This window comes from Eulemur rufifrons, chromosome 3, assembly GCF_041146395.1.
Source record: "Eulemur rufifrons isolate Redbay chromosome 3, OSU_ERuf_1, whole genome shotgun sequence".
NCBI lineage: Eukaryota > Metazoa > Chordata > Mammalia > Primates > Lemuridae > Eulemur > Eulemur rufifrons.
The window spans coordinates 74760798-74896549 of NC_090985.1; the positions used below are offsets into that span (position 1 = coordinate 74760798).

Sequence of the window (135752 nt, forward strand, 5' to 3'; positions counted from 1 at the left end):
CAAACACTAAGGGATGGGTTATAAAAGTCAAATATATAACATTCAAAACATCTTGTTATCAACAAAAAGTTATGAGATGCACAAAGAAACAAGAAAGTAAGGTCCGTACATGAATAAAAAAGCTATCAATAGAACCTGCTCCTGAGGAAGACCAGATGTTGGACTTATTAGACAAAAGATTTTAAATCAGTGATTTCAAATATACTCAAAGAGCTAAAGCAAAACAATTTCTAAAGAACTAAAGAAGAGCATGAGAAAATATCAGTAAAGAGAAAGAAATTCTAAAAAGGTATTAAATAGTCTAAAACTAGAAACTATCATAACTGAAATGAAAAATTCACAGAGGTATTTAACAGCATATTTGAGCAGATAAAGAAAGAATCAGTGAACTTGAAGCTAGGAAAATTGGATTATCTAGTATAAGGCACAGAAAAAAATGAATAAAAAACGAACAGAGCCTAAGAGACCTGTGTGACACCATCAAGCATATCAACATATAAATAATGAGAGCTCCAAAAAGAGAGGAGAGAGAAAGGAACAGAAAGAATATTTGAAGAAATAATGACCACATACGTTCCAAATATGATAAAAGACATGAATATAAACATCTAAGGATCTCAAAACACTCCAATAGGATGAACTCAAAGAGGCTCACACTTAGACACATTATAATCAAATTATCAAAAGCCAATAACAAAGAGAATTGTGAAAGCAGCAAGAGAGAAAGACTTATCATGTACAAGAGATCCTCAATAAAATTAATAACTGATTTATCATCAGAAGGCCAGAAGGCAGTAAAATGAAAGAAAAAAACTATCAGCCAAGAATTCTGTATTCAGCAAAACTTTTCTTCAAAAAATTAAGAAAAAATTAAGACATTTCCAGATAAACAAAAGCCAAGGGAGCTTACTGCTAGTAGACCTGCCATACAAGAAATGCCAAAGGGAGTCCTCCAAGGGAAAATAAATGAACACTAGACAGTAATTTGAATCCTCACAAAGTAATGAAGAACACCAGTAAAAGTAACTACATAGGTAACTATAAAAGATAGTATTAATGTGTTTTTGTAAGCCTAAGATCGAGTCCAAGTATTAATGTACTTTTGTTGTAACTCCTCTTTTTTTTTCAATTTTATTTAAAAGACATGTTCATGATACAATAATTATAAATCTTTGTTGATGGATACATAATGTATAAAGATGTCATTTATACAGCATAAGGTAGAGGAAGGATGGAGTTATGTAGGGTTAAAGTTTTTATATACTATTGAAATTAAGTTTGTAGTAATCTAGACTAGTTTGTTGTAAATTAAGGTGTTAATTATAATCTCCAAGGAAATCACTAAGAAAATAATCAAAATATGTAGTAAAATCTAAATTAAATGGTATTTCTTACTGTGGAATATATTTTCTGTGGATGGGCCATATTTTCTTGGTTTCTTTATGTCTCTCAAATTTTTTTTGAAAACAAGATATTTTGAATATTATACATTTGAATATTATAACTCATTTTTTAATGTTTGTTGTTGCTTCTTGTTGTAGTTGTTTGTTTAGTGACTTTTCTAAGCTAATTTTGTGTGTACCCCTTGAAGTCTCTGTTTTATTAGTGGTCAGCTAAATTAAAAAAAAACTAAACTAAATGGGAATTAAAATGCTACTGGAATATATTTAACACAAAAGAAAAAAGTAATGGAAAAATTGAGAAACAAAACAGACATATGACATTGTCTTAGTGTGTTCCTGCTGCTATAACAAAATACCACAAACTGGGTAATTTATAAACAATAGAAATTTATTTCTTGCAGTTCTTGAGGATGGTAAGTCCAAGATCAAGGTGTCAGCAAATTTGGTGTCTGGTGAGGCCATGTTCTTGTAGTGTCCTTGCACGGCAGAAAAGGAGAAGTTATATCCTCATATGACTGAAGGGTAAAAGGAGAAAATGCGACAAATGCTGTGTCCTCACATGGCAGAAGAGTTGAAAAGACAAGGAAGGTCTCTGAAGCCACCTTTATGGGAGTATTAATCTCATCATAAGGGCAGAGCCCTCATGACTTAATTACTTCCCAAAAGGCTCCAACTCTTAATCCCACCAGAATGGGGATTAAGTTTCAACATGAACTTTGGAGGGACATAAACATTTCAACCATTACTACAAACTTGTAGTAAACAAAAAGCAAAATATTAGATACAATAATTACATTAAATTTAAGTGGATTAAGCTCTCCAACTTAAAGGTAGAGATTGGTGAATAGATTTTTAAAAAAGCAGGATCTGTTATATGATGTATACAAAAGACTTTAGATTCAAGCACAGATATAGGTTGAAAGTAAAAAAAAAAAAAATGGACAAAGATTCCATGCAAACTGTCACCAAAAGAGAACTGGAGTGGCTGTACTAATATCAGACAAAATAGACTTGAAGAGATGGCAGGAAAACTATAGAAAACCTGTAAGTTGACTAGAGCTGGTATAGAGGTCACAGCTATAAATATACATGATAACTGAAACCATGCTTTATTAAATTTTAATCCTCATATTTAGCTTAGATCTCATGATATAATAGGTATTTAATAATATTGATTGAATAAATTTATGTATGAACTCTAAATCATTACCATAGAGGTGGTAGTTGAGGCCATAATTTAAAATAATATCTATGGAGAGTATGGGAGGGAGAGATAACAAATAACTAAATCATGCAAAATGTGAGAAATATTTGCATTTATGAGGCAAATGGAAGAAAAGCAAGAGTTGGGGTAAGAGAGTATTAGAAGGCAAGAAGCAGCATATTTTCAAAAGAGCGCAAAACATACACGTATTGTATTAATATAGAATGTAATCCATGTCTAAGCACATGTAGATTACATACACATGTATGTGAGTGTGTGTATAATCAAAATAACCACATAACTGTCACCGTGTCAGTGCTACAGAGAAGTCTAAACTGGAATTTCTTCTGGCTACTGAAAGGCAACACTTAATTCTCTGGTATTATAAATAAATAGTGTAGCATTCAATAGCCCCGTGAGTACTAGCAATGTTCAGGAGAATCATTCATAATCAGAAGCACTGCCTACTTGTTCAGTGTTTGTACTTGTCTCTTCTAAATAACAACTCTATTGCTTTGCCCTGTCTGTATTCCCCTAATGTTTACGAAGTCTCTTTCTTCTGAAAAATAGCTCAAGTGTCTTGTAAGTAGTACAATAAAACTTCTGATAAGCCCAGAAACAAAATGATGCCAAGTGGATTTGAAGTTAGAAGAGGATTTGAGGCACTTTAAGAAACACTTTCACCAATGAAACATTAATGTCTGTCTTAAATTAAGGAGATAGGAAAAAAGAAATGGAGAGATAAAATAGAAATTGACTAACATTTCATCAATTCATTCCCTAAGGCTGTAATGTAATGGGACCAAGATATCCTTATTAGTCCTAACTTCTTTGGATTTTTCCTTTTTTTATTTTCTTTCTTCTTGCTAGTTGCTAACTTTAATACATTATCCAATTGGTTTTAGTAAGACACATACCATTGTAATATATAAACTATTTGCTACTCCAATTTCTACTAAGTAAGTCTGTGCTCAGACTCTATGTTTGCCAAGAATGAGAAAATGCTACAGTTCAGATTTAATTATTCTTAGTTATTCAGTGAACATGTATTGTTTTAGGTGTTGTTTTTAGGTTTTACATGGCCTACATCCATTGCCCCTTCTGCAAGTAGCATCTCCTTGATTATGCTTTAGCAAACCCCCTTCCTGCTTCTCAGTTTATGAGGGTCCAGATGGCTGACTCCAGAGGTAGTTACCTGAGCCACTCTTGGCCAATCAAATGTTCTGGCTCTGGGATTTGACTCTTGAGCAGAGAGCTTGCTGAAAACAGTGGTAGCTTGCTTTTCCCAACAGTTGGCTACTCAGAAGAAGGAGTTTCTTAGGTCTGTCTGTCCTGAGCTCCAAAGCAATCCTCCCTGATTTTGGACCTTCCTCAGATTTGCATTTTAAGTATTTCTTTCAATTCTGGAACTATCCAAATCACTTCCAATAAATCCAAGTTTTTCTATTAAGTTAATTTTAAATGTATTAATTACAACCAAAACAAAAAAAAATCCTGATATATTAAAAACATTTCATTTAAAAATACAGAACACCAACAGACCAGCTATCCAGCATGACCCAAATAGGTCCACCACTGAAGTGCCTCTCTAAAGTAGTAGGACTAATTTTAAGCCAACATCCCAGATTTTATAACTTCCAAACAAGAGTTTTCCCATTTTAAGGTTGCTTTACTGAAAACACTGTAGTGTTGGATTAATACCTTTATTCTTTTTAGCACCTTCCAATCCAAGGATGATCTACTTTTCCGGTTTTTCTCTCATTTGTTTCACTCCTTCCTTGTTGTGAAAGGCAGAAGGGCAGCGTTATGATTTATTTCAAAGTATTTTTTTCTTTTCAAGGTAAAATGTCATCTTTTGTAAAAATTTCTTTTATTTTTAGTACTTTGGCATTTTAGTACTTCAAATCATATGTTATCTGTACAGTCATTGACAGTGAAGAGTTGGTCTTGCCCAGGACCATATATTTTTGTATATATATTTATATACAGAAATATAATGTAGGCCAGGCACAATGGTTCATCCCAGAACTTTGGGGTGCAAAGGTACAAGGATTGTTTGAGGCCAGGAGTTCAAGACCAGCCTGAGCAACATAGCAAGACCCCATCTCTACAAAAACGTTTTTAAAATTAGCCAAATGTGCTGGCACATACCTGTAGTCCCAGCTACTCAGGAGACTGAGGCAGGAAGATCACTTGAGCACAGGAGTTTGAGGTTGCAGTGAGCTATGATGATGCCACTGCACTCTAGCCTGGGTGACAGAGCAAGACCCTATCTCAAAAAAAAAAAATAAATAAATAAATAAAATAAAGGGAAAAAAGAAATATACTATGAGCTACATATGTAATTTTAAATTTCCCAGTGACTACATTTTTAAAAAGTAAAAAGAAAGAGGTGAAATACATTTTAATAATATATTTTATTTAACCCAGTATATCTAAAATAATATTTCAGCATATAATCAATATAAAACTATTGAGATTTTTATATTCTTTTTTTATATACTAAGTCTTTGAAATCCAATGTGTATTTTACACTTAGAGAGCATTTCAAATCGAATGCAAATTTCCATTTAAAATACTTGGTCTGGGCTGAGCGCGGTGGCTCACGCCTGTAATCCCAGCACTCTGGGAGGCCGAGGCGGGTGGATTGTTTGAGCTCAGGAGTTTGAGACCAGCCTGAGCAAGAGCGAGACCCCATCTCTACTAAAAATAGAAAGAAATTATCTGGCCAACTAAAAAAAAAAAAAATATATATATATATATATATATATAAAAAATTAGCCGGGCATGCTGGCGCATGCCTGTAGTCCCAGCTACTCGGGAAGCTGAGGCAGTAGGATCGTTTAAGCCCAGGAGTTTGAGGTTGCTGTGAGCTAGGCTGACACCACAGCACTCACTCTAACCAGAGCAACAAAGCGAGACTCTGTCTCAAAAAAAAAAAAAAAAAAGCACAAAATACTTGGTCTGTATATAGATTTCATAAATTTTACAGTTGAAAAAGCAGATTCACATACCCAAGTTGTTTCAAACATACTTAAAGTTTTCTAATACATGAATGGAGTGCCAGTTTTTAAATTCAAAATTAACTAAATGAAATTAAAAATTTATTTCCTCAATTGTACTAGCTGTATTTGAAGTGCTCAGTTCATGTGGCTAATAAATACTCTTTAAACCTCAGAGGTCTAGTTGAACTGGCTAGGCATGTTCAGACATCTCTCAGACCTCAATCATGTGGTTTTGACACTTTAACATTCCACAATAACTTTTGTTATTAAAAGGTGCAAGAATTTCTGCTTGAGGTATATTGAGTTTTATTGAACTGTAGCTTTATAGTTTTCATCAAACTGGGGAATTTTTTAGCCATTATATCTTCAGAGGTTTTGTTCCTGTCTTGTTCCCTCCCCCAAATCACACTTACCCACCCACCCAGCCCACCACCACCATTCCAGAACTCCAGTTACTTACATGTTTGTTAGGCTGCTTAATATGGTCTCCTGGTTCACTCTTGTTCTGTTCTTTTTTTTTTTTTTTTCCCAGTCTTTTTTTTTCTCTGTGTTTTATTCAGGATAATTTCCATTGCTATGTCTTCAAGTTCACTCTTGTTTTCTTCTGCAGTGTCTAATCTGCTTTTAATACCATTCATTGTATTCTGTATTTTTCACTTCAGATAATGTATTTTCCATCCCTAGAATTTCAATTTGGGTCTTTTTTTATATATCTTCCATTTTTGTCTACATATTATGATCATGCTTTACTTCCCTTTCTTGAACATATGGAGTATATTTATAATAGCTGTTTTAGTATTCTTGCCTTCTATCATCTACATCATTTCTGAATATGTTCCTACTATTTAATTTTTCTCCTGGTTATGGGTTATATTTTCCTGCTTCTTCGCATCATGAAAATTTTTGGGTGGATGCTGGGGCTTGTGAATTTTATGCTATTGGGTGCCAGTGTTTTGTTTTAGTTGTCTTGTTATCATTACTTGTTAATTATAATATTCCTTTAAGTATTTGTGGGCTTTGTTTTGGGATGCAGTTTGGTCATTTGGAATCATTTGGTCCTTTGAAGGTTTGTTTTTAGGGTGACTCAGAATAGTCTAGGTATAATTTGAACCCATTACTAAGCCAATACCTTTGTGAGGACTCAACCTGATGATCCCTGTATTAGAAAATATTTCCACTCTGGCTGGTAGGAATACAAACTATTCCTGGCCCTGTGAGGTCTCTGGGGATTGATCTACCTATGTCTTTCCAGCAGTTCTTCTTGGCATCAGTAGTCTTCTCATACACGCATGCAGGTCAGTTCTCAGCCAAAGACTTAAAAAGACCCCTATGCTAATCCCCAGAGTCCTCTCCTCCTCCCTCTCTCTCCTCTCCCACCTCTTTCTCTCTCTCTCTCTCTCTGTTGGGACTGCCAAAACAAAACACCATAGACTGGGTAGCTTATAAACAACAGAAATTATTTGTCACAATTCTAGAGGCTGAAAAGTCCAAGATCAAGTTGTCAGCAAATTTGGTGTTTGGAGAGGGCTCAATCTCTTGTCCATAGAATGCATGTTCTCATTGTGTCCTCGCATGGTGGAAGGTTATGAACAAGCTCTCTGGGCCTATTTTATAAGGGCATTAATCCCATTTATGAGAGCTCCACCTTGATGATCTAATCACCTCCCAAAAGGCCCCAACCAGTTAATGCCATCACTTTGGGAGTTAGGACATCCACGTATGAACTTGGGAGGACACAAACATTCAGAGCATAGTTTGTGCCCTGCTGCTTGTGGCACTTTCTCTCTCTGCTCCCCTTTCTCTCTGCAGCAACTTCCTTTCTTCCTTTCTAGGACTCTTCTCCACAGATTTTCTCAACTTAGCAAGATCACCAGGCTCTGCTTGGGTGAAGGCAGAGGGCCAGGACACTGGAAGTGCTCACGTCGTGGTTTCCCTTCTCTCAGGAGTCACTGTCCAGGGCTACCTGTTGTCCAATGTCTGAAAACTGTTTTCTATATTTTGTCAAGTTTTCTAATTGTTTAAGGGTAGAAGGTAAAGACAGGTCCTGTTATTCTACCATGGCCCAAAAGATATAAAAAACTGCCACTCATTTAATAAATATTGATTGAATGCCTACTATGTGTGAGAAACTGCAGAGCACTGGGGATCAACTATTGAACCAAAAGAAATTCAGTTCCTGCCCTCATGATTACCACAGCCCAGCAGGGAAGATCAGCAAAAATTAAGGGATCATTCAAGTAAATACATAATATAAACCATGATAAGTGATATGAGAGAAAGCAGAGCCCCGTGAAAGCATATAACGGGGAGACCTGATTTAGTCTGGTTGAGCAAGAAAAGTTCCCCAAACAAGGGACATTGTAACTAAGATTTAAGGAATAAGTAAGGTTTGGTCTTTGTGTTGTGTGGGTTAGGAAGACTGCCCAAAAAACAGCATATGCAAAAGACTTGTGGCAGGATGGAATCATGAGAGATCATCACGTTTGACCCTTAGCTTTCCCAGTGCAGAAACGAAGGCTCAGAGAGTCTATGGCATGTGCGATCGGCAGAGCGGGGACCGAAACCCAGGACTCCCCCATTCAGGTCTAGTGCCCTTCCCATTCCATTGTGTTGGTGAGCAAATGCAGAGAATACTGGAACATTTTATGTATGATATTTGCCACTTTCTGGTCTGTGATATGTTATGGGCGATATGGGATTTTGTAATTTATTTTCATTTAAAAATAATTATGGCCAAGAGTGTATTCAAGATATAGTTTTAATTGCCAATATTTTTATGTATTTACAAGGAATATGCTGTAAAGTGTAAATAAATGTACAAGAGAGCACAAAACAGAAAAGGAAGAACACTCGCACATTCAGTACGCCGAAGCCATAACAGCATCGTAACGGCCTGGGACTGTTAACGCAGTTCCCTAAGTGGCTAAATGACACTCAGGAGATTCTCACTCAGCAGTGTAAGCTGTTAGTGCTTTCAGACATTTTGGGAAATGCATCCATTGCCCCATTCCAAGCTTAATTGGTATAATAAATGTCAATTAAAGCTCCTTTAAGATTTTAAACTGCAAAACTCAAGTGAAACTACTTATGTATAGACTTACACAGGATGCCTCTATAAGAAGTCTCTCCTAAAAGAAACAGTGTATTTACATTTACCATGAGCCACATGGACACACGCAGCGAACTTGTATTCACATAGGAAAGAATGTTATTTTCACCAGCTATCCTAAACGTATCACTCTTAAATGGCTTTTAAACTGTTATATGTCTTATATGCCAGTAGAACTCAGTTTTCTTTCAACATTTATACAGAGATCACCACCTATGTATCAGGACTGGAAATACAGTAGTAAACAAGATAGACAGACATGCTCCCATCCCATCAGTATGGGGGGATCCTCTAAGACACTGCTAGAAAGCCCTTTTCCGTCACCGATTCTATGTCTATCCACAACTCCTTTTATTAACTTTTACTTATGAGGCTTAAAAGATAATTATTCATCCAGTATAAATATAAAACACAATCTTCATTAACTTCTGAACTTGGCAAAAAAACATTTGTTATGTCTTATGTATAGCCCATTAATTTTAGGTGTCAAAAAAATTCCATTTTTAGTTTAAGTAGCCCAAGCTGCCAATTGTTTGAAATCATCATCCTCTTCTTCTGCCCTCCTGGATGACACTGAAACATAAAATGGATAAAAATTAGTAATCGGTGACATTCACACTTTCAGCACAGAAAACAGGTGTGTGTTACAAATAAAAATGTGTTTATTTATGAAATAAAAAATGCGTGCTAAAAGGGATGGGTCCGGCTATTACTTTAGGCGATTATCCAACCACAGGTAGTTGAGCTGGGTAACAGACCTGCTCGGGACCGACGCGCAGCGGAAGGCATGGGTCCACGTGCAGCGGATGGCATGGACCCACGTGCAGTGGCAGGCACGGACCCACGTGCAGTGGCAGGCGTGCTCCGCTTTCTATCTGGCTGTGCTGGGAGAGAAGAAGGAGGCACATTTGGAAGCCGCACATTTGTCATCTTCTTATTTAATTCCTCCTGCTCCAATTCTTCAAGTTCTGCCATCAACTCATCCTGAACATAGGAGAAAGGGAGAATTATGGAGTTAACGTTTCAAGACGTGGGTTTCCTCAAACACAATAACAAGAACATCTGCTACCCAATTGATATGTGAGAACCCAGTGAAATGGAATATTTATTTTAAAACTAAGTCTTTTTTGCAACACTGAGCAATGATTAAAAATTGAATATTTTGGGTTGTGCAAATTTGTTGTAGTTAATCTTATAATACTTCAGTAAACATCCATTCAAGTAATTTGTGCTAGCTGAATATATAACCTCTTCACAGTTTCTGGGAAATTTACACCTTGCCTGTCATTATTCCAATATGTTCTTTTCTTTTCTTCTATTTAGAATCTATGAAACTTTAACTGGAGAAAATAAATATTTTTCTTTGGGCTAATGCTATTGAAAATAAAACAACATGTATAGCAAAACCATAATGCACAGAGAGTAAAAAGAATCAAAGATACTATGGTTCTTTTACCAAATCACCAAAGTCAATATAAATCATGCTATGCATTTGGGTTAAGAAAATTTCAATTCAAGATAGGTATACCATACTTCTTTATTTTTATTTATTTATTTATTTATTTATTTTTAGCAATAATCTCAGAAAGTCTGTTTTAATCCTAGACTACTTTCTGTCCCCAAAACCTTAGAAAGGCAAGACTTGTTTGGGACCTTAAGGGTGTTAAGCCACCTTATGCCAAGTCTGAGCTGACCTGAGATAGTTCAGATCTCACTGGTTCCATGAGTCCTCAGGTGGAGTCCAACCCCTCTCAAGGAGAGGTTGGGAGTCACAACTAAATTTGTCATCAATGGAATTCTGAGGTTGTCACTAGTAGAAATAACCTGGGACACCCTTACATTCAATCAAGTATATTTTTCATTTATTCATGCACTATTATTTATTACTATTATTCATCAAATTTAGTGAGGGCTCACTCCTGGACAGGTTTTAATCTCAGTGCTGAGGATGCAAAGTTAAATCAATAATTCCTGCATTCAAGGGAGTCTTTATGCTCAAATGTGGGGAAAAGGCACAGAAACAAATAATCATGCTATATTAAAGTGAGAGTAATAACACTACGGGGAAAGAGAGGAGATATTTAAGACAGTCACAACATTTGATCAAGTCAATGAGTATCAGATTTGTAGCAAGTTGAAAGATTCACCTCTGTTAAATCTACCTCATGAAAAGGAAATAAAATATGAAAGTATACAGCATCCGGCCATATGAAATAGCATAGTCAGTGAAGTTTTGTGCTTTATGCTTCTCTACAGGCTATAGGAATAAAATTCATCAGAATGAATACTCCAATGTCCTATTTCTGCTCGCAAAACAATTAGAAACAAATATAGTAAATATAGTAATGGCAGAACAAGCTATCCTATGCTGAATGCGTGCCCAGAACTGCCAATAGTGCTGGACAGTCATCAATAGCACCAGGAAGATATTGATGTTTTCTTTGGCAAATATGATGACAACAGAGTAATCATCTCCACCATCATTTTCAGTCTTAATGTACCAAATACTTATTTGATCATTAAGAAAATAATTTTAGAGCAGGCACAGTGGCTCACGCCTGTAATCCTAGCATCCTGGGAGGCTGAGTTGGGAGGATTGCTTGAGCTCAGGAGTTCAAGACCAGCCTGAGCAAGAATGAGATTCCGTCTCTACTAAAAATAGAAAAATTAGCTGGGCATCGTGGTGTGCACCTGTAGTCCCAGCTACTCAGGAGGCTGAGGCAGGAGAAGGATCCCTTGAGCCCAGGAGTTTGAGGTTGCAGTGACTATACAATGACACTACTGCACTCTACCCAGGGCAACAGAGTGAGACTCTGTCTCAAAAAAAAAAAAAAAGAATTTTAGAATTTAAGATATTTTAGAGATAATCCAGTGATATAATAATCTTCATATTATAGACTAGAAAACTAAGAGTCAGAAAAGTAAAGAGACTTACACAAAGTTTTAATAAATGGTAGAACCCACACGTCTGCATAAGCCCAGAGCCCTTTCCACCATATCACAATGTACTCCTTAGATGCTTGTTAGTCTACACCAAGGGTTGGTGAACTTTTCCTGTAAAGGGCCAAATAGTAACATTGCAGGTTTTGCAGGCCACATATCTTCGTCTGTCACATAGGTTTCTTTCTTGTTGTTATTCTCTACAAAACTTTAAAATTGTGAAAACCATCCTTGGCTCACAGGCTAAACAAAAACAGGCCACGGGAAGGATCCTGCGAGCCACATTTTGCTGACCCCTGGTATATACCATTTTTAAAGAGTGTTAATTCCTCATTCTCATCTTTTAGGATTTCATGAAACCACATCTTGTTAGATTTACCATTTTTGATATCACATAGATGCAGGAAGTTGGATTCTTTGCTGTGCCAATCTAAGATTTGGAAATGTTTCTAGATGTGTACTAGTCCTACTCGCATGTGCTTTGATAGAACAATTGAAATTCACAGTACAAACACCACCATTATAATTATAGTCTGTCTGTTTTATTGGACTGATTAATCTAAATGGAATGTGTGTGTTAATAATGCCACTCCATATTTATTTTGTTTCATATCCTGAGTAATAAAGAGCCTGACCTCTAATTTAACAGCTACAGAGCATGATAGGTCTGTTCCTTGCACAGTGTTTTGTTTTGCCCAGATGTGTGAGCACTCGATTCCTCGCAGAGGGGCTATTTGGCTTCAGCCATTAAAATCACTAACTTTACATAATCACAGGCTGTTTTTTCCTTAATAGCTAAAAACTTAATTAGGAGCTGTTTGCCAAAATATATTACTCTTTCCTTTAAAGCGGAGCTAGCAGGACTTCATTTTTCTTTTAAGAGAAGTGTCTAACAAATATCACTTATTACTTAAGTAGCAAAGGAAACTGCCTACCATATGAAGGGAAGGGACCCTTGACAGCAGCTACAATCCTACATTTTTCATAGTGTATTACCTACCTCATCAAAGTCATCACCAAGACCAATCCGTTGAGAAAATGCTTCTGAGATTTCTTGGGCAATATCCTGTTGCTCTGTGATATCTTGCATCAAATCATCTATTTTGTTCAAATCCCTGGGAAACAATATTTTGTTGAACTACTTTGGAATTTTAACTTATAATTATGAATTTAGATATAATCCCATATGGAAAAAATGTGTCAATTTAATATAAACTCTTAGCTATGTTAGTAGGATAATAAAAATTCCTGATGATATTTATCAACTGTAAAAATAATTTACATTTCAAAGAAACCTTAATCCTCTATGTGCACATATATTTTAAAAATAAATAGCTATTACATTTGGAACTCATTAGGAATCAAATTATTTTACAATTATCAATATTTGCAGACCCTTTTTGAAGTTTTCTGTGGTATGACACATGTAAAATTTAAATATATGCTGTTGTGCATCAACTCTTTAGGAAAGGGTGCCACGGACCACCGAGGACCACCATGACTAGATGAGCTATGGCAGCTCTCAGTAGCCACTATTTGGCAGCATCCCTTTGGAGAAGCTAAACTCTAGGACTAGAGATCTATGTTCCATAATACCTAGTAGCTCGGAGATCCTGACTCCTTAAAGGCTTACACATAGTGGCAATACCCTGGGAGGTTACTAAAGAGAGCAGGATTAAGTCTATGAAACTCTAAGAAGAATCAGCAACTGTGGCAAAGAAGTCTAGGCAGCCACAGACTCAGGATGGACAGCTGCTTCAGAGACAGTTTCTAACACCTGAGCTCCACTGGCCTCTAAGCACCTGCCTAAGCTGTCAGTGTCTAGATGCCAGAGTCTGAACTCTCTCTATAGAACCCTGTCTCTGAATCATTCCCCCACCTCTGAAACTAGGCCAAACTGACTGGAGAAGTGACAACGTCCCTCATTATTACGTAACCACACACCAGAAGTTTGACTCCCAGTGGAATTCATCTTTTCTGAGTTTCTCTGACCCTATATACTGTAAAAGCTGAGTATTTTGGCATATCACTAGTTTCATGTAGTAATCAAAAAGAATACTTTTACCACCCTCCCATCAACCTTTCTCTCTAATCTTTATTATTCTATTTACAACAAGCATACAATGGATACATTTATAAAAAGGAATATGAGAAATGTATGGCTAAAGGTTGGGCCTGGGAGTGAATTTTTCTCAGAAGGAACACAATGGTATGATGCTGCTAAGCTACCTGCAGAGAAAGGCTGATTTGGTAATACATTTGGCACCCAGTTTATAGCAACAATAGAGGATTTTGACTCTGATAATGAATCCAATGATCTCTCCAAAGCTGTCAAAAGTGTGGCTGATTGTTAATGAATTATGAAGACAAGATGTTAGCTTGGTTGTCTTCACTGCCCCCAGCCTCCACCTTTTCCCTATTTTCGCACACTTTCCTATGGAAATGTGTCTACACCCCTCAGGCACTCATTGCTCTTGTGCACCCTTGGCCCAGGTTCCACTATTATTACGTCCAGTAGCAGGAAAGGATCAGGTCCCAGGCATTTATTTCCCAGGGTGACTGTAAAGCAAATTCACCACCAGCCCTGCTACCACTACGAATATTAATTATTAAGTGTTTACCATGTGCCAGGAACTATGCCAAGTGCATTGTTTCTAGTATCTCATTGAATCTCACAGTAACTACATGAGACATCTTCTTTATTTACATATTTGGTATAAATAAATATGTAAATATTTACATTCTTTAGTTACTTCTTCATTTACATATAAAGCAACTGAATCAGGGAGAGGCAAAGTAATTTGTCCAAGGAATAGTCAGCAGTAGCACTGGGATTACAACCCAGAAGTGACCCCCCCAAACCTATGCTCATAACTTTTATTCTATGTCAGTGGTTCTCAAACATTGGTTAGTATCAGAATCATGGAGAACTCAGTTATGAAAAAAAAAAAAGCCCAAATCCTATCCTAGTTCAAGGAACCTGGGCATCTGCATTCTCTTTATTAACTCTCTAGGTGATACCGATTCCCTCCAAAATTTGACAACCACCATTCCATGGTTCTAACACCCTCACTGATGTTGACGTTGAAGTCTTTTTAAAATTACAGAATTAAGTTACTAACAGGTAGAGTTTTGACCATGAGGAAGGAGCTGGGAAGCCTTAAATGCACATCCTTCCTTTTTACATGGTCTTTTTTTATTTTTGCCACTAGAACCTCTAATCTTTCTCCAAGAGACTATTTCATTCCCTAACAAAGAGCCTCAAAGAGTAAGCCCATTCCTGCCAGAATTACAATATAGTTCCAAAGGCTCTTTCCAACACTGAGGGAATTTATGATTCACAGGGAGACCAAAGTCACTCACATGTTTTCATGAACTGTTTTCATCGCTTTTGCTGCAAAGCCCATGTTCCTTAACACCTCGGTGTTCGTGTGTGAGTTTTCCAGGGCTTCTCTCTGGAATTCAATGGTGGAAAGTGTGCCATCGATCTGAGTGAGTTGCTTCTCAAACCTCTTCTTTCTCTTCAGTGCTTGTAATGCAGCTAAGTAAGGGAGAAGTCACATGTATAGGGAAGGAGACAAGGACACTTACTCAAGAGACATTTGCTCAGCATCAAGCATGGACTTAGAATTGCCATAGCTGAAGACAGTGAGTACACCAAGTAAACCTGAGAGACTTAAGGGTAATGTCTGCCCTCTGAGTCAGCCTCCAGAGGTGGAAAACCCATGGCCTTGGGGCCACATGTGGCCTTCTGGATCCTTGAGTGCAGTCTTTTGACTGAATCCAAATTTTATAGAACAAATCCTTTTAATAAAGTGATTTGTTCTGTGAAGTTTAGATTTGGTCGAGGGGCCGCACTTGGGCATCCTGAGGGCCACATGCGTCCTGGAGGCCGCAAACATTTTGTTATTCTTTTCTTCCAAAGTCTGGCAAGTGTAAGAGGATGGAAAGTGAGTTTTTATATTCCATGAAATATGCCACAGAAATGTTTCTGTCAATATTGGATTTTTTAAAAAGATAAAAATATAGGTAAAAATCATGCAATAGAAAAATACACCTTTAGAGAAGAAAAGAACCTTAATGGCTGCTAATTCTAGACCCATTTCCTTAAAGCCAAGTTCTCTGAGATTTAGAGAAGTTAAGTGACTTGCTTAAAAGTAGACAGCTAGTGGCAGCTGGAACCAGAATCCTGGTGTGCTGAGCTCATGTCTTGGTCTGAGATGATTGTGAGATGGAGATTAAAGTTACGTCTAACCATGAATTTCCATGAAATCAATATTTCCAGAGTTGTACTCAAGGACTAGACGGCATAGTGATCAGAGAAAAGAGCATCACCTTCAGAGAAATGATATCCAAATAATTCTCCCAATAACATTTTAGCAAGATAACCTTACTTTCTTCACTCTGAAACCACAAAACTAATACAGTCCTTTTGACTGTGGCACCTCAGAGAGTGCCCAAGAAAAGGCCCCAAAATGTCCATTTTGATAAGACATTTAAGGAGAGTTCAGGGAAAGAGCTGCAGAAAAATGTTAATATAAAGATAAGCGAGAATTAAACGGAATTGGCAAAAGAACTTACATGGTTTTGGAGTGAAGTAGTAGTGAAGTAAGTTATGGCAACCAAGATTTCTAAGAGAAGTATCTCTTCTAACTCTGTGTTAATCTATTTCTTCTTGTAATTCCAACAGTTTTGTTTTTTTTTTTAACTTTGCTTTTCCTTTAGTGTACAAAGACTCATAGCCATTATACTTTTCGGTGGATGCTATTGTTAATCAGCATAAAATATTACTCTCTGTACCATTTGATCCTTTTTGCCTTACATTCCATTTTGTTTTATATTAAGTTAATATTTAGCTTTCTTTCTGTTACAATGACCACAATTCTGGTCCATGTAATAATTTTTACATGGACCTTTATTTTAAAATTGTTTTTCATTTGCTTTTATTTGGTATGCCTATTACAAATAGAATACACTTGGATGTTTAGCTTGTATGATTGTTTTTAACCCATTCAGATAATCTCTATTATTTAATGTGAAATTTTCACTCAGTCTCATTCATTGTGATAACTGATATACTATCTAATATGGTCTTTTTACTGTCAACTTTCCTCTGTTTTTATGCTTTTTGTTCTCTTTCTGCTTTCTTGTCTTTATGAAAATCGATGAAATTTTCTTTGTCCATGTTTTTGGACAGTTGTATATACAACATTTACTCTCCTAATGGACACCCTTGTAGTTAAAATATACACATATAATTAAACAAGTTTTCTATCCATGTTGAAAATTAATCAGTATCTATCATTTACTATTCCCAAAGACTCCTTTCCCACCCCAAACCCTGCAATGTTTGATTGAAATAGTCTACATTTTTCTTAGTTCCATATGTTTACCAGGACTTTTTTTTTGTTACACTTTCAGTTTTTAAGGAAATCTTTCTCAATGATTGCCTTAAGCTTCATCGACACAAATTTCAACAGTCATTACACTAAACTGTAGTGTTTACTGGCTTATTTTCTTACCATTGCTTCTCATAGCCTACATTATATTCTGTCTTGGATTGCTTTTTTATTTTACTGAAATGAATCTTAAAGTATTTTTTTTTTCAGGAAAGGTGCATAGATATAAATTTTCTAAATGTCTATGGGTCTGAAAATGTCTTTATTTTGTTTCAAACTTGAGTAGTAGTTTTGGACTTTTACAGAATGTTAGGTTCGGAATATTTCAAAAATTTCAGGCCATTATTCCATCATCTCTGAGCAGCCAACATTTCAAAAGTTTGATAATAAAATTATTCTCATCTCTTCGTAAATAATCTATTTTCTTATTTTCTCTCTGGAAATGTTTAAGATTTTCTTCTTCACCTTGGAGTTATAAGATTTCACCAGTAAAAGTCTAAGCATGTGCCTTTTATTTTTTGCTTTTTCTATCTACGTATTTAGTGAGTATTTTTATTCTAAAGAATCAAGTCTTCCTACAGCTTGGGAAAATGTATTCTTATTTCTTTTATTACTTCTTTCTCCTCCATTATTTCCTTCCACTCCTTTCTGAAATCCCTGTTTAGTTTTATTTAATTATGGATACTATTACACACACATACCCTCAAAACATTCTCTCTCCTTTCTCTCTTTTGAAATCCCTATAAGATGGACATTGTATTTTTTGGCTCTATCCTCTAATCTACTAATTTATCTCTGTCTTTTTGATCTATGTCCTAGGAGAATTCCTTGACTTTATTTCCAGCTCACTAATTTAATCTCCAGCTATATTCATCCTACTTTTTACCCCTTTTTTAAAATTATGTTTTTAATTTCTAAAACCTTCTTCTTATTCTCTAGTTGCTCATTTTTATGACAGCCTATTCTTGTTCTATAGATGCAATAGCCTCTTGAATCTCTCTGAAGATAGTAACACAAGTTTTATTTTTAACATCTTTCATTTCTGACATCATCTTTCTTCTCTTGGGTTCTGTTGTTTGCTTTGTGTATCTTGATCCTTCTCTTTCATACAATTGCTTTTCCTCAAAATTCTTCTGATCCTCTATTACAGGTTTATGTAAATGAAAGACTAGAATGGTTAACGTAAGTAGCTGTGCGTCTTGTCCTTACGTGAGAGTGTTTCCCCAGAGGAATCTCCCCTGAAAGGGAAGGCTTCCCACAGCTCTGTGTAAGAAGCGGGTGGGGCATACCAGTAGGCGGGCTTGGGGTAGGGAGCAAGAACACAAGCTAGGGATTCCTACAATTGCCAAAGAAAGGCTTTCCTGTGGGTGTGGAACACTTGTATTTCCTTTGTGAATGCCAGCGATACATCACGCTCTGCCCTATTTCCCAATCCAGGTGCAACATCACAATTTAAGTCCTTGCTGAATAGCATTTACAGTTTATTTATAGAAAAGATTTTGTTTAACCTATCCTTAAGAAAAGAACTAAATAATTTTTTTTAAGTGAAATGGTTTAAAGTCCTTTTTATAATATCATACTCAAGAGAGGCTTAACCACATTAATGGGGGTGAGGGTTTCCCTACCCCGCAGGGAGAATGGCCCCATGCTGTCACTCTGCCTGTGGATCCATAGTTACTGTTGCATTTATCACACTATATTGTAATTATTTATAAAATCTACTCTACCCCACCTCGCCTGTGCCTAATTACAAGCCCTTGGAGGAAAAATAGAGCATCCCATTGACCTCTTTCCCCAGCACATGGTCCAGTACGTGGCACATGGCCAAAAAAATACATAACAAAAACTCACATTTATTGAGCATTTGCTATATGTTAAACTGGTGATAAGTGTTTTATGTGCATTATGTGATTTATGTCATTTAACTCTCACAACAAGTTCAAGAGGAGATAAATATTATTGGGCATTTTATAGAAGATGAGATGAATGAATACTAAATGAATAAATTTCATAATTTTGCACACATAGTATAAGGACAGCATAGTATAATGGAAAGAGTATGGCCTTTCAGAGTGTGAATCCCCCTTCCATGACTTAATAGATGTGTGTTCTTGGGCAAGTCATTTCCCTTTTTTAAGCTTTAGTTTGCTGTTCTAGAAATGGAGATCATATGTGACTGAATGATTGTAAGAATTAGTGATAATTTATGCAAAACACCTCTTACAGTCCCTGTGAATGGTAGGGATGTAGCAACTAAATTAATAACAGCAATTTATATAACTTTCTTAATTAATGAGACTATTATTTCTTATCTGAGACCACTGAGCAGCAAATTATACATTTTTTTTACCATAACTCATCATAACAAGAACATAATATTACAAAACATCTTCACATTTCAATAATTACAGCAAACAATATTATTCAGCAGAGTATCCTAAGAACCTAAACTCCAAATGTACATCTCTACCCAACGTACAGGAAGTGGAAAGTTCAGAGTGTGTCTCCTCCCTAGCTTGTCCATCTGGTTCGGTATTTATACTTATTTACAACCTAGCTGGTACCTCTGACCCAAAGCCTTTGTTTTTCTTTTTTTTTTTTTTTTTTTTTTTTGAGAAATTTTTTTAAGGTTTCTATTAAAAACTGTCATGTTTTCTAGTAAAAATTAATTTTAGATCACTTTCTAAAAATCAAAAACTGCAATTTGGTATAAAGGATGAAGCTTTGTAGTCTCTAGACCTGTATTTTAATCCTACCTCTACCACTCAGTAACTGTGTACAATAATCTTGATGCATGACCTGAACTCTTCTTAAGTGACAGTCCCTCACTTGTAAAACAACAATACATAGAAGATAACAACAAAAAACTATGCCCCGGAGTTGTCTGCTTTCAAATCTGAACTCCTTCTATCCACAGCTATGTGGCTTTATAGTTGCTTACTGGAAAATGGCAATATAACTCATTTGGTTGTTGAGAATTAAATGACAAAATATATACAAAGTGTTTAGTGCAGTGCCTGGAACATAGTAAGTGATCACTAAATGTTAAGGATCTTCATCATCATCATCATTATCATTTTCTTCATAGGTTGTTAGAAACACGTGGTGGGAATCCCATGGTACATCACCCAGCCTTGCAAATGTTAGTTATTAATGACATAAGTTCTGGCTTGGACACAATTTTAAATACCTATGTTAACATATGGTTTCTGCCTTTCAAAATATTTGGGAGAAATTTGAAAATTCACCAAGATTTGGAATCTCCATGTACACTATAATTCCCATACCACAAAGTACAGATTAGCCCACATCAGACTCCCAAACTCAGAGGGAGCCAGGCAGGCAAGATAGCAAGTGAAGCAGAGAGAGGATCAGGGAAAAGCCCTTCTATAGAGAGAAATGTTTCTCTACTATAGAAATAAAAAATAGTGCAAAGGTGACGATACATGGCAGTGGGCACTGGCCTCAGTATCAGGCAGTCAAAAGGAAGAAGTGGGGACCCCAGTGACCTGGGAGCATAAACCTGATCTAACAGAAGCAACACTGCTTGGCAGCTTGGATTCAGTCCACGGCTGCCATGAAGACCTGTAGTCCCAGCCTACCGCATGATCACAAAAAGCAAGAACTCTGCATTGGCATGCAAAGTCCCCCAATTTTTAAATGCTGAGTTACATTTTTCTAAAAACCCTGTGTAACAGAAACCAATGACTTTTGCAGGGCTGGATCTGGCCCAGGACACCTGACATTCACTGCGATTTCTGCCTGGCACATTAAGATTCTCCCAAACAGTAAGATAAGAGGCTTCTGTTCCAAACTGCCAAGAAGTGTATATGAGTCTTTCCATAAGCTGTTTCTTACATGAAATGATGATGCCACTGGTACACCATGATTTGAGCAGGTCTTAACTTTGTTTCATAGTACACAATCTGGGAAAGAAGCAGCTGTATTTTCTCAAAGGCATGCAACAAATGCAAATCAAGCATTGGCCCTGATTTGGCAAAGAAGGACATTTTGAGAGGCATGAAATTTAACCTCTGTAGAAGGTGCAATTCAATCTTCCATACTCCTCCATGTGCTTTTAAGCAGCTGGCGAGACCAGGACAACATTCTTTCTAAAACAAAGGAAGCTACTATATTGCTTTGTTGTGAAGAGACAGCTAGGGTTTTTGTCTCCTTGCATAACAGTGACATTCTTTCAGCAATTTATATACTCCTGCTAACAGGATACATGAGTCCTTACTGCTGCCCATTGGGGACTGACACTGAAATGTAAGAATTACCCACTTGAACCAAAATTAAACTAGCCTTATGCAACTCTACTCTACTACTCTGCCAAAAAAGGAAGGCTTTTAGTTGTTTATACCAAATGACTTAAAATAGAAGAAAAGAGTTGCAGTTTCATTGCACATATAATGTATAGGGCATCTTGGTTTTAAAAGTCAATCTTTTATTCACTCAGGATGTCTAAATGTGTGCATTGTTAATCCATTATTAAAGAATGAGTTCTTTAGTCATTCAGGATGTCTAAATGTGTGCATTGCCAATCCATTATTCTTTATATTGGATTCCTCTTGGCACTCTTCCTCTTGGCAAACAGGAAGAACCTTTTAGGAACCATCATATCCAGTGATCCAGTGAATACAGACAAACCTGTTTGTGAAATACGCAGCTGCATTATGATAGCTCTTCTCTGACCCAGGAATGGACAATCTCTAGAGAAGGGCTAAAAGATGAGGCTCTGAAGAGTGTGCTTAAGAGACATGTGTCACCCACAAGTGCTTATGTCATCTTTTGCTTTTAACTGGGAAGTCTCATGATCATGTTTTAGTTGAGGAACTTTAATGTAATCCTTGTTCTTACTCATATACAAATCACTTCATAATTACACAATACCTTCTATTTATAGCACATTGTTTTAGTTCTCAAGAAGCAAAATCTGAATAAGCATCATCATAAGCATTTCATAAATGAAATAAAAACAAAATAGTTCTGTTCAACGTCACAGCTTAGATTGGAAACAACTGGGGAAATATTAGACAATTTTAACATTCATTTGGCCAGCGGCATCCCAGTATGAATTTCACTGGATTTCTTCACTTTTAAAAAACATTCTTTATACATTCTCTTCAGTCACTTAATAACTATATACTGAAGATCTGCCACATGCCTGGTACTACGTTAGGCACTGGAGGGACAAAGAAATAAGGCTATAATCTCAGAGAGGCAAAATATGAAATGGGCATTCAATTACCTATTCATTATTCAGCTGGCATTTATTAAGCACCTACTATGTTAGAGGCACTGTGCCCAGGGATACTACATGCGTAAGTTACATTCTTCACCTCAAGTAGTAGAGGAAATGTAGAGGAGATGAATGAGAGACATGTACAAGGTACAGTGGGTACACAGAGGAAGGTATAAGCTCTCTCCAGAGGGTAGGGAAGGATGCAAGGTAGATAAAGTCTGGGTGACTGTCTACACATATATTCAACACACTGACCAATAAGGAATATGAATGATGAAAGATAATACACAAAGGGCTCCTTCCAACCTCTGACCCTCTCCATACTGCAAATCTCATACCAATGCAAAGTTTCTGGCTGAGATATATTAGAAACCAGGAACTATAAACCTTAAAAATAGAGCAAATCACACCAGCTTTCCACACCAGCTGGATCTTATAGGTAACCTCCATATTTTCAGAGGTCTCAGCAGTATTAAATGTCATAAGGAGAGTAAACAAGACAGCTAAAAGAAGACTAGAGCACAACAGTGATATATAGCATTATATAATGGCAAAGCAGATGCCTGAGAAAACAATAAAAAGGAATGAGATTTTGGAGAAAGTAAAGAAGAGACATTCTGAGGAGAGGGCATTTGGAAGTATAATACTGCTATAAGCAAGCCACTGACTTTGGGATATATTTTGTGTTTAAAAAATGGTGACTGATTCATATTATAAAGTATAAAAGAGGAAAAAGACAGGCTGGCTGAGCAGTCCCTCTCCCTTCTCCAGAGAGATAGCAAATGGACAAAGGAAATTATTTTCCAATGGAGATGATGCTCCTCTCCTCATTTTAAAGAGTTTGAGGTTGTTTTTGAAGAAGAGGCAGTTCTTAATGCTAGAATATTATGCAAGAGAATATTAGAGGATGTAAATCTGAGAGGGCAAGCTCATGATCTAAAAGTGCTATCAGCTTTGAGTTGTCAAAAAAGGAAAAAAATGCTTGTATAAAAGATTTATTTTAAATACCCACTGAAATTCTCTTTTCTTATAATTAATTGCTTCAGAGGTCAATTGCCAGGCAAGTGGAATTAACCTGTTATTGGACCAATATACCAATACATTAATTAAAACCTACTTAATATTCTTGGTAAAAACCCAATTAATTGTTGACACCAGGCAGAATATGTAACTAATTGAATGAGTTTTTTATTCGCTACTAATATTATTCATAACCTCACAAATTGGTAACCTGCTATCACCCAGAATATAGAAAAAACAGTATGAATATGAAACCAGCAAATATTAGCAGAAAAATTCAGAAATAGCTGATTATGCTTAATTTGACAGGGCAGACATGTATCCTTATAGAAGCAATTTACTATACATCCATGTTAAATATCATATATCATATGTATTTAATATGGTCCTATTTTCTACGTGTAAAAAAGTATTCCTTGTTTGTATGATGCAGCAGTATTTTGTAGTACTGTGTCTGTGGCTTGCAGGTGTTCTACCACCTGAAGTTTGAGAACCAATGAACTATATCCCCATAACCCCTTTCAAGTTTTCACTGTTTATGATTCTATGACTAATCCTTTGAGACCCTATGGTCAAAAAGTCTTGAAAAATATACAGTTCCTCAAGGTGACTATTAGTATTTGAAATTCTTTAAGAATAGATTTACCTTGAAATTGATGATGAACTAAATGATTCTTTAATTTTTTTCAAATATAAGTAACATCACCAAATCAAGATAGTTTTCATAAATAAAACTTTCCAAACTGCTCACAAAATGATAAAACATGGGCACTTATATTAGTGATCTTTGAAATATGTATAAATTAGTTTAACATAATCATATATATATATTTTTTTTTGCTGCAATTAATACAGTAGAAATTTTGAGTTAGGATAATACCATTGTTCAAACTCCAAGGTTATATTTACTTTCATTTTATATGTATGAAATATGTGGAAAAAATGGTAATGTAAATAGGACTGTTCACTAAGCAAGGGCTGTTGAACAATGTTACTGCTCTAGCAAATAAGACACACCTAGTATAACTATGCAGCATACAAAACTATGTGAAAGAGCCAAAAAGATTCACTAGGAATTCATATTTAAATAGAAAATAAAATGTGTAAAGTGCTTGTCAAAAATCTGGTTGCATAATTTTATTCCTCTAAATTTCCATTTAAGCCAAATAGAAACATGTAAACTTTATTGCATTTAAGCTAGATGGTTGACATTGAATTTTAATTTTTAAATAAAAATTAAACTTACAATCCAAGGATTCGCAGCTTTTAGAGAGTAACCTACTTTTCCTTTCTTGTAATTTTAAAATCACTATTCTTATTTGCTTGCTTTTTTGAGTTTGTTTCATTTTACAGGTAGTGATTATAGCGTATTTTAAGTCACTAGATTGCTAGATTGAGGAAGAGATGACGTGACGGAGAGTGATCAAAGTGAGAGCTTCTAGCTATACCCCATCCTCTCACTGGAAATACAAGTTAAAAATACCTACAGAAAGGGCTTAGCAGTGGCTGAAAGAGCCATTGGTCCAGGTTTAGGAGCTCTGACTGCTTTAAAGCATGACCGTGGAAGCTTTGGACAGGGTCCTAAATATTTCCAACAAGCAATCCTCTATTAACAGCAGTTGTTTGAAGTAAAGAATCAAAATCTCTGGTACAGGAAAGTTAATTATTAACAATATGACTTACTATATGCTTTATATTTACTCCAGACTCCTGCTTTTTTTGTTTGTTTGTCCTTCTCCTTCTGAAAACTTTAAGCCAATTTTGTGTTTGTTAGAATTTCTATCAAATGATAGTCAGAAAAAGTAGGAGATTGTTCACTGATTCTACTTTAAAAAATAAACAAACAAAAAAAAAGGTAGGAGAAACTAAAATTACCAGATACAAAAAAAGTACTCAACTAGTTAAGTTTACTACAACAGAAGACTTAGGAGTGTGATTTTTAAGGAAAATTCTCAATATTATCTTTATATTTAAGTACAAAATAGATTCACATATACTTAAGTATAGTACAAAAAATGAACAACAAAGTAAGTCATGCTTGTCCATTCCAAAGCTGGTAAAGCCTAATAAACTAAAAAACAGAGTATTAGATCCCTTGCCTTATGTATCATTGGTTAGAGTATCATGCCTTTTTTTTTTTTCTGTTATCTTGAAAATCATCTGAAATAAGTAATCCTAAATACTTAGAAATACACTAACAATACTAAGCACATCTGTGGGTAAGCTCACAGTACTCTCCTCTTATAGTTTCTTGAAACTGTATAAATGCTGTGACTTTGGCATAATCATGGTGTTAGCAATAAATTTTCTACCTTATTCTGCCTTCTTTTGCCTGATTCAATAAACTGAAAAATAGTGTAAGTCCAGGAAATTATATTCTATACTTAATTTCTCAAAATAGGGTGTCTTCTACCCTTGTGGAATTTAAATGAATAATAATAATAAATGTTCCAATATTTATAAAACTGCTCCAAATTCATGAAGCAAAAAACAAACTAGATGTAATGTTATGTAACATAAGAAACAATACCAACTGCTCTTCTAGAAGTAGCCACAACACATCAGCAAACTGTCAAAATCTGTGCCACACATGCTTGAAAATAATGATTCTAGAACAGAAATACCCTACACTCTAGTTTCTGGGGAGTTAGGAAAGACAATGATAATTACTAGAAGCCAATGTGAGTACACAGAGATGAAAAATACCAAACTAATCTCATAGGCTTTTTTGGGTTACTAGATGCTGACTCAATGAAAAAACAAAGACCACCCACCAGCCTCCCAACATCACACACATCAAGATCACCCAGAAAGCTTTGAGTACCAGGATTCTGAATCTTATCCCAGATCTCTTGAGACAGAATCTCCTGGTGTGGCATGTTAAAAAGCTCTCCAGTGAATCTGATGAAGCTAACACTTTGTCAGTTCATAAACCAGAGTTTGTAATCCCCAAGTATGTGAATATAGTTCAGTATCAGGAATATAATTCACAAGATATATTGGGGTATTGTTGAAGAAAGAAGGAAAAGTTGGAGAAATAAAATGATATGGGCTAGGAATGTGGATCAGGTATATTCATAGCTAGATGAATAACTGAACTCATTGAATACTGATCTGTCAAACTGGTAATCATGCCTTAGCTGAATCTTAGGTGAAACATTGTTGCTGTCATGTAGAAGCCATTCTGGAATGAAGTCTCCAGTGGCATGCCACAGCTCAGCCCTTGGTTCTGTCTTATTCAATATTTTAATAAAGACTTCTACAACAACAATAAAGGCTATAGATCAAATTTGTGGCTAATTTAACTAAAAGAAATAGCTCATATAAAAGACAATAAAATTAGAATTAAAAAATCTTTTTCTAAGACAATTTAAAATAAGATGACGTTGGAGAATAATAAATGTAAAATACTAAATGTAGCTTAACTTACTGATTTAAATAAGGGGGGGGCAGTAAATCTGGCTGGGAGTTTTAACTCTTTCCAAATGCAATGGGGGAAAGGCAAGTGATATGGTTTCTGGAAAAGCGTATGCAAACTGAAACTGTATTAACAGGAGTCTACATAGGATCCTTGCCAGGGATCAGAGGAGTGAAGGAGGGAGTGGGAAAGCCAGAAGTTTTTTTGTTTTTTGTGTTTTCTTGAGACAGACTCGCTCTGCTGCCTGGGCTAGAGTGCCGTGGCGTCTGCCTAGCTCACAGCAACCTCAAACTCCTGAGCTCAAGCAATCCTCCTGCCCCAGCCTCCCGAGTAGCTGGGACTACAGGCATGCACCACCATGCCTGGTTCATTTATATATATATATATATATATATTTTTTTTTTTAGCTGTCCAAATCATTTCTTTCTATTTTTAGTAGAGACGGGGTCTCGCTCTTGCTCAGGCTGGTCTCAAACTCCTGACCTCAAGCCACCCTCCCGCCTCGGCCTCCCAGAGTGCTAGGATTACAGGCGTGAGCCACCGCGCCCGGTCCAGAAGTTTTAAAACAACAGCTTAAGTGAATAGGGCTCCCAGGGCTAACGCAGATGTTTTAGGTTCCCCCTTGTAGAGTGAAAGCCCAAAGGGAGCTTCTGAGACAGGGGAGGAAAAATGAGGTGGAGGTTGAGGGAATAATCATATTTCCATTGATTTATCTTTTCCAAAAGAGAGAGTGGTAATTGACTGGGGAGTAAGACCTGGCCTGTTGATTGTTGGTATTGGTTGTTAATGCCCCACAGATAAAACGCAGTTTTTTTCCTCCAGCCCTAGATTATTGAGTATGGTACAAAATAATTAAATAAGCAAAGGCAAACAGAACAATGTGTTAGGATACCTGGTTCTAATTTGAATTCTGGATAAGACTGAGACCCTTCATACCCAGTGTGAGTTATAGTACCATACGAACTATCTGAACTTTCCTAAAGAAACCTAATTCTCAGGTGGCTAGTGAGGACCTGCAGGAAGCTCCCCAAATGCTTCTTTAGGAGTAAGCAGAGGGGAAGGTGGATAGATATGTCTCATCCAGGTATCTGAGTAACGAAAGAGGAGAGGAGAAACAAGAGGAATGGGTAAGGGAGGAAAACAGTGGAGAGTAATCCCTTCCAGTCTAACAGCTCACTGAATAATACATTGTAAGTTCTCAAAGCATAGTGGGGCTCAGAGTCATTGAGTTACTTGTTCAAGGCTCAAATTTCTGGACCCTACACTCAACCTACTAAATGAGAATCTTTAGTGGGTACTTGTGTGTGTACATTTTAATAAACATCCAGAAGAAATTCTGATGCAGGAGATTTAGAACCACATTTTGAGAAACTATTTTAAGAAAAAAGGTCACCAGGTAAGTTATTGCTCCCAGGGGAACTTCCATCAGGGTCCTGCAGTCTATGGCTGTCTCATTTTACCTAAGCCTTGCTTTTGCCCTCACAAGTTTGGCATTCATCTAGCTGACTCTGTTGTGGTTCTATTTACACAGATGTCCTTCTGGTCCTCAGTGTTCAAGGGTTGCAGAATAAGCTCTGTCACAAGTATAATAAAAAGCAAAATCAAGAGCCAGAGGAGGTTCCTCTCACTGGGCTAAGAGTGGGACTGTGCACATTCCCCCACTGCAAGGAAGACCAAGTCTGTGTCATGATTCTGAAAGCAAATTCACCCTTGCCAATACCCAGCCCAGGCTTCACAGGGAGACAGCTTATTCCATGGAGGACTCTCTGCCTTGAAGACTCATTTCACCACACAGATACCAGATGAAGAGGTGCAATGGCCTCAGCACCCAATTTTCACTGGAATCATGTATAATCATACTAAGTGGAGATTTTGGCCAAATTTGCTTCCTCTCTGTCTCAACCTTTCATCTCTCTAAGTCCAAGTGCTCCACAGCCTGAGGCCTACTGATAACCCCACTGTATCTACCCATTTTCACATAATTACATATTTGGAGTTGCAGTTTAGCCCCAAACAAGGCAAGCAACAGGACCAGGACTAGGGAGCTGGGGAAAAAGAAGCACATAGGGCACAAAATGTAGCGGGGCACTCACTCTCAGGGTCACATGGTATGTCCTAGGCATCTCACCCACCTCACTCTAGACCTGGCCCTGGTGAGCAAACCTCAGCACAGGTAAAGGGTCACTGAGGAGGTGAAAAGGGAGGCTGAGGAACAGGAGACTTGGAGAATTGATTGATGTCCTCAAATATGTGAAAGGGCTTCATGGGACAGATGGAGTAGATTTATTCAATGTTATTCCAAAAGACAAAATTTGGGCCAATTTCAGCTTTTAAAATATGCAATTATTATATACAAGTACTAATATTTATAGAGCACTTTACCAAATACTTTACACAATTACATCATTCATCCTCACAACTCCAAGGATCTATGTTATCATTGCCATTACACAGATGAGAAAACTGAGAATGAGATAGGTCAAATTACTGGTCCAAGGTCACAGAGCTGCTAAGTGGCAGGGCAGGGCTGAGAACCAAACCAGAAGCTGTCTGTTTTGAAGCCCAGGCTCTTAACTACAACACCAAGTTACTTTCTATCAAATGTGTAAAAGCTCAATTGGGATATTATATTTAGGCAAAATCCCTAGGACCATCAACAGATGTTATAACTAATAAGTGATATTATAAAAGAGACCTCATAAAAGAAGTTATCTGGTTTATTTGGAAGATGCTGATATTGACAGCATTTCCAATGCATGGGCCTGAGATTGAATTCTTTCCGTGGTTTAGATTACAGATGCCCTCATGCTAACAGCATCTCCTCACTCCCAGCGCCACTGTGGAACCAGGCCTGGGCTGACACCAGCAAAGCTTCCAAGGACAAAGAGTTAATGGCTTTTCTAACACCAATTGGTTATTGGCACTCAGTAACTTCCCTGATTTAAGGAAGTTAGATTGGTGGTGTTAATTAACATCATCTTTAAATTTTTGTCTTTATTTATAAAGTTGACTTTCGATACACTTCAGTGTATTGCCAATTAGAGAACATTTCTGAAAAAAATAAACAAAACCCACATTGTTTTATGCTTTTGTCCCTGAAAGCAAATCTACATTTTTAGCACTTCCAAGAAGCAGATGTTCAATTTTTCAGAGTTTTTAAACCAATATTTACTGAGCAAACACTGTAGAAACAGCTATGTAGTGATCCAAATGGATGACAAAGGGAAAAAAAACTCTTCACAGACACTAAGAAAATGTCAGGGTGCATATCAAACTGAATGGGAAGGGACAAATAACAGAATGGCCAATGACTTTAGCAAGCCATAATGACATGGTCTTTCTTTAGAAATTGCCATTTAATAACTTGCCAAAATATTTTCAGACACAAAATAAAAATAGAAACCAGTACTTAGCTCTAAAACAGGCTATAATGTGAACAAAAGTTTTGTGCAATGGCAGAGAAAAATGAAACTACCTTTTAATTGTCAGTAATAAGTGAGCATAAATGTATCTGGCACACTTTTATGGGAAGAGGCAGGGTTTTCAAGGTCAACTCCTTGAGACATCATTCCTTTCGTGTGTTAAACAATGGCAGCCTCATTTAGAGTTAGCTAAATCTTCCCAAGGCTTCATTATGACTAAAGAAGCCTAACTTAAAGATGCAAATATTTGGGGTTTGGTGGTAAACAGATTCCTGTATTACCACTTCTGTTCTGGATCTGCTATCGACCTAGTGTTACAAAAGCAAATCACTTCAACTTCTCACTGGGTTTTTGTATGTGTTACAGGTGCCGTTTAGATATCTTCCTATAGAGAGAGCTGTATACTGAAGAAACCAATAAATGCTGGCAAAAAACAAAGGGTTCAAGGTGCAACAGGAGCACCAAGAATCATTAATGACTCAAAGTCCCTTGTGTGTGCCAAAAGTCAGTGATAGAAAATTTAATATTTAATTCCAAGACCTTTTTTTTTTTTTAAGATTTCAGCAGCAGAACATTCAACTAAGTTTCAACAGCTGAGGAGCAAGGTAAACCAGAACATTCTAGAGTATGTTTTACTACAGATTTACATGCAAGTTAAAATGTATGACTTAATATAAAAACATACAGCAGAAAACTTGATGTTTAGTGTTGGAGTCATCAGGGCTGGACTAGGGACAGCTGAACCAGGAGCAAAATTTAAGGAAGTGCCAGAAAACTCAGTAATTACCATAAAGAATATTCGAATGCATTATTTTTAAATCTCAAAATTAATACCTAAAAATCCATGATGAACAAAATATCACATTTTTAAAAAAGATATTTAAATAAAGAAGAGCCATACAAAACAATGTAAGAGCTAGAGGCAAAAGAAAAAAATCAGTAATACTGATCCTATCTTTATTTAACATTTTGGTATTTTGTTCAGTATGGATTTTTTTTTTTTTTTTGCATTAGTTTTGAGTCCTTTAAATATTGTCTAAAAATATTGTCCATCTTGGTAACTGAGATTCTTGGAGCCCCCTTACATTTTGCCATCCAAGCGAGTGTCTTGCTCAGTTCATCCTAGCCATGGCCCTGGGGGTCAATACTAGCTCCTAGAGAGGCTGTAGGAACAAACCGGGCCGCCTGGGGGACCTGAGCGCTGTGGGCCGGATTGTCCCCAGGGGAAGGGCTGGAGGTGGGTGGGTGAGAGTCCGTGCCCGCGGGCCAGACCCCGAGCCTACCTCGCTTATTCTGCGTGCCGTGCTTCTTGGCCAGGGCGAGTTCCCTCTGGATTCGATTTTCCAGGTACTCCTGTTTCTTGCCCAGCATCTCCTCAGTCTCCCGAAGTCGGGCCAGGGCCTCCTGGGGACTGGGAGCGGCTCGGCTCTTAGAAGAGCCACCCCCTTTAAAGAACTTGCCCAACTTGCTCATGGCTGTGGAGTCGAAGGGCGAGCGGTCCCAGGGGCGTCTCAGGAGCTCCCCGGGGTCGCGCCTGGGGGACAGGTGAGCGAGACAGTCCTCTCCGGGGCCCAGACCAAAAAAGGCGGTGCTCCTGGGAATCAACAAGTTGTCGGGGGCAGGTGACACACACTCCTGGGTATTTCCTGGCCTTCTGCTCTGCCCCGCCCCTCGGCGCGGCAGCCGAGCGGGGAGGGCACCAGAGTCGGACGTCGGCCGGCCGGCGCCACCCGGCCCTCTGGGAGTTGAGGGAGAGCAAAGAAAAGTTGAAAAGACAGGAAAGATTGCAGCAAAATTGCTGCTTTATCCACACTAGGGACATACCCAGGGATGAAGAACTAGTTTGTGAATGGCTCAGAGAAAAGCAAACCAGTGTTCCAGGAGTCTTGGGTAGGGACCGAAAGCATGTGTGTTTAAGTGCGCTGTCCCTGGCTGGGTATGTATAATGCTTTATTCCATGCGTAGGGTGTGTGTGTGTGTGTGTGTGTGTGTACATACATGGTGTTCCCGTATTCAGGTCTCTGTTTTTGTGAATAAGAACATTCAGATCTTCTCCTCTAGGTGTATGTCCTGTAGGTATGATTGTGTGGAGGCAGAGGCTTCCAGGACATTTGCCCCTATGATGCAGGTGTGTGGGCAAGCTAGAAGCAGCTGTTCTGACTGGGCTCTCAGTGTGATTATCAGTGTATCAGAAGCCTTTAATGGGGCTGCCCTTGTGTTTGGATCTATGTCAAATGTCATTACATAGATACCCTAAGTAACAAAAAGTAGTGAATATCCTAGAGGAAGGAACATTCTTTTGTTCATACTTATTATCTCAGTCCCATCTATTAGAGCTGCAAGCAAAGGGTAAGATGAAAGGACAGCAATATGTAATGATTACGGATGATGTGATACAACTGAAAACCTGTGCTGAGCATGCTACAAAGAAGTGGAATACAGAATGGAGTCTATGTTCTAGTTTTCAAGGACTGCCATGTACTCTGCATCATTCAACTCTATTTGAGCATCATTACTCAACATCATCAGAACCTATTTGTACCTATTTGTGACCATTAGCCAACCACTGTTAAAGGGGAAAAAAAGTATCCATTATTATGACAAATTCACCGCGATATTCAAGATCAATAACCCAATTTTGTTTGCCATCATACAACACAAAGCATTAAGTTAATCCATTTTATCCAACATTGGTGTAGCGGGCATCAAATTTTGAGAAAGAAATGGAAAATTTTCACAGGTTTACCAGTATACATCTTACACACACAAGCATGTGAACTTATCATTTCCCAGTAACTACAGCCAGCTACCTCCTATCATTTCCAGGTAGGAAATGTTTTCTGTTTTAAAACCCATGGTCTTTTCAGCAGTCCATAGCCTTAACCCATGGTCTTTTCAATATTTACACGACTTTCTTTCCCTCTGCATGAGTTGGAGCAGAGGAGGAACTCATCAAGTATGTGTTTAATTAAATAATGTGGAGCGAGAGGTTGTTATTATGAGGCATTAACTCTAAGGGATCCTACAGCATTACTGAATTCATGGAGGGGTGTGTGCATTTAAATAGGAACTTATCCAGTATACTAAAACATTCTTTTGTGGTTTATTAATTACTCTTTCTGTTAGAACATTGGACAAGTGGAACAGAGGGACTGAAAATTACAATGAGGAGTTGCTTAACTATCACCCATCCACAGCTTCATTCAAAAGATATTTATTGAGGAACTTTGTGTCCCAGGCATTGTGCTAGTGTTGGGGATACAATTAAGAATAATACAGAAACATTTTCTGTCCTAACAGAGCTTACAGCTTAGGGGAGAAGCCAGAATTTAAACAAATTATCTCATAAATAATAGGCTTTATAAATTAAAGTTCTAGTAAACTCTATGGAGAAGTACAGAAACTATGAGAACAAATAACAGAAGAACATAATCTTATCCTGAAATCAAAGAAGAGTGTTCTTAAAGAATGAACTTTAAATTAGAATTTGAATAAGAAATAATCCATACTTGATTATTACTAAGTTACCTGGTTTTCAAAAAGGGAAATCTGCATTCTGGAATGAGAAATCCCTCATTCATTTATCCATACATTCATTTATTTATTCATCAGTTCTAGCTGTGAAGATTCAGCAATGACTAGAAAGACAAAAATCCATGCATTTTTGGAGCCTACTTTCTAGATAAGGGAAGACAGACAATTAATTAAGAAAGTAATTACTATATGTACTATATTTTTAAAAAACAGAGAATGTTCGAGAACTAAAATTTTAAACAATATGTGCAAAAATCCTGAGTCTGAAGTATTAGTGTTTGAAGAAAACCGGTCTTGCTGTGGCTTAGAGATAGAAGAGGAGACTGGGAGAGTGTGCTGAGATTGCCTTTAGCGAGTAGGCAGAGTCCAGATCACATAAGGTCCACATGATGTGCTAAGGATCCTGTATTTTATCCAAAGAGCAAATGAAAATTGATCAGACATTAACACAAAGGATCTAGTCATTAATTTTTAATTCAATGGTAAACATAATCAATTTAATGTGCAGCACTTTCAGAAACACATGTGGTATGCAAAGCAAGATATATTTGAATTAAAAATCATTCCCTTCCATTAATACATAAACCCAATGGTGGAAAGATAATACTTGCAAGCAAGTAAACTACCCACATACATATTAGTGTTTAATCCAGCAGTGGGATATAGAAAATAAATTTTTAAATCAATGATTTAGAAGCTGAAAATAACACATTAATCTTCATTCAATACTCATCCTACAAATGTGGCTTCATAAAGAGTTTTCAGCATCTAGTGTATTTTTCATTTTCTAATCTCAGTTGATCTCAGCTAATAAGAAGGCTGTTGTTCAAAAGAATGATCTTGTTCAGGATGATTTACCGTGGTTAAGAGGGCAAAGGAAATTGGAAATTTATAGATCTGTTAAAAAGACCTAGCTGTCAGGCTAATTGATACATTTTGGCCACCCTTTGAAATTACATCCATTTCTGGAATGCCAAATGAACTCCAAAGCAACAGAAGAAGAATTGCCCTTTAAACATACTACAGAATCATCATCAAATAGTTATTTATTAAGCAGCTCAACAAGCATTTACACATTCTTTTTATCAGCAGTTCTGTCTGTTTCTTAGAACCAAATATTCATAATGTACATTACTCAATCACAGTAATGAATACAAAAGTAGTCATGATGAAAAAATAGCAATTTTGCAAAAATAAACGTTTGATCGCCCTAATTCATAATGAAGACAGATGGTGCCTATGATTGGGGCTTGCCTGAACAGCTCTTTATCCATGTCTCTTATACCTTTGCGGATTCTTGATCAGAAAGAAGTTAAAGCACCTAAGGTTCATCAGACTTCACTACAAAATGTTTTCTACACCAACCATTTAATGTATAAAAAATGAGATATAGCCCCCAACCTCAATGTCACCCTTATCGTATCACCTTTTCAAAGTTATTTTTAACACCTTCTTTACCTCCAGAATTTCATTATACCTAAGTACAATCACATGAGATTTGTACCTAATTTGCACCTAATTGAGAAACACACACCAATCCTGCTCCTTTTCCTCTCAGTTAATGATAACCCTAGGCTTCCATTTGCTTAGGCCAAAAACCTGGGAGTTATCCTTGACCCACATCCAAATCTCATAAGCTCTATGATAGAAATTGCCCACTTGCCACCACCAACAGCTAATACCATGCTTTGAACCACAGTTATCTCTCACCTAGGTTATCTCAGTAGACTTTCAACTGACCTCCCTATAAACACCCTGACCTTGCTACAGTCTTCCTACACAGCACCCAGAGTGAGGCTGGGTCACTCCAATTAAAAGCCAAGTTCTTCACAAATGTCCTCAAGCCTCTACATGAAATAATACTGACCCTCATCCTATTTCACCAGGACCTCCCTGTCCAAACATCCTATAATCCGCCCAGCCCACTCTGCTCCAGCCACACCAGCCTCCTCACTTTGCCTGGAAAATACCATGTACGGTCTCACTGCAGAACCTTAGCATGGCTGCTCCGCTGCCTAGAAACCTGTTCCAGACGCCCATTTTGTTCACTCTTTCACCTTCTGAAGGTCTTTATCACCACCTTATCCTACCATATTTAAAATTGCAACCTTTTTCTCTCACCCCCTTGCCCTCAAAAAACCCCTATCCCCTTGCTCAGCTTTATTTTTCTTGGTAGTACTTACCACCATCTGTCATATGCTACTTTTGTTTTTTTTATTATTTTCCATCTCCTCCTCACCCCCAAGAATGCTCCCCACGAGAGCAGGGATCTTTGTTTGTTTTGTTTTCACCAGTGCATTCCAAGGTCCTAGAATGGAGCCTGGCACATTGTAGGCACTCTATCAATATTTGTTGAATAAAGGAATGAATAAAAACATACGACATAGATGATAGAATACCCAAATGATGGTACAGTATATAAAACTATTTGGAAATGCATTTCCTGGATCCAAGAATCTGTATAATCATTCTGATGATATAGAAGAGACATCTGTAGTTCTTAGTATCAAATCTCTGAGACCAGTATGTAAGGGTTTTCACAAAATGTCTGGCCTATCTTAATTTGGGCAAAGTAAAAAACTTTGAACAGATATAGCACCTAGCACTAGAGAAGGAGGTAATCACTTTCTATTAAAAATATACTCAGTAGAAACAAATTCATATTTTAAATGTTTGATTTCTTTTCATTGGTGAGAATTTCAAGTAGTAAAGTTAATAGTAGCTTTTATTGCACCATCAAAAATTTTTTCTATGGCTAGTTGGATTAATTTTACTTGAATATTTATGCCAAAATGCAATTTAAGCCATCATTTTAAAATAATTTTATGTATACTTATCAGGACTACAGAAATTCTCTCTCTAAAGAATAATATCTGAAATAAGAACATTCTATAAAAAAGACATCTGCACTCGAATGTTTATAGCAGCACAATACACAATTGCAAAGATGTGGAAACAACCCAAGTGCTCATCAATCCATGAATGGATTAAAATGTGGTATATGTATACCATGGAGTACTACTCAGCCATAAAACCAACGGTGAACTAATACCTTTTGTATTAACCTGAATGGAGCTGGAGACCATTCTTCTAAGTGAAGTATCACAAGAATGGAAGAACAAACTCCACATGTACTCACCATTAACCTGGAACTAATTGATCAACACACCTATGTGCACATATGGAAATAACATTCATCAGAAATCAAGCAGGTGGTGGGGGAGTAGGGAATGGGTAAAATCACACCTAACAGGTACAATGCACACTATCTGAGGGATGGGCATAGTACAAAAGCAATTTATGTAACCAAATCATTTGTACCCCTGTAATACTCTGAAATAAAATAAATGAATACAAAATAATTTGAAGAATAAGAATAATTACCTGAGAAAATATTATAAAATTACCTGCTGGGACAAACTACTACTAAAAACGATGCTTTTCAAAATACATGTGCAGTGTGCACATTCACACACACAAACACATACAAAACTGCTGTGATAATATTTATTGGTGATGGTAGTTTTGATGATGGGTTTTTCTTTCCTTCACAGCCTTCCTCATCTCTACTGATTAAGCCTTACACATTATAAATTCTCTGAGTTTTACCTAAATTTTTTTTTTTTTTTTTTTTGAGACAGAGTCTCACTCTGTTGCCCGGGCTAGAGTGAGTGCCATGGCGTCAGCCTAGCTCACAGCAACCTCAAACTCCTGGGCTCAAGCGATCCTCCTGTCTCAGCCTCCCGAGTAGCTGGGACTACAGGCATGCACCACCATGCCCGGCTAATTTTTTCTATATATATTTTTAGCTGTCCATATAATTTCTTTCTATTTTTTAGTAGAGATGGGGTCTCGCTCTTGCTCAGGCTGGTCTCGAACTCCTGAGCTCAAACGATCCGCCCACCTCGGCCTCCCAGAGAGCTAGGATTACAGGCGTGAGCCACCGCGCCCGGCCAAAAATTTTTGGTTCCTTTACTATATGTTGCCCTCTTTAAACGTGCCCCAATTTGCCTCGTTAATGCTTGAAGTGTGGTACTCAGAACCAAGCAAAATATTCCAGGTGTTTTACCCTATGACAAGCCAATGAGTGTAAAACAAACTATCATGTTCGTGTTCCTTGTTCTGAAGATTATATATTGTTATTAATACTGCTTAAGAGTATAGCAGCTTTCAAGGAAGCTGTATGTCAATGTTGACTTGTTCATTCATTGATTAAGATATTTTTTCTGAGGTCTTACCATTTGCTAAGCATTGAGCAATAAGCTGGAGATATAATGAACAGTCTTTGTCCTCAAGTGACAAAGGGGAGATATATTAATTAATAATCGTGCAAATATAAACTTGGAAACTGTGATAAATGTTATAAAGGAACATATGAAAATATTGTAAGAAGTTTGAGAATTTATATTGGGGTAGTTAAAACAATGGCCCTCAAAGTTGTCTACATCCTAATCCCTGAAACCTGTGACTGTGTTACCTTATGTGGCACAAAGGACTTTGCAGGGGTGATTAAACTAAGGATCAGGAGATGAGGAGATTAGCCTGAAATATCTAGGTGAGCCCAATACAATCACAAGGGTCCTTAAAAGAGGATGGCAGAAGAGCCAGAAAAGGAGATGTGGCAGGAGAGATAGGAGGTGTTTGGAGAAGAGAAAGAGATTTGAGGATGCCACTTTCCTGGCCTTGAAGATGGAGGAAGTGGCCATGAGCTACGGAATGCAGGCAACCTTTAGCAGCTGGAAAACACAAGGAATTGGGTCCTCCCCCAGAGCTTTCAGAAGAAATGTAGCCCTGGCAATACATTGATTTTAGGATTTCTGACCTCTAGAACTGTAAGATAATAAATTTGTGTTGTTTTAAGCCACTAGATTGGTACTAATTTGTTAAAGCAATGACAAGAAACCAGTACGTGGAACAAAGGACCAGATCCAATCCGGGGCATGTTCTAGAAGCCTCTTCTGAGAGCTGAAAGATGATGAGGAGATAACCAGGAAAATCTGGGGAAAGGAAGAAGCAGCATTCCAGACTAAGGGACTAGTACATGAAGTTGGGTAGGAGGATAACTGGTAAGTACAAATAATTAAGAGGTCAGTGTGGACATGAAGGAGGAGAGTAGTTTTAAATGCCAGAGAGATGGGGACAGGAGTTGAGTCATTTCTATACATCCTTCTATAAAATGACGATAATAAAAGTATCTACAAGTATTTTTGTAAAGATTAAATGAATTAATTCATTTAAGTGCCTGTTACATAGTAAGTAACCAAAGAATTTCAACTGTTATTATTAAAGTTTGAATTTAGACTATTCAAGATTTGATCTTGAACATGGTATACAAGACAAACTGATATTCAGAGAGGATAAATGATTTTGTCATGTGAATTATGTAATATCTCACTTTTTGTTTTATTTATTGCCTATATATTAGTAGGCTATTGGCATGATGATGCTGTGTAAAAAACACCTCAAAACTTCAGGATACAACAATAAGCATTTATACTCACTCCCAGTCCTGAAGGTGTATTGAGATTTAGCTGGGCTAGAAAAGGCTTAGCTGGGTAGCTCTTCTTCAGGCTGTGGGTTGACTGAACTTGCCTCTAGGTTGTGGATTGGGTTCAGGGCTCTTCCACATGTATACATTTGGGGGCCCAGATTAAAGAGCAGTAGCTACCTTGCTCATTTCTTCTTATGATAGAGCACTAGAGCACAAGGACCAAGCCAAACCACAGAAGCACACGTAAGGTCAAATCTGCCAATGTACTAGGGGCCAAGTCAGGTTGCATGGCCATGTCCAACATCAATGAGATAATAAAGTCCTCAATGGGAAGAAAGGGGACTGAATATTTTCTGAACAATAATTCATTTCAAACTGTCACACCTGCTAGTTCGTAACAAATTATAAATTTTCATGTTAAGGAATAATAACCTCAATTAATAACTGATACGTTCTATTTCATCCATGTTTATTAATATTGTATTTAGCAGAAATTTTGAATATGAGCGATTTAAAATCTACATATATTAATAACAATACATAGTAAATAATCTCTGTATAATATGGGATGGCAAAAATAAATGTCTTTGTATTCTTTTCAAATGTATGACAATAGATTAGGCATTTTTCACTCAATTTAAAAATTAAAAAGTTTTTATTAATCAATCACAATTTCTTTTTTAAAGATTACTGAGGATAACTACAGGTTCTAAGTTTATGTACTTAATCACGTCTTTTGGTATTGCCAGAAAAATCACACCAGAGTTCATTTCTATTATAATCAAATAAAAAATAAAACATTGTTACTCCAAACATATGTCATAAGTGACCTTTTAACATCCTTATAACATTAAGTGGAGTCACATATAGTTCCCTACTACTTTGCCTAAATGTGAACCCTTTAATTAGAATAGTTTCCCATTGTCCACAATATTACCTTTAAAGAAACACTCTTATTGCAAAACACAACAAATATGTAGAAAAGTGTAAAAACATATAGAGACAGAATAACAAACAGTTATAGCATGAACATCTATATAAACACAACCTAGGTCACAAAATAGGGCACCTACTACTGTCCCATGGATCCCTTCCTGATCAAAGCCTCCTTCATCACTGCCACAGGTACTCACACTTCTGTATTTCATGGTAACTGCTTTCTTGATTTTTCTTTATAGGTACACTACTATGGATCAATCCCTAAACAATATAATTTGGTAATACTTCTTTTGAACTTTATATAAATAGAATAACATAGTATGTATTCTTTTAGGTTTTGTTTTTCCACACAGTATTATATTTTTAAGTTTCATCAATGTTCTTGTGTACAGTTTTAGTTAATTCATTTCATTATAGTAAAATACGACATCGGTTGACTATACCATGATCTGTTTACCTTTTATTATTGGTAAGCATTCAGTTTATTTTTAGTTTGGGCTATAACAAATAATGCTGCTCTGAGCATTCTTGTATATCTCTCCTATTTTCATATGTCTTCTAGTATATAGCAACTTTACTCTTTCAAGTGGTTAGCTTGTGATCACTTTTCCATTCTAAAACTTGGGAAAAATTAGTCTGCCTCTATCAAATATGAAGAAAAATCTAAATTTCACTTATTTCACAGAGTTATATCAAATGTTTATCATGAGGCCTAATGGTATTATAGTAGGTTGAAGGGATTATAGTGATGAATACATCAATCCAACCATCAAAGTGGTCATAGCCTAGTAAGGGAGAAACATTCATAAGAATAATTATAATAAAATTTGGAAATAACTAAGTTCAATAGAAAAGTACATATAAAATACAATAGGAGTCCAAAAGAGGGAATGACTCCTTTATAGTGGGAGGAATGAAGGAAAGCCTTGGAGAGGACATCAAATTTGAAGTTTGCTCTCAAGGATGGGTAGGAATTTGATTTGTATAGATGGCTAAAAGGATATTCCATGGCAGACAGATTAGCAAAAAGATAGAGGTTAAGGCAGCCAGAGACATGTATATAATAATATTAATATTCTATAATTTAATAATTCAAGTTGTCCAGTACCTTAGAAAATTAAGAATTGTTTTTTCATTCATTATTTAACGTAAAGAGCACAGAGTGTAAAAAGGCTTTTAAGCGATAGTGAGCGAGAGAAAGTATGTTGGGTCAAGATTTGAAAGACCTTAAATGCAGAGACATTCCTTCCTAGACTATGTGAACTCCTTGAGGTTAGGCATCATGTCTTCTTCAACTCTGTAGAGGACATAGCATAGTATCTGATGTGTAGCAGATGCTCAAAAAATTTGCTGAATTGACTTGAGTGCAGATTTTATTTTGTAGCTAATAGAAGTCACTGAAAACTTTGGGGGGGGGCAGTGTCAGGTAAATTAAAATATGACCTAGTTAGTAAAAAGTGTAGCAAGTGCTTCTAGAGCAGATGCCTGATGTCCTGGAGGACAGAATTTTACCTGTGCATTCACAAAGCCTTCCCAGATGAGGAGGGTAAAAAAATTACATTCTGAAGGTAGAGTAAGACAGAAAAGTATTTCTTAAACAGACTTGATGATAAGAGTGAATGTGAGGGTCTTTGTTAAAAATATATCTTCCCAGGATCATCCCAGATCCTCTAAATCAGACTGGGGGAATAGTATGGGCAGCTGTATTCATCAACAAGCAATTCACCTCGTTCTTATTTTCAAGAACATTTGAGAAATGCTGGTATAGAAAACATCCTATGGAAAAGACAAGACATGTGCAAAGGTACGGACATGTTAAAGAACCAGAAGATATATTCCGGAAATGGTTGGAGAGTAGGGAATTTTTTGGAAAGTGGTCTGAGGCTGGAGAGTGGGATTGAGGCCCAATTGTGAAAAGCTTTATTGAGCAAGCTAAGGAATCTTGTGAAAAATTGGGAAAATACTTAGGCCAGAAAGTGAGTTTTTTGGGGGAAAGATAACCAGAGAAATTGAAGAGTACAATTTCTGAGGTAGAATTGATAGTTTAATGGCTACTTCCATGAGACAAGGAGAAATAGAGAATGAATCCAAGGTTGATTAGATGAATGAAGCAAGTCTGTGGCAGACTGCCTGTGCTGGGAGCTTGGTGGGGGGTGATGTGGTAAGAATGCATTTCCTTTTGGACTTAAGTTTTACATGACAAATGACACCATTTGGACACATCTATCAGATAGTTTGAAATAGAGACTACATATTTGGGAGAATGTCCTCAGGGCTAAGAATATGGGTATAGGAGGCTTTGATGTTGAAGCCATACGAATTTTACTTGTATGAGGATGTAAATTGATAAATGGACCATGACAAAATCATGGGGAAATGGATGCATTGTAGCACATAGAGGAGAAATCCACAAATGAGACTAAAGAGAGATGGGGAAGCCAGCAATAGTAATCTTGGCTACTCTAATCATCTGATGTTCCATGAGGTCTCCAAGAACTGAAAAAGTAAAAACAATTCCATTATCATTAAACTGATAAAATATATATTTGCCACCTATCTATTAATAGAACACCCAGTAAAATTCTAGAAAACCTGCTATTGATTGACCTGCTCAGCTAAACAAAATCCAGATAGGCCATTGATCCTTACATTCAAGAATACCAGAACTCTTTAGTACGTAGATTTTTGTCCTGGCTCTTCATTTGGGCTAATCATTTAAATTCTGTCTTAAAAAAAGATGTAAGTTCTCATCTTAAAAAAAGAAAAGCTAAGGAGGGTAGAATACCCAGATGACATCTTACTTAGGTTGCTTCCAGTTCAAAATCTTAAGTTTCTCCAGAAAACCATCAAATTCTGAGATGGAAATCTTAAATAGATTTACTCAAGAGCAAATCCTGTAATAATTCCTGTTTCCCAGGCCCACCCTTCCCCCTTCTTCAATAAATATTGATTTAAGAATCCCTAAAGTTATATAAAAGTTATATACTTTTCCTGTTCCTGTCATGAGTACAGCCGATTGTTACTCATCCACTCCGACTGGAGTCTGGCTTCACATCAGTGGAATGGCATTCAACTCTACCCCACCTAGAAAAGCCTCTCCTTCAGTACCTTCGACGTGGCTCACCAAGCACGTGATACGCCTTTACATCCCAGTGCAATCCCCACAAGCTTTCTTTAGGTAGTTGTGTTAAATGAGTCTGGGCTTTCTAGCTGGAGAACCCTATGTGGTTCAGCACACAGTGGCGACCTCAAGAATTAGATTTCTTTTTTCCTAACAAAAAAGAAAAAGACAACACGAAGAAAACGAAACCTTTACTTTTTAAAAAGCCTAATGACTCCCTTGCAAGAGGCATTTACTTTAAACTATACAATCAAATAACACTGGTTTGGGATGAATCAGGACTTGAATAACCAATGTTCGTCTCTTTCTCTTGATTCTTGCAATACTTTGTGCCAGGCACTGTGATGGTTCCTGGGGTTATATTAATTAAAAAACAAAAAAACAATCCTTGTGAGGCCATTGCCGACTTTCGTGGCTGCACGCACGGACCGCGGCATCCAATCTTCCAGAAAGGCAGTTGGGTATTTCTTTAAGGATGAGGCGAGAGACCTTCCGCTCGGGGAAAACCACTCACAGACAAACTCCCTATCTTTGGGCCGGGAAGCCGGCTCCTACATCGCTTCTCCCGCGTTCAGGCCTCCCTGCACACCCAGCTTTCGGTCTCCGCCCCCACCCACCTGCAGGCTCCGCCCCGGGGTCAGCCACGCTCCCAGCAGGCTCTGCGCGCGCTCCATTGCCCCGCCCCCTAAGCTTCGGTCCCGCCCCTTGCGGCGCCGTAGATATGGCGGAGTTGGACATTGGGCAGCACTGCCAGGTGGAGCACTGTCGGCAGCGAGGTGATCGGGGAGTCCCCATGCCCGGCCGCGGGAGACCCGGGCCCCGCTTTGACTCAGCGGATGGTGGCGGCGGGTGAGGGGTCTGAGGAGCGGGGCGGGTGCATTTCTTTTCGGTTTGCAGTGAGCTGTGTTGGTGCTTTTTCTGTTGCCCCTGAGTCTTTGAAGAGACTTGTGGTGAAAATGTTCACTTTGATTTTCGAGTGCTCGGTGCGGTAGAAGTGCACAGAGCACACTGCTGGATCACATAGAGCACACTCCTTTCTGATGAGCGCAGGGAAGGAGGACGCTTAGGTCTGGGAGAGTTCCCCTGTGGCTTTGCCACTGCTACCTTGGGAAAGCCACTTCCCCAAACTTTTTGTTTACCTGTTTGTTTCTGATCTGTGAGACGAAGGAGTTGGGCGAGATCCATTTTTAACCTGGTGTTCATGGGCTTCTCAGTAGATGAACGTCCGTGAGAAGGCCCTTTAGCTGTGATCAGATTCTCAAAGGGATCTTGATCCTCAGTCTGTTTCATCAAATGATCGTCATGCCCTCCCAGGTCGGTCATTCTGTGATTCTGATTATCATTGTTTGAATAAACATTTACATATCATTGATTTTGGTGCTGGAACCACATAAGGGTATAAACTACAGTGTTTTACACAGAAGGCCTTTCAGACTAGTAAGCTGCATGTTAGAGAGCATCAATAATAATAGGTGATGGTCTCTTTCCATTAAAATGGGAGACCTTGAAATAAACATAGCCTGAAGTAATGTTGTAATGTGGCACAGGCTTCGGGATGACATACACCTAGAACAGGCATGTTTTTGAAGCATTAGAGCCACACAGACTGCTCAGTCTTTGGTGTCTGGGTTTCATGCCAAATGTGTGCTATCACATTTGGCACGCACTACATAAGGTGGCAAACAGATTTCATCTTCCACTGCAGCTTCAGTCGTTAGTAGTAAGTGCCTGAATCACTGCGTTGGTAAGAACTCTGAGGTTTAACTCAGTTTCAGTGGAGTGCCTTGTTGACTAGTGATGTCTGCTGTGGGCAAGGAGAGGCAACAATCCTTGCTAGGTTCTTGTTACTTGTAGCACTCTGTATGTATATGTGTCTTTCACCACTGGCTATAATCACCAGCCACTCAGCAGGTAAGAACCTGTTTGTGTGCAGTCCTTTCATGTGGAAGCTTAGTTATTTGGGTTTTGACTGTAAGTTATGTGTATCTGGTATGCCTGATTCCCCCAGTGAATCCAGTACACATATATTATCTGTGACATAGTTCATCATCCTTTCCAACTTCACATATCTTTAGTGTCAGTAACTGAGATGAGGCAAAGGCCTATCTGTTTCAGAATAGTAGGAAGGAGTTAAGATTTAGAGTATGTTAAATTTCATCTAGCTTCTGGACGGATAGAAGGATGGTATCAGGTGCCGGGAAATTATCTTGATCTTAACTCTTCCCCCTGGGTCCTCCTGGTTTGCATCCATTACTTACTTGGTTACCAAAAGTCTCAAAACAGCAAAGATGTACATTTTTTCCATATTAAAAAATGACAAAAATTTTGCAGAATACAGTATTGTATGCTTCAGTTTCTTTTCTCATCTTAACAAATCTATCCATAATTTCTTGGTATGAAAGAAGCTCATAGTATCATGGTTTGGTAATAGCAGTGACAGTTCATGAAGCCACTTCTCAGGTGACGAAGGAACTATTCTTGCCCTCTTGTTCCATAGGCATAATTATCCTGTAGATATGTGTAACCAAAAGTCCCTTTTGGTTGCAATAGGACCCCCTCTTTCTGTTTGGGTTAAGATACTTGTGAAATGAGATCTTTTTAAGGCAGTTGTAGATTTCCCTAAAGTGGGACTGAACAGTACCCTCTGCTTTTCATTTTGTAAAAGTAGTGTAATTGGATATTTCCAGCTTCTCTTGGCTGTATACTATAATTTAAAATGAGGTGTATTGAAAACAGAGAATGATTGATCATATGTAGTGAGCAATGGTTAGTTGCCACATCTAACAATAGATACTTTTATGTGCTTTTCAAAACTTCAGTTCCTAACTTAGTTGTTACTTAGTTACTTGGTCCTAAATCAGGTATTCCTCACCAGCAAGGAAAAAAAAAAATTCAGCAATTAATTTTCAAAAATCAATCCATTTATTTAATTTCTGGAATCTCTTTGAAAGTATCTGTACCCAGTCACTACAGTATTTGAGTTGCGTATACTCAAAAGAAGTTAATTGCTGTATTACTTTTATTAATTATAGTTACTATCTTACTATTCCGACCTTCTATATATATATATATATGTATATATATATCACTTGGTTTTTACAGTTACCCTGTCAGGTAGGTGTGGCATACAGTATAGATACAGATATAGGTCTATTCACACAGGCATTTGGACATATATACACAGAAACTGTATGCTTATATCTATCTCAGTTTCTGCATATGTATTTATCTCTATATCTACCTGTCTATATCTTTCTATTTTTATTACCTAATAATAGAGTTTTGGTTTTATATATGTATATTTATATACATATATAAAGACATACACTGTACACTATATCAAAAATATATTTCCAAAGCTTTGCTATTAAGTAACTTGCCTAGCATTGCTAGATTAGTAAACAGTGGAATTGAAACCCAGGTTTTTTACTCCAAATGCAGAATTTTTGCAGTATACAGATGTCAATAACAACACCTAATAAATCTGGGAAACAAAACAAAAAAGGAGCAGAAAAACGCCAGAACTTCTTTTTTTCTGAGTTAGCAATGCAAATACAAGTAACATCTATATCCTGGTGATCTAATTACTTTCAGCCTTATTGAGGTGGTGGTGACTTTTGTTTAACAGTGGTTATGTAATGACTTGCTATGCTAGGATATTAGTCAAAAAGGGAAGTTCTCCTGTAGAGGTGGTCCAATCCTTTAAGAATATTTTTTCTTAAAAAAACTAAATCAAAATCAGATACTGACTGGTACATACATTTTTCCTCAATTTTAGATTTTCTTCCATTTATTTGTGATGGTTGTTCAGGAATATTTTGGTAAGTTAAGGTTTTATATAGGATTTGGGAGTAATTTTAGTTTTTGTAATATGGGGTTTATTTCTAAAACGTAAAATGATTTAAAATAGTTGTTACTTTAGCCATTGATATTTGATATTCAGTATAGCAATTACTTGGGAAAAAAAGAAACAGATTAGCCATAGGCTCTGATAACGTAATTCACATAAGTGACTAATCTTTAAGCTTCTAGAAATGTGGTTATGTGTGTAAATTTATGTAAAAGTTATATTTTTAATTACAAGGAGAAAATAATATCCACAATATAAAGAATATGATTCTTTAAAGCCCAGCTATGATTATTGCTCTTTATTTTAATTAAAAGCAATGCATATTTCTAAATCATTCAGAATTAAAGCACTCCTTTCACATTTTACTACTGATAATCTTTTAGAAATAAAAGAAATGCAAAGATTTGTTTGTATTTTCATAAAGGTAAATTAGCATGGTGAATTGCTTTTACTCAGATTGAAACTGAACATTTGTTTTAAAACTTTTGAGACTAGATACTCCATCTTTATCTGACATTTCAGTTTTTTCATCTATGCACAGTTAATGTATCGTGAGTGTAATGTGTCTTAAGAATATTAAACATTAAAATACCTCATAATACTACAGTTATCTTTAAGTATGTTATTTGATTGCATGTAAATGAATGCTATTTTTTTAAATTATTTAAGCCTTGAACACAGAAGCAGGGAGTCTCATGGTTGTCCTGAGGTATGTTAATATTTTTCAATCTGATAAAACATAGTTGTATTCATGTACTTTCATACAGAATTTGATTAGATTGAAAGCCGGTCAGGGCACCAAAGATTAAAGTTTGGCATACTAAACTGTTAATATAAAGAGGCTTTTGCTTTATTTATATTATTTTTCACTATCTTAAAGAAAAATTTATCTACTTGGTATTTAAATTTTTTTATCCTCGTAATTCTTATTCCTTAACATTTCTATTTAGGTGACCTATTTGCAGCAGGCTATATATTTATAAATATACATCGGAGTTAATGTCCTCACTATATACTTCCTCCAGTTCACTGTTTCCTTCACTGTTGAATTCATTTTCACTGGTGCCTGGTGACAGGAGCTGTGGTAGTAAATCATTCTGGTTCAGTCATCCTTAGACCACCAGGAACAAACCTGTAGTCTGACAAAATTCCCACCCTAATTCTGAACAAATCATAGATTAAGAATGGCCTGGCACATAGAAGCCAAGATATCACCCTATTACTGTTAAAGAATATGTTGAATGATGAGGCTTAGTGTAGAGCCAAATGGGTCTGCAAAGGAAATTCAGGATTGGGCAGATTTGCCCACCATTCACAGCAGTACTGACCAGGTTAGGCTTTCGGCTTTCAAGCAGTTCAATTCCAAGAGGAAAAAGAAAGTGGAGCACTCCATACCTAATGTTATTTTCTTAAATTTAGCAACAAAATAAGTTGTTCCACCTCTCCTGGGGCAGAGAGAGGCAGGGAGTTAAGCTGAATTCACTGCAGTGGGAAAGAAGCATTTGCCTCTGAAACTTTTCAGTGGATATTTATTCCTGCCCACCATTTACCACGCGCTCTGCCAAGGATTTTCACATCTGTTCTCTCATTTATTGAAAATTAAGGTTACAGGAGCTTCAGTTGAAATCTAACCCTTTCAAGTGTAAGTTATCAGTCAAAATCTGACCCTTTGAAGTTCATGTGATCTATTTGAGGAAAATTAAAATTACCTAATATGTTGGTTTTATGCAAGATTAATCAGAAGAAAATACTCAGAGTTGTATAGTAAAACTTACTGATATTTCTTATAGCTTAGAAATCTGTCCTGTGCTTTCTTTTTTCTTATGGTCTCATTTGATTTCTATGAATGTCTCTTAGATTATTACGTCTCATTAATAAAATACTGAAATACCATTAGGCCATTGCAACAAATTTGGAAGGATACTTCAGTTAATTCTAGCAAGATGTAACTATCATTTATATAAAGGAACGCCTTTTGGTTAGAGTTTTCAAGCAATTATTTCTCTAAGTTTATTGAACTAGTTAATTAATGCTCGGAATAGCCTGGCTGATCTAAATTTTTTTTTAATCCTATAAAATCTTCTCTTCCTGGGATGGAATATTTGCTGGTAATGAAATATGAAACAGAGCATAGAGAAAGATATGTGATTTTGAAAACTGTCTTTAACTCTTTATCTCATGGACAAATATATAATTTTTAAGTGTTTTATTCCCTGAGTTAATGTTTAATCCCCTAAAATCAGTATAGAAAGTAGATGTGACTTGCCATTTGAGGGTTGATATAGGCCGGGCATTGTGGGTCACGCCAGTAATCCTAGCATTCTGCTAGGCTGAGGCAGGAGGATCGCTTGAGGTCCGGGGTTCGAGACCAGTCTGAGCAAAGAGGGAGACCCCATCTCTACTAAAAATAGAAAAAAAATAGCCAGGCAACTAAAAATTAAAAAAAAAAATTTAAAAAATTAGCTGGGCATGATGGTGCATGCCTACAGTCCAGCTACTTGGGAGGCTGAGGCAGGAGGATCACTTGAGCATATTATTATGGGGGCATCTTTGTGTGGGACTCTTACAAAGTAGATTAAAATTGTAGAGAGTAACTGAATAGTCATTTTAATTTACTTAAACACAATAAATATACCACAGTAGGAAATATATGAAAATGTAGAACAGTCAGCACAGTAATCATTTCTCACATAAGCATTCATTATAATCTTTATGTGAGAGTATGTAACTTGCTCTAATAAGTTTAAACAAAAATGATGTGGATGCTGTCTTCTAACATAGACTCGTTGATGTGCTTTAAATGTGAAATATAATGCCATTTCTCCCTTTTTATATTTTCAGGTGACTGTAATCAATGAAAGACTGAAGACAGATAAACATAAATCTCACCCATGCTCTTTTAAGGACTGTGCTGAAAGAGAACTTGTGGCAGTTATTTGTCCTTATTGTGAGAAAAACTTCTGCCTAAGGTGATCACTTAAACCATTCATGCTTTGTGTATCTGTTTAGTTACATACAAATACATGAACTAGCGTCACTCTTCTCTTGCTCGTAGACACCGTCATCAATCAGATCATGAGTGTGAAAAACTGGAAATCCCAAAGCCTCGAATGGCTGCCACTCAGAAACTTGTTAAAGACATTATTGGTAAGTATTTAAAAAGCTTATTTTGTTGCTTTCCTTACTATTATATACTCTTAGTTCCAGAGCTCCTGCGTCTTACGTCCTCTTACCAGTTAACAGCCTGGATGGTCATAACTTGCATTTTGATGACATTCTTGTGATGTTATTTCTCACAAAGTCTGCCTGACCAGTGAAAATTTGGAAATTGTTTGGAAGCACCCCCACCAGGGTCTTTTTGGCTGGGTCACTTAGATCAGCTAGTTAACCATTGTGGCTAGAAATGGTATTCATTAGATTGAAGTACCCAATTGCTTTCTCTAAAGATTAAACTCTAGTCAGCTTTCCTACTGATAATATGAGATACTAGGAAAGAGTGTATCTGTGACTTAGATCAATCTCTCAGCCAATATGTTAGTTCATGATTTTCATCCTGTATTAACGATAGTTCCTTTATTGAAATCCTCCATAACCAAATCTTAAGGTTCTCTGCAGAAGCATTAGTGGCTGCTTTAGTTTAAACAGGCTTAAGTTGGAAAGAAGCATGTAACAGTGAATTTTTTGATGTGAGATTGCTTAGATCAAACTCAATGATATTTTCCATCATCATATAAATATAATATCTATACAATGAATATTGTCTCTCTATATTTCTACTGTGTGTAATTTGTGTACGTTTCAGGGCCATAGTTAATAAATGCTTTATAATAAAACTCCAAAAAATGCAATGTAAAAGTTCTTATGTGCTTACATGCTTACACTTAATCTCTTAGATTCCAAGACAGGAGAGACAACAAGTAAACGACGGAAAGGAGCCAAAAGTAGTGAAACAGCTGCAAAGGTTGCATTGATGAAACTAAAGATGCATGCTGATGGGGATAAGTCATTGCCTCAGGTTGGTCTTAGAGATTTTTAAAAACAAAAAAAATTCCACATATAATTGAAGTCCTCTTTTTTTTCTCCCTCCTATCAAGTAACAACTAACCTGAACCTGATATGTATCATTCCTAAAATTATATGGTATATGTCTGCAAAAATAATACATAGTTTTGTGAGTTTTTTTCCCTTTATGGAAACAGCAGAGGCCAGGAGCGGTGGCTCACACCTGTAATCCTAGCACTTTGGGAGGCTGAGGCAGGAGGAGCTACTTGAGACTAGGAGTTCAAGACCAGCCTGCTCAACATAGTGAGACCCTGTCTCTACACAGAAAAAAAAAAATTAAAAAAAAAAAAAAAAAAGGCACTGAACCCTATGTACCCTTCTTCAACTTGTTTTTTTTTTTTTTTTTTTCCACTTGGCATCATGTTTTTAACATTTATCCATGCTGAGACAGTCTGTCTAGTTCATTCATTTTGACAGCTGTACATTATTCCATGGTGTAAATATATCTGTGTTTATTTATTCTCTTAATAAACAAAATTCAGATTTTTCCAATTTTTTGCTATTATAAACTGTTCTACAGTGAACATCCTTGGGTATGTATAGAAGTGTTTCCCTAGGACTGTACCTTTAAAACTTCACAATATCAATTATTTTCTCTAACAACCCAGTATGTGTGTACATACATACATACCGTAACACAGTTTCATTAAGTGATACTCAGCCTTAAATGTGTCTTATATACTTTTATGTTTTGTATTCTATTTTATTTGGTTTTAAAGGATGTTGGTCAGAACCTACCAGGTTGATTTTCCAACCTCTGATGGATTAGAACCACCAGATTAAAAGATGCTACTTTAGGGAATATACCTAGGAATACAAAAACTGAGTTATGGAATTTGCTCATCTTCAGCTTTACTAGATATTGTCAACTTATTATTGCCAGGGTTGTATTGATTTGTCTCTTTCAGTGCTTTCAATTATATCTATTCTTGGCCATTTATCCTTTCATAAAAATTTTAGTATCACTTTATCCTGTTCTGTGAAATTATGATTTTGATAGGAATTGTGCTGAACTTTATATTAGAGACAGTTGATGTCTTTAGAATTTTGACTCTTCTCATCTGTGTCTGTGGTTTGTCTTTCTAACTTTTCTTTAGGTCTTCTTTTATATGTAATTATAGAAGTAACACTCTGTAATGCTTATAAATATCTGTATATCTTTTCTTAGGTTTATTCTTAGATACTTTATAATTTTTGCTGTCATTGTAAATAAAACCTTTTTTAAAAACTAAATTTCCCTAATTGGTTATTGCTGGTTGGTACATGTTGCCCTTCTGTCTAGCAAATAAATTCCTTAGTTCCCATACTTTGTAGATTTTCTGGGATGTTTTCTGTGCTGTCATCTTTAGCAAATGCCAGTTTTTGTGGAGTTGTCACCCCCTCAATTTTCTTTTCTCTTACTCCTTCTTTTCATTGTCATTTGTCTTGCTGCTGAGATGTTCAGAATAATGTTGAATAACATGGGTAATAGCAGGCATCCTCATCATGTTTCAGACTTTTATGGAAATGCTTCTAAAGTTTCATCAAGTATTATATTTGCAGTAGATTTTTGATAGTAGCCTTTCCGGGATAGCAGTATTCCTTTCTATTCCTAATTTGCTGAGAATTGATACCAGGAATGGGTATTAAACTTTACTATAGGTTTTTTTCTTACATCTAGTAAGATCTTTTGTTTTTTCCTTATCAATGTGATAAATTATATTGGTCGATTTTTTTGTTAAGTCACCAAATATTCCAGGATAAACCATTTGACTGGTATATAATTCTTTTAAAATGTACTGCTAAATTGATTTGCTAATATATTATTTAGTGCTTTTTAGTGACATTACTAGCAAGATTATACTCAAATTGAGTGGCTTTTTTTTTATTCTTTGAGATATTTGTCAAGGGTGGGGATTGTTTGTTATTGAAGTTTCGGTAACACTCTCTTATGACCTTTGGATCTGTTTTCTTTCTTTTTTTTTTATTTTCCTTTGTGATTTATTCTATTGCTTAGGGATTTATTTTTTTTTTTTTAATTTTTTTTTTATTTCAAGCATATTACAGGGATACAAATGTTTAGGTTACGTATATTGCCCTTGTCCCACCTGAGTCAGAGCTTGAAGCATATCCATCCCAGAGACGGTGTGCACCGCACCCATTACATGTGTATATACCCATCCTCCCCTCTCCCCTCCCATCTGCCCGACACCCGATGAATGTTATTACTATATATGCACTTAAGTGTTGATCAGTTAATACCAATTTGATGGTGAGTACATGTGGTGCTTCTTTTTCCATTCTTGGGATACTTCACTTAGTAGAAGGGGTTCCAAAGACATCTGCACTCGAATGTTTATAGCAGTGTAATTCACAATTGCAAAGATGTGGAAACAACCCAAGTGCCCATCAATACATGAGTGGATTAATAAAATGTGGTATATGTATACCATGGAGTTCTTCTCAGCCACAAAAAACAATTATCCTGGATAGAGCTGTTTTCTTTTTTTTTGAGGGGAGAATTTTGAATACTGTTGCAATGTGTTAAATCTTAGTTTATTTGGGTAATATATTTCTTATGAAGTCAATTTTGGTAAATAGTATTTTTCTAAAAAATTCCTATTTGATGTAGATTTTTCAATTTATTGTTATAAAGTTGTTCAAGTTTTTCTCTTATGATTCAAAATCTCTGTTGTGTCTTTAGTCATACCACTTCATTCTTAATATTTTTCCTTTGTACTTTCTTCCCTCTTTAAACAGAGTAGCTAAAGGTTTATCTTTATTTTTTCTTAGTATTTTCAAAGAACCATGTTTTGGTTTTATTGAACTGTATTTCTTTGCTCTTTCACTGATTTCTGCTCTTATATTATCTCAAACACACACAAGTTGCAACCATAGTGCAAAGAACTTTTCCATATCCTTTACTCAAATGCACCGATTATTTACATTTTGCCTTGTTTGCTTTATCATTTGTATTATCTTTCTGTCCATATATGTGCACATATGTATGTGTGTGTGCTGTGTGTGTGTGTGTACTTACTAATTTTTGGTCTACTTGATGTATTAGTCTCGCAGATGTGTTAAAATCTCCCACTATGGGCCAGGCACAGTGGCTCACATCTGTCATCCTAGCACTTTGGGAGGCCAAGACAGGAGGATCGCTTGAGGTCAGTAATTCCTCACCAGCCTGAGCAAGAACAACACCCTATCTCTACAAAAAAATAGAAAAATTAACCAGGTGTGGCGGCGTGCACCCGTAGTCCCAGCTACTCAGGTGGCTGAGGCAGGAGAATCACTTTCTTCTGGTAAATATTTAACTATTACATGTTTTTTTTCATCCCTTTTATTCAACTTTTCTATGTGTTTTGTTTTAGGGTGTCTCTTGTAAGCAGCATATAGCTGGACTTTGTTTTTTTAATTCAGTTTGATAGTATCTCTCTTTTATAGGTGAGTCGAATCCTTTTGTATTTCTAGTGATCACTGGTGCATTTGAAAGTATTTCTTCGATCTTATGTTTTCTGCTCATCATCCTTTGTCTTTGAATCTTTCTTTCTCTTTGCTGTCATCTTTTGCATTGCTTGAATTTATTCTGCTGGTTTACAAACCATTGATGATAGTTTTTTATTTTGATGATTATCCTTAATATTTTTCTTGTTTCAAATTTTATTTATTGGACATTTTAAAAATAGCAAAGGTAGTACCTGCTTTTATCAAGTATAACCATTAAGAGCTGTAAATCGGAAAAAAACCAAGACACCCTCCTATGTCATTCATCCATTTCCATCCCCCTAAAACATTAGTTCTCAGTTGAAGGTGATTTTTGTCCCTTAGGAGACATTTGGCAATGTCTGGAGACATTTTGGGTTGTTACAGTTGGGGATGGGGTGCTACTGGTATCTAGTGGGTAGAGGCCAGAGATACTGTTAAACATCCTACGGGGTACAGGACATGGCCCACAACAGAGAATTTTCTGGTTTAAAATGTTAACACTGACAAAGTTGAGAAGACCTGATCTGAAGTACCCAATAATATTATTCACATTATTTTGTAATTTTTTGTTACTGAAAATATAATAATAAAAACATCTATGGCACTTACTTTGTTCCAGGCACTCTTCTAACATGTTTCATTCCTCAGCTAGCTTATGAGGTATACACTCTTAACTCTTACCCCAAAAGGCAAAGTAGCTGGCTAGTAACATAGCTACTGAGTGGAGAACTGTGAATTGAAACCAGGCAGTCAGGCTTCAGCGACAGTGTTCTTCACACATGTAATTATACATCATAGAGCACTCCACAAGTTTTTAGACCTAAGTTTTTCCCCTTATCATAAATGTTTGTGTGTGTGTATTTGGAGATATAGGTATAATAGACAGAGGTGTGTGTGTGTGTGTGTGTGTTTATTCATATATGCTTTCATATATAATATACATATAAATACATGTACACACATATCTGCATATATACGTGTATACATCCATGTATATGTGTATGTGTGTATATGTGTGTATAACTTTAAATAAACGGATATGTATTCTACTTGTGTTAATATATGTATGAAAGGCATAAGGAGTATCTTTCAGTCACCATTTTGTAAAAATTGCATCATTCATTTAGTCCACACATTTTTTTTGAATACTTTTTATATACCAGGCCCTACAGATACAGCAGTGAATGATACAGAGTCCCTGACCTTAAGGAGTTTATATTCCATTGGGGTGAGACATGTATAAAATATATAATATGTCATATAGTGATTAGGGCTAAAAATGAAAATAATTAAGATTTTGAGTGGATTATATATCTTTACCTATATATATCCTTCTCTAAATATAACCTTTTCTCATTAATGCCTGGTAGAAATTCCCTCAGTGAGAAAATGGCTCTAAATTGCTTTCTTTAAAAGCTGCATCATATTCTGTGTGTAAGTGTACTGTGACTTATTTTGCCATTTTCCTAATGATGAGCATTCATTTTGTTTCCAGTATTGGCTACAGTGCTAAGTAGCCTCAGTCTGATACTTTTATTTCGTTGGGATAAATTCCCACGAGTGTGTTTGCTGTGTCAAAGGATATGTACTTTAGTACTTATCACTCTTTCTCTGATATATTTACTCTCATTTCACAGATAAATAATCTGGAGTTAAATATTGCTTAAGATCACTCGCATGGTAAGAGCCTACCATCTAACCAGTTCAATATACTGCCTCTTGTGGCCAGTCATGAGAGTACCGTTTTCCTCCCATGGTTTCCAGGAGCTGTTAGCACTCAATTTTTAAGTCCAGTCTTACAGCTATAAAAAGATATCCTATAATTGCTTTAATTTGCATTTCCATGACTACTATTCAGTCTGAGCATCTTTTAACATGTTTTCTAGTCATTTGGAATTGCTCTTCTCTGAATTGTCCACACACATCATTTGATTATTTCTCTTATAGGTTGTCTTTTTATTTTGTTTAGTAACTTATGGAAGCTCTTAGACTATAATAGGTATTTAGCCTTTATAAATAATCAATCTGGGCCAGGCACAGTGGCTCGCACCTGGAATCCTTGTACTGTGGGAGGCTGAGGTGGGAGGATTGCTTGAGTTCAGGATTGCGAGACCAGTGTGAGCAAGAGCGAGATGCATCTCTACTAAAAATAGAAAAATTAGCTGAGTGTGGTGGTACATGCCTGTAGTCCCAGCTACTCCAGAGGCCAAGGCAAGAGGATCGCTTGAGCCCAGGAGTTTGAGGTTGCAGTGAGCTACTGTAATGCCACTGCGCCCTGCTCAGGGTGACAGAATGAGACTCTGTATCAAAAAAAAAAAAAAAAAAAAAATCAGTCTGCTTTATAAATTGTTTTTTCAAAATCTGTCAAATGTATTGATTTCACTTATGTTTCTTGTTGACATATCAATATTTTCATTTTTTCTAAGGTCTGTTTTTCATTCCTGTTTTGGTTTTCCTTAGGGTTTTTGTTTTATTTCCTTTTTGTTTTTTTGTCCTTAATCCATCTGGATTTTTTTTGCATATGATATGAACTTAAGAACTAATGGTTTAATTTCATTTTCTTCCAGTTGTTTAGTTTTACCATCACTGATTATTAAATTGTCTTCATTTAATTTATTTACCATGACTGACCATTAAATAAATCAGGCTTTGGGCCTGATTCATATCTATTCCTGAAGGATTCATATTGGATTTGTATTATATGATATACATGAATTGTGGGAGAAATGATATTTTTATGACATTGTCTTCCTATAAGTACCTTCATATATCTTTCCGTTTATTCAGATGTTTTATTGCCTTCTTTGATATTTTATATTTTTCTTCTTGTAAGTCATATTCCTAATTTTCATTGCTATTTATGTCACGGTTTTTGCTTCCATTGTGAACAGAATATTTGCCCCTACTTCTATTTTCAGACACTTACTGCTCATAAATTAAAAAAAAAAAAAAAAAATCTTGAGTTCTGTATATTCACCTTATTCAGCTACATCACCAACTTCTTTATTAATTATAGAAGTTTCTTTTCCTACTAGTGTTTTCAGTTTCCTAGTTATACAGTCACGCCCCATTAACAAGTAAGGATAGCTTTAATTTTTGTTTTTCAATAATTATACCAGGGTTTTTTTTGTAATATGTTATTTATCATCTTTAATATGTCTTATAATAATGGTGATAATAGGTATGTACTTAAAATTTTAACATATATAATGATTTTTTCCTAAAAGTCTAAAGTTACTTGCTATTATTGCCCCCGAATAAGGTAAAGAGCTTGATGTGTTTTATCCAGTTAAATATCTCCTATCCTATCATCTTCATTAAAACATAAAAATTATTTTTAATAGCTATTTAAATTTACCAACATATGTATATATTTTTTTTTCAGTTTCTCCTTTCTTAAAACTCACTTATATTTTTGCTGAAGGACATTCTTTAGTAGTTCATTCAATAAGGGTCTTTGGTCATAAACTCTATCAGTCTTTTTTATTTGAACATGGCCTCACCTTTAGCCGGATTGTCTGTTAGACTTGCTCAACTCTTTTAATATACTTTGTCATCCATTGTTGTGAAGACATCTGTTGTTGGTCTTATTTTTGTTGCTTTATGGTTAATCTGTCTTTTTTGGTAGCTTTTAAAATTTTTACTTGTGATATTCTCCAATTTCAATGCAATGTTTCTAAGTGTGGATTTATTTTAATTATCCAGCTTGACATTGATGGTACATATTTAATTTTTGGAAAATGGTAGTCATATTTTCTCCAAATATTGCTTCTTCACCTTTCCTTCTCTTGTGAAACTCTTCATGACATATTTTGGGGATATAGTAATATAATTTTTTTCTTTGTGTGTCTTTCTGCTACATTCTCAATGACTTCCTCAAATTAAGCCTTTTTATTGAGGATTATAGAACTTTATCCTTTTTAAGTTTCTTATTCCGGAAACTGTATGTTTTAATTTTTATATTTCAAATTGTATCTTCATATTTTTTCTTTCATTTCTACCTATTTTGGTTTCATGACTGCTTACTGCTTTTTATCTCATTGTGCACCCAAAATAGCTTATTTTAATGTCTTTTTAAAGTTCAGTTATCTGCATTTGCCCATAGTGAGTTAACCTGCAGTTTGTTTTGAAATTTGTTTACTGACTCTATATGTTCATCTTAAGTAGGAGGTTCTTTATATATCTCTGTCTCCTCTTGCTTGCCAATTCCTAGCTAGCAATTTTGCATTTTCTTCCCCCCAACCCCCCATCCAGGACTGCCATTCCAAATCCAGGTTTAAGATTGGCAGTATGTACTTCTGTCCTACAGAGATTTTCAGGTTATTACAGATGCATTTACTGAGCTAGAAGACCTTGTCTTTGTTCACTGTCAGGAGGTTATATCTGTGCTTTTCTGCCTCCCTATCGATTTATATAAGCAATAGCCTAAGTCAATGTTCAGCTGTAACTTCTTTAGCCTCCTTTCCTAGAGCACAGGTCCCACACTACCTTCTGCTCCCAAGCAGTGAGTCTGAACGAGGATTTTATCTTTATCCCCCTGTGGAGCTCTTATTTCCCATCTGCCCACAAGCTGCACTCCTAAGTACCTCTTCCTCTTCCGGAGCCCTGAACGCCAGTGTCTCAGCCCACCTATCATTGTGCATTTCTGTTTCATTTTTGATTCTCAGATATATTAATCTCTCTCTCTCTCTTTTTTTTTTTTTTTATGTAAGGCTATATTTTTAAAATTTTCTCTTTCCATATTTATGTTCTTGCTTCTTTGTTTTTGGAGCAGGGATTGTTTGGTTATAGAGTTGGCTCAAAGGTTAAATGTCCAATGATTTCTTGTTTTCTCCTTTAATGCTTGTAATCTGAAATAATGACACTCTCCTGGGTCTTCAACAAATCTCAGTTCCTTAGTGCTGAGATGGGAATTGTGTAGAATCTATTATTTTTTAAAATAACTATGATCTTTCCCATGCAACTTAGATATGCTCCGGTTATGTCAAAATTTGTGATGTAAGAGGAATTGATCTGTAAAGCTAGCACTTTTTTAAAGTAGTTTTTAGGAAGCAGGGAAGATTAGAGGGCAAGCACCTCTGCTCCTATACTTACTTTCCTGCATTTGCTAATTAGGCAAGAAAATACACTATAAGGAGGCAGATAATGTATAGAATACTAGACAAACCATCTCCAAGTTCCTCTCTTTTGTTGATAAGGTATTTATATATGGTTTGGGTTTTGTTTTTTTTTTATTTCTAAGTTTCTTTTTTTCTCCAAAGTTCTACTGTCTCTAAATATGTAATGAGATCTTTCACACAAAAAGAAATGTTATATATATTGGGAATCTTTCAATGCCAAATGTCAGAAACTCAATTCCAACGAGCACAATCAAAACAACTTTTCCTCCTCATACAATGGTGAATGACAGATTGATCTGGTCTTAGGAGACAACCAAATTCAGGCACTCAAATTTTGTTAAAAGAATCCTTCTGTTTTCTTGTGTTTTCTCTTTCTGTACTGGCCTCATTTTTTCCTATTTAAGGAGACTTTTTCCAAACTAGCTTGGGATGGCTGTGGGGTTAGGGGGTTAGCTTCAGTGAGGGGTTTAGCTTCAGGCCACTCCAGATTTAATTCAGTAAGCCTTTAAAAGCTCAGGAAAAAAGAGTTCTCCCTCCCCTCAGCTTTTGAACATAAAATCCCAGGAACAGACCCTGATGGCCTAACTTAGGACACATGCCTGTCTTTGCATAGATCACCCTGGCCAGGGTCGTGGTCATATGCTCATGCATTTAGGTGGATGCTGGGTTACTATGATCAGTTTCCAACTAAAAGTTGCATTGTTAGAGGGTAATCCTTCTCTGACCAGAAGAAGAGAGGAAGGGATGATGCCAGATAAAAACAGAGATGTCTATTTTACATATATATAATCTGTATTTTAACTTTTTTTTTTTTTTTTTACAGACAGAAAGAATTTATTTTCAGGTTTTCTTGCCTAAGGGCAGCAAAGAGAAGAGCAAAGCAATGTTCTTTTGCCACCGATGGAGTATTGGGAAGGTCATAGACTTTGCAGCTTCTCTGGCCAATCTTAAAAATGACAATAACAAATTAACAGCTAAGGTAACATTTAGTTATAATAATTTTTCCCTAAAAGTTTTAGGATCTAGAAGTTCTATACAAGCATGTGTGTTTATTACAGTACGATTTATTTCTCCCTTCACAGAAATTGAGGTTATGTCACATTACTTCAGGAGAAGCCTTACCCTTGGATCATACTTTGGAAACCTGGATTGCTAAGGAGGACTGTCCTTTATATAATGGTGGAAATATTATCTTGGAGTATCTTAATGATGAAGAACTATTTTTAAAAAATGTTGATTCTTACTTAGAATAGTCATTCAATGATACAAGCCAGAAATCACAAGGCAACTTCTATGTATATTTTTAAGTCAATTTATTTTACTATAAATACTGTTATTTTTAAAAGTTGTCTTTTTGCGTATTTCCATTTTATCATATTTTATATTATCAGTTTTCTAGTAAATTTAATTTTTTGTGTTTTAAAATTTAACTATGAACTGAAACTCAATTATTAGCAAATTCTTGTATTTAATTAGCTTTTATTAGGTTATGCTATAGTAGTAAAAACAAAGGTGTATCTCCTGGTGGGTTAACATCACCTGTTGATTGGCTGTAGCACTGTTCCACGTCATCTTTATTCCAGGATTGAAGCTGAAGGAGCGGCCTTCTTTGGGCACTTTGCCATTCTTATGGAAGAGGGAGAAGAGATGACAGAAATTTCAGCCGTCTCTCAGATGATACATGCATCATTTTTACTTTAAGCAAGTCTTATGGCCAAGCCTAGCATCATGGAGCCAGAAAGTAGAGGTTTACTGTCTACTTAAATTATAATGTATCCATTGTTGTGTGTTCATGAATTGTAGAAATTTAGAGATCATCTCATTCAATCTTCTAATTTTTTAGATGAGGAATGTCAGGCCTAGGAAGGGAACCTACTGATTTTCTAGTTGTCATTTAACTGCATTAGGGCATATTTCTGATTAAAGACCCCCCTCCAGTAGGATTCATCTTTTTTTTTTGTTAGTATGAGTATATTATAAATACAAAGAAAAATAGGTTATTTCAACTTCATTACTCTCTCTGTAGATACCAAGAAAAACACATGCCAATTTTTTACCAGCAAATTCAAATGAATGCTCCTAAATGATGTCTTCCATCTGTACCCAACAAAGTATGACTATATGGAGGGAATATAAATTGTTTCTATTTGTTCTTTTCTCCTTTTCTATTATAATTGTCATGAACATGTGTAGTAGCTTTAGGTTTAATTAAAGGAATAAACTCGGAATGCTCATTTGGCCTATTTTCTTTCTAATTCTTTCTTCATATTATTTTCATGTGAGGAATGGAGATATTAACAATTTCTGACTTTTATCACCTGCTTATCATTCATTCATTAACATAGTTATTTGAGCACCTACTAAATATAAAGATCTATTTCTAATTGCCATAATGGATACAGTGAAGAGGCGTATACACATACCTTGAAGGTATTTGCAGATTCTGTTCCAGACACCATAACAAAGTAAATATCACAATAAATTGAGTAACACATTTTTTGGTCTCCCAATGTATTAAAATGTATGTTTATATTATACTTTAGTCTATTAAATATGCAGTATCATTATGTCTAAAAACCAATATACATATGTTAATTTAAAAAAAACTTTATTGCTAAAAAATGCAACCAATCATCCAAGCCTGCAGCAAGTGGTAATCTTTCCTGTGGAGAGTCTGGCTTCGATACTGATAGCTGCTCACTGATCAGGGTGGTGGTTGCAGAAGGTTGGGTGGCTGTGACAGTTTCTTAAAATAATACAACAAATGATGAAGTTTGCCTCATCTATTGACTCTTCATTTCATGGAAAATTTCTCTAGAACCTGCAATGCTGTTTGATAGCATTTTATCACCAGTAGAACATCTTTCAAAATTGGAGTTGATCCTCTCAAACCCTGCCACTGCTTTATCAATTAATTTTGTGGAGTATTCTGAATCTTCTGTTGTCATTTCAACAATGTTCATAACATCTTCACCAGGAGTAAATTCCATCTCAAGAAACCACTTTGCTCTTCCATAAGAAGCAAATCTTCATCAAGTTTTGTTATGACATTGCAACAATTCAGTCACATCTTCAGGCTGTACTTCTATTTCTTGTTGTTTCACTATTTCCACTATATCTACAATTATAATAGTAACATAAAAGATTACTAATTACAGATCAGAATAACAGATATGATGATAAAAAAAGTTGAAATATTGAGAAGATCACCAGAGTGTGACACAGACACACAAAGCAAGCACGTGCCATTGGAAAAATGGCACCAATTAACTTGCTCACTACCACAAACCTTCAATTTGTAAAAAATGCAGTATCTATGAAGTTCAATAAAGTGCCATAAAACATAGTGTGCCTATACTTGTAATACAAAGAAGTGCAGCAAGTGCCAAATTAGTAGATAGTAGGTATAGCTATGTTTCAATACCTTTTATTGGAAACTATAAAATTAGAGGTAGATGTCCTTATATATATTCCCAGATACCAGAAAATTTCAAAACAAACTAATACCTTAATATTTGTCCTAATTACTTGCATGCAGATGATCACCCATGTCTCATGATTTGAACTGAAACTATGCCAGAAAAAAAACTATGGGTATTCAGAAGATGGGAAGTAAGGATGGCAGGGATCAAGTTAGACCAAGGGAGAAAGAAGAGGTCATATTAATAATTGGACAGAAAAGAGACAAAGCAGCCTAGAGGGTAGGACTTATATCAGCGGGCTTACTGGTGGTAAGTTGGGTCAGGTCCCAGGTGGTGGAGCAAACTAGTCTGGAAGAGACACAGGTAATAGCATCCTCAGTACTAGGGACTAGCGGTTCCAGCATGAGTAGTCTCTTAAAGAAAACAAGGTGTAGGAGAGAGATTATCAGTCCTTGAGCTCCTTATTTCCATATTACTCTGAAATCAGACATGTTAGGCTTTCTTTGGGGGCTTCCAGTTAAGATAATTCATGAAATTTTAGGGATTCACTGTTCCTACCCTACTCTAGTATCTTACCACCTGCTTGCAGACAACTAAAATTTTAAGTAGAAAACCCAGAGAGGGGGAATAAAAGGCTTAAAATTCAGATAAGTAGTAAAAATAAAACTATGGTACAAATGAGTTTCAGCTTAAATAATCAGGCAGCAAATATAAGGGAATGTCAACAAGTTTGTTAAAAAAATAAAAAGATCAAAATAGAAAATATAAGCTTTATTTCTCAGCATAAGCTCCAAAAAGTTTAAGACACTTTTGTAAGCGATAAGACCAGCCATTTAATCCATCCCTAAACAACTGAACATCCTGGGAATTTAACCATGTCAATGCAGTCTTTTTGACATTATTAACTGAAAAAAAAAAGGGTATCCTTTATAGATTTTTTAAGATTAGGAAATAAAAACAAGGCAGAAGAAGCCAAATCAGGACTGTAAGGTAAATCCCTAAGGATTTCCCACTGAAACTCTTGCACAATTGCCTTTGTTTGATGAGAGGAATGAATAGGAGTATTGTCATACAAAGAAGAATTCTCTGGTGAAGTTTGCCTGGTAATTTTTCTGCGAAAGCTTTGGCTGACATTCTCAAAACTCTGTTACAATAAGCAGATACTATCATTCTTTGGCTGTGTAGAAAGTCAACAACAAAATGCCTTGAACATCCCAAAAAACTTGCCATGACCTTTGCTCTTGACCAGTCCACCTATGTTCTGTCTGGACCACTGCCACCTCTTGGTAGCCATTGCTTTGATTGTTCTCTGTCTTCAGGATCATACTGCCAAAGCCGTGTTTCAGCTCCTAGTACAGTTCTTTGAAGAAATGCTTCGGGATCTTGATCCCACTTGTTGAAATTTCCATTGAAAGCTTTGCTCTTGTCTGCAGCTGATCAGGATGCAACAGTTTTGGCACCCATCAATTAGAAAACTTGCTCAACTATATTTTTTTCAGTCAGAATTATGTAAGCTTATTGAAATGACTTATTCATATGTAAACTGCTGATTTCTTTGGGGCACTGTCTTCATAAACTTTTTGTAAAGCATCAATGATTTCACTGTTTTTTCATCCAAGCTTCACCATAAATATGATGTTTGTTCTTGCTTCAATTTTAGCAGAATTCATGTTGCTCTGATAAAGGGTCTCTTTTCAAACTGATGCCTTATCCTTCTTAGTGCCTCAAACTAGATCCAGTACAGACATGTTATGTCAAATCAGTACGTGTTTATTTTGCTGAAAAAAATTTTAAAATCCATGCATTTTTTTTATAATATGCATTTTCAATGAAATTTTTGGAGAACCTGTGTACATGTGAATGACAGATTATCAGATTTTTTCCCCTAGATTTTTCAAGTTTTATTCTTTATAGTTTTCAGGTAAGGAAAGGATTTGGAGAATCTGAAGAAGAAAAAAGTTTGCAGATAGAGGAATTTGAAGGTAAAATAGTGACATACTTCATATCTTTGACTCAGGCAATAAAAGTTATGAATCAAGATATTTGATCACATAATTATAAATGTAATTTTGGTTTTATGAAGTTTTTATTTCATGTTTGTTTTATTTTTGTGATTTTAAAATAGGGAAGTTCTTTGGCAATTTAACTAAAAAAAAAAAAATCACTGAACAGTTTAGTTTTATTTCCTATTCTCACCATTAGTACAATGTGTCTTGTTTTTCTTAATGTGGTACCTGGAAATAAAATTTATAATATCTAAAGTATATTGCATTAAAACAATTAACCTACATAAAAAAACAGAATTTTTAAAAATTTGTTAAAATGTCTGATAAAAATGGCTTTGGAAATTTTTGAGGAGCAAATAATACTTAATAGAAACTGTTGTTGCATTTAATACCAGTTGCATAGTGATTACATGAAAATCTGCTGAAATGGTCATGTGTTCGGAGAATGCTAGATCTGTACGCTCAATAGAATAGTATACACGGTTTTTTTGTTTGTGATTTTTTGTTTTGTTTTTGAGACAGAGTCTCACTCTGTCATGCTGGCTAGAGTACAATGGAGTCATCATAGCTCAGTGCAACCTCAAACTCCTGGGCCCAAGTGATCCTCCTGCCTCAGCCTCCCAAGTAGCTGGTGAGCTGGGGCTACAGTACCATGCCACCATGTCTGGCTACTTTTTCTATTTTTTGTAGAAACAGGGTCTTGCTCAGGCTAATCTGGAACTCCTGACCTCAAGCAATCCTCTCACCTCGGTCTCCCAAAGGGCTAGGATTACAGGCATGAGCTGCCTAATAGTAGATATCTGTGTTTACTTTTTTTTGCATATTTGTCTGTTTTCTGCTTAGCATCAGAACACCCTCTCCTTGTTTGGAAATACACAGTTGAGTGAGTCAGTGGGTTGAAGTCCAAAAGACTGATGCTTTTCCTTATCCCTGGCAACCAAGGGATATGACCTAAGTTGAGTCAATTGAATGTCCTTGCCCATCACTGTGAATAGGAAGTAGTGTTACAAAGAAGGAATAAGAGGTTAGAATTAATGCAGTGTCTTTCGATGACCCCATTGTGTCAGGGTTTGAGTGTCCAGTAGCCGTGGCCCCTTAACCAGGGTATAACTTTGATCATGGTAATAACCATGTACTAACCAAGTAGGTTATTACCACCTACTTTCCCTATTTTCACAAGTTATCTGGTAACAATTCAGGAAATTATTTTCCTGCTTAAGAACACCAAAAACAGCTTCATTTTTTGCCTGACAGATATGGTCACCCTTTAGAGTTGTAGAAACATTATTAGCAACCTAAGGATTCTGCCAAGGCTAGTTTATGGGCTCTGCAGTTTTCTAGCTGTTGATAACAGGCCACCGGACTGAGCTCCAGGAGAGCAGAGACTGCATCTGGCTTAAGCACTATGGCATAGCCAGCCACCAGCTCAGTGCCTCAGGCAAATAGATGTTTAGTGACTATTTATTCATATTTGATTTTAACTTGAATGAACAAAATAGTAACACTGACCTCCAGGCCTCCCCAATATCTTATGGATTTTTTGATCCTGACTGCTTTCAGTGTAAATTTTTCATAGCAAGAAAGAGAACTAAAAAATGGCACCAAGGTTTTAAATTACAGTAAATAAGAGGCTGATTTTTTCATTAGAGGAAATGAAGCAGTCAGGAGGAAAGGGATTAGGTTTCTGTTGTAATAAATTGAATCTGATAAATGCCATGGTTTTTAAATTTTCTTACCTACAAGTTAAACAGGTTGGGTTGCTCGCTATATAGCTCTTTTTATTTGTTTGAAAAGTGCAGCAGTCCCTCCTCCTGGACTTTGATCCAGCAAAAACAGCTGTTACCTAACTCAGCCTCAGACCATCACAGGAACAACTGTGTGAAGAATGTTCTTTAGTTTTTAAAAATCGATTATCACGTATGATTTATGTAAGCTTTCAAAATGGTTGGAAAACTTTTTATTGTCCTACTTTTGTTGTTTGTGTCTCTCGGAGAAGCAAGGAAGTCATTACAAAGTTTTCTGAATATAGAGAAAACTGAAATACTATTTTTCACAAAGACTGAAGAAATCCTCACTGTAAGGTCAAGCTACAAAGATAAACGGCCTAATTCCAGCTACCTTTTTGTGCAATTAGAAGATCCTAAAATGCTACGAGTGGTGAATGTGACCAAGACCTCGTCAGATGTTACAAATTTTAGCATAAAGCTAGTGACAGATGAAGAAGGAGAAACGAATTTGACCATTCAGCTCTGGGATTCTGAAGGTAGGCAAGAAAGACTCATTGAAGAAATAAAGAATGTCAGAGTCAAAGTGCTCAAACAAACAAAAGACAGTCTTTTCCATGCATCAGTTAATATTAATAGAAATATCCTAATGCTTATTTTACCAGTGATACTGTTAAATAAATGTGCATTCGGTTGCAAGATTGAATTACAGGTGTTTCAAACAGTATGGAAGAGACCTTTGCCAATAATTCTTGTAACAGTTACACAGTTTTTTCTTATGCCATTTTGTGGATTTCTTTTGTCTCAGATTTTGGCATTGCCTGAGGCACAAGCTTTTGGATTTGTAATGACCTGCACGTGCCCAGGAGGGGGTGGGGGCTATCTCTTTGCTCTGCTTCTAGAAGGAGATGTCACTTTGGCCATTTTGATGACTTGCACATCAACATTACTGGCCCTGATAATGATGCCTGTCAATTCTTACATATACAGTAAGATGTTAGGGTTATCAGGTACATTTCATATTCCTGTTTCTAAAATTGTATCCACCCTCCTTTTCATACTTATACCAATATCAATTGGAATAGTCATCAAGCGTAGAATACCTGAAAAAGCAATCTTCTTAGAGAGAATAACTAGACCTCTGAGTTTTATTTTAATGTTTATAGGGATTTATTTGACTTTCAGAGTGGGATTGATGTTTCTAAAAACATCTAACCCAGGGGTGCTTCTGTTGGGTCTCTTAGTTCCTGCTTTGGGTTTGTTGTTTGGGTACTCCTTTGCTAAAGTTTGTATGCTGCCTCTTCCTGTTTGTAAAACGGTTGCTATTGAAAGTGGGATATTAAATAGTTTCTTAGCCCTCGCCATCATTCAGCTCTCTTTTTCACAGTCCAAGGCAGAGTTAGCCTCTGTGGCTCCTTTTACTGTAGCCATGTGTTCCGGATGTGAAATGTTGCTGATCCTTCTGGTCTACAAAGCTAAGAGATTTATTGCAGAAGATAAAAGAAAAAACAATTTCCTACTCTAATAAAGCATTACTGAATTCTTACTCTGGGAGAGGCACTGTGGGAGATTCAAAGAATATCTAAAATAATACTTGCTCATAAGCCACTTGTGATCTGGTTAAAATTTGAAACTGGCGGCAGGGAGGAAAGAATATATAATCATATGTGCTAATTACCTAATGAGTGGCACAGACAGTAAAATACTACACAGGACTATTGAGGAAGCAGATAATTTTTCAATTGTGTTGGTTTGGGAGTGTGTGATATGATACTTTATTCCTGTCTGTTAAATGAGAAAAGCACTAGAAAATTCTTCAGTGGTGATTATGATATATCCTAAATATTTAAGGAAGGGATATACGCATAGTAGACATTTGGTAAATGATCACTTAGTCAATGAATATATAAATTCCTATGAGATCTTTCACTGGCTCATCAAAATGAATGTGCCTTAGAGTATATGTTGCATCTCTGTTCTCAGAGCTGCACTTTCTCCCATCTTCCACATCTCCCACCAAAGACATTATTACCCTTTACCCTGAAACACAGGTCAGCTCCTCTCCCTCTTCTTCTGTCAATTTTTTTTTATAGTCAACCTATTTCCAGTGGAAAATGCCATATAGTATCTTCTAATCAGTCTCCTCTCCATTCCCAGTGCTACTCGTTTTGTTCTGCACTATATCGCTTCTTCCCTAAATCCTAAACTGGCTTCTGGCCTCTCTGTCAACCCTCTAATCACTGCCAGACTAATCTTCCTGAAATCTAACTTTGACCATGTAATTTCCCTACAATGAAGCCCTTTGGCCTTTCAAATAAGGTTTGTATTCCCTAGTGAGGCATTTATTACACACTACTCTCTGACCTTAATCTAGCTTTCCAGTTTTATCTCCTCTTTCTCTTCTTTACACACAGTCTTTGCTGCAATCAAACATAGAATAAATAACTTGGTATACGTGGGGGTCATGATGGCCCTTGTTCATGCCAGACAACTTGGCCTCTCTTATAGCTGTTTTTGTTCCTGTTGTATAATTCCAATGTTGCTATATAAATCCTTGAGCATAAAAATTATGTTAATTTGTTCTGGTACTTTCCATCATGTCTAGCACAATATTTTCTATGTGGTCATTCAAATAGAGGGTTGAAGCACAGACTAGGGCCCAAATGAATAGTATGTATTTTTTATACCACTTTTGAATTTTCAATGGAAATTTTTAGTATATATTTCCAATCTACACTCTTCTACAAAGAAAGTGTAGGCATCAAGAATAGGAACTATAACTCTAAAAAATTTTCCTTCTTCTATTTACTAGCTTCATACTTATAGGCAAATTCTTTAATCTCCTTACAGTCCAGTTTACTCATTTCAGAAAGAGAGATAATGGTGTCACCTCCATCAGACTGTCCTAGGAATATAGGAAATCATACAGGTAATGTGCTTAGAAGAATATCTGACACATAGTAAGTGCACAGTGTTAACTGATATTGTTATTTTATCAGAGTTTTAACTTTCAACACTGATATACCAATCTCATAACTGTGTATGGAGCCTAACACTTTCAACATTTTCCTGTCAGGGTTATTCACTCTCTTACCCATAGTATTAGGGAATTTTTGTTTTCTTCACCAACTCATGACACAAACAAGCTTCTTTTTGTCTGATGTCACCAAATCCAGTGTACGAATATCAAGGTTTACAAAAGACCTGGTGTGGCATGATGATAAATGGTTGCTTGATTTATAAAATGATAACTGTCTACATGGTATATTTTAATCTTTTAAACAGAAATCTCCACTTAGAGGTTTAAAAGAGAATCAAATTTGTACAAGTTGAACTTACATGCATTTTAATAAACATATTTTACTAGTTGGGGGACAGGAGACCTAACTTTGTACTTGTACTTTGTTATTAAGCTTGTGACCTCGAACAAGACAATTATCTACACTTTAGTTTTTTTTTAATTAGGGCAACAACCAACCTAGGAGCTTCCTGAGGGCAAGGACCACATACTATTCTTTGAATTTCCTACAGTGTTTGCATGATGCATTGAACAGAGTAGGTGCTCATTAAACATTTGTTGAATTAATTAATTAGTAATATCTATAAAGGTCAGAATCAGATATTCAGGAGCCAGACTATGGCTGGGCTGCAATTCTAGCTGTGTCAGTTTACTACCTGGTGACATTAGGCATGTTACTTAATCTCTCTATGCCCAAATTCATGTAGAAAATGGGGGAAAGGATAGTACCTACTTCATGGTATTGTTATTAGGATTAAATGAATTAATATGAACAAGGTCCTCAGAACAATGCCTAACATATCCTAAGCTCTATTATTATTACTTTTACTCTGTGCATAGTTGAATGATGTTATACCTCATAAAGCAATTGCAAGTTCATAGATGGAATTTGGAACATATTTTATTTCTTTTATTGATGTATCAGGGAAGATAGATTTTTGCACAGTAAACTTGTCTGAAAATTTGGATGAAGATGAAGTGACTCAAGTTATTGTTTTTTGGAAGAAGGAGAGGCATAAAGGAGACTGTCTAATCTGTTGAGTTTACATCTACTATTTTACCCAGCCATGACTGGTTAGACAAAAGATCCAGAAGTAGAGGGCTTAGGCCAGTTTTTAAAAAGTTTTGTTCCATCCCTTAAGAGGGATGAGTCTATGATACACTGATCCAAAAATAACAATTCTATGACATATATTCTTATATCTGGGAAAGCTATTGGCCTTGCAGGGGCATGTCAGAGGTCTTAACCAATGTCTGCAACCCCAACTTAGGTTTTATCAAAGCACAAAATCTTATTAGATATCCTGGACACTCCACTCCTGAGCAAATTTATGTATATAAATTTGTTCATTTTTAATCAAAATCCACTTCAACAATTAACTATTAACAAGCAAGCCTTTGCATTTGGAACCTGAGATTTTTTTTAGCAAAAGAATTTGTCATTTAAAGAAGTCTTTCCTAAAGACTAAGTAGAGTTAGAAAGATGCCCACAATTTCTGGAGAAGGCATTCCCATGGTAGTCCCTCTTTATTATACAAATACAGGGCAATTAGGTACAATTCCTCATGGGGAAGAATGACCTGACCACTTTGTGGCTGGACAAAGGCCATCCTTCCCCAGAGCTCCTTCCTGTACAGTCAGGTGTCTGGGGAGGTGTCAGGGGCACCTCTTCCATTTTGAGGTGTAGCCTAATGAGAACCTTCTCATAGATGGGAGTCAGCTGACAGGACAGGATATGAAGGCCTCCAAGAGGGAACTCACCATTAGGGAAGGATGGAATGGAGATGTGCTAGATGTCACGCCAGGAAGCAGATTTTGCCCTGGCACAGTATGTGGCTGAGGCCAGAACCTGTCCCCTGCCTCCCACAAACACCTTGGCACAGCAGATGTTCTTTGGCATTGGGAGCAATGGCTGAAGATGTGACTATAGCTTAAAAACTGCCCCTTTGGGAACCCAAGACAGATGCATCACGGGCTGAGGTCTCTGCTGCCATCTGAACTACTTTCACAGCACTGGACAAAAGATCCTTTGGATTGTGGGGGACCAGTTTGCAGCATGGCCACGACCACATCTGAACACTGGACTTCCCTGTGCACTGGCAGAGTTTTCATTTCCTTTCATTAAAGCATTTGGAAGCAGAATGGCCTCTTTGGACTGAAGAAAACTGAGTTACCTGAGAACCATTGTAAAGTAGCAGCTGAGGCCTCTAGAAAAAAACTGGACTTCCTGCATATCTGACAAAGGAAGCTGGAAATGGTTTTAACTTGAAGAAATAAGATATTTGATGTTTTATCTATCTTACGTCAGGATTGGTTACACTAATTTAGCAGCTTTGCCAAATCAGTGGGACTACGTTCATTTACAAAAGATTTAATGATAACTGATAACATTACTACAAGTGCCTGGAGAACATTCTTTGGTTATGAATCAACACTTGTCAGCATGCTATTGGTAAGATACTCCCTTTAAGATAATTTACAAGGAAGAATCAAAAAACTAGTTTCTGAAGGCTTTCTTAAAATCATGAAAACAAAAGAATCACTTGATAGACAAATAAAGGTATCCAAATCAGATACCTAAGGCATCACTCTTTAGAACAAAGACAAATTTCTTACCCTTTGTGAGGTGAGCATTGGGTCCACAGTTCACATCATTCATTTCTGAGACATGTTTCATTTGCAACACGTTGATGACAACATCTTGTCTTTTGATTAAACTAAGGGAATCAATTAATTCATAAGCGAGGAGCCAAATAGTTCACTTTCCTGCTCCTGTTATGGTTAGAACACCTTATATCTGTGTAATCCTTTTTGCATTATGATGATATATATACCACAATACCACCCTTTCAAGAAAAGTATACATTTTAAGGGCCATAGACTAGCCCTTGTACCTCATATAATGCAATCTCCTGAAGCCATATTCTCTGGGTATGGACTCTTCTAATGGTCACGTGAAAAATACCCCTTTGCTCTCTGAATGTTTGCTGAAAATCAACTTATCAAAGGCAGATTAATAGTAGAAAAGGATACAAGTTTATGGGATCGTAGTTTTATGTGGCCTGGTAGCCTTCAGAACGAAGATCCAAAGATACAGGGGAAAGAGTCCATTTTTATGCTTAGGTTCAACAAAGTATGGACAGCTGTGTAGAAATATGATTGGACAAAAAAAATGTATCAATATAATCTAATGCTAATAGATTGAGTGAGGAAACCCAGCAAGGCCTGGTTGTTTAGATTCTTCTTGGCCTTTCTCTGTACCATTCCTTCCTTCTGAGTAGTGGGCAGGGCCCTCTCTGAATGGGGATCCTATGACCTATGACCAGAAAAAACGTGTCAGATATGTTCAGTTTTTACACAGAAAGATGGGGGAAATTTATAGTGACATCATTAGGTTTTATAGCTGGCTTTGCAGAAAAGAGTTCCTATGCCTATGACCTGCCTTTGGGAAAAGGAATTCTAGTTTCTATGGTTACTCTTGGACAATTAGAGGCCAGAGACAGGAAAGCAGGAGAAGTCAGAGAAAAACTTTTGCTTCTGAGACCTTCATTTTGAGGAATTTTTTTCTTAGCCTCAACAACTTGAAGTCACTATGTTTCATTCTCTGCTCTTGGTTTGTGACCTGAGGACAAATCACCTAACTTCTCTGAGCCTCAGTTTCTTCATCTGTATGATGAAGCTAATCATACCTTCCTCATGGAACTGTTGCAATGTTTAAGTAATGCATATAAAAACATAATTTCCTGAAGCATATTAAGTCCTCAATACATGGTAGGTAAATGAATTATCAAGAATAAGGGCAATTGGTTTAGGTTATCAGTTATCAAAACAAACAAACAAAAACTAGCATAGGTTTACCTAATATAATTTTGGCAAAAAAAAAAAAAGCTGCACAAATGGAGTTATATCTCCAATTTTTTGTTTTGTCAAAATAGTAGTATGGAATAAATGAGAGAAAGAGAGAAAGAAAGCAAAATGGGAAAACATTAAGGAATGGAAGACGAAAGGAGAAATGGGCAAAATAAAAAAGAAAGGAAATTTTAATAATTTAGAGTAGAACAGGCAAGTAGGAAAAAGCAAGTTAAAAGTGCCAGAGGTGAGAAGGAACAGGCCACATCTGATGTGTCAAGCAGGTCAGGACCCAGCCAGGCAAGGCAGAAGCTTAGGCGGTTGCTGGGGGGCGGGGCTCCAGCAGTGGGGCGTGGCCCACAGAAACCACGCCTTTCAAGGACCAAGCTTAAAGAGGCGGAACTTCCTGTCTGGGCAGCCTCTCCGCATCCGGGAGATCTGAGTAACGGGTAACGCCGGGCATCAAGGAAGCAAGTCGCGCTGCAGCTGGAGGTGAGACCATATAATCCCGCTCTCTCTCTCCATCCTCTGCACGTTCAGTGGGCGCTGTGGGTCTGGGTGGGGCGGGGCGGCCGCTCCCCGCCGGAGGGGCGAGGGTCGGCGCGACGGGGGTCGGTGCTGGGGCGGAGGCCTCATCTGGGTGACCTCTGCCCTGCTGTATATCCGGAACCCTTGTCGAGTGGCACCAGTAACAGTACTAATGTTTGTGTAGCGGTTTCACCCACGCGATCCTAAGCCTGTGACAGCTTATATAGAATAATTGCCTCCTTTTAATTTTTACAACTCCTAAGAAGCTGAGAGAGACCTGGCAGACTCCTAGGGTCAGGTAGTCACAGTGATGGGGCAGCGCCCCAGATATCTCGTCCTGTGCACTGTCGCGCTGCTGGGGACAGGGGACAGAGAGGAAGGTGGCCTGGCTCCCACTGCTGGGAAGCCTGTGACCAGGACAGACACAGTTGGAAACTTTCATGTGTTTATGTTTTTGGGACAATGAAGTGAGTAAACTATGGCCCCTTACCATCAAGAAATGCACTTGTGATTTTATATATATACATACATGTTATGCGTTCCTGACTCGTAACTCCCATGGCCCTTGTTACAGTCTTTTGCTATAATATTGAGGTGTTGCAGGTCTCAGAAACTGGAATCTCTCTCTCTGACCTCCTCCTGCCCTCCTTTCAACTGCCCCTTTTTCTCTCCAAGGCAGGAATCTTCCCCAGCCTTTATGTCTTGGAGCTAACCATAAAAAAATTCTCTGACCTATCTTGTCAGATTGTAAGTCATTAGACCCCCATTTCAGAAGGGGTCCTACTCCGTACCCTGGAGAAAGGAATGCTGCCCAGAGGGGCCAAGAAGAGTCTGAACAGACGGGCCTTGTTGTGTTCTCCACTCAGTCTATTAGCATGGGATCATTTATGCTTTTTGTGGGATCACATTTCTCCACAATTGTCAATCATGCCTGTCCAATTAAGTTCAGACTCAGAACTCAGTTGCTTCCTACTCAGATAACGTGTATATTTTTAACTGTAGGCCATACCTCTCCTCTGAGCTCGGAATCCATGTATTTAGCTGCCTAATTGACATCTCATTTGAATTCACAGAGGCCCGTCATCCTCTCCCAGTTAAACTCTTGATCTCCCAACCTGCCATCCAAATCCCAAACTCTACTCTTTTTTGTTGCTACCTGTTTGAGTAGATGTCACCATTATCCATGCAATTGCCAAAGTGGGAAATCCATACATCCTTGAACTATTCCTCTCCTCGTACCCAATATCCAATTGGTTACTAAACAGAAGAGTGGAATGGGAGTAAGAATGAAAAAAAAGAAAGTTTGGAAATAATTCTTGAATAGCTCTAAGGAGTTATTTATATAAATCAGAAAGTAGACTCCTTTAAAAAAGTTTTTAAATGCTTTTATCAGGAGGAAAAGCAGCCAGCAGAAATCACTGTATGTGTCCTTTCCCCTCCCTTCCTCTCCCCTTTCCTGTAATGTGAGCACCAAGATAGGGATTTCTGAGTAGTCCTCAAGATGCAACTCTGTATTAGTTATCCTCAGTTGTAAAGGAGATAAAATTAGGGTTGTTTTATAAATGGTGCCACAGTTTTTGAGTCTGACAGCTTGAAAAGCTTCACTGTGCTAGGTACAGATTTTAGAGTGTGGTCAAGCCAGTGGTGAGTTATTTTCGTCCTCAGAAGTCAGTGAAAAGCTAGAGAGTTCAGAGGACAAATATGTGTTGTGTTTTTTTCCACCTCTCTGAATCTCAGGGAAAGAAATTTTCCTTTTTCTTTCTTATATTTTTGGGGACCTGGAATTTTTTTTTCTCAGAATGTTATAGTAGAACAATGGCCTTTAAAGTCAGAATTGAGTTCAAATTCTGACTGTGTCCTCTATATATTCTTGGACACATTATTTCTCATCTCTGAACCTTATGTTCTTTGTTTAATAAAATAACAACTTTATTAAAAAGAAAATCTCATGGGTAAAGCACCTGACTTCCTGGTATTCAGTTAGTACATGTACATTTTGCTCCTTTGTTTCAAACTTTATTTCTGTATTTCCAATGTTCTTTCTGTTAATTTTATTTTCCACCCAAACATTTACCTATCTTTAAAATGTTTCTTCTATTCTTCATTTTTCAAACCAGTGTTTTATTTTTATTTTTTTTCTAATGTGATGTGCTATAGACAGATTGAGAGACAGTTTCATAGAATATTTTTTGTTATGAAAATATTTTTACCGTAGAAGTTATTTAGGTAAAAAATGTTTTTTTCTTTTTTTTTTTTTTTTTTTTACCAAGCCTAGAAGTAAATGTTGGGGAAAAAATTGACCTCTAGACTAGGGCAGGGGGTGAATCTTGAAAGTCTGTTGCTAATTAAGATGCCTCTGTGAAATAACTATCGATAATTAAGGCTTTTAGAGAATTGTAACTACTTTGTGCTGATATGTGTTAAATATTTCAGAAGATGGCTGATCTGTGGCAGGAATGCATGGATTATGCAGTAACCCTAGCAAGACAAGCTGGAAAGGTATGAACTAAAATTTTGTCAGCCATAAGGTGATGGGTGTGCACAGTGTGTGATTGCCTTGTTTAATGAAATACATATTTTGATTACATTAGTTTTCATTTTACTAAACCCTCTAAATAGAGTGAATACTCCTATTTTATATCATTAAACTTTTTGTGATGGCAGTTGGTTTTCTAAAATAGGTTGTAAGAGTATTTATAATTTTTGTCCCCTGTAGGTCATCACTGTTAAAGCCTTATTTTATAGACATTTTTGTAAGAAATTTTTAAGAATGTCTTTAAAGAATATCACTTTAGACAGATTGAAAGTTTTAAACCATTTCTGTATTTTATCTTTTTGTTTGATTTACAATTACTTATGTCTTTTCTGTTTGCTTATCAAAAAATCTTTTTAGGTGGTCTGTGAGGCTCTTGTAAATGAAAAGAATATTATGCTGAAAAGTTCTCCAGCTGATTTGGTAACTGTTACTGACCAAAAAGTTGAACAAATGCTTATTTCTTCCATAAAGGAAAAGTATCCATCTCACAGGTATTTCTTTTTTCAATTTCAAATGATGAAATGAAACCCAGGTTTAAGTCAGTATACTAGGCAAGAACTTTGATTTTGAACACAGAAACTGACTTTAGTTAACTTCAGCTGAAAAGCAATTTATGTTGAGAGTGTTGGGCAGCTCAGGCAGGAACCATGGGAGGGAGGGAGGTGTACACCTAGGCGACATAGAAGCTGCTGGTGGCCTCACTCTTGACTCTGATGGTTTTGAATACTTTTAATCAGCCTTCTATCTTGACCTCATTAGCTTTAAGATTACAGATTCTGGACAGAAGCTTGTGGTTTCTGAGCTTAGGTTGTTTGCCCATGCTCGAGCTGCCAGGGAGCAGGGGAGAGGAAATATTTGGATTTCTTCATAGTAAGAGGAATGTTTAGGTGCTGGGGAGCCAACGTGACAAATGTTTGTCATTGGCATCGTTTCAAAGTTCATTTTATTCTCTTTATTGTAAACTTTTCTATATGGTAGAGTGGCCATAGCTTTAGTGAGTTAGAGAGAAAATCCTAATTCAGGGCTCTTTTACAGGCATGGAAATCTAGCAGAAACATTGTCATCATTTCAAAGTGTTAGCTCTGTCATTCTGTACTTCTTCCTAGTCATGCCATTGGCCATTATTGGTCTTTTTAGCCATTGAGAAGAACAAATGTTTAAAGCTGTGACTGAATATACTTCCTCCCAATAAAAAGATTTTCAGCGAAGAGAGAAAGTGAAAATAAGATCATGATGATGCATATTAGGACAGTTCAATGTTAAATGAAAGTAAAAAGAAAACAGGAAAGAAGAAAATGAATCAGACACCACTTTTGGAATTTCCATAATATTTGTTACATAGCATGATTTAGGAAGGCATGAACACACACAGTAGTTTGAGTGATTTGCTTTCTCATTGATTATATAATATTGTCTGTATTAGTCATATATTACTGCAAAGCAAATTGCTCTAAAAACTTAGAGCTGTAGACAGCAAGCATTTATTATCACACAGTTTCCTGGGATTACAAAATATGGGAATAGCTTAACTGCATGGTTCTGGCCAAGGCTCCCATGAAGTTACAGTCAAAGTGTGGTCAGGACTGCAGTCATCTCAAGGCATGACTGGGGCTGAAGGGTAACTCACTTGTGTGATTGCTGACACACTTCAGCCCCTCAAGGATTGTCTTCTGGTGGCTTCCCTCAGTTCCTTGCCGTGTGGGCCTCTTCATAGAGTAGCTCACAACATGGCAGCTGGCTTCTTCCAGAGCGAGGAGTAGGTGAGTCACGGAGGGAGAAAAAGAGTAAACAAGATGCAAACCACAGGGCCATTTTATGAACTAGCCTCTAAAGTTTTACACTGTCACTTCTGCCGTATTGGTTAGAAAGGAGTCACTAAGTCTAGCTCACACTCGGTTAAAGGGTGTTAGGCTCTACTTCTTGAAGGGAGGGAATATGTTGACTTATTTATAAAATCACCACATTATCTTAATGATTTATCATCTGCAGCCAATATTCTTTTCAGGTGTTTGTGTATGTACACGTGTGTGTGCTTTCACTTTGGCATTGTATTTTAGAATTTTTAATTCTGTGATTTTTCACATATCTGTGCTCTAAGGGTAATAAAGCTTCCTCACTTCTATCAATTTTTTCAGAAAGGAAAAATGAGCAACAGTGGAAAAGTAGGGTACAGATTTTATTATGTTTGATAGTAGATTCTCAGTAGCTAAGGAGATGTTATGGTTTGGAAATTGTTGAAAGCAGTGTGAAGATTAGGAATTTGTCATTCTTGCCTTTAGTTTCATTGGTGAGGAGTCTGTGGCAGCTGGGGAGAAAAGTGTCTTAACCGACAACCCCACGTGGATCATTGACCCTATTGATGGAACGACTAACTTTGTACATAGGTATGTTTTACAATTTTTAATATAATTACTGTTGGTATATTAACTGGTTGGCCTTTTAGAGAACTCTGGTGAGGAACATACACACTTTAGAGAATTGTGTAATTTGTTTGTGCTTCTTTATTCTAAGACAGTCTATTCAGAGTGAATAGTAGAGCAAAATGCATTATGCAGACTTCTCATCAGCTGTGGAGGAGATGAAGAAATATTAATGTATGATCCTGTCTTGTACTGCAAAGCGCCCTATTCACCATTTTTTTTCTCACTGTGGGAGCCATGTAAAAATGGAAGCAAACAACATTGCTGCATTGAGATCAGTAAAGAAACCAAGGAGTTCACTCTGCAAGTGTTGTCACTCCAAGATATAGAATGAATTGAGTCCAAGAGAGCAAATAGGGTTCCAAAGTGCTGGGGTATTAGTATCAATAGACTTGGGCTTCAATTCTGGTGCTTTTTTATTGTGACCGTGGGCAAGTTAGTTAATCTTTCTAAGCCTCAGTGTTTAAAAAATGTGTAAAATGGTCGTATTAATGGCACCTGCCTCATAGATTTGTTGTTGGGACTCAATGATTAGTACATTTATATCAGATTTAGCATAGTGCCTGGCACGGAGTAAGTATATTATAACTCAGTATATTACCACTAGAAGAAAGCCTGATGGAATTGCCGGCGAGAGTTATATATAATGAGTAGCCTGGTTTGGTGGGAGTACATATCAGTGTTATATTTGAAGTTGCCATGTAGTTGTACACATGTGTACTACATATATAACTATTAAAGTCTATAAAGTTAAGGTCTAGAATCTATATGTGATAGAATGTTATATCTTTTAAATTTAGAAAGATGCTAATATATGGTAATATAATATTGTGATATTGTAATATAAAAGAAGATTGTATACAACAGTGTATACAGTATGATCTTATTTTTGTTAAAATAAAAACTATATTAAATATTTAAAAGTTTTTATTTTCAATAGTTATCTTGAACCTATTTTGTCTATTTTCTTCATCTTGTTTCTTTTATGAATCAGAAATTAAAACCTCTGTTCAAACTTTCATGCAACCATAGAAATAAATGTAGTTTAATTTTCAGATGTGAAGCTCTAAGTTTGGTGTGGAGTAGAGAGAAGTAACAATTTATTCTGTATAATGCAGTTCCTGTTTCTATCAAGGGTCCAGGCTGTGGGAAAAATGACCAAAAAAGAGTCTTTTCTTTTTAACCATAATCAATTTAAAAGTTTTAAAAAAAATTTATTTTTATTTTTTGAGAAAGTATTTTTACATGGTTACTACATTCATGGCATTTGACATTCTAAGGATATAAAATAGCATGCATTTCAAGGTGCCCTTCCTGCTTCTGTCCCTGGTTTCCCAGGATCCATTTTTGGAGGTAACCATTGTCATCAGTTTCTTATAAATCCTTTGAAAGGTGTTTCATGCCTATAGAAGCATTTGTATGTATGTATGTATAATACCTCCCTATTCCCTCATACGTAAAAGAGGTGTTCTATACTGTATACTGTGCATCTTACATTTTTTGAGGAGGGGAGGGATGAGACTGCTTATATGAAAAATTTTGTAAGTACTTATGAACAGATGAATTTTGTTAATTTTATTAAAAACAAGTTCTATCTTGGTAAATTTTTGTTTTGTCTTTCTTTTAAGATTTCCTTTTGTCGCTGTTTCAATTGGCTTTGTTGTAAATAAAAAGGTATGTTGTTTTAAATGTATAGTTGATAAAAGACTTTGCTCTCCTTTTCTGAGAAAGAGTGAATCTATCTGCATAATAAATTCAGATTTATCTATATATTCAATTCATATAACTGCATTATTTTGAATATAAGCTACAAGACTGTTAAAATTATCATGATACAATTCCAATGAAGAAAATTTATTGTTTTCTGAAAAGCAGGAGTTGTGAGGAGAAGATACACGCAAGTAACTGAAGTACAATTCAGTATTTAGTCACTGTTATTTCTATGATAGAGTCAGATGTGATAGAAGTTGATGGGTAATCTAAAATGCTCCATGGAAGTAGAATTCGAACTAGGAATGCTTTGATAGGTGTTGGTGAAGGGAGATATGGAAAGACTGGAAAGTAGCAGAGGCCAAAGACTGGTTGGAAAATGCATAGTATATTTAGAAACCTACACATAATTCAATATTTCTGTCTAATATGCACTCGAGTAAAATCTGTGGCTCTTCCATTACTGTTTGGCTATTTGGTTGGTCAAACAGTGATGAGTGTTTACTAATATCTTACGTACTTGTCTTCAAGGAACTTGTGATATTTCATCAACATGTAAACAAAATAGTTAAGAAATATCTGAAAATTAAAACAAATTAGTACAGATAAAAGCTTAGCCTTTGGGTTGTACCAATCAGTGAGAACATCCAAAAGGACCTAAGTGAGCATTTTGTATATAATGAGCCCTGGGTTAGGTACTGTCCCTGTCACTGAACTCACAGTTCAGTGCAGAGTTAGATGTGTGAACAGGTAAACATAATGTTTGGTAGAACCCTGAGAAAAAATACTATGGGAACACAGAATGTAACCCATTCTACGCAGTGTGGATTGGGAAAGTGTTCCTAACAGAAGGAGCTTGCTTAGAAATTGGTCATGTGAGTTGGTGCTTAGAAAATTAGGGGTTTGCCTGATAGTAAAAAGGGAAAGCATTTTAATCAGAAAGAACAGCGTGGAGAAGTTGAAGAGCATGATTTGTATGGGAAACAGTGAGATGTTCATCCAGGGGGAAACACTGGAAGTGGCCAGAGCAGAGGTTGGTGAGGTAAGTTACTTGTGGCCTTACTGGGAGACGTTGTGCCTGTCCACATTGAGAAAATTTAGTTTTTCTTTCTAGGTATATAAAACCAGTAGAGATTTTTAACTGGAAAGTGACAGAAAATTCCAGCAATGTAGAGATTATACTGGGGAGTGGGTGCTTCTGAACTAAGATGAGGCAGTGAGAATAGCCAAGGAAATGCCAAAATTGTGATGTGTTTTTACAATAAAAATTGAAAGAGGAGATTTGTGGGGAAGGAATGGGAGGTGACCAGGCAATGAGTGATTTTGACCTCTGATCGAGGCTTCTCCTAGACTAGGTTCTGAAGTGTAGACTCTTTCCTGTGATGATGATGATGGGTTGATGGGAGCCAAAATTATAGGTGATAGTGGAATTTGTGGGCTGGAAAGGACCAACCTGTAAGAATATGAAGAGCTAAGGGGGAAATGGAGGGAATGGAAGAAGGAAAAAGTGTGAGGTGCACAATTTTTAAGGGTGGGGCAGAGAAGAAAGTTCTGAAATAATGACACTGAAATGGATTAATGAGCCAGGGAGAACTAAGAGTAATGCCAGAAACATGGATGTACTGAATTAAGTGCTGACGATGGCCAGCTGTCTCCAATTCTTCAGACCGTGTATCTGGTCAAGAAGAGTTCATTGATGTTCTCTGTGTGGGAGTTTCAGAAGAATGAGTGATCAGGGCAGAAGCCAAAGTACAATGTATTAAGAGGAGAATAGGAGATACAAAGTGTGGACTGATATTTGCCAGTGAAGGAAAAAGGGAAGGATACCATTTTGAAAGTTCTGTAAGGGAGAGAGAGACTTGCTGAGAAGGTACCAGAAGAAAAATCTGAGGGAAGAGGGATCAGTTGATGGAGCAGTTTTTCAGGGAATGTATGAGAGGACAGGAATCATAACACAAGAGGAAGTGTTCACCTTAGAAAATAGGAAAGATCTGTCTTCATCTGAGGCAGAAGGGAGAGAGGTAAGGTGTGTGCTGTTATTTAAGTCTGGACATGGATGGGAAGGGGAGTCAAGGATTTCAGGTCTGATGACCTCTTGGTCTGATTAGGCTGGAAATGTATTGATTTAATGATGAAAAATACTCAGGTTTGGTAAAGGAAACTTGTTTTCCTTCTGCAGATAGAATTTGGAGTTGTGTACAGTTGTGTGGAAGATAAGATGTACTCTGCCAGGAAAGGAAAAGGAGCCTTTTGTAATGGTCAGAAACTACAGGTTTCACAACAAGAAGGTAGGTTTAGTCTCCAATTTGTGGTGCAGTTGATATTGTGTACTCCTATTTGATCCAAGTGTTAACTGATTCACAAATTATGTTTATTTTCTCTTTATTCTTTTATTTTGACTTGTATTTTGAATGTGGAGTGGAGGCAGGAAAAGCAAATGCAATTGAGCAAACACTTCAGTCTCAACATTGTATTGGGTGGTGGAGAGAGGAAGATGATGAAGACTGGCTTTTTATCTTCGTGGAGTTCATGGTTTGTTGTTTTAGCCACCACATCTCAGATTCTTCATAGAATTCTTCCCATCTGATGCCATTGAGAAAGTAATTAGGAAAAAAAAGTTCTTTATAGATAGAAATCACTAAAAATGATATGTATACATTTTTTATGAGTTGGATGATTGGCATTTTAAGTCTTTTTCTGTGGCAGCTGTCGACCTAAAAGGAAGAGGCTCAGGCAAAATTAATATAAAGAGTTTATTTGGGCCAAGGTTGAGGACTGCAGCCCAGTACACACTTCCAGGTTGCCTTGGAGAGTGCTCCAGAAAACAAAGGAGAGGCTCAAGTTTTTAAGGAAAAAGGGAGAAATCAGAAAAGGAGGCGATTACAAAAGTTGTTCGTCAGAAATTCTCATTAATTTACAGAAATAACATTGGTTAGTGATTGGCTGTACATTGTTGAACTATAGGGCACATGGCATTTTATGGCTACTATCTGTCTGTTAGTCTAGAGTCTGCACAGCAAGTGCCTTCGAAATGTAATTATTTAGCTCAAGGCAGAGAGACATGACTGCTGTTATATTTCAAATGCCTCTCTGGGCCTGATAATTTAAAGGAGCTTCATTTCAGAAAAAAAGTTTTGTTGTCTTTCTCACAGCTGATTGATGTTTCAAGTTACCTTTCTTCCATAAACCACACCCAACATTTTCCACACTTTTCATGTTCAGATTCTTTTAGGTGCAGCAAGAACTTAAAGGTACTTGCAAAACAATTTGTGTTCAGACTGTGGTTTCTAGACTTTTACATTTTTCCCCTCAATCAAGCACTTAATTTGAGTGTAGTTTTTTACTTCATTTCCTTTTTATTGAATTCTAAGACCCCTTAGGATTGGATGATGCGTCCTAATTTTTGAGATGTTAACATGTGTAAAATATGCTTATTAGTAATGAAGGAATGTGTTAGCTTTCATAAAAGCAACTCCTTGCCTTTGCATAATCATTCCTCATTTTACATAATATTAAATTAAATTATGTGTTAATAACTGTTAGAAGTGGTGCAACAGTTAGAAAAATGCTGGGAACGAACATAGCTGGTGACCACACATCTCAGGAGGTGAAGTGTGGGGAGTGTTGAGTGTATCCTGAGCTTGAGTCAGGACGTTTTAGAGGGAAATGGAAAGCACTGGATGATCTGTATTTAACTTTTGTTTTCTTTCAAATCTATGCCTAAAAAGTTTAATTTCAAATTTCTACTTTTTTTAAAGTATTTGCTTGTTTCCCACTAAAGGTATCATGCCTGCAGGCAAATTGGTTATATTTTATACTTTTAGGGTATTGGTCTAATAAGCTAGACTCTGATGCTTACAAAAATGATCACTTTGAGATAATAACTTCATTAGTATTTTAATATTTAAAGACTCAGAAACAAATTTGATAAAAATTTAGGTGAGGGATAAGATAAAAATGTCCTATTTCATTCTGAATTACAAGTGTCAATTTTTTCTAGAATTCTAGTTATTAAAATCTAATGATTATTTAAAACATTTTCTTTTTTAGATATTACCAAATCACTCCTGGTGACTGAGTTGGGCTCTTCCAGAACACCAGAGACTGTCAGAATTATTCTTTCTAATATGGAAAAGCTGTTTTGCATTCCTATTCATGGGTAAGCTCCTTTTAGCTCCCAGCTAAAGTTCCTGATTCTTTAGCTTTTTAAATTTTTTTTATTTTTTTGAGACAGGATCTCCTTCTGTTGTCCAGGCTAAAGTACGGTGGTGCGATCCTAGCTCACTGTAGCCTATAACTCTGAGCTTGAACAATCCTCCCACCTCAACCTCCAATTAGTTGGGACTAAAGGCATGCACCATCACACCTGACTAATTTTTTAATTTTTTTGCAGAGATGAGATCTCACTTACTATGTTGCCCAGGCTAGTCTTGAACTGGCTCAAGATATCCTCCTGCCTTGGCCTCCCAAAGTGCTGGGATTGTGGGCATGAACTACTGCACTCAGCAAGATCCTTTGACATTTTAAAGCAATGAATTTTCCTTTAGAAATGAAATTTTTATTAACAGACATGGGATCAATACCAGAATTCTAATTTTGTAATGTGATTTAGAAAACTTTTTATTTGAATTATAATTCCAAATTTACAAAAAATTGTAGAAATGAAATAGTACAAAGACCGGTAGTATGCCCTTTACCCAAATTCACCTATAATGAATATTTCCCTCCATTTGCTTTATCGTTTTATTATTCTTTCTCATACACATGTGTGCTGTGTGTATGTGTATGTGTGTGTGCAAATACTTTTTTCCCAAAACCATTTTAGACTGAATTACACACATCATAGCTCCTTAAGAGGTACAATTGACTACATAAATACACTTTTTATCTAATCTATCCATGTATAGTTTTGTCAATTGGCGTAATAATGACCTTTATAGTCATTCTAGTGAAGGATTCTACCTATGGTAAACATTACATTTAGTTGTCTCTTTCGCCTCCTTTAATCTGGAATATTTCTACAGTCTAATAAATTACTAACTTCAAGTTTTCAAATTATTTGCATAGAAGTCTGCAAGGTAGACTCTTATAATTAATTCCTGGCTTCTCTATATCAATAGTTATTTCTCTCTGTCACTTTTTATTTTGTATGTTTTTGCTTTTTTTCTTTGTTCTTTTTTTTTTTTTTGGTCTTAATTAGACCACCAAACACTTGACCTAGTGGTTTGTCTATTATATTTTTTCAAAAAATCAGGATTTTGATTTATTAATTTTCTCTACTGATTTTTTTCTTCTCTGCCCTGTTATTTTCATCCTTGTGCTTTCTTTTAGTTGACTTTCTTTTCAAGTTGAAAATTTATTTTAATTCTTTGATTTTTATTGACATAAGTATTTAGGCTGTGAATTTTCATCTAGTCACTGCTTTCAGTGTGTCCCATACATTCTCATATGTCCTTCTGTCATTATAATTGCCTTTCATAAATTCTGTAATTTTTCTGTATATCCTCTTTCACCCAGAGTTATATTCTTAAATTTTCAGAAGGAGAAGCTGTATTAGTTTCTTTTCTGTTGCTTATAACAGAATATCTGAAACTTGGTAATGTACAAAGAAAAGGAATTTATTTCTTACAGTTGTGGACCCTAAGAAGTCCAAGGTCAATGGGCCACATCTGGTAAGGGCCTTCTTGGTGGTGGGTACTCTCTGCAGAGTCCTGAGGTGGTACAGGGCATCACATGGCCAGGGAGTTGAGCATGCTAGCTCAGAGTTCAGAGTCTCATTTGTGAGCCTGTAAAATCAAAACATGCTATCTACGTCTAAGATACAGTGGTGGTACATGCATAAGACAGACATTCTCCATCTTACGAGGGAGAAATAGACAAAAAGAAAAAACCAATAGATCCCAAGCAAGATCCAAACTGAGCAGGGCAGATGGTAAATCTTAAAGCTGGAGAATAATCTCTTTTCACTACATGTGCTGCCTCCTAGACACACTGGGTTGGGGTTAGGGGTTCAAGGCCCCAGCAGCTCTGCCTCTATACCTTTGCTTGGTGCAGCCCATATGGTTGCTGGTATGAGTTGGAGTCCTGTGCCTGAAGCTTTCCCAGGGGTATGTTGCATGCTGCTAGTAACTACACAGTTCTGAGTTCTGGTCCTGCTCCCATAGCTCCACTAGGCATTGCTAACCCTGTGTCAGCTCCAATCCCACATTTTGCCTTTGGCTCTGCCCCTGGGACAAGTCTCTGTCTGGGCTCCCAGGTTTTTGAGGACGCCTATTGAAATCTGGGTGGAGGGTGCCAAGTCTCCACAGTTCTTGTTTTCTGCAAGCCTGTAGAATTAGCATCACGTGCCAAGGTTTATGACTGGTAACTTCTAGAGCTGTGGCATGAGCCTCACCTGGGTTTACTTGACCTTGGCTAGGGTGGCTATGGAACAGCTAGGGTGTAGGGAGCATGGTCCAGAGTTGTCCTGGGCAGCCACCCATGGAGAGTGCCCCTGGCCTGTCCCCTGAAACCATTCTGCCCTCCTAGGCCTTTGGGCCTATAATTCTAGGGGCAGCCTTGAAGATCTCTGAAATGCTTTGGAATCTTTCTTCCATTATCTTGAAAAATAGCACCTGGCTCCCTTCTGTCTGTGCTAATCTCTTTAAATGCTTGCTTGGCTACACCTCTGTTTTCCTCTCCTGAACACACAGTTTTATTCTTTACTTGGCCAGGCTGAAAGTTTTCCATATCCTTCTCTGCTTCCCTTTTAATTATAAATTCTGTCTTTAAATTTCTCCTTTCCTTTCAAATCTCAGTGTAAGTAGCCAAAAGTAACCGATGCAGCTTCTTCTAAATTTTGCTTAGAAATTTCTTCTGCCAAATACCCTTGTTCATCATTGTCAAGTTTGGCCTTCAGGCGTAGACACAGTTCAGCCAATTTCTTTGTCAATTTATAACATAGATGGCCTTTACTTTATGTTCCAATACTTTGTTCCTCATTTCCATCTGAGACCTTATCAGAATAGCCATTACTGTCCATATTTCTCTTCAGGATTCTGATCATGACCGTTTGACCAGTCTCTAAGGAGTTCCAGACTCATCCTAGTTTTGTAACTGAATTCAGGCTCAATTGCTCACCACTCAAAAGGCCAGACTTGAGAGACAAAGGGTTGGTGGAAGGAAAAGCAGGTTTATTCAAGAGCTAGCATCCTAAGGAGGTGGCAGACTCATGTCACAAAGGCCATCTCAAGGCTCCCAGGGTGACCCAATGGTTTATAAAAGGGAAAGGGGGCTGTGAAGGGGCCGGCCACATGCAGGTCAGCATGTCTTGGTTATCTTGGGTAATGGGCCATCTGTCATCTAGATCGCAATAGAATTGCAGGTTAATTGGGGGTCCCCACAATCTTGATTCTGTAGTTTCTTGCTCAAGGCTAGTTCCTAGAATTCTTAAGCGAGCACACAATAAGGCATTGTAAAAGAATAAGCTGTTAGTTAGCTTTAACATGGAGTGACTGTTACTGGAACAGTTTTTTTGTCTTCTAAACCCTCACCAGAATCTAGGCTTTTCCTAGCCTACTCTTCCAAATTCTTCCAGCCTCTGCCCATTACTCAGTTCCAAAGCCACTTCCACATTTTCAGATATTCATTATCATCAACAGCATACTCCCATGATAACCTGTTAATTCACGAATCCAATCCATTCATGAGGGCAGGGCCCATATGACCCAGTCACCTCTTAAAGGCCCCACCTCAATCCTGCCACGTTGGGAATTAAGTTTCAATATGTGTTTTGGAAGGGACACACATTCAAACTATAGCAGAGTCCTTTTTTTTTTAAATTTTGTTTTTAATCTGTAGTTTTATTACATTGTAATAATTCTACTTTTTGGGACCTACTGATGTTTCCTTTGTACCCTATTCTGTGGTCAATTTTTGTGAAACTTCATATGCATTTGGAAAAAAAGGATATTCTCTATTTTCAGGATCTAATGTTTAATATATAGCCAAAAGATTTACCTTATTAAATTGTTTATTTATTTTTTTTTTGTCTGCTTGCCCTGTCTCATACTGAAAGTGATACAGTAAAGTCTTCTATCATTAGTATGTTTCACTGTATTTCCCCTTATATCTTGTAGCTTTTATTTTATGTAGTTGGAAGCTATGTTATTTGATGCCTACTCATAATAGTTACACCTTTGACGTTTATTGTGTAATTTTAACATCATAAAATATTCTTTGTCTTTTTTTTATACTTTTGTGCTTAAAGTGTACTTTGAAATCAGAACTGCAATTTCTGCTTTCTTATAGTTCTATTCGCCTGGTGAATTATGTTCAGCCTTTTAGTTTTAGCCCTTTGAATCACTGCATTTTAATATATACAGCATTGAGTGGAGTTTCACTGTAAAAGTCAAGTTGAAAATCTTTTTCTTTTAATAGACAGGTTAGGCCTGTAGATTGTTGACATAACTGCTTTATTTGGTCTCAAAATTTTGTATTATCGTATGTTGTAATTACTGTGTGTATTATGGTATAGCCAGTGTGTTCATTTGATGTGCCTTCTCTGCTTTTTCTTTAAATTTCTTTTTGTATTTAGGAAAGGTTAAATTTTATTCTAGCAGGTTTCTTTGTATTAAAAGTCTTTATATTACCTTTAATACTCTTTTCTTATTTTCTTACGTACCTATTTACTATCTATAAAGGTTCCAGAATTTGGGGGCTTTCACTGTTTAACAGTCAATGATTTTACTCTCCTTTTTCTGTTCCCTCTCTTTTTGTCCCATTTTAAGTTGCATTCTTTCTACTTTGTTAGAACGTGTTGTTTTTACATATTCTTCAACCCATTCTTCATTTGACTTTATAAAATGCTCACAATCCTTTTATACTGTTCTACTCACCTCTTAATGAGAGGAAGCTCATCCTCCAGCAGATTCTTTGGGGAGGGCATATGTGCACAGTATTCTCTGAGTTTGGGTGTATTCCAATCTGTTTTACTGTGGCCTTGAGACATGAAGACAGCTTGGCTGTATATAATATCCTTAATGAAAGAAAGTTTACATTTCTTGAAAATGTTGCTTCACTATTGCCTTTCTTTGTATATTGCTTTTGAGAAATCTGATGCCAGTCTATTTCTAGATATATCTAGAATTTCCCATTCTGGGCCAATTTTCTGTTACAATGTGTAGATTCATGTTCTTTTTATTTCTGGAAAGTTTTCTTGAGATATAATTGTAAATATTAGTACTCTTCTGTTACCATTTTCTTCTTCAGAGATGCCAGTAGGAATGTTCCACTTCCGTTGTGTCTTCCATTTCAGCCTGTTTCTCTCTGTCCCTTTTTATTTCTTTCTTTTATTGCTTTTCCTCATTCCTCTTTATTAAGTTTTCTTTTGCATCTCATTGTTAGGCCCTTTGTAATTTATTCTTCACTTCTGATAAAATTTTTTTCCCCCGATTTCCTTTCTGAGATCAATCATCTTGTAAAAATTTTTTGGCCCCTTTCTGCTCATAGTTTCTGTATTTCTGATATAACATTTTTATCCATATGCATATATATTTGAGGATATTTAATTCATGTTGGATTGGTGTTTTAGTTTTCTGCTTCATTATTGGTTTTTAGGGGAGAATTTATAGAACAAAACAAAAACATTTTTTTAGAAATACTTTAATGTTTCCAGTAATTTTGTGTGGATGTAGTCTACTTTTTTCTATTTATTCTGTGAACAGTGTTCCTGGTTTCAGAGCTCCCTATTTTATCAGTTCTGCACTTCTGTGTAGTTTCTTTTATGAATATCTGTTAAGCAGTGGTGGTAGGTACGGTTACGGGTGGCGTGCATTGTTTCTCATTCATTTCTGCAGGATCCTTAATTTCTCACTCTTACTTTCCACTTTTCCTTCACTTTTTATCTCCCAGAGGTACCCCCTTTTTTATCTTATCTGATTCTCCTCCAGAGTCACAGCTTCCCTGAGGCAGCCTGGTCAGGTTCTGCATGTTTTCCAGCCTGGACTATGAATTACCAAGTCCTGATCTGTGTTCAGTATCTTTGTATTTATTGTCTTGCTTGCTCTGTCTGAGGGTGGTTCTGTCTAGGTTTCCTGTGGGTCCTCTCTGGTCCTCTCTGCTCTTTGTCACAGTCTTTTCTGCCTCTTCACCCTCACCCTCTGCATCCATAGGCTTGCAGTGCTCTGTTAGAATTCAGTTGTTCGTCTGCCTTTCCTTCTGCTTGAGAGTTCGTGTTTTCTATTTCCTAGAAATGCTGAAGGAAGGGGTCCTGTGTGTTTTATTCGTCCTTCTTGTTGATATTTTTTTCAGGAGGGTCATAGGGAGTTTCAAAATCAGCATGCCACTATTATGCTCCAAACCTCAGAATCCTTCTGTAATGACAGTTTTAAAAGTGAGGAAATTAAAAACAAATACTTATCCTTATATTTATCCTGAAATTTTTAAGAAAAGCTAGAGGTTTGAAGTCGTTAACTTTAATATAGTTAATGCTATATTAAATAGCATTTCTCTGATGTGTAGTGTAGTCGTTTTGCATGGAAAACTGTAATAAAAATCTATTATCCAACAGATTTTGTTCTGGAATAATAGCAGATATTTATTATTTTATTTTACTGCCAACCGTTCCTACCTTTTCCTTTGGAAATATCATCACTGAGTTATAAAACTCTTAGAACTTATCAAAGATCAAAGATTAAGCCAGTCTTAATTTGTAGATGAGTTAACTGAGGTTCAGAGAGGTGAAGTGGCTGCCTGAGATCATACAACTAGATGGAGATATGACTAGAACCCTAGCTTCCAGATCATTTCTCTTTCTCTAATATTAGACTTCTCTTTTAGGAGTCAGGACCTTCAGAGTATAGTTTGACCTCTATATAAACTGATTATGGGCTATAAACATGTGGTCTATTTAATAATGAGTAAAGTAAAAGAGAGAGTTGCTGTCAAGTAGCTGTAGAACCTCCCAGAATGATGTCCTTGTGGGAAGAGCAATAAACTTGCAGGTACAGTGTGCTGTTTTGAAGCAAGGACTTTAGCCATGGGCAATAAAAAGGTTGTGTTGGCCATAAAAGAGCTGCCAGTGGTTTAACACTTTAACCTTTCATTTTGCTATTGACTGAAGCAGAATGTAATTTATACTTTAGGATTTTTAAAGAAATATATCTAGGAAAATATTACCAAGGAGAAGCGCTGACTTATTGATTTCTTTGATCTTTTTCATTCAGCTGATTCTTCAGTTTTTCAATGTGATTTCAAAACTACATATATAAAAAAAAATGAAACTAAAGAGAGTCATAATTTTAATAAATGTATTAAACAAATGGAGGCTGTCCAATAGGTTCTTAAGTAGGAAATAACATTTATGAGACAAAGTAAATTATTGTAGGTCCTTTTCCTTTGTGTAGTTTTTGGGGATTTATTTAGATGAAATATTCTATGTTATATAATGTTTTCTGGCATGGTTTAGAGGATGATTTCTTCATAAATATAGCTACTTTGTATTAAAGACCTTTTATATGACAGGCACTCTGCTAGGAGCTTTACATATATTATTTGTAGTCATAATAACAGTGATCCAAGGTAAGTTGGTATCCCCGTTTGATGACAAGAAAGCTAAAACTGAAAGAAGAAACTTTTTCAAGCTTCTGGTTTTTAAGCAGCTGAGTGTGGAAGCAAACACAAATCTCTGTGACACCAAAGGTAGTCCTTTTTATTATGTACCATATTAGCTTTGTTGGAGGATCAGACTAAGAAAGGATTCAGAATACATAGTCAGATTCTAGAGCAGAGCCTTAATTACCTAGTAATTAAGTAATCTTTTGAGTAAGCCTTTGGTAATATTTGTCTATTAAAAAAATACGCTTTTGCTGACTACAAGACCCTTTTCCTGAGAGCCCGTGATGTTCATTAGAAGTAATCAGAAGCACTGCTAGTAGGTATCACTGTTGTTCTGGTAGCCTAGGATTCTGTCTCAATGGAACCCTAAGGGATTATTTGTGAACGATCTTGTTATTTGCTTTCTATAATGTGAGATATGAACAATCACAAATCTCATGTGAAAAAGGGGGATAATACGCCTTTCTTATAAACTAAAAAAATCTAGTAATATTAATTTGATTTTGAGAAACAAACGTCTGTCAGAAATTCGTTGTACTTGTAGTTCTTTCTTAAATTTCATGTCCAGCAGAAACATAAATAGGAAAACATTCCAAATGAAAAGCATCATGCCATTCTAATCCTTTTTTAAAAAAAAAAATTGGTTTGGCATAGAAGATATACTTAGTTGCAATATTTTTTCATTTTTATTTTTAGATACTAAGCAAACACTACATTAGTCATCAATTTTTCATTATTTAAAAAAAAATAAACTGTGGAAGATTCTCAGTGAACAGAACTCACTGCCTTGTTTCCAGAGGTTTAAACAATTACAGTGGAGTTTGTATAAAAACCATTTGAAAATAACTTGCAGACATAATGACCCCTTGCTTCTAAATACACACTTCAGTGTGTATTTTTTTTTAATAAAAGAGACATTCTCTATTGTAACCACAGTACAATTATAAAAATCAGGAAATTAACATTGATACATAACCTAATATAGAGATTTTATTCAAATTTTTATCCAAGATCTAATACAGGATCATGCACTACATTTAGTTGTCATTTCTCATCAGCTTCCTTTATTCTAGAGTTTAGTCTTTCTTTGTATTTTATGACCTTGACATTTGAAAAGTATGGGCCAACTATTTTGTAGTACGTCTCTTGATTTAGGTTTGTCTGTTTTTCCATGATTATGTTTGGATTATGCATTTGGCAGGAATGCCATAGAAGTAATGTTCTGTCCTTCTTATTGTAGCATCAGGAGGCACATGATATCTTTTTGTCCCATTATGGGTAATATTAACTTTGATCGCTTGGTAAGGGTAGAAATTGTAAAGATGCCATTTTTCCCATTATACTTATTCTGTATTTGGTGGAGAGACTTTGACACTATGTAAATATCAAACTTTCACCCACTAATTTTTAGCATTTATTGATGACTTTTTCCTGAATCAGTTATTACTGTAATTGCTATTCAATAGTATCCATATTTTTCTTAACCTGGTGTTGACTTGGTCTCATAGCAAGGAAGAGATGCTGTGAGGGGGCAAACCTGAAGTGATCTTCCAAGGCAGGCCTAGGTTTATGAAGAGCCCGGGCCTGCTGTTACTGCTTTAAGCACATGTATGATGTACACCCACTTGGAAATGAAAATATCAGGATATTTTACATCTCATAGAGACTATTCGCATTGCAATGTGTATGTGTACATGGGAATAAAATAAGCTGTAGTACCTGTGATTAGACAAATAGGAATATACTTGCATGCTATTACAGAATTACAACATTTTCTTCAGTTTTTTTCTGAAAATCATTGTTTTAATTTTTATCTCCTTATTGCTTTGTAAGGGTTAGTTTTGTGATTTATATAGTACATCATGATAATTAGATTTTGTATACCTTCATTTTAAAGTCAGATACCACCTTTTTTTTACAATTGCCCTCTAGATTGGTCCAAGTTATCTCAGTCAGTACTCACACTGAAGTTAATTCTTTTGGGAGTAAAGAGAAAATCCTTATTTTAAAGGCTTATTGTTTTCCAATCTTCTTTTTCAATGCTGTTTGTTAGGATCCGGAGTGTTGGAACAGCAGCAGTTAATATGTGCCTTGTGGCAACTGGAGGAGCAGATGCGTATTATGAAATGGGAATTCACTGCTGGGATGTTGCAGGAGCTGGCATTATTGTTACGGAAGCTGGTGGAGTGCTAATGGATGTTACAGGTAAAATTATGGGACAGTGAAGCATTTTTCTCTCCACATCTGTTGGACTTTCCTCCATATATGGGATTTTCAAAAAATGTTTGGTGTATGTTATACCTCAGCTTTTAAGGCAAAAAGAAGCTATGTAATTTTGTGCAAAGTCAAAACAAACATTAGGTGATAGTGGCAAGAATAAGAGCTGGTGATAATGTGGGACTGATAATTATAAATGGCAAAGGCTTTTCAAACATGAGTAGCAGGAATTCCTGAGAGACTGCAGAGAGATCTAGACAGTCACTGAGTCTGAGGCTTGCACCCAGAGCTCTTGTACCTGGTAGTCAACGATGGGTGACTTCTACCATCACCTTCTGCCTTGGACCTAGAAAGGTTAAATACTTACATTGAGCTGATGGTAAAATTGTTAAAGTGAAGGGTGAACCTGGGCTCACAGAATTCACCAGTGGTCTAGGAGAAAGGCAATAAGGAAATGAGGACATTGGTATGAAAATGTCTTGGAGTCAAATTTTCTGTCCGTAGATTCTCAAACAATAAAGAGGTCATAAGAGTGCACAACAGAAGAAATAGAAAAAGAAAAGATGACATTTTCTGACTGGTATGACTTGAGAGTCCCCCTTAATTTGCCAATTAGTATTTACTCAAAAAGAGTGCTTAGAAACTTGGTTATGTACTGCCATAGCTTAAACATTATAGGTATGTGATAGAGTAGATTTTTTTTTTTTTTGAAAGAAAACTGAAAGTATTAAAATGTTATAATTGACCATAGTACATATTGGTAATACTTGTTTTGTATGAATCATTTTTGTACCGGATAATAATTATTTTCCATACTTGATTTGCTTTTAGGTGGACCATTTGATTTGATGTCACGAAGAGTAATTGCTGCAAGTAGTAGAGCATTAGCAGAAAGGATAGCCAAAGAAATTCAGGTCGTACCTTTTCAACGAGATGATGAAGATTAATTACAACAGCCTTTTATTCAGTCATAGTTGCTTCTGCCCAGATTTGCTGATTCACTGATGGATATCTGTTTCAGATGTATGATATGCTTGGTTTAAATTGTCTTTGTCCAGATTAAGAAATTGGAACTTGGTCCATATTTTACTAAGACTATGTTTGTAAGACTAGATGTAATGTTTGTTTCATTGCTTTAAAAATTTTGCATGTAAGAATGTACTTTAGGAAAAATGCACAGGAAGTACAGTTCATGAGATAAGTATAATGTCAACCAAAATAGTCAATAGCAATTTGTCATTTCAAAGTACCTGTGGTCCTCTGGAATTTTGACTGACTATATATATATATATATATATATATATATATATATATGTACGTACACACACACACACACACACACACATAGACACTCAGAAAGTTATCTTTTTGGAAAAACTTTTCTCTTTAGATTCAAAAGCCATATTTATTTAAATTTGTAAGGATATAATGAGTACTTCCTAGACCAAGGTTTGTCTTTTTGCGGAGAACCTTATTTGTTTTATTCATCAGTGTCCATATAGTACCTAGCACAGTACCTGTCGAACAGTAGGCAATCCAAAACAAACCTAAGAATGAATATTTTGAAGGCAACCATTCAGAGTTATAATAGATATATAAAGTGATTAGCTCACCATTTGGTATTTTTGCTTCAGGTTTTGAAGTAAAAATTAGCTAGTTCTTTTTTATATTTCACATTACCATACCATTTCACATTACCGTACTGTAAGCATTGCTTGGCTGAGCATGGTATCTCACGCCTGTAATCCCAGCCCTTTGGGAGGCCCCGGTGGGAGGATTGCTTGAGGCCAGGAGTTGAAGACCAATCTGAGCAATGTGACAAGACGCCATCTCTGCACAAAATACAAAAATTAGCTGGGTGTGATGTCCCAGCTACTTGGGAGGCTGAGACAGGAAGATCGCTTGAGCCTAGGAGTTTGAGATTGCAGTGAGCTAGGCTGACGCCACGGCACTCTAACCTGGGCAACAGAGCAAGGCCCTATCTCAAATAGCATTGCTTATTGTGGGCATTTCTTTAATGAATACATTTTCCAAGTACTTTGTTATAGTGTATGTTTAGATTTGCTTTAAAGTCCTTGTGTACAACAGAAAAAAAACTTTCCAAAAAGCACCCTCCTCGGGTATCTACTATAATTAGATACAATATAACATTTTACTAAATTCATTATTCATATTTTACAGATGTTTGTTTACATTGATTTATTTGTGCTGGCAGATATACTGTGTTGTTAATATTGAACTATTTGTTTTCTTCCCAAACTCCTTATTTAACTTCATTGCTACTAGGTTCTATTCAGCCTTTGAATATTCTTCAATAGTCTCTGGCCTACTAGACTCAAAAAGAAAATTATATTGGTTTATAGACATTTTTAAAGGATTAATTTATTGTTTAGCCTTGTTCCTTGGCATGTGAACAGACTACTGACTTTTACTGTAGGTTCATATGAGCCCTGTATTTGATAAAATGAAAAGTACTTCTATGAACTTTTCAAGCAAGGTAGGGAGTTATTTTATTGTTGCATACATCTAGTATATTAAATGTATATGATACTAAGATTTGAGTACCATAATTACTGTATTTGTATACCTGGTCACATGTACTTAAAGCGTCTGAATTATTATTATTCTATGATAATTGTTTTTACAATTAAATTTATTTTCATTAAGATGATCATAAATAAAATTTTAAATAAAAAGTGTAATTGGTATCTATATTATTAAAGTTTATAGTTTAAACTATTTTTAAGGGTTTTGTGTTGAGTTACAAATATTTGAAACTTGGAGTTTTAATTGAATATATTTTTTGCCTATAGTTTTTCCAACTTTTCTAAAAACTTTAAAAATTTTTTTGAAGTTTTCAAAATTATTTTTTGCCTATAGTTTTTTCAACTTTTCTAAAAACTTTAAAAAATGTTTTTCCTATAGGTACCTTTTACATCTTTTTATTCTAAATGCAATTGGGTATTATGTGGCTGAAATTTCTTTGGATACTGAAAAAGGAAGATTGACAAGTGAATTATCCCAAAAGTAACAAGACTTCTTATACTTAAGTATGTGCTATAGGCAGGGTGTATTATCTTTCTATATGTGTACACACACACACATATATGTAAAATATGTATACTTGAACACTCCCCCTCTTTTAAAACAAAATTGAGTTCATTTTGTCATATACTTATTTGTGGAGTATTCTTTGACTTTATTATGAATTACTAGCTATGCTTAGAAATGGTTTACAGTGGTTTGCCTGTGATATATATCATTGTGACTCCATCGTCTTTAATTTCAATATCTAGTCTAAACCTAAGATACCATGTTTAAAGAAAAAAAAATACTCAAATTATTTTCTTTTGCCCCAGGTCCCTATCTTTACCCTGCCTTATTATAGAAAAAACATACATATTTTTTGTTATCTAATTAATACATGTACATGGTTTGATATTTCAAATAACACTTCAAAGCTCAGAATGAAAAATAGCATTTTCTAACCCCCTTCTATCCCACCCCTGAGTCCCTCTCCCCAAACTCTTTTAGCAGTTGTTTCTGGTGTTTACCTCCATCTTTTTAAAGGACAGCTGTGTTCTACTACATCTTTATTTATTGGCTTAATCATTCTTTATGAACTTGCTAGTATGGAAGAGACCCACATAAGTTTCCTTTCTCTCCTCCTTTCCATACTTCTGTAGTGATACATAAATTTTTTGTTAGAATAACATCCATTGTTTAACTTATGACATTTATTCTCTGGTTAGCTAACAATTAGTGTATTATGATTATAGTTTCCTGTGCAACTTTTTGTTCTTTCTGAAATTAACAAAGTCCCACAGGATTGTAAAAATGTTTTATTTTCCATTTGTTCACCATACTCAGATATTCTGTTCTATTAGTAATATTTCTTTTCTCTATGGAGAGACATCTTTTCCTTTTCTTTTGAATTAGTTCTTGGCCAGGTGTGCTGCGTAGTCCTTCAGGGCGTGCCTTTGCTTCTCTTATGTTGAATCTTCTGTGTTCTGGCCTCATTCTTGACACATTTTGGTGAACCCATCTTCTGGGTGTTTTCTGTGAAAAGGTACTTGGGAGGCAAAATTTTGTGATTTTTCTGTCAGAAAATGTGTATTCTTCCTTGCTTCATTGATAGTTTGGCTAGATCTAGAATTCTAAGTTGAAAATAAGTTTTCTCTCAAAATTTTTAAAGCATTGGTTCACTCTTTTAGCTTTCAGCATTGCTGATGAGAAGTTGTTCGGATGGTCAATCCAGAATATTCTTTTCTCTGGAAGACTTTAGAATTTTCTCTTTATTTCTGTAGTTTTCTAATTTCCTTGTGATGAGCACTGAATTGTATCTTTTTCATTCTTTGTGTTAATTATTCATTTTTTTCATTCTGAAAATTCCTCAAGTCTTCAGTGTTTTGTTTCTTTGATAATCTCCCACTTCCTTAGTCTGTCTTCTCTTTCTACAATTTCTGTTATTCAGGTGTTAAATCTCCTATGTCATCAGCTTATTTCCTCTGTTTAACATCTCCTTGCTTTTGCTTCTGAGGGATATTCATAACTTTATTTTCCAACAGATCAGCCCTGGGTAAAGAGTAATGTGCTACTCAGGAGTGGCCACCCTCAGACTGAGCTGTGTATTAGCATTGGATCCCACAAGGCTACCTGCTTATGAGGACTAGAAACATGCCATATGTAGTATGTTTTAATTTCTAATATGTCCTATGTAATATGTCATATCCTTGTTACTAATAATATTTAGCATTGGTTGAGCACAGTACCATATATTATGCTAAACACTTGATATTCAGGATATTTAATGCTCACAACAACCACAGGAGAGGTTATTATCCTTTTTGGACTGAGGTACATACATGTTATTTAATTTGCCCAATTTCCCTGCCCAAGGTGACAGTGAGGTGGTGAAACTCCTGCAGAGACACAGCTGGGGTCCACAGTGCCAACCACTGCCCAGCAGAGCTACCCCTGGCTGCACACTAGAACCACCTGGAGAGCTTGTAGAACATGCCACTGCTCTGGTCCCCCCTCATGAATCTGACTTACCAGGTCTAGACTGTTCCCCGGCCGCCTGTACTGAATAAATTTCCCAGGTGAGATTATCAGGTAGGCAGAATTGAAAATCATTTTGTTTCCCAGAAGTAACCAATTTTTTAGAAGTAGCCAACTCACCCACCCACCCATTCGCCCGCCTCCGCAACCCTTCCAGGGTTTTAGGGCACAATTTGGGATCTTAAAATGGAAATGTAGCTGTGAGTCATCCCTTTGCCACCTCAGCCTGCTTGGGAAATTATTGTACCAGCCTTTTTTATTTCCACAGAGTAACACTAGATGGCGAACTACACATAGAAATCATCTCATGTTAAGCATTGCCATTCCTGAAATTTAATTCTTCCTTCAAATCACCTCATTAACCAATATTTGATATTATCGTACTAAAATCAGGGGAATTTTTCTAAAGTTGAAGTACTCTGTATTGTGGGTTAACTTGCACTCCCTAAGCGGAGCCATGGGTCCCCTGTACACACTACAGATTTTAGTTGGCTCCCAGCGTCAGCTTTTAAATGCTATTCATCAATCACAAACATATATAAAATGAAATGCTTGTTATTTTATCATACATGAGAACACTTTTCCACCAATATATTTCAATATTCCTGTTAAATAATTGACCCACTAATAAAAATGTTTGCAAATATCCTGCTTACCTGTCTCAGGGGTAGTATCTCCAGGGGTGCAAGGCAGGGGCCGCTTAGACACTACAGTATCCCATTTTTTCTTTTTCCTTTCCCTTAGAAACTATTTGCTTGGATGATGGAGCTATGAAGGTGGAATATATAAGGAACAATATAGGAAAGGTAAACACACATACACAGCATATACCAATGAACACACACTGCTCCCCATGCTGGACATGGCACAATAGTCAGGCAAAAGCAGCTGCTTTGGATCTTAGCTCTAACACCTATCTGCATAGCTGTAGGCAAGTTTCTTGTCCATTGTAGACTTAGTTCCTTTATTTGTAAGAAAGGAGTAATGCTCCACTTTTTCAAATTAAATTAAATCACATATATTAACTATCAGCTGCTCACTAAATGCTAGCTCTTATTAACTATAGAGGGAGCCAGTTGAAAGACTTTTATGGTAGTTCAAGAAATAACAAGTGAGGGCAACTTTGCTGTGGGCACCATGAACTCACAAGATGAGCACAGGTCCAAAACTCTTGGTAGAGACAGCATTTCTAGGCTTTTGGCAATGATCAGGGAGATAATGACACAGGAGCAGATTTGAGGATGAGTACTGTTTGGGACATATTGAGCTTTAAGCAAGAGTAGGAAATCTAGGTAGAGATGCCCAGAGGCATCTCTAGTTTTGTAAGGGAGAATTAGGAAGACTGAGAGTTACCTGCTTAGAGGTGATAGCTGACACTGTAGGAGAAGAGGTGATTGCAGAAAGGCAGAAGGATCAGATCAGAGATAAAAGATTCTCCTTAGAGCATCCTCTTAGTGTGGGTCCATCCTCTTTGAGAAATATTTATTATGAAAAGTGTTCTGTATAAAATAAAAATAATGACTAACCCCAACAGAAACTGGTATCTTGATATCTCAAAGTAAGAAATTGGTTGTCAATTATAAGCACAATTTGCAATTATAAGCACAATTTGCTTGTGAAGAAAATAATCTGGTGCAAGGAAGAAAGAACTGCATCGACACTACACTCCCTGTTTTGTTTTTGGTTTTGCTTTTTCAACTGTTGGCCTGATATAACCTCTTTTCCAATTGTTTCCTTTTGGGTTTTGTTGTTGTTGTTGTTGTTGTTGTGTCTTGTGTAATGGGAGCACACACTGATAATTTCTCTTTAAAATACAAACCTAAAGAGTAAGTTAATAGCGATCCACCATGAAACCTGTTCCTGCACCTAGTAATTTTTCCTGCTTGTTCCAGCACTAGAAGGTGATCCTGCCTCATTATTTAGTAATTACCTGGGCAGTGCTACAACCTGAACAAACATTTATTCCAGCCAGAAACACTTCAAAGGGCAAGATTACTCTTTCAATATTTACTGTTCTGCAGTTGGCGGCTTAGACCACTACACTGCTAATGACTTTTAAACACACAAAGAAAAGTTGATAGATTTGAATGATAGCTATCATACTCTGAAGTCACTTGGTTATTGGCAAGTAATAGTAGAGTATATAATGATTGAGGAAATAACTAGTATAAAATAAATAACAAAATGATACCATGGAAATGGGCCCCTTTATACTGACATAAGATTCTACTCCCAGCTGGTTTCCCAGCACGTGACAGGGCAGCTCACCTCTGTCCATCTCCACCCTCCACCCCCAAAGCATGAATGGTCCTTTCAGGGGAATCCATTCCACCGAGGGGGGATGCACCTTTGCCTTATTTCTTTTTATTTGTAAAACTCAGGAGAGGTGGCAAATGAGAATCTGTTTAAAGATTTTGAATCTTCTAAAGAATCAGATCTTGTTTATTTTATTTTATTTATTTATTTTTTTTGAAGACAGAGTCTTGCTCTTTTTGCCCTGGCTAGAGTGACATGGCATCAGCCTAGCTCACAGCAACCTGAAACTCCTGGGCTCAAGCAATCCTCCTGTCTCAGCCTCCCGAGTAGCTGGGACCACAGGCATACACCACCATGCCCGGCTAATTTTTTTTTATATATATATATATTTTTAGCTGTCCAGCTAATTTCTTTCTATTTTTAGTAGAGATGGGGTCTCGCTCTTGCTCAGGCTGGTCTCAAACTCCTGACCTCGAGCGATCCTCCCGCCTAGGCCTCCCAGAGTGCTAGGATTACAGGTGTGAGCCACTGCACCTGGCCCAGATCTTGTTTATTTTAGATTCCTTTTCCTCACCTGTTTGTTAAGACAATGAAGAGGACATATATTAATAGCTAGCTCTAAAATCATTCACTTGAGTAAATTCAACCAGTAAGGGGTTGCTTCTTATTTTCTGCACACCCATGGAAGCAGTAGAGACGTTGGTAAGAAAGGCTTTGGAGTCAAACAGTCCAGAATTCAACTCTCTGCCCATTTATTTAATTATTCTTATGTCATTTAAGCAAGTATTTCTGGAGAACCAACAGTGGCAGGTTTTCGGTGCTGGGATTATGGTGATAAACAAGCACAGTCCCTGCTCTCATGGAGTACACATTGTAGTTGGAGGAGATAGAAAATTAAAAATAAAAATACCATCATGAAAATCAAAACAGGGCCTCGAGGCTTAGGGTTCCTGGGTGCTCTGTAACTGACCGGATGGCCAGAAAAGCTCACTGAGGGGTTCTCATCTCTCCTATCTGTGGGATCTTGGGCAAGATTCTTAGCTTCTCAGTCTCCACACTAAGATACTGGGAAGATTTAGCTCAATAACAATGGGAAGTCACTAAATACGTGGTCTGGTATGTAGGAAGCACACAATGAACGTTATCTGAGATTGTTTTATTAATAGTTTCCCAGTGAGGGGATTTTGAACTGTGTCTTCACTGACGCTGTACCCCCAGTGCATAGAGCCGTGCCTGGAACATGGCACACGGCACACATTCAATAAATATCTGTTGGCTGAATGACTTTAACACATTGACTGCCACACTAGAAAAAAACATATTATTTCCTTGGGGCCATGGTGTTTTATTACGAAAATAGAATAAAAACTTTGAAAATAAAATGATCCTTTCTAATTTAATGAAAACGAAATGTATTGATTTCTAATCTTTTAATCCATGTTTTTAGAATTAATTTGTCAATATTAATTGTAACAATAAGAACATCAACAAGTAAGATGTTCACAAACCAACTGCAGGGTTTTGCCCAGGTTTTGCTTCACAAGGCCCCAGGCTCAAAACCGGCGCGAGTTAAATATGACTTACATGGCAGTTAATGTGTTAAGAATGAAAAGAATTATGATGGGGGAAAAAAAAAAGACAACAGTGGAGATAAAATTAAACTACAAAAATGATTCAAAGATGCTTGCTGAAGCCTTGGCAAATTAAATGCACCAAAATGTAAGTTTTTAGGGAGAACCCATGCCAAAAAATAGTGCTCAGAAGTTAAAATCATAACTAATCCTCAGAAGGAATCAAACACTTTCTTCTCTGTCTTTATCCACTAGAGGGAGTACTCAGCCCGAGTCAGCCTTTCCCAAGCATAGCTGAAGCAACTTAAAAATGATGAGTTAATGCAACAATGACTAGAGCTAATGGCCTATCCTGCACATTTTGATTTAAGGATATGGTTATAAACTTGGTCTCAGATCAAATCAAGTAGTAACAAAAAGAAATTATCAATGAGTCCTACAATCTTTTAAACTTTGTAACAGAAGAATAAACATTAAAGAAATTAAATATTTTTATTTCATTAACAGCAAAATGAAGAAAATCTGTTATAATCAAGGTGAGTATCTGCTCATTTTTAAATCTTTGGGCACTCATGGGTCCCTTGAAAACCACTATGGAAATGTTAGCACTTGATTGTTTTAGGAATCAGTTTACAAATGTTCATTTTTTGCACATTTTCTTGCATGCTTGATTCAGTTTGAGAATTATAATATTTTGCTTTTCCTTAAAACTTACTTGTTTTCATTTACTATTCTTGAGCGTAGTTGTAAAGTATAAACTGTCACTATAAAACCAATGTTGAACATATGTTGAAATGATGAGGCAGGAAGCATAAATAGAGCAGTAATCCTCTAACAGAACCTGGAAATCCTGTACCCCCAGGGATTTGTTGGTAAATGCTGCCTCCGCATAATGTGCAGGTAAAACCCCAGATTCCTTCCCCAGGTGACTATTACGTGACTTCCTGAAATTCTCATGTAGGATACACTATTGCTTAAATGCAAATTATTTTGTAATAATTAGAACCATTTTAGAAATGCTTTTTGAAATTACTATATTTGTATGGACAATAGGATGTTGTGTGAAACGTTTCATGTTGTTAGCAATATCAGTGGCTCACAGCCGTGCACGAAAGGCATTCTGTGGTTCAAATAGCAAATCCAAAGATGCACCTGTGTTTGCAGCCAACTACCCGCTAGGCTAACTGGAGAGTGTTCAGAGCTGGCTCTGTCACCAGGGCACATGACGCCTGCCTGTGGAGAGGGGACATGGCAGCCTGTGTTGGAAAGTGCAGTTTGCAGGGAGGGAGATGCTTTGCTCTCTCTCGGCAACCCAAAGAGCTGGGGGTGCCAAGAGGATCCTCACAGGCTTGGTGCTGCCTGAGCAGGAGGAAATGGGCACTTTCTCCTTAGATGTCTGCTTAGTCGGGGGCTTGTGGATCTGTCTTGTCCTCCTTAATCAGGGAGAAAGCTCACTGGTGACCTTGTATCTAGGGACTGCCAGGTAAGGAGTGGGGTCGGGGCTGTTTGTGGTTTCTGGGAGGTGAGGATGATGGATCTGATGTGTCCTTTCCCCCTGAGAGATGATGCGGAGGGGAGATGAGGTTCAGAGAGCTGCGGGTTCGCTGGAAACACCACAGGGAGGGATGCAAAGAAGTGCAGGCCATAGAGCAGGGCCACGTGAATGTGGCAGCTGGGGGTGGGCAGTGCAGGGGACCAAGCTTAGATGTGAACCAGGGAAGCTTTAAAGGCTTGAGCCCCACTTCAGCCTTGCATGTTGGAGCCACTGCCCATCCCTCAGGACCGCACTCCAGATCAGCCACGGTGGGCGACCAAGGAGATGGCTGCGACCTGGCTCGGGTAAGTGAGGATGTATTTGTGCTTTTCAAGACACTGAAGGAACCTGCATCTAGAGGAGGGAAGAGGGATATAGAGCACATCGTGTCCCCTCCCCAAAGGAAAAACACTGGAACTGGATAGTTGGAGCTTGCCAGTGCTGGTGTCATGAGGGAAAGTTTCAAATTAAAAATGCGATTTAATTTCTAATAATGACCAGAATAGAGGCATTATACCCAAGATTTCTGTGATAAAATTGATCAGAAGTGAGCTCGATGACTGACCAGTCGCAGCACAGGTAAAGGAGGTGGCAATTAGTTAATCAGTGGCTGAGAGTTTTACAACCAGAAATTTTATCATTATATTTGGAATGATCCCTTTGGCATCTGAGAAAAGAAAGCATGCAGGGAGGCTCAGGAAAGAGAGAAACAGTTTACAAATTTTGGAAACTAAGCAGCAAAATGAGGTTGATAGTTTGAGGGGGCATGGAAAAACATTCGTGTAGTTTGATGAAATTAGCCCAAGTGTGGGCTCTTCAAGTGGAGAGAGTGTCCTGAAAATACCCAAAGTCTGACAGAAATAACTATTGTTCTATCAGTGTAGGGATTACAAACCACTGGAATATGGTCCTCAAACTGCTCTTGGAGGTTACAAGGCAACCAGAGGTAGCAGTGTAGAGGAGAGGTCAGAGGCCAGGGTTTAGGGCAGGTCTCCAAAACTAAGGATGAAAATGATGTAAAAGCAGATATGCTAAGCATGGCAAAACTTTCAAATTTCCTTCCATCTCCTAGAACTCCTAGTAATCTTAAATACAGTACACACGATGGGAAGAAATAATTAAAAAAACAACAACTTACACACAAACTGGAGTGCTATTGTAGGCAAGATACTAATTATTTAAAAGATATTATTAGGAAACAACCAGAATTATTTTTCTGGTGAATGGAGAGAACAAAAATCATAAGCTAACAGCAAGCAAAAATGCCTTTATGCATTAGACCAACCTCAGATATGGCTTATGGGTCCCGTGTCTTTCTGAATCCTGAGTGTGTGTGTGAGAGAGTATGTGTGTCTCAATAAATGTATGTGGATTAGATAATAACCTGTATTAGTTTCCTTTGGCTGTTGTAGTAAATTGTCACAAACTGGTGACTTAAACAACAGAAATTTATTCTTTCACTTCCTGGGCCACAAATTTGAAATGGATTATCACTGGGCCAAAACCAAAATGTCAGCAAGGAAGTGCTCCCTGCAGAGGCTCTAGGAGAAAGCCTGTTCTTTGACTCTTCATGCTTCCAGTGGCTTCTGCCTGCATTCCTTGGCTTGTGGCTGCATCACTCCAATCTCTGCCTCTGTCTTCACGTGGCCTTCCCTGTTGTGTGAGAATCTCCCTCTGCCTCTCCCCTACTTACATGGAGACTTGTGATGGCATTTAGCACCCACTGGGATAATTCGTGAGAGGCTCCTCATCTCAAGATTCTTAATTTAATCTTATCTGCAAAGACCCTTTTTTCTGAACCCTGAGTGTATGTGTGTGTCTAAATGAGTATCTTTTTCCCTTCAGTTACTGTCCAGCTGAGTGAGTCTCCCTAAGGAGACCCACTTCCCAGCAGTGATGAAGAACAGCTCTCAGCTGTCACGCTGTTTGGCGACTGCTGACCATCTGTGTGCTTCAATCTACCACCTCAGGTCTGCGTGCCTGTCCCTCACGTCTCTTGTCCCGTGTGCCATCACCTGTTGGTGCCCCTGAATCATAGCTCTCACTGCTTACTCTCCAGTCAGAAGCCAAACCAAAAATTTTCAATTGTGCAAATTCCAAAGCACGCAGCAGCACAGAGCCCAGCCCCAAGGGTCCCTTGATGTGGTGAGTGGGTTTCTCTGGGTGCCGGACCCTCGGCCTCTGAGGTTGTCTAGGCAGAAAGTCTGCAGGGACAGGATTTCAGGAGCCTGCACCGCAGGAGTGAGCATCCTCCTCTGGGAAACAATCATCGTGTGTTGGACAGAGGATGGCTGCTTATGAAGCAGTGTTTCACCAACCTCCATCAGGAGGAACAACTGCTCATCTGCCAGGCCTTGTGACAATTCCTGGACTATCTTAAAACTGTGAAAATCAACACCCAAGAACTCTGCAAATTGGCTTTGGGATTCTCAATGTGAGTAAAGACTCAACCCCCACTGAAGATAATGATGGAGGCAGTTCAGTCATACTCGTACTGGGCCTAAAGTGAAGTGCAGATAAGAAAAGGGCTGGCTGCACAGAACATGCCCTTCTCTGGTGAGCCTAGACACGCCCAACTTCTAAAGCTCCAAAAAGAGAGTTGATCCCACTAAAACAGACCCTGTAAGTTTGAACTCTCAAACTTGTGTTCCTGAAGGTGCCTGTTCTTTCATTCTCTTTTCTCCTTTGCTGAAATCCTAGCAAGGCATCTCCATCATTGTAAAGATCGCACGACATTATGGTGTAACATACAATTGTGACAATGGTGAAGAAATGGACATTTTTATAATGAAAAAACCCTACAAAGTGGCTATTTTGGATATTAATAATCTTTCCATCACAGATTTCTTAGGGAAGATTTTAGGGATAATATACTGATTTGTTTTGTGGGCTGTTTACGTAGTTTCTAGTTTATATCATTACCCAACTAAATCTCCCTCACTTTGCTATTTGTTGTGGTATGAGAGCTAGACTGGAAGTGAAATTACACATTCTATTCTAATCTCCTTTAGAGAGTAATTCATAACTGCAGAAAGGTCACACACTCTTTTTTACCTAGCTCTTTCTATTAAATACACATTACTGTAAGTTAATGTTATGGATCTCCTGAAAATGGAAAAATTCATGTCTACACGAAGGGCTTATAATTGTTTGAGAGAAAAGAGCAACATCAATTCAAGATATTACTACTATTCTTCATAGACATCCTATTAGTTGTAGACATAAAGGTTGACTAATGAAATTATACTATTCTGAATCAAACATAGAACAAGATTACATTTTCACTGTAAGAATAGGGGAAATATATCTCTATAGGAGAAAATACATGAACGATTTCATATTCTGCAAAATAATAGACAAAAAACTCTTTGGAAGACTCCTAAATCTAATCTTTTGGTGTATGTTTAGAGGATAAATAAGCAAAAGGAGTTTATTTGCTTTTGAAAGTGAAATTAATACTTAGGTTGCACATTTTTCCTCCCCCAATAAGTAAATGGATCAAGAAGTCTTTATTCATCATTGGTCTCTCCTCTCCTCTCAGTGCAACTTAACCTGTTTCTCTCTCATTCTTCAATCATACAATATTTGTATTTGATGGTAGAGGTTAAGAGTTTGAGTTCTGGGATCAGTGTCTCAGTGTTCAAATTCTGGATTGACACTTCTTATTTATAGAACCTTAGGCAAGTTTCTTAACCTCTGTGGAGTTCGATTTTCTCATCTAAAAAGTGGGAATAATAGTAGCATATACCATCAAAGGGTTGTAGTTTGGATAAGTGCTTAGTTAGTAGAAGGCTCTCAATAAATTGTAGCTAGTAATATTATTTTCTTTTAATATATGACAAATGTTTCTCTTATTAGACTGATTAACGTTTGTCTCGTTTTCTCCCAATAAATTGTGAGCTCTGTTAGAATGGGATGGGACTATGTCTTCTGAACCTTCGTATCTCCCTCACACGTCCGGTACAGTGCACTGTAGGTGGTAGATACCTAATTAGTACTTGTTGAACTGAATTATCTCACGCATTTGAAATATCTATGAACATAGTCCTATGAGGTTCCAAATTACTGACCAGAAATCCAGTACATTGCCAAAGTCTGTTGTAAAGGGGAAAATATCACCTTAAAGATCAGACTTGAATAATTTTCTCCCTCCTGCTGCCTACAGGCTCAACCCTCAACCAGGCTTCACTTATCAAGTGTTGAGATTTTGGTCTCTAGACACATTCCCCGAGCTCCTCAGCTGTGCTTCACACCACTGATAGTGCCAGAGCCGATTGTCCCCCTAGGCTTTGGCCAGATCACGTTACCCTGTGTAATGTACAGAATATTCCAAACCAGCCCTCTCCTGTGATTCTCACAGCTAATGTGAAGTGGGACTCACAGCGTTTAAATCGTATGAGTCCTATTCTACTTATTACATAAATAAAATTACATAAAGCTATTAAGTAAGTCTGAAAGTCCTCCCAGCTTCCCATTTTAAACAGTGACCTTTGCTAAGAGACTTTGTGAAAAAGTGTTCTCCTCCGGATCATCTGAATGCGCCCCTGAGCATCTGGCGTGGGTGAGGCAGGGCAATGTGACAATGGAGCTGCTGCACGGGGTCCAAGCAATGTCACATTCCCTTTTTTGCTCAAAATCAAGTTATTAATAAATCTGGTTCTGAGCTTTATCCCCCCAGGATGCTAAGAAATTTAATCTCAGTCAAGTTGTAGTAAATCCTTCCCCTTCCTGAGAGTCAAATGAAAGTCTTGAAAGTAGGAAGGTGTTTCCACAAGTAAGGATGTTAGGCAATAGGCATTTTTGGTCTCTGTCAAAGTCCTCCCTATCCAAGTCCTGTGTGTGGGCAGCCTCGGCCCTTCTGAGCTTAGTGAAGTCATAAAAGTCTTTCAGAGCGGGCGCCACCTTCCTGCCTGGTGTTCAGCCTTCATTGCATCCTTGTTGGCACCCCCATTAGAGTTCAGTGCTTCTCCTCAGCAAGAGACTCCGGGACTCTACCACTCTTGAAAGCCAACCCCTTCTCAATCCTCCTCTGCTATCAACTTCCTCTTGCCCTTGTCTTAGAGGTTTGCTCTGGGACATCCTCCAGGCCAGGCTGTCAAAACCAGAGTCCTGTTATTTCTTCTCTATGAGTAGAAAAACCCTCCATGATGAATCTGTTTGAATCAAAAATGGTGGGGAAGCAAAAAAAAAAAAAAATTCTCACTTGTTACAGAGTGAAATTACACAATAGGAAGAATGAGATGGAGTTTAATGTCTTTATAAAGTATTCTGTCATGTATTTTACTGAAGTCCCTTACCTCACCACCAGCTTCCCTTTCTGGAAAAACTGAGAAACATGGACAGAAAGACCTGTCACAAGGAGACAGTTGGGCAGGGTGGGCATCAGCCAGACATGTGCCCAGGGCGCAGCTGACAGAAGTTGACAGAACTTTGTTTTGGGGGGATGATGGAAACCTCCAAGGGACTAGATTGTGACCAACATCTGGATTCTCAGCCAGAACGTTTGTGCTTCATCCATGGGGTATGTTTTAAAATAAACTGGAGACATTAGATGCTGTCCCTCTTATCTTGTTTTATGATAAGTCTATATTGAATGTTTGTCTACTCTGTATGGGGAATGGCAAAGCAGTTACTTCAATAGACCACTGGCCTTTTAGATTAAAGGAATGGTTTTAGTTAATGGGCTCATTTTGTTGACAATATATTCAGAGCAAAAATTTTATGTCATAGAGTAAAACTTTACCATTTTGCCAAATGGTCAGAAATCACTATGAAATAATAAAAAGTAAACTAGAGATTATCTAAAGACCTGTCACTATATTAATTTCAATTTCAATTAATAGTAAAAAATTGGATGATTAAAGTAGCACCAAATTCATGTTTTTAAATTCTTTTTTCGATAAATGAAATATATTTGTAATTAAAACCTGAAAATTTAAAAATATATTAAATATCTTATCCTAATTTAAGTATCCTTAGGGAGTTGATGAAGTAAGTTTAGAAAGTGGTTAGTCAGGGCTTTATTTGTTTAGGTGCCTGAAGGGACTCTGCGGGGGCTGACAGTTATTGACCCATAGAGTCAAAATTTAGCAGTATAGGAAGAATAGTCAAGCTCTTCTCTCTCTGGCAAGTACCAGATGGGGAGTAAGTCTGTACATTATTTTTTATAAATTTTAAGTCAGCATGTTTATATATCAGACTTGTTTCAGAAGACCATTCAATTTTCTTTTGTAAATAGCTTCTAATAACCATCTGTTACTTTGATTTTTTCATTAGGTTAAAGAAAAGAGAATAAATGAAAATTAAATAGGCATTTCTATACTCTTCTGTAAGAATAGAAACCCATCCTCAGATCATTGCTGAAGGACATATGTCTAAAGCTTCCATATTTGACATCATCAAAGAAATTTCTCAAGAAATTTCCCTTTCAAACATTCATTTGTCAAGTCATTTTGTTTCTATCCTAACGCAATAGTTCAATCAAAATGTACTTATGGAACAAAATCATTAATAATATTAACATATTTGAGGACACTACAGTAGTAACATGCCAACAAGAGCATAATTTTTCATCTGAAGGAAGCTTAGCAGGTGCCAAAGAGGAATCAAGAGAATTAATTGCATTAAAACGTCATTTGCTTTAAGGGTATTTTTATGTGATGATTTTTCTGAGAGCATATTTGTCAATCTAAACATTTGTGTCATGGCTGAGAAAATTAGGAAATAAAAAAGTCCAAAACAGTTACATATTTTTCATTTGAAACTTGTTCCTAGAGATTGTTTCTTTTTCCCTAGTTGGGTGGTGGGTCTCCAGTCATCCAAACCATAAGATGCCTGCTCTTTAGTCAGGCACGTTTTTAGTTTACTGCTGAAGGAGGAATCTGGAAACAGTAAAGTTAAAACATAAATCATGGGAGATAACATTTGTTTCCTTAGCATTTCGCTGGGGAACACCCAAGACTGAAAGAAAGGCATTTTCTCTTGTGCTAAATATTTTGTTTCCTTACAAATGAAATGGTGATTGGACACCAAAAGAGAAACTTAAACTGAATAAAAGTGGCAGACTGAATATTAAAAATTAAAGAAATCTTTTGTCTCAGGAAAATGTTCATTTATATTCTGTATAAATTGCAGTGACATTGTAGTTTTGTGTTGTTTATTTCCCAGGAGGCTGCAGGCTGTTTGGAATGAGGAATTTAGCCTACTTTTTGGTAATCACAGAATGATTAACATAGGGCTAGATATAATTCATGTTGAATAATCCCTGCTGAATTATTCTTTTAATACTATAAACCAATATTTCTCTAAATATTTTCTGTTGAGAATTAGACTATCTAGATAGAAGCTCATAAAATATTAGCTCCTTGGTCAAATACATTTGAGAAACTACCTGGTATATTCTTCCATTGGAAATCTACCGTTTCTACACTTATATTAAATGAGGCTGCGAAAAGGCCTGTGGTGAAAAAGTTAACTTTGATTAAACTGATGTTCCCAAACTAATTTGGTCATAGAATCATATTATAATATGACACATATCAACCTCCCATGAGACTATTGGGAAATCTAGTAAAAGCAAATAATTAGAGGATTCCATCTTCTAATATCGGCCTTCAATGTAACATCTAGAATTTTGATTCTCATTTGACTGAAATTTAAAAGCAATTCATTAGCATTTTGGGACTAGAATTAAAATATAAAATATCGTAGCCATTCCTGTTTCTTATGCTAGTTTAGAGAATGCAGCTATAGTCAGTTGTGTCCCCGGAAGTCTTCAAAAAGAAGTTACGTATAATAACTAAATATATTGAAGCAGCTAAGGTCTAAGCACATAATATTCTTTATCTGATGCCTTTAGGCAAATCAAAATTATGTGACATTTTATTGGGATATTTGATGGAAACAACTCCATTGAAATATCTCTTTGCTTCCACCTCCCACCCTCAAAAGAAGCATAGTTTTAATAATCTATGTTCAGTGTACATCAAGTGTGGAGAAACTAAATTCCTGGAGGTTTTGTGCAACAGGTTGACTTCTAAAGATGCATGTGAAATTCTGCTTCCAGGAATATACCCTATAGATATATTCACATGTGTAAAATGACATGTGCACATTTATTATAGTATTTATTTGTAATAGCAAAGGATTACAAACAATGAAAGGAAATCAATAGAAAACTGGTTTAAAAGGTATGACACATCCTCTGCTTGTTATTAGTGGTGCTCATTTTCAGCACTTCCTGGTTCCATTGTGGTGGTTTGTGGCCACGTGACCCCTTTGTCCAATGTTGTAAACAGAAATGACATCTGCCACATTTAGACTGAATCACTGATGTGAGGATAAAGAGTGACTTTATTTTTAAATGCTAATCTGCTTCACTAACCCTGAGTCTGGGAATGCCTCCAAAATGTCTAGCTGATGTATTACTCTTTATGTAGAAAAACCTATTCTCTGTACATTTCACCTTTCCTCCAAAACAACGCTTGATGCTGGTACACTGTGACACCAGCAGCATTCTCTCAGCCACTTACACATTCCTTCCAAGCACATGTACTTTTTCCCTTAGATATAAGCCCTGATTCTGGGGGTGTTATGGTGCAGAGAAGTGGAGATTTACCTGTCTTGTGCTTGCCCAAGACCAGCTTCTGTCTGTAAGTTCCCCTATTAAATCATCTTATACAGACAGATTGGATTGGTCTGCCTCCTTCTTTGGTTTCTTGGCTTCTTCAGCATTTGGGGGTCACTTTGCACATATGGCCCTTTCACAGAACGAAAGGTGACCCCGCCAGGAGCCAGGAACCAAAGCATGGGCCAGGGGAAAGAAGCATCCACAAGGGCCCTCCTGGGGTGGCCCTCCTCTTCCGTGTGGGGGTGGCACTGTCCATTAGCTAGATGCCCGTGGACCGTTGTGTGAGGATGGGGATGCTCCGAAAACACCAGAGGGTCTGGCCTGCTTGTTAGTAGACAGCCATATGACTCACTGTGGTAAGAAAGATTGCCAAGCAGGGACGACAGTGAGTTCGTCGCTGTTATGGACTGTGCAATTGGCTATAGAAAAACAGGTAGTGGCTGAGGCGAGTGTAGGAAAGTTAGAGGGAGAACTACAATTAGAAAGGGATATGAGAACTTCCACATCTGTGTTAGTGTCTGGTTTTGTGGGTAAGTTTGAACTCAGGAAGCACAGTCGGACACCTTAGCTTGTCACTTTGTGTGGCTGGGAGGGAAAAAGCCGCCCCTGCCAAAAGTGCGGGCTGTCCTTGCCAAACCAGACTGGGATGCAAATACCTGGAATTCTTGAAAACAAACTAGTGACTCAGATGGTGACATAGAAGTTATCTCAGAAGAGGAGGATAATTATCCTCTTTTGAAAGCAAGACCACTCATGCAGCAAAAAGCAAAAGTCCAACACATGCAGCCCTCAGCAGAATTATTGGACAACAGAACTTTTGAACAGCTGTGGAGAGAAAGCTTAGCCACATGGATGATGAGGCCACTGGGACACTGGTGGGGATGGCATCTCCCTACCCGGGAATGAAGCAAAAAATAAAGAGAGAGAGACAAACTGCCCCCAGGAGTAGCACGACCCTCTCATATTCCTCTTGAACGCTCTTGTGGGACAAGATTTATATGAAATGGGAAAGGTGATCTTGCAGAAATTGAAAAGGAAAGAGATAAGGTCTGACTAGTTACTAAAAGAAAAGCAAAAAAAGAGAAACAAAGTCTGCTGGATTATAAGGGAGGTCAAAAGGGCCAAGTTAAGATTGCTAGGAAGCAAATATGGTATGATCTGATTTCAGTGGGACAAAGGAAATAAATCAACAAAGGAAATAAATGAACAACCCAATGCAGTACTGGTGGGCCTTTGGAAAGATCTTACTCCCAATCGGCAGTTTAGACCTCTCCCTTAGTGCCCCACCAGAAGAGGACAAAGGAGAAAAAGAAATTCCATGTCTAGAAACCCCAATCTCTGCATTTCAGGGTGGACTCCTCCCCAGCCTAGAGACTAGGGGTGGGGCCAAAGTTACCTCCACTTACAAGCAAGAGGGGGCAACCAGAGGCCCCATGTGGAGCATACTCTCTATTGGAGTCCAAAACGCAAGCTGAGAACCCTAGCTTTAGTGAACACTGGTGCAGAAGGTACCTTAACTTATACTGTGTTAGATTTAGCTAATACCTTTTTTAGCATCCTTTGGTCAGGATCAATTTTTTCTTTCTTTGAGACAAGGTCTTGCTCTGTCACCCAGGCTAGGGCTCAATGCAACCTCGAACTCCTGGGCTCAAGAGATCCTACTGCCTCAGCCTCCCGAGTAGCTGGTCCTACAGGTACACACTACCACATCCAAAACCAATTTAGTTTAACCTGGAGGGGCCAGCACTGTACATTCCAAGTGTTGCCCCAAGGTTATCTCCATAGCCCCACTATTTGTTAAGGAATGATTGCTAGAGATTTATGTCTACCACCACCTGCTGTTAAATGGTCTCATTACATTGACAATATGTTGATGATAGGCTACTCTCTAAAGACTTGTCATTGCTACAACACCACCTCCACAGCTTTTGCACCATTCTTCAATCCAGAGCATGGGCCATCAACTCACAAAAGATACAGGGCCCAAGGCAGCTGTAAAGTTCCTAGGGGCCACTTGGTTGGGTAAGACACAACTTATCCCAAGGGCAGTCATTGACAAAATACAATTTTCCATGCCTACAACAGTTAAACACTTACAGAGTTTCCTAGGTCTTTTGGGATATTGATGGGCTTTTATTCCATGTTTAACTCAAATTTATGCCCCTTATACTGACTAGTAAAGAAGGGATCTAGTTGGTACTGGATAAAGAACAAAAACAACATTTGAAAAGGCTAAAATGTTAATGGCCCAGGTACAAGCTTTTGATTCTCCCCTTCCTGGTATACCAATGTCTTTAGATGTGACCACAAGACCTGAGGGGACCAGTTGGGCTCTCTGGCAAGTCCAGCATGGGAAAGCAGTTCCCCTGGGATTCTGGTCACTGTGGAAGGGTGCTGAAACCACTATTCCCCAATTGAACAAGTCATGGGGGTACACAAGGCCTTGCAGGAAATTGAACCCATAACTGCTGCTTTGCTGGTAACAGTAAGAACAGGTGTCCCTATCAAGGGTTGGATAGAAGGGTTGTTTGCCATGACAAAAGTGACATGCATACCTGCAACAACGTAGTGCCCTCTCCATGAGCCCCTTGGGGAAGGAACTGCATGCTATCTTAGGGCCAGTGCACTGAGAGACCAGTGCTGCCCTAGTGTGGAGTCCCCATAGGAAATGCCTCCAATGGTACATGAAGTACATTCCTTAAAATGCTTGGTACTCAGATGGGGCAAGTCGAGGTAACCCCTGTGTATTGACAGCAGAAGCAACACAACCACAGATGGATACCATATGGTTTGAAATGGGAATACAGCAAAACAGTCAATGGCAGGACTCTAGGCCACAGAGTTGGTTTGTACCCATGCACCATGGCCTATAGTCCTCTGTAGAGAAAACTGGACCGTATTTAAGGGCCTTACAACTGGGCTTGCCCAATATGCCTGAGATAATTGGCATGTGCTTAAAAAACCCTTATTGCTGCCACATGGAAAGACATTTGGGAGAGGCTACAAGAACCCACCGCAAGCCTAATTGTGTCTCAAGTTTCCAAACACCCATCAGATTCACTCCCTGTCCCTGGTAACATGGTGGCTGATACCCTAGCGAACATTCGAACACTGGCTCCTTCACAGGCATCTGAGCTAGCTGCCTGGGTACATAAACATAATGGGCATTGCAGTGCACAAGTGAGCTGGCAAGTAGCAAAGGGAGCAGGACTGCCCCTCCGCTATGCAGATCTAGTGGCAGCAGTAACAGACTGCTTACTTTGCTCCTGCCTGGCCCCCCACTGCATCCCACACCCACCAGGACACATACATAAGACAGCCAGCCCTGCGAGAGGCTGACAGACTACATCGGACCCCTGCCTGTAAGCTTGGGACAAAAGTATGCACGAATGTGTGGATAATGCCGTGGGACTGTGCAGGCCTTCCCTTGCAAAAGGGCAAACCAGCCAGCCACCACTAAGGGCTTGGAACAACTCGGCGTCACATATGGATATCCTCGATGCATTCACAGTGACTGGGCACACATTTCACCAGACATGATGTCCAAGGCTGGGCACATGAAAGGGATAAAGACTGGAGATTTCATTTACTGTATAACCCCCAAGCAGCAGGGTTGATTGAAAGGACAAATGGCATTTTGAAAGCACAACTATGAGTACTTACACACACTTTCACAAAGGTTTTGCCTCAACCATTAAAAACCTCAATTTGGTTGAAACAAATACGGGCTGGCACCATACAAACAGCTTGGGAGCACCGTAGAGGAGGGTCCATTAGCCACAGTGGTAAAGAAAATCCAACCAGATGCATTTCTGCCTGAGCTGATAAATAACCAATGGCAAATGTTATTTAAGACTCCCCAAGATCTTGAGCCAGGGGAGGGGACACCTGAATGGAGGTTGGACTGGCAACTTCCCCCAGGCTGGATAGGGTATTTCTTGCCAGAGAGTGAGGAATTCCCTGGCCAGCTAAAGTGATCTTCATTGATCCAATTGAATTCTAGGCCAAAACGGTCCACATATCTCTACACTGGACCACAGCCCCTTTTAAAGGGCACTCTGGTAGGCCATATGACATAGTCTTTTGCCATCTCTGTAACCTCACAGATAATACTGGTACCTTCACTCGTCAGGCAACGTGTTTGGTATGCACCCCTGCCCATCATCCTCGGGCTGCCTGTGTCCTAACTCACAGGGATGAAGCTACCACAGTCATGCTGCGTAATGAGGACGAACTTCTCTGCCAGGTTTCCACTAAACACTGTGTTTCTACCCAGTCTTCTATTCCTGTTGCTACTCTGCCCTACAAAAGGAGAAACGAACCTCTCCCTACATTGGGCTCAACATTATGCTGACAGCTTGCAAAAGCATACTGGCTGGGTTTGCAGTTTGTTGTGTTTTTTTCTAGAACCTCTGGTCTGCCTAGCTGGGTATCACCTAGACAGGGAAATGACTGGTGACATTTACAAACATTCATTAAAGCTCTTTGACAATGGAATAAAACATTAGCTGATGTGACAGGGGATGATGTAATTAGTTAGCCTATTAATAAGACACTTAAAGTTCTGGACATGGAAAGCCCTTTTCAATAAATGCCACACAAGAACATGTAATAGCTATAGCTTCTCCACAGTTAGGTCCTAAAATAATGGTCCCTATTGTAAGATCCCATAATTCTCACTATAAAGAGGGTTTTCTTTAAATTTGGGATGGTTTCATTTGGCTGACACCAACTGCAGGACACTTAAGTCAATGGTTCCCTTGTGTTGGGAGCAACACATGGCTCATGGCCTAACAGTACTTGGGTGTGCATTCCCCAAGAGCAATGCCAGAATATTATAATCCTGCAAGGCACAGACTGGTTTGCTACAGACTGGTCTTGACAACCCAGCTCAAACGGGTTTGTTTCAAATAGTACTGAATGGTTATTTGGATCCACCTCTTGCCTTGGTTACTATCAAGATGGCTAGGACAATGCACTTCAGGTTTTCCATGGGTCCAAGGACAATGGACAAGATCAATTGGTAAACCTGCTAATCTCCCACATACGGTTAATAGATGGACAAGTTTTGTTTTCCACTGGTGTGATCATGTAGCTTCAATCTTTGTACCATCTTTAGGCACTGAGGATGTGATCTGGCACACAGAAGCCCTAACTATACTCAATGGGCTCTCAATAACAGTTTCCAAAGTATTTCTTCGGTGAACTCTGAAATGTCCCTCATGTGTAAGGTTGCTTTGCAAAATAGTATGGCATTAGATATCTTAAGTGCTGCACAAGGGGGAACTTGTGCCATCATTAAAACCGAATGTTGTGTATGTATTCCAGATAATTCTGACAATATAACTTTAGCCCTGTAGGACATGCAGAGCCAGAGAATGGCAATGTCTGACCCTACCCTTTCTTGCTCCTAATGACTTTCATCTTTGTTTAGTTCTGAGGGCTCATGGAGGCAAAAGCTGTTGTTCATTTTTGGTTTTGTTCTTGTCACAGGTATCACTTCTTGTTTGTACTAATGTTGTGGCCTTTTCTTACAACTGAAAAGTAAACTTGTACAATGCCTGGCCCCAGATGCCCCCATGTAAAGGCTCAGGGAGCATTGTGGAAGAGGTGGGCACATAAGATTATAACAGCCAGATTAGAGGGATGGAGTGTGGGACAAGAGTGACTTTATTTTTAAATGCTAATATGCCTGACTAACCCTGAGTCTGGAAATGCCTCCAAAATGTCTAGTTGATGTATTACTCTTTGTGTAGGAAAACCTACTCACTGTAAATTCTACCCTTCCTCCAAAACAACCTTTGGTGGTGCACTGTGACGTGAACAGAATTCCCCGCCCTGGCTCTGGAGGGGTTGCAATGTGAAGATACCTGTCTTGCACCCGCCTAAGATCATGCTTCTGTCTGTAAGTCCTCCTGATAAATCATCCTATACTGACAAACTGGTTTTGTCTGCCTCCTTTGGTTTCTTGGCTTCTTCAGCATTTGGGGGTCACTTTGCATATATAGCCATTTCACCAAACAGTTTAATTTCAATGTGATTCTTTCCAGAATTCTCTTTCCTACTATCAAAGTGACCGGATAGAGCCTGCTCCATTTGCCTGGGTCCCCTGGTGATGTAGACATGGAACAGAACTCCCGGTCAACTGCTGATAAATATGTGGCATGAGCTAGAAGTAAATTTTTGTAGTTTTAAGTCACTGAGATTTGGGAATTGTTTGTTACTACAACATATCCTGGGTTATACTAACAGCATATCCATTTAATTGAATATGAGGCAGCTATAAAAAAAAAGAAAGGAATTTATTTATTATGGAGTGATGTCCTATATATTGTCTAAAATATATTGTTAAGTGGAAAAATCAAGGCGCAGAACAGTATAAATAGTATAAAATGTGTGTGTTTGCTGTGTTAGTTATATATAACATAGAACATCTCCGAAAATATACTAAAAACCCTGGAAATCTTGATTGCCTCTAAGGAAAAGTACTTCATGGAGAGCAAGGATGAGAGAGATTTTACTGTATACATACCTGTATTTTCAATTGTGTGAAAATACTATATAGCAAAAAATTAAATTTAGAGAAACATATGCAAGGATTTTATATGGATCCTTCATTAGGAAAAAAACATGGTTTTAAGGTCCCCTCTAAATGCCAGTCTGGCAAATGTGGCATTGAAATGGAATTTTTTGTGCCTCTGATTTGAAATTTTATCATTATTGTTATATTATTCAAGTCAAATCATAAGTAAAGGCTAGAATGAAGAGGAAAGAAAGTCATTAATCTTATGGCTATTTTTTGGGAAGAAGGTCTCCAAGTATTAATTGATTAAAAATTGTCATTTTAGTTGTAAATACATGTAGTCTCTTTCAGGATGTTACAATGTTGACCAAATTATTCTTTTATGATCCTAAATCTCTATTGTCTGTATTCTGCTTAATTAATAATATTTTTCATTTGTATTTTTCTTTCTTTCCCCCTTAAACAGTATAGCTAGAGGTTTATCTTAATTTTTTTTCTGTCTTTTCAAAGAACCATTTTTTGGTTTTATTGATCTATTTTTTTTCTATGTTGTTTTGCTTGACTAATTTCTGCTCTTAATATTATATTGAATCTGCTTTGTTTAGAATTTCCCTGTTGTTCTTTTTCAGCTTCTTATATAGAATGGTGAACTTATTTATTTTTAATGTAATTGTTTGTGTGGGGTTTTTTGGTATGTTCATTTTCACACAACGTCAAACACAGAAAAGTTGTAAGAAGAGTACAAAGAACTTTTCCATATCTTTTACCCAAAGATATCAATTATTTACATTTTGCCCTGTTTGCTTTAAATCTTTTCTCTCTCTCTCTCTCTGTCCATATACATGCCCATGTGTATGTGTGTGTGTGTGCCCATGCATGTGAGTACTTACTAATTTTTGGTGCTTCATCTATCAGTTTCTGAGACAGATGTGTTAAAACCTCCCCATATGAGTATTGTTTTGTTAGTTTTTTTTTTGTGATTCTAATAGTTTTGACGAGTTGTGTATTACTGGATGTATAGAATTTTTTTATTGTTATGTCTTCTTTATGAATTTTCTCTTAAATCCTGTGTTGATTTTTTAGTGTGTTTTTGAAGCCACTGCAAAGGTTGAATTATCATAATATTGTTTCACTAGATTTCTTTTGGTGAATATTTAACTATTATGTTTTTTTTCATCCCTTTATATTCAACTTTTCTGTGTTGTTTTGTCTTAGGGTGTCTCTTGTAAGCAGCATATAGCTGGGCTTTGTTTTTTTAATCCAGTTTGATGGTATCCCTCTTTTATAGGTGGGTTGAATCCTTTTATATTTATTGTGATCACCAGTGCATTTGAACATATTTCTTTCATCTTATGCTTTCTGCTCATCATCCTTTTTGAATTTTTCTTTTTCTTTCCTGTGATCTTTTGTATTGACTGAATTTATTCTGCTGCTTTACAAACCACTGATGATAATTTTTTTATTTTAATGTTTATCCTTAATATTTTCCTTTTTTGAAATTTTCTTTATTGGACGTTTTAAAAATAGCAAAGATAGTACCTGCTTTTAACAAGTATAACTATTGAAAGATGTATATCGGAAACAAAAAACCACACTCTCCTATGTCCTTCATCCATTTCCATCCTCCTAAAGCAGTAATTCTCAACTGAAGGTGATTTTGTTCCCTAGGACAGCAGTCCCCAACCTTTTTGATACCAGGAACTGGTTTCATGGAAGACAATTTTTCCACAGACGGGGATGGGAGTAGGGGGAAGGTGGAGCTCAGGTGGTGATGCATGACTCAGTACCTAACAGGCCACGGACTGGTACTGGGCCATGGCCCCAGAGTTGGGAACCGCAGTCCTAGGACACATTTGACAATGTCTGGAGACATTTTTGGCTGTCACAGTTGGGGATAAAGTGCCACTGGTATTTAGTGGGTAGAGGCCAGAGATGCTGTTAAACATCCTACAGTGTACAGGACGTGGCTTGCAACAGGGAATTTTCTGGTCCAAAATGTTAATAGTGACAAAGTTGATATGACCTGCTCCGAAGTATACAATAATATTATTCACATTATTTTATAATTTTTTATTACTTAAAACATAATAATAAAAACTTCTATAGCACTTACTTTGTTCCAGGCACTCTTCTAACATGTTTTATCCTTGCAGCAAGCTTATGAGGTATGCACTCTTAATTCTCACCCGAAAGGGTGAAGTAGCTTGCTAATGACATATAATAGCTCGTAAGTGGAGAACTGTGAATTGAAACCAGTCAGGCTTCAGCGACAGTGTTCTTCACACATGTAATAATACATCATAGAGCACTCCACAAGTTTTTCAACATAAGTTTTTCCCCTTATCATAAATGTGTGCATCTGTATAGAGATATATGTGTGTTTATGTGTGTTCATATATATATACTTTCATATATAATATATAAAAACACATGTATACACATATATATGCATATATATACATGCATACATCCATGTATATAAGTGTGTATATTTGTGTGTATACATGTGTGTAACTTTAAATAAATGGAAATGTATTCTACTTGTATTAATATATGCATGAAAAGCATAAGGAGTGTCTTTAAGTCATCATTTTGTAAAAATGGAATCATTCATTTAGCCCATATATCGGGAAAATAAAGAAGGTTTTGGATGGATTATATTTCCTCTTCTCTATATATTCTTTTCTCACTAATGCCTAGTAGAAATTCCTTCAAATGAGCAGATATGACTCTAAATCGTTTTCTCTAACAGCTTCATCATATTCTGTGTGTAGTTGTACTGTGATTTATTTTGCCATTTTCCTAATGATGAGCATTTACTTTGCTCCCAGTTTTGGATACAGTGCTAAGTATCCACAGTCTGATACTTTTATTTCTGTGGCATAAATTCCCAAGAGTGTGTTGCTGTGTCAAAGGTTATGTGTATTTTAAATTTTAGTTCATATTGCCAAACAACTTTAGAAAGAAGTTGCAAAAATTCACGTTTCTACTAACAATAATTATAATAGTCAAACTTTATTGACTGATTACCTATGCCATGAATTGTTTTGTGGTTCTAGATTTTATATCGTCTTTAGTACTTATCACTCTTCTGCAATACATTTATCCTCATTTCACAGATGAGTAGTCTGGAGTTAAGTGTTCCTTAAGATCACTAAGGTGGTAAGAGCCTACCATCCTCACCAGTTCAATATACTGCCTCTTGTGGCCAGATGTGAGAGCATCCTTCTCCCATGGTTTCCAGTAGCTGTTAGCACTCTTTTTAAGTTCAGTCTGGTGGCTATAAAAGATATCTTATAATTGCTTTAATATGCATTTCCATCACTGCTATTCAGTTTGAGCATTTTTTTTAATTTATTTTTTGAGACAGGGTCTTGCTCTGTCACCCCAGCTAGAATGCAATGGTGTCATCATAGCTCACTGTAACCTCAAACTCCTGGACTCAAGCTATCCTCCTGCCCCAGCCTCTCAAGTAGCTGGGACTACAGGCATCCACCACCACACTTGGCTAATTTTTTTATTTTTTTGTAGAGATGGGGTCTTGCTCTTACTCAGGCTGGTCTTGAACGCCAGACCTCAAGTGATTCTACTGCCTCCGTCTCCCAAATGCTAGGATTACAAGTGTGAGCCACAAGTGTGCCCAGCCAATCTGAGCATCTTTTAATAAGTTTTCTGGTCATTTGGAATTGCTCTTCTATGAATTGCCTATTCAGATCCTCTGGTCATTTCTCTTATGGATTGTCTTTTTATTTTGTTTAGTCAACTATAGAAGCTCTTAGAGTATAATAAATATTTATACTTTATAAATAACCAATCTACTTTGTAAACTGTTTTTTTTTAAATCTATCAAATGTATTGATTTCACTTATGTTTCTCACTGACATATCAATATTTTAAGTTTTTCTAAGGTCTTTCATTCCTGTTTTGGTTTTCCTTAGGGTTTTTTTTGTTTTGTTTTGTTTTGTTTCATTTTGTGAATTTGTCTCTTGATCCCAATTGTTTAAAATTTCCATTTTAAGCTCTGCTCTTTTCTGCAACTGATCTGGCCACAACAGTTTTGGCACCCATCAAGTGGAAAGTTTGCTCAACTTTAATTTTTCAGTCAGAATTGTGTACACTGAGCCAATTGTGATGTCTATAGTGTTGGATATTGTTGGTGCTGTTAATTGTCCATCCTCTTCAATTAGGGCATGAACAAGTTAAATATTTTCCTCACAAATTAATGTGGATAGTCTACTGCTTCAGGCTTCAGCTTCAGCATCACTTTGTGCCTTCTTAAAACAAATTATCTACTTGTAAACTGCTGATTTCTTTGGGGTCATTGTCCCCATAAATTTTTGTAAAGCATTGATAATTTTGCCATGATTCCACCCAATCTTCTGCATACATTTGATGTTTGTTCTTGCTTCAATTTTAGCAGAATTCATGTTGCTCTGATAAAAGGGACTCTTCAAACTGATATATTATCTTTCTTCATGCCTCACACTAGATCCTATTTAGCCACATTAAACAAGTTAGTACAAGTTTATTTGGTGCAAAAAAATTTTGAAATCACGAATCATTTTGTCATCATACTCATTTTCCATGAACTTTTTGAAGACCCCTTATTTGTGTGAGTGATAGATTATCAAATTTTTTCTAGATTTGTCTGGTTTTAGTCCCCATAGTTTCAGATAAGAAAAGGGCTTGGAAAACCTGAAGAAGTGAAAACGTTGTAGATAGGGGATTCTGAGGGAAAAATGTTGACATATTTCACATCTTCGACCTGGGCAACAAAAATTGCAAATCAAGATATTTGGTCACATAACCGTAAAGATAACTTTGGCTTTGTGAAGGTTTTGTTGTATGTTTGTTTGGTTTTTGTCATTTTAAACTAGGGAAATTCCCTGGGAATTTAACTGAAATGTCACTGAACATATTAGTTCCAGTCGCTATTCTCACATTTGGGACAAGATATCTTGTATTTCTTAATGTGGTACATGGAAAGAAAATTCCTGAGATCTAAAGTCAATTTTGTTCAAAATATCAACCTACATAAACAATAAAATTTTTTAAAAACTTGTCAAAATGTCTAATAAAAATGGGTTTCACAATTTTTAAGAGGAAAATATGGTCTAAAATACTTAATATAAACTGTCTTTTCATTTAACACAGATTGCATCATGATTTCATTAAGGACCTGCCGAAACGGTCATGTGTTTAGAGATTACTAGATCTGTAGGCACAGTAAGTAGACAGTTGTGTTTGGATTTTTGTTTGTTTGTTTTTCTGTTTGTTTTCTGCTTAGCCTCAGAATACCCTCCCCTTGTTTGGAAATGCACAATTGTGTGAGTCTGTGGGTTGAAGTCCAAAAGACTGATGCTTTTCCTTATCCCTGGCAACCAAGGGACATGACCTAAGTTGGGTCACTTGAATGTTCTTGCCCATCACTGTGAATAGGAATTGGTGTTGCAAAGAAGGAACAAGAGATTAGAATTAATGCAGTGTCTTTCCATGGCCCCATTGTGCCAGGGTTCAAGTGTCCAGTAGCAGTGGCCCCTTAACCAGGCTCCTACTTTTGGCCATGGTAGCAGGCACCTATTTTCCAATGTTCCCAAGTTATCTGGTAGCCATTCAGGAAATTATTTTCCTACATAAGAACACCAAAAACAGTTTCAGTTTTTGCCTGAAGGATACAGTCACCCTTTAGAGTTGTAGGAAAACTATTAGCAGCCTGAGGATGCTGCCAAGGCTCGTTTATGGGCTCTGCAGTTTTCTAACTGTTGCTAACAGGTCACCCGACTAAGCTCCAGGGAAGCAGAGACTGCTTCTGGCTCGATCACTACGGTATAGCCAGAGTGCCCCCAGGCAAACAGATGTTCAGTGAATATTTATTTGATTTTAACTTGAGTGAATAAAATATTAACACCGACCTCCAGGCCTCCTCAATATTTGTTATGGACTTTTTGATCCTGACTGCTTTTAGTATAAATTTTTCATGGCAAGAAAGAGAACTGAAAAAATGATACCCAGGATTTAAATTACAGTAAATAAGAGGCTGATTTTTCGTTAGTGGAAATGAGGTAGTCAAGAGGAAAAAGATTAGGTTTCTGTTGTAATAAATTGACTTTGATAAATGCCATGGCTTTTAAATTTTCTTACCTACAAGTTAAACAGATTGTGTCGCTCACTAGATAGCTTTTTATTTGTTTGAAAAGTATAGCAGTCCCTCCTACTGGATTTTTTTTTTTTTTTTTTTTTTTTTTTGAGACAGAGTCTCGCTTTGTTACCTAGGCTAGAGTGAGTGCTGTGGCGTCAGCCTAGCTCACAGCAACCTCAAACTCCTGGGCTCAAGCGATCCTCCTGCCTCAGCCTACTGAGTAGCCGGACTACAGGCATGTGCCACCATGCCCAGCTAATTTTTTTCTATATATATATTTTAGTTGTCCATATAATTTCTTTCTATTTTTAGTAGAGATGGGATCTTGCTCTTGCTCAGGCTGGTCTCGAACTCCTGACCTCAAGCGATCCACCCGCCTCGGCCTCCCAGAGTGCTAGGATTACAGGCGTGAGCCACCGCGCCTGGCCCCTCCAACTGGGTTTTGATCCAGCAAAAACAACTGCTACCTAACTCAACCTAAGATCATCACTGGAACAACTGTGCAAAGAATGTTCTTTAGTTTTTTAAAATTGGTTTTGCAGGTATGATTTATTTAAGCTTTGAAAATGATTATAAAAGTTTTTATTGTCCTATGCTTATTGTTTGTGACTCTGAGAGAAGGAAAGAAATCATTTCTTAATTTTCTGAATATAGAGAAGACTGAAACAATTTTTCACAAACACTGAAGAAACCGTCACTGTAAGGTGAAGCTAAAAGATAAATAGTCTAACTCCAGGTACCTCTTTGTGCAATTGGAAGACCCTAAAATTCTACAAGTGGTGAATGTGACCAAGACCTCATCAGATGTTACAAACTTTAGCATACAGCTAGTGACAGATGAAGAAGGAGAAACAAATTTGACTATTCAGCTCTGGGATTCTGAAGGTAGGCAAGAAAGACTCACTGAAGAAATAAAGAATGTCAGAGTCAAAGTGCTCAAACAAACAAAAGACAGTCATTTCCAGGCATTAGTGGATATTGATAGAACTATCCTAATGCTTATTTTACCAGTGATATTGTTAAATAAATGTGCATTTGGTTGCAAGATTGAATTACAGGTGTTTCAAACAGTATGGTAGCAGTTACACAGGTTTTTTTTATGCCATTTTGTGGATTTGTTTTGTCTCAGATTTTGGCATTGCCTGAGGCACAAGCTTTTGGATTTGTAATGACCTGCACATGCCCAGGAGGGGGTGGGGGCTATCTCTTTGCTTTGCTTCTAGAAAGAGATGTCACTTTGGCCATTTTGATGACTTGCACATCAACATTACTGGCTCTGATAATGATGCCTGTCAATTCTTATATATACAGTAAGATATTAGGGTTATCAAGTACATTTCATATTCCTGTTTCTAAAATTGTGTCCACCCTCCTTTTCATACTTATACCAATATCAATGGGAATAGTCATCAAGCGTAGAACACCTGAAAAAGCAATCTTCTTAGAGAGAATAACTAGACCTCTGAGTTTTATTTTAATGTTTATAGGGATTTATTTGACTTTCAGAGTGGGATTAATGTTTCTAAAAACATCTAACCCAGGGGTGCTTCTGTTGGGTCTCTTAGTTCCTGCTTTGGGTTTGTTGTTTGGGTACTCCTTTGCTAAAGTTTGTATGCTGCCTCTTCCTGTCTGTAAAACGGTTGCTATTGAAAGTGGGATATTAAATAGTTTCTTAGCCCTTGCCATCATTCAGCTCTCTTTTTCACAGTCCAAGGCAGAGTTAGCCTCTGTGGCTCCTTTTACAGTAGCTATGTGTTCCGGATGTGAAATGTTGCTGATCCTTCTGGTCTACAAGGTTAAAAATAGATGTATCTTCATTGTAGAAAATAAAAGCAAAAAGGTCTCTTCCATAGTGTTTGAAACACCTGTAATTCAATCTTGCAACCAGATGCACATTTAACAATATCACTGGTAAAATAAGCATGAGGATATTTCTATCAATATTCACTGATACCTGGAAAAATTTAAAGTATTACTGAATTCCTACTCTTCTGTGGGGAATTCAAGAATATCTAAAATGATGCCTCCTCTCAAGCCACTTATGATATGGGTAAAATTTGACAATGGGGAGAGAAAGGAATATATATATATATATATATATATAAAAAAAACTATACATATAGTTATATGTAATTATATATACAAGGGCTGTCTAGAAAAAGTATCCAGCCATATAATATGAAAAATTATATTAATAATGGCTGGATACTTTATGGACAGCCCTTGTGCAGTTTATGTGTGTGTGTGTGTGTACATATATATATATAATATGTATAGTTAAATATAGATACATATGTAATCATATGTGCTAAGAACCTCAGGAGTGGTACAGATGATAAAATACTACACAGGAGTTCCAAGGAAGGAGACAACTTTTCAACTGCATTTGTTTGGGAATCTTTTTAGAGTGGGATGTGTATGTTATATTTTATTATGGTCTCAAGTGAGAAGAAGCACTAGAAAACTCCTCCTGTAGTGATTACACTATATTCTAAGTATTTATGGAAGAGATGTCCATATAGCAGACATTGGTAACTGCTCACTCAGTGAATGACTGTATAAATTTCTATTTGGACCTTTCATTGGCCCATCAAAACCAACATGTCTTTTTTGTTTTTTAATAGCCTGGAGTGCAGTCACATGCTTATAATTCTTTGCAACCTCGAATGCCTGAGCTCAAGTGGTCCTCCTGAGTTAGGACTGCAGGCACGCTCTACCACTGAGCCACCACGCTAGGCCAAAATCAATATGTTTTAATGTAAATGTAGCATGTCTGCTCTCAGAGCTGCACTTTCTCCTATCTTCCACATCTCCCACCAAAGACATTATTACTCTTTACACCGAAACAGAGGTCAGCTCTTCTCCCTCTTCTTTCTTCTGTCCTTTTTCATTTTTTATATTTGACCTATTTCTGATGGAAAATGCCCTATAATATCTTTTTATCAGTCTCCTCCCCACTCGCAGTGCTACCCCTTCTGTTCTGCACTATATCACTTCTTCCCTAAGCCTTTCTAAACTGGCTTCTGGCCTCTGTGTCCACCCTGTAACCACTGCTAATCTTCCTGACATCTAACTTTGACCATGCAATTTCCCTGCAACAAAGCCTTTTGGCCTTCTAAAGAAACTCTGTATTTTTTAGTGAGGAAGTTATTACACTCCACTATCTGGTCTTAATCTAGCTTCCCAGTTTCATCTCCTCGCCCACTTTTTGAGCACAGCCTTTGCTGCAAACGACTTAGTATGTCATGGATATGCTCTAGTTCATGCCAGCCAACCTGGCTTGTTTTATAGCTGTGTGTGTTCCTGTAGTATTCTTCTTGTCTAGCTGTAAATCCTTGAGCATAAGGGTTATATTTATTCATTTTGGTACTCCCCATGATGTCTAGCACAATATTCTCTATGTGTTTATTCAAATAGAGTGTTGAAGCACAGACTAGGGCCCAAATGAATAATGTGCTTTTTTAATACCACTTTTGAACTTTCAATGGAAATTTTTAGTATCTAGGTCCAGTCTACACTCTTCTACAAAGAACATGTATCAACAGTAGGAAATATCACTCTAAATGATCCTGCTTTCCCTATTTCCTGGCCTTATGATTGTATGCAAATTCCCTAATCTCCCTACAGTCTGTTTTCCTCATTTAAAAAAATGAAGACAGTGGTGTCAACTCCATCAGATTGCACAGGAATTAAATGAAAGCATGCATGTAATATGCTTAGAAGAGTGCCTGGCACATAGTAAGTACACAGTGTTAACAATTATTATTATTTTATGGGAGTTTTAACTGTCACCCATGATATATCTGCTGCTGGTTTGATATAGCAATCTTACAAATGTGTATGGAGCCTAAAACTTCCAACATTTTCTATCAATGTTATTCAGCATCTTCCCCATAGTATTAGGGAATTTTTGTTTACTTTGCCAGCTGATAAGACAACCAAAGTTCTCTTTATCTGATATCACCAAATCCAGTATATGATTACCAAGATTTGTAAAAGACCTGGTTTGGCATGATGGTGGATGGTTATTTGATTTCTAAAATGGTAATTGCCTTTGTGGAATATTTTACTCCTTCAACAGAAATCTCCACTTAGGCATATAAAATTGAATTAAATTTGTACAAATTTAACTTACATCCTTTTTTTTTTTTTTTTTTTTATTTTTGAGACAGTCTCTCTGTGTTGCATTGGCTGGAATGAGGTAGCATCATCATAGCTCACTGCAACCTCTAACTCCTGGGCTCAACTGATCCTCCTGCCTCAGCTTAGAGTAGCTGGGTCTACGGGCTTTGCTACCACATCTGGCTAATTTTTCTGTTTTTGGTAGAGATGGGGGTCTCACTCTTGCTCAGCCTGGTCTCAAACTCCAGACCTCAAGCGATCCTCCCACCCTGGCGTCCCAGAGTGCTGGGATTACAGGCATGAGGCACCGGGCCCTGCCTGAATATTTCACTTTTCTTGGAACAATTTTTAAGTTCATATTTGGCTAGAAAATCATAGGAGATGAAATTAGTGAGGTCCTGGTGGTCAAAGAGACTTCTCAAAGGGAAGGGGCCTGAGCCAGACCATAAGTAAAGAGTAGGATTTATGTCAGCCTAGGGAGAAGCCTGTATAGAGCAGTTCAGAGAGTACCAAGGGCAAACATGGTTGAACTGACAGAAAGTTAGAGAAGAGACCAGAAGATAAGCGGTGGTGTAGACACCCTCAGCATTTCAGGTAGGGGATGGGGGATAGAATGGAGTGAATAAGGCTACAGAGGGTTTGGAGGAGTATTGTGGTCACAGGCAGGGAATCATTCTACTGCCTTAACATCTTGTCTTTTGATTAAAGTAAGGGAAGCAATCACTTCATAAGCAAAGAGTCAAATAACTCACTTTCCTGGTCCTGTCACAGCGAGGACATCTTTTATCTGTACAATCTTTTTTGCATTATGATGACATATATACCAAGATGCCACCTTTTCAAGAAGAGGAAATATTTTAAGGACCATAGACAAGCCCTTGTACCTGGTATAAAGCATCCTCATTGCGCCACACTTTCTCTCTATGTGGACCTTTGTAGTGGCCAAGGGAAAACTTCCCTTTTGCCCTCTGAAGGTTTCCTGAAAATCAACTGATCAAGAGAAGATTAATAGGAGAAAAGGATACAAGTTTATGTGATCATAGTTTTATGTGACCTGGGAGCCTTCAGAATGAAGACCCAAACCATACAAGGGAAAGAGTCCATTTTTATGCTTAGGTTCAACCAAGTACGGACAGCCATGTCAAAATATAATCTAATGAGTGGAAAAACCCAGAAATGCCTGTTTGTTTAGATTCTTCTTGGTCTCTCTGTGCAGCATTCCTTCCTTCTGGGTATTGGGCCGGACACTCTTTGGAATGGGGGGGTCTTATGACCTACAATCTGAAAAGATGGGTTAGATAATTTCTTTATGGTCAGTTTTTACACAGAAAGACAGGGGGAAAGTTAGAGGAATATTTTCAGGTTTTATGGCTGGCTTTGGGGAATAGGGGTTCTTCTTTGTATGACCTGCCTTAGAGAGGAGGAATTCTTGCTTCTATGGCTGGTCTTGGGGGAGATCGAGGGGGCCAGAGACAGGAGGATGGGAGAAGATTAGAAAAATCTTTTGCTTCTAAGGCCTTTATTCTGGGGTGTTGTTTTCTGAGCCCCACCACTCTGAAGTCAGAGTGTTTTACTTCCTGCTCTTGCTGTATGACCTGAGGACAAATCACTTAACTTCTCTGAGCCTCAGTTTCCTAATCTGTATGATGAAGCTAATCATACCTTCCTCATGGAACTGTTGCAAACTTTAAGTAAAATAATGCATATAAAAACAGAATTGCTGGAAGCATGGTAAGTCCTCAGTAAATGGTATGCAAAGGAAATATCGGGAGTAGGGGCAGTTGGTTTTCGATTATCAGTTATCAAAACAAAAAAAACGGCTGGGCGCGGTGGCTCACACCTGTAATCCTAGCACTCTGGGAGGCCGAGGCGGGTGGATCGCTCGAGGTCAGGAGTTCAAGACCAGCCTGAGCAAGAGTGAGACCCCGTCTCTACTAAAAAAAAATAGAAAGAAATTATATGGACAACTAAAATATATATATACAAAAAATTAGCCGGGCATGGTGGCGCATGCCTGTAGTCCCAGCTACTCGGGAGGCTGAGGCAGGAGGATCGCTTAAGCCCAGGAGTTTGAGGTTGCTGTGAGCTAGACTAACGCCACGGCACTCACTCTAGCCCGGGCAACAGAGTGAGACTCTGTCTCAAAAAAAAAAAAAAAAAAAAAAAAAAAAAACGAACGAACGAAAGAAAGGAAGGAAGGAAAGAAAGTAACCTGTATAGGTTTACCTAGTATAAGTTTGGCAAATAAGGCTGTATACCTGGAGTAATAACTCCAATCTGTGCTTTGTCAAAATAGCAGTATGGAATAAATGAGAGAAACGGAGAAAGAAAGGGAAATGGGAAAACGTGAATGAATGGAAGACCAAAGAAGGAATGGGCAAAATAAAGAGGAAAGGAATTTTTAAAAAATTAGAATAGAACAGACAAGCAGGAGAAAGTAAGAAGAGCCAGAAATGAGAAAAAAGAGGCCATATCTGATGCGCCAGGCAGGCAGGTCAGGACCCAGCCAGGCAAGGCCAAAGCCTCTCAGGGGGCCGCTGGGGGCGGGGCTCCAGGGGTGGGCGGGGCCCGCAGCTGCCACGCCCCTCACTGATGGGGCTTAAGAAGGTGGAACTTTCTGTCCGGGGCAGCCCCTCTCCTCCCAGCGCTGAGCCCCGGATCGCGCCCGGCATCAAGCGAGCAGGACGCGCTGCAGCTGGAGGTGAGACCGTATAGTCCCGCTATCTCTCCACCCTCTCCGCGTTCAGTGGGCGCTGTGGGCCTGGGCGGCGCGGGGCGGCCCCTCCCGGACGGAGGGGCGAGGGCGAGCGCGGTCGGAGGGGCAGGGGTCGGCGCTGGGGCGGAGGCCGCGTCTGGGTGACCTCTGCCCTGCTGTGTATCCGGAACCTTTGTAGAGGGGCACCAGGAGCAGTCCTGATGTTTGTGTAGCGGTTTCGCCCACGCGATCCCAACCCTGTGGCAGTTTATGTAGAATAGTTGCCCCCTTTTAATTTTCCCAATTCCGAGGAAGCTCAAAGAGACCTTGGCAGATTCCCAGGCTCAGGTAGTTACTTCAGTGATGGGGCAGCGCCCCAGATCTTATCCTATGCGCTGTCGCGCTGCTGGGGACAGGGGACAGAGAGGAAGGTCGTGTGGCTCCCACTGCTGGGAAGGCTGTGACCAGAAAAGACACGGTTGGAAACTTTCATGTGTTTATGTCTTTGGGAAAATGAAGTGAGTAAAACTATGGCCCCTTACCATCAAGAAATATTAATTGTGATATTATGATGTATGTATAGGATGTCATCTACGGTTCCAGGCTCATAACTGTCACAGCTCTTGTTACAATCTGTAGTTAAAACGTTGGGTGCTGCAGGCCTCAGAAAATGGAATCTCTCTCTGACCTTCTCCTGCCCTTCTTTCACCTGCCCCTTTTTCTCCCTAAGGCAGGAATCTTCCCCAGCCTTTCTGTGGTGGCGCTGACCAAAAAGAAATTCTCTGACCTATCTTATCAGATTGTATGTTTTAAGACCCCCATTTCAGAAGGGGTCCTACGCCGTACCCTGGAGAAAGGAATGCTGCCCAGAGGGGCCAAAAAGAGACCGGCCTTGCTGTGTTCCTCACTCAGTCTATTAGTATTAGATCATTTACGCTTTTTGTGGGATCACATTTCTCCACAATTGTCAATCATGCCTGTCCAATGAAGTTCAGACTCGGCACTGCAGTTGCTCCCTACTCAAATAACTTATGTATTTATAGCTGCAGTCTGAGCTCAGGATGCCTGTGTTCAGCTGCCTAACTGACATCTCCTTTTGAATTCACAGAGGCCCCTCATCCTCTGGTATTTAAACTCTTCATCTTCCAACCTGCTATCAGATCCCAATCTTTAGTCTTCTCTGCTGCTCCCTGTTTAATAAATGTCACCATCATCCATTCAATTGCCAAAATGGGAAATCTGGGCATCCCTGAGCTCCTCCTTTCCCCATACCCCATAGCCAATTGGTTACTAAGTCTCCCCAGTGTTCTCCCAAAGCAGATGTCTCTTGACTCTCTTAACTTCTCTGCCAACAAGACTCCCCGCTTCCCCACCGCAGGTTTAAGCCAAATGTCAGGTCTCCTCTGGTCTTCTATATCCTGAATCTAAATCGACTCTTTACCCACACCCACTCTGTGCCCTTCCCTCCACCCTCCAGTCCATTCTGTTCAGTAGCCACAATGAAGTGCCTCTTCAGGGCAGTCTAATCAGAATCCTCTCTCTAAGGCCCTGGAAAGGGATGGTGCCTACTACCTCCTGAGCGTCAACCTTCCCTGTTTCACTTGATCTCTGACCTGTCATGCTTAGGCCTTGCAGTTACTCTTCATGTATCAGGCATCCTGCAGTTTTGTTAGGTAATGCCTGTTCACTTCTCCTTCCTATCTTGGTTTAATCATGTCCTCAAGGAAACTTGATCTGCTGCCTAAGTGCAGGTGAAAGCTCCTCTGTTACATGCTTCTCATTGCACTTCTCTTCCGTAGCCTTTATTATTACACTTATGATTTCTCATGTATTCAGTGAGTTTTTGATTAATATCTGACTTTCCGTGAGACAGTAACTGTGACCAGGACCTGGTTTTCCTCCCCATGGTGCAGTGTATAGCATATAATAGATACTCAGCAAACATCTATTGGACCATTAAACAAATAATGAATTCTGGCTGGAGAATCCCTAGAACAGAGGGTTGCTTTTGAAATGGGCCCCGATGAATTGATGAATTATGGTTAGTCTTAGAAGTTGGAGATCTGAGTGGCCAGAGCCTTTATGACAGGAAGCAGATGCAGCTGAAAACATCCAGTTTTGTTAACATTAGAAGAGTGGAATGGGAGTAAGAATGAAAAAAAAAAGTTTGGAAATAATTCTTGAAGAGCTCTAAGGAGTTACTTATGTAATTCAGAAAGTAGACTCCTTTAAAAAAATTTTTAAGTGCTTTTATCACAAAAAAAAGCAACCAGCAGAAACTCACTATATGGGTCCTTTCCCCTCCCTTCCTCTCTCCTTTTCTGTAAGGTGAGCACCAAGGTAGGGATTTCTGAATAGTCCTCAAGATGCCACTCTCTCAGTTATTCTCAGTTGTAAAAGAGACAAAATTAGGGTTGCTTTATAAATGATGCCACAGTTTTTGAGT

The 135752-nt window shown here is 37.4% G+C and overlaps 4 protein-coding genes and 1 pseudogene across 10 annotated transcripts; 4 read left to right on the forward strand and 1 right to left on the reverse strand.

The window, feature by feature from the left end:
- Positions 1–8623: 8623 nt before the first annotated feature.
- On the reverse strand, positions 8624–31638 carry CHMP4C (charged multivesicular body protein 4C). Its single transcript, XM_069466307.1, has 5 exons — positions 31449–31638; positions 15025–15202; positions 12662–12776; positions 9543–9705; positions 8624–9294 (listed from the first exon to the last, which is right to left on the reverse strand). The coding sequence occupies exons 1-5, from the start codon at positions 31636–31638 to the stop codon at positions 9230–9232; spliced, it is 711 nt and encodes a 236-aa protein (XP_069322408.1). The 3' UTR covers positions 8624–9229.
- Positions 31639–43971: 12333 nt separating this feature from the next.
- On the forward strand, positions 43972–61105 carry ZFAND1 (zinc finger AN1-type containing 1). 5 transcript variants are annotated; one of them, XM_069466308.1, is made up of 8 exons: positions 43972–44026; positions 47029–47071; positions 47770–47809; positions 49942–50069; positions 50156–50247; positions 50994–51115; positions 60574–60729; positions 60833–61105. In XM_069466308.1, the coding sequence occupies exons 1-8, from the start codon at positions 43972–43974 to the stop codon at positions 61001–61003; spliced, it is 807 nt and encodes a 268-aa protein (XP_069322409.1). In that variant the 3' UTR covers positions 61004–61105. The 5 variants fall into 5 exon arrangements, with proteins under 5 accessions (XP_069322409.1, XP_069322410.1, XP_069322411.1 ...); XM_069466309.1 differs by having other exon boundaries at positions 60595–60729; XM_069466310.1 differs by having other exon boundaries at positions 43982–44099.
- Positions 61106–67034: 5929 nt separating this feature from the next.
- Positions 67035–69573, forward strand: LOC138381787 (sodium/bile acid cotransporter 5-like). The gene has a single exon (XM_069466313.1). It carries the CDS (start codon positions 67120–67122, stop codon positions 68425–68427), a length of 1308 nt encoding a protein of 435 aa, XP_069322414.1. The 5' UTR covers positions 67035–67119; the 3' UTR covers positions 68428–69573.
- A 2813-nt stretch (positions 69574–72386) lies between these two features.
- LOC138381320 (inositol monophosphatase 1) lies at positions 72387–96061 on the forward strand. Of its 3 annotated transcripts, none has more exons than XM_069465501.1 (9): positions 72387–72547; positions 76735–76797; positions 77192–77325; positions 79114–79218; positions 80883–80928; positions 83144–83252; positions 85015–85123; positions 94613–94764; positions 95608–96061. In XM_069465501.1, the coding sequence occupies exons 2-9, from the start codon at positions 76735–76737 to the stop codon at positions 95721–95723; spliced, it is 834 nt and encodes a 277-aa protein (XP_069321602.1). In that variant the 5' UTR covers positions 72387–72547; the 3' UTR covers positions 95724–96061. The 3 variants fall into 3 exon arrangements, with proteins under 3 accessions (XP_069321602.1, XP_069321600.1, XP_069321601.1); XM_069465499.1 differs by lacking the exon at positions 72387–72547 and adding an exon at positions 74231–74262 and having other exon boundaries at positions 76732–76797; XM_069465500.1 differs by lacking the exon at positions 72387–72547 and adding an exon at positions 74233–74262.
- Positions 96062–127055: 30994 nt separating this feature from the next.
- Positions 127056–128389, forward strand: LOC138381394 (sodium/bile acid cotransporter 5-like; annotated as a pseudogene).
- The last annotated feature ends 7363 nt before the right edge of the window (positions 128390–135752 follow it).

Excerpts from the sequence above, each read along its gene's own strand:
- LOC138381320 (XM_069465501.1), top strand. The coding sequence starts at position 76,735 with ATGGCTGATCTGTGGCAGGAATGCATGGATTATGCAGTAACCCTAGCA. Across the intron at positions 77,326-79,113 it reads GAAAAGTATCCATCTCACAG|TTTCATTGGTGAGGAGTCTG; the intron begins GTATTTCTTTTT and ends TCTTGCCTTTAG. Across the intron at positions 94,765-95,607 it reads AGTGCTAATGGATGTTACAG|GTGGACCATTTGATTTGATG; the intron begins GTAAAATTATGG and ends ATTTGCTTTTAG.
- CHMP4C (XM_069466307.1), bottom strand. The coding sequence starts at position 31,638 with ATGAGCAAGTTGGGCAAGTTCTTTAAAGGGGGTGGCTCTTCTAAGAGC. Across the intron at positions 15,203-31,448 it reads CGGCACGCAGAATAAGCGAG|CTGCATTACAAGCACTGAAG; the intron begins GTAGGCTCGGGG and ends TCCCTTACTTAG. Across the intron at positions 9,706-12,661 it reads TTGGTGATGACTTTGATGAG|GATGAGTTGATGGCAGAACT; the intron begins GTAGGTAATACA and ends TCCTATGTTCAG.
- LOC138381787 (XM_069466313.1), top strand. The coding sequence starts at position 67,120 with ATGGTTGGAAAACTTTTTATTGTCCTACTTTTGTTGTTTGTGTCTCTC.
- ZFAND1 (XM_069466308.1), top strand. The coding sequence starts at position 43,972 with ATGGCGGAGTTGGACATTGGGCAGCACTGCCAGGTGGAGCACTGTCGG. Across the intron at positions 47,810-49,941 it reads AGTCTCATGGTTGTCCTGAG|GTGACTGTAATCAATGAAAG; the intron begins GTATGTTAATAT and ends TTATATTTTCAG. Across the intron at positions 51,116-60,573 it reads GGGATAAGTCATTGCCTCAG|ACAGAAAGAATTTATTTTCA; the intron begins GTTGGTCTTAGA and ends TTTTTTTTACAG.